At 44.8% G+C, this 144,179-nt stretch overlaps 1 protein-coding gene and 1 pseudogene across 1 annotated transcript; one reads left to right on the forward strand and one right to left on the reverse strand.

Moving 5' to 3' along the window:
* Positions 1-9,167: 9,167 nt before the first annotated feature.
* On the forward strand, positions 9,168-80,710 carry FNDC1 (fibronectin type III domain containing 1). Its single transcript, XM_029224185.1, has 22 exons — positions 9,168-9,529; positions 11,894-11,980; positions 12,406-12,474; positions 27,900-28,106; positions 33,072-33,170; positions 34,684-34,801; positions 36,766-36,953; positions 37,672-37,779; positions 40,461-40,649; positions 42,094-44,697; positions 46,492-46,592; positions 48,508-48,619; positions 49,737-50,123; positions 57,890-57,958; positions 59,399-59,542; positions 62,222-62,452; positions 67,250-67,358; positions 72,143-72,222; positions 74,284-74,313; positions 75,096-75,257; positions 76,617-76,739; positions 79,928-80,710. Exons 1-22 carry the CDS (start codon positions 9,382-9,384, stop codon positions 80,041-80,043), a joined length of 5,481 nt encoding a protein of 1,826 aa, XP_029080018.1. The 5' UTR covers positions 9,168-9,381; the 3' UTR covers positions 80,044-80,710.
* A 60,094-nt stretch (positions 80,711-140,804) lies between these two features.
* LOC114895925 lies at positions 140,805-142,049 on the reverse strand (annotated as a pseudogene).
* Between the last annotated feature and the right edge of the window lie 2,130 nt (positions 142,050-144,179).

Below are 144,179 nucleotides of genomic sequence, written 5' to 3' on the forward strand. Positions count from 1 at the left end.
TGGAGAAATTGACTGGGTTTTGAGGGATGTGAACCAGGGGTAAAGTCCGGAGAGCCCTGGCTACCCTTGACCTCCCGAGCGACCCGGAGCATGTGCTTGCCTTGGTGTTTCTCTCTGCGTGAGGCCGGTATTGTGTGGATCCCCATGGTGGGCTCAGAGGCTCTGTCTGCAAAGCTCTTTCAGCTCCCTGGAGTGTTTTTTACGTTTAAAGACCCCAAAGATCTAGAGTTTGGATTCATTTTTTATTCAGTTATACCTAAAGAACCGTGCCGACCGTGGGGAACACTTTGATGGAACCCCATGCCTAGCGTGAAATGTCAGAAGAGGAGCCAGGCCATTATTTTCATACTCTGACTCTGTCTACCCAACCCCAGATTTTCAGGTGGAAAACTCAATCAGCCACCTGTAAATTTTACTAGTATCAGTTTTACTTCGCACAGTTGCAAAACACCACGTACTTCCCCCCTCCCCTTTTTTTTGGAAGGGAAGGGTCATAACTATTTGGCAAATAGAATCCCAACATCCATTTGAAAAATTATTTAAAAAGCAGTCGTTTCAGTGTTTTGCGCACATGCTTCCAACCATCCGGTTGTTTCTGCATTTCTGGATAGCCCTGTGCTGTCTGGTATCTTATGGATAATTGTTGAATTTTTCCAGCTTTCCCGGGAATCATAGTCAGATTTGTAGATCACATTGCTTCCTCTCCCAAGCTACACTGCAATTTCAGTACGTCCTAACCTTTTTTGGCGTATCGATTGGATTTTTGGTCAAACATTTGTGGTTACACTGAGATCTGTGTTTTCTTCATTTCAGAGTCTGGGAAGTATTTGGCGGTTTTCAGTGGAAAGTCAAACTTGAATTTCAGACAAAAAAGCAGTAGAGAGACTTACACAAACCTGAAGGGTTTTTTTTGCATTAAAGAGCAATCCTTGGTATACTTAAGAAATAATTTTAGCATTTTGGGGTTTTAGGGGGCCAGTTTATTTCCAAGGCTTTTAACATTCCTTTGGGGGTTTTCTCCTTAACCAAGGTTGTCCTCTCCTGCTTCTCGGCCTCCACGGCCAGACTGGGTGGGCTACGAGGCGCCCTCAGCTAAGAATGGCAGCCATCCCTGGCTGGTATTTGCCTTAATTTCTTTGGGTGTGTCTGCACTGGCAGACTTTTGTGACCAAATGTACTGGCTGCTGGGGTAGCTTCAAAAAAGTTATTTTTGACTTCCATAGAAGACTTTGATTAATAGGCTCTAAATCCATTTAGGTTCTGACTGCAAGTGGCGAAAACCCAACTCGAACTAATTTAAATTCCAGAATTCATGGCTTGTGGAACCGTACATTGGGAAGGGCAGGGGTCGAGCTGGTCTTAGGGGTGCCCAGACTGTTTCTCTCCGTCTCTGGTCTCTTCGCTGTGTGACAGCAAGAACTGGTCACCCACAATGCCAACCGAGAGCAAAGGCAGTGTTCAGCGCCCAGCTCCAGTGAGAACAATTCCTGTGAAGTTTTTGGGGTTGGCTGGGTCACAGGACCAGAGGTCTGTTACCAGAGAACTGGGGGAGGCTTCACTGGGTAGAGAAAAATAATATGTGTCCTTCACACAGCACATTTTTGGTTCCCTGCCTTGCAGAGATTTTAGGGTCTTATTAGGACTCTTTAGGAATGTAGGGAGCTGAGAGACTTTGGATTCAATTAATTTTAGTCCAGGGAATCCTGAAGAATCGACACCAGTTCCAGTGAAAGATGGCAGAGGTTGCAGTTCTGAGAGAACCCTGAGCCCCTCCGGGCATTTGAATGAATCTCTTCTGGCTGAGGCGAAACAGGATAAGAAGTAAGGGAATAAAGCAATTTGGACTTCAAATCTTTCTATTTTATTTAAGCTGTGAGGCTGAGAAGCCTTCACTCTTGGACTTTTTTCCCCTGGGACTTTTGTAATAGGAGAGACAAATTGAAACGGGGACTTTTTTATGTTGCTAGTATTATATTTTCAGAGTATCTTTATTTTGTCATTTCATCTCGTTGCTGAAATCCCGTGGGCTGTTTTGGACACCATGAGGTGGGCAAAATTTGGGACTGAAATAGAAAAGGCCAGAAGTGGATTTTCAGGCTAGAGGTCAACTTGGCTTTGGACTTGGTTAAAGAATGAGCCTTCCTCATTTCAGAACTTTTTGGGGACCTGGGGGCGGGCAGTCCCCACCTACGACCCCAGAAAGATACATGGTGGGACAGTGATTAGTACTGGGGGAGGCTCTGAAGGGGGGGCAAGTGGTCCTGACCCTCGCTCTGAAGAGGCAGCCACACTTGACCTCAGGTTGAGGTCATGCCCAGTGGGCTGAGGGAACAAGCTTCTGGGGATGCTCCGGGACTTCCATTGTCCTCTCTTCATGTTTGCTTTGGCCTCTGTCCTCATCCTGCTCTCCCTCCCCTCCTTGAGGCGTGCTGATTGGAGGGGTGAGTGGTGAGAGCCCAGTCTCCATTGGTCTACTTTCTCTACTCGGTGGCATTCACGAATTAGAAGAGACAGGCACACAGGTGTCCTCTTGGAGCCTGCTTTGCTGTAGGAAGGCTGCGTTTGGCTCCAATCCTGCTTACCCATGGGGAGCGCTGGGTGGAGGCCCAGGCCTGTTGCTCTCGCCCAACCTGCGAGGCAGTGGTCCTGAGCTAGTCTGCTCTGCAGGCTCACCTGTGTCTACCCAGAACTGGAGGCGGGAGGAGGGACGGGAGGAGGGACGGGAGGAGGGACGGGAGGCACGATGGAGGTCACACATTAGATCCACCTTCTCCAGTGCAGCCTCCTCAGTAATAAACCTGATAGTTTGATTTCTGACTCCTTTATCTACTTTCTCAAATTGGTTGAGCTCAAGTGTTCATAAGGACCGCTTTTGTCCCCTACCCTTCAAATCCTGGAAAAGCTCCTTCACACATTTAGTCAGGTGAGATAAAATTGCATGTGATCTGTTATTTATCAGCTCAGGAGAAACATATAGGCCCTTTTTCATCATTGTGCATCATTGCTATTTAATGTCAACCTATAAATTGTGTAGTACAATATGACCGTGAGTTTTGAGATACAAATCTATTTTTCAGATTTAATTTTCAAGTCAAATGAAACTATCGTTTGAGTCATTTCCCTCAGTAAGTATGCAGTAGAAAACTCAAAGAAGAAATACTTATTTTTCTTGTAATGACTGTGTCAGTTATTGTCTCAGAAAATATTAGGTTCTACCAACTAACATTTTATCAGTGGATTTTCCTACCTCAGCTGGGGGGTAGCCTCCTTGTCTAGATGATTCTGTGAGAGGTTGCTCTGTCCAGTGCAGTCACAGGAATGAAAGGATTTGAGCTTGTTTTTCAGCTGCTGTTCTGTTTCTAGATGGTAGGTTGACCGTAAATCCAGCTCAAAGTATTCATTGATTCCTCTGATATTCGTTGAACTCTGTGTGCCAACGCTTTGGTGTAGCGGATTTGACTAAAGTCAGTCAATTTGGAAAGCTGTGATGGAGCAGGTACAGAGGAAGCATGCAGGTGGCTTAATGGTGGTCTCACAACTTCTCCCTCACGTCTGCCATCCATCTCCCTTCCCTTCTCTTTTTGCCTGTCTGGAGAATGTAATGAAGTAACTGGAAGGTGTTTTTTAAAAGTAGAACAAAGCAAAACAAACAAACAAACACAACACCTTGGATCCAGAAAGATCCGGTTACTATTCTGAATCACAGTCTTGAGCAGGATTTCCCCATGGATTGTGTCATTTTTTTGAATCACTTTTATCCTTGATTCATTGTATGAATGGATTCTGAACTTTCCTTCTCTTAATCTGAGAAGTAGCCCTTGACAGAGCTCCCTTTCTAGGAACATATTTATTTCCAGCTGTTGCAGGTAGGTGTGTATCCTTAAGGATGGGTGGTGAGTCTGAACCAAGAGTTTCATTTTCAACACGTTCAGTTTGGAACTCACGTGGGCCTGTCAAATAGGCAGTAGGGACTCTCCGTCTGGGATGGTTAGGGCAGAGCTGGGCATGTGGAAGTCATTGACTGTACGAGTAGTTGAAGCCTAGGTAGCACCTCACACTCCCCTCCCTAGACTTATCCTGAGATGGGTCCTCCTTACTTCCTTGGAGCCTAGGCAAGTTTTTTTCACAGCTTTTGGGTCTCTTGGGAGAGAGAGGGAATTCTGGAGGTGGGAAATGAGTCCTTGAACAGATCTATACCTCAAGCCTTCGGGGGCTGGGTTAGTGCTGGTTCTTCTCCAGACTTTAGCATATGTACCTTGACCTGGCGCCCTTACTGATGGACCCAAACTCCCACGGGAGTCTCAGCATTCACACAGGACATTGGGAAGTTGTCAGGATCAGCAACTAAATGGTTTCTTCTGGAGTTAAGGTAGAGGTCACCAGCCGGCTGCCAGTGGACTGAGTCTGGCCAGCTGAGGGGTGTGTGTGTGTGTGTGTGTGTGTGTGTGTTTCTTAAAACTTAAGTGAATTAGTATAAAATTGGGAGACTTCACACAAAAATCAGGATTTCTAGCTTCTTAGAAAAAACTCCCTAGAATATTGGACAATCTGGATCCTGAATTCCTTTTGGTCGACAGGTGCCAGAAAGTAAATTGTGCCTCTGGTCGGAGTGTTACATTCCTAATACGTCTTCACTTATTTGTTTCATCTTCCTGTCTTTGGAGGTGTTTGGGTTGGGGACCCTCGGTTGACCTCATTAGTCTAAACCGTCCTAACGTCTTTCTCTTCAACCCATTAGCCGTTTAAGTGAGTACTGAGTGTGTGGTCAGTATCCGATGCCCAGAGAGGTGCCAGAGTGGGGAGGTGGGGAAGGGGCAGGTGAGGGATTGAGCCCTGTCCACTATGTTGGGCAGACCAGGCCAGCCGTGGGACCTAGCTCTGGACCCAGCCTTCCCGGGGGCTTTCGTCAGCCCTGGAGAATCCCTTGAGGCCACTCTGCAGACTCTTTGAGGACCGACATTGCAGAGCCCTTGGAATCTTGAAATCCATCCTTGAACAGATGTGGATCCATACTTGGACCCTTCAACCAAATTGACCTGCTAGGGCCCTCTTGAATGAGACCTGGAGTTTGGAGCTTAGACCAAAGTAAGAACTCTGGGTGCTGACTGTCCCTACTTTTTATTCTCAAACGGACCAAGAGAGGTCTCATGGGAGCCATGGCATGGAGATGTCTAGCTTGGCAATTACCAGGCGTCTGATATATCATCAAAATACCATTTTGCCGCTCAGTACCTGGTAAAACATTCTTGAATCTGGGTGAGGTTTACTGATATGAACTGTAGGATGACTCTATCATGGTATGAAATTGATCGAGTCATAGCGGACTCTGCAGGCCGCTGCTTCTGTCTCGAGCACCTTACCGTCTATCTCCATCAAAGACAGCCTCGAATGGGGGGTGATGGGGAAGGACACGGACAGGAAATTCTTTTTGTTTCCTCTGAAATCCCTTAGGGTGCAGCTTGAGCTCACGTCCTCCTTTTGCCTTCTGTGGAGATGAAAAAACAGCTTGTCACAGCCCTAACCTGTCACACACTCTGTGAGGTGCCCTCCCAGCATCCCCTGTACTGGGTCATGTGATTCCTGTTCTGTTGACTTTGGGTTTGTCCTTCTTCTCTTTGGAGAAGCTGTTTGTGGCATACATGGCTTTAAAGAATATACCCCTGTATCATCTTCATCAGATGAGAATACTGAAAAGTATTACAAGAGGGTTCTGTGCTTCATTTATCTAGCAGACAGGAGGGTCTGTTCAAAGTTTCTAAGAACACTTAAAAATAAAGAAGGAGCCAGTGTATGTCATGTATCCACTTTACGCTACCGGAATGCTGATCTGGAACCCAGAGTGCAGTCTGCAGACCCTGAAACCAATTTCACGCTCCATATGTCTCTACTTCACATTTAAGGAATGAAGTCACGAGACCTACAGAACGATGACCACGAATAGAACGAACTGCCGTGTTTCTAGCCCCAAGAATAAGTCTTCTGTCAAGTAATCCAAGTTCACGCACATTGATCTGTACCTGCTTCTTCCTTAGATAGAGGCTGGTTTGATGAATACTCTCAGAGCGCGGGCACTTGGGGGGGGGAGGGAGGGGTAGGCCTGGAATGACCACAGATTTCCTGTCATTTAGCCCCCTCCTATTCTTTTCGTCCGAGCCTTTCTGAGGCATGGGTGATGTTGACTAGGCAGCATCGACAATGATACCAATTTTAAATATCAGAGTTGATGAGAATCCAGGGAATGAAAATGTCGCTTAATTAAGTCACTGTAGTATTTCGTTTACTTGGCCCAATTTGTGTGTGTGTTGGGGAGTTGGGTGGGGGGACGGGTTATGGTACATTGGTCTAAAGCCTTTGGAGAATCTTAAATTCAGGACTGAGTTTACAAGCAGATTGACCCTAAGGCTGCCTCTAAGGGATGATTCCAGGGTCCCCAAAGGTCTTCGTGTTCAAAAACGACCTTTATTAGGTAACTGTCCAAGGCCTACAATGTCACCATTAGAAAGTTGTTCCTTTGGCCTAAGATTTTGTTATAAGAATGCAAGTATTGTTCACTTACTCCGTTCCTTCCAGAGAGAAGAGAGGATGAGTACAGGTAGCAGGAGGCAAGGTGACTGTAGGTGAATGCAGGGTACCCCCCAGAGGGGAAAACGGCTGGGAAGGTGGGATAGATGGTGGAGCAAATGATGAACGCAGCTGGAGGCCTCACAGTTGGTTTTAGGATACTAGTGGCTTCCTAAATTAATTTTCCATGAGTGTGGTCATTGGTCATTTATGAGCAGGGACAGAGTCTGAGGGTCTGTGAGCTGTGGACACAGCAGGATTTGCATTCGGTTCCACCCCTGTTCCACACAGCTGTGTGACTCTGGGCAGTTCTCCTAACCTCTCTGTTCCAGGCCTTGCTTTCTTCATCTGCCACATGGAGGGAGTAAGTAACACCTCTCAGGTTGTGTGTGTTAAGAGCACCTATTGCAGTGTAAGTTTCAGGGCAGAGGGTGGCAGGTGGTAGGCACTCAACAAGCCCCCTTTTCCTGTCCATTTCCCTGTCCCATTTTTATACTTTAGAGTTGCTTTGCACCGTATGGCCTTTTTCTTAGTGCACAGTGGTGATACAGGCAGTTATCGAGTTGAGACACACTGATGGTTCTTGATCATTGGCAAGAGGAGAACAAACAAGCTCATGCATGGACACACTTGGAAACTGATGGGGTAAGCGGAACGCAGTGATGTGCATTAGGTTTTGGCGACCCAGGGGGACCTGCCTCTTGCTCTTCTTTACTTTCCTCATCTTACTGGAGCTCCTTGAGGTTTTGAATGTTCCCCTGTGCTGGGCTGATGCAACCATTTGACTGCGCTCCTCATGTGACTTAGAAATTATTCCATGCTGTGTCCAGGGCAGATGTAAGGCAGAGCAGGAATGAACAATGAGCATATTTATAGATCGTTCCTCTTTTCAGATGTCAGTAATGAACAGAAACCATCTTCAGACCCAGGCCGTCGTGTACTGATTGGATCACTCGCACCCAGAGGAAAACGTGATGGGGTTAGGGCTTCGCAAGTCTCACATTTCAGACCATCTGTCTGAAGGGAGGTTTGGAATTGAACTGTAAAGAAAAGCATTATTCACTTATTCATTCATTTGTTTTCTTCCTTAGGAGGATCACCTAACCATGAACATCCTTTCGTGGTGTTGGAGTCCTTGCTTTGTTTCCACCGATATTTTGGTCAGGGTGAAATATTGGATTCCTGGGAATGATTTCTGCTATTGTGGGAAATGGGGATTGCAACTAGAAAAGGTCAAACACGTGGCAGAGAAGGAGGGGAGGTTTTTGTAGTGAAGGCTTGGGAGAAATAAAGGAAACTGAGGAAAGGGAGCCCCGGTCCTCAGACAAAGTAAATCCTGAAAAGTTTCTCGTAGGCGAGGAAGGGTCAGTGAAAATTATGGCAGAGTCGCCATGATTGCTAACTTTAAATATCCAGAAACTCACTAGTGTGCTGTCTTTAATGTCTCCTCAACTCAAAATTTCCCCGATGGTGTTAAGCTTCTTGTCTGTGCTTTCTCCCATCTCGGGTTTACAGGACCCTCACCTCTGACATTGCGGAAGGAATGCTCTCTGGGGTCTGGTCCGTGCTCAGCTTCTGACACTGTGTTTTTGTCTCCAAAGTGGACATTCTTCCTCTAGTGCCTCGAAAATTATTATATTCATACTCTATTTTTTCATTCCTTGAACTTCTTTAGTGGGGGGTCCCAGGAGTTCTCTCCTTTTATCATTTTTACTCCTGAGGCAGCAGGGTAATTTTGGGAAGAATAAGTGATATATGTTAGAATCAGCCATACTTATTTTGTTCAGAATCTTCATTGGTGTTACAGTCATATACTAACCAATCTATATGTTATCACGAAACACTCCTTTTTCCCTTTCTTCTTCTATGAGAGTCTAAATTCATTTTTCTTAATGTTACTAAGTTTAAATGTTTCTGGATTTTTAAGATTACTTCCCCCCCCCGAGAATGCCTTGCATCATTGAATAATCAGTTTCAGATCCAGATTTGCCCCAGAATTGACTGTTGCGTGAATATTAGCATCTGTTTATGTTACGTTGCATTGCAATGTCGGTTACATTATGAGCTGAGATATTTTGTTTGACAAAATATTATGTTTCATTTTGGTTATTTTTGAAAATCAAGAACACTCTTTTGGAACTTCATAACTGGAGATAAAAATGTGCTTCTTCATAATTTGTCCTTCCTCTTCTGGGACAAGATATGGAAACATTTAAATTAGCCACATGCAGGTAAAACCAGTGGGTTACCTCTCTTTCAAGGTGTTGATCTTGGTTTGTTTTCTTTGTGGAAACGAATGATTCTGTTATCTCACTTTGGATACAATGGAAATTCTTCCTGATCATGAGAGTTCTATGTTATTCATCTCAGAGTTGTTTGAAAGATTGTCCAGCCGTACCATGTAAAATCCTAAGAATTTATTTAATACATGAATGCTTCTGGAGAATATGTCAAATTACTATTGCGTTAATCTTGCACTAGCAAGGCAACAGGATCAGGCTGGGGAACGCCTAGAGTTTATTTTGATTTGTTTTACTTTTGGTTTAAATTTACCACCCACAGTTCCCTGAAATACATAAAAGCTTGTAGGTTTGGTATGTCTGTTTTGCTGTCGCACTGTAATGATGTCCAAATGTGATGGTACTTAAAGGCTTCAGGATCAGACAGATTGAGAGTCATTTGCTCTTTTGCTAACCATGTCAGAGAACATTGGAAAAAATTCGTTTTCCCAATCTGCCCTTCCCGTGAGTTGATAGTTGCGCTGTTTGCATAGCTGACCACCCACTGAAGCCAAGGCATGTGAAACTGCTGTCCACTAAAATGGGCCTGAAAGTCACGTGGGACCCACCCAAAGATGCTACCAGTAGACCCGTGGAGCATTACAACATTGCCTATGGGAAGTCACTGAAAAGTCTTAAATACATCAAGGTGAATGCGGAGACACACTCCTTCCTTATTGAGGATGTGGGTAAGTGACACTCTGGTCTTGTTACTGGTCAGAACTAACTGTACACCTACATTCTCCTTCCATTCTCAGGGTGACTATTTGTGGGACAAAAATGGTACCCAGTGGTTCTTTGGGGATGGACAGCCAAGGTCAAGTGGCTATTAAGCAACAGCCTTCATCTTGCCCATGGGCTTCCCCAACCTGCATTCGAAGTCCAGTATTCCTGGATCTTTCTCCACACTGACGTAGGGAACAATTTTTAGTTTCTGGATGTGCTTTTGGAAAATACATCGACCCTTTTTTATCTCATAGGAACTTGACAACTGGACAAGTCTGTAGCCTGATCTTGAGATTTCTAACTTATAAACCATGTTATAATTAGGGATTACTCAAGTAATATGTCCCTGTAGGGGTGTGTGATGTGTCATGCTTTGCCGCATGTGGTTCAAAGATATAACATTTCTCGCCATTAGATTTGATTCTGGAAGTTTGGGGTATTTAGCATTTTGCCTAAACATATTCTTGTATCTAACATTTTGCCTAAACATATTCTTTTATAAGGGCAGGTGTAGGTGGTTTCGAACTTAGGCTTTGAGCTGCCTCCAGTGGATCCTCTATCTTCTGCTTTTTTGGTCCCACTGGCCTGAAACCCTGTTTATTCTACAGTCATCTCATGGTCCAACCTAAAGATGGATCATAGGAAGTAACAGAATTCAGCACCTGTGACAACCAGGTTCCCCGCCGGCCACGTTGGCATTCTGCTGCCTTCCTTCAGTGGATCAAAACCAGCTCGTGGCTTCTTAGTTTCCTGGTCACCATCTAGTACACTTACTCCTTCTCTAACTCCTGCCCTGCGATATTAAGCTTTCTCGGTAGCAGAGCAGAAAGTGCACGGAGGGCAGACAAAGAGGGACAGATTCCCGTCTTCACGGTTCCAGCGAAACATACGTTTCACTGGATCTGAATCTCCTCCACGTCACTAGGGCCCCACAGGGTCCTACTGTGAGGTTAAATGGAGTTTCTATCCCACCAAAGGCACGAGCAGCGTCACATGTGCTTGCTCAACCCTTGGGTTGTTAGGGTTGCTGCAGAGAAGAAAAACATGCAGAAAGAAAGCCCTAGAACTCACTGCAGACTGAGAGTGTCTCCCCAGCATCTTTCTGATGAGTTAACTGAACAGAATCAGAGACACGTTGATGAAATTTCTTTGAAATACGAATAAGCTCAGAGCGAAGAGGGAAAGTGCCTGGCGAAACCTGGTTTTGCTTTTTGTCTGAACCTAGGGCATTTCCCAGTTAGTCCGGCAGGTCGTGCCAAGCCCTCAATGCCACCAGGCCCTGCCATGGTCAGACAGAAGGCGGACCAGTCTTGAGCACAGCAGGGGTCCCAGATGTGTAGCTGCCCCTGGGCCTCTGGCTTGAGAACTGGAGTTTTGTGAAGGGAGCACTCCTCACTTTGAGTGATGCAATTAACGTTATTGCCTTTGACGGAGCTCTTACCTCTCCAACCCTTCATGCCCTCAAGTGCCCACAAACTTTCATCTCTTCAAGGAATTGGCACCTTCACTTACCTTTCATAAGATAATAATTCATTTGGAGGAAAACCAGCACTACTAGAGTTTTGCTTTTCGAAGCCGCAAGTTCAGGGTACCCTCAATTTGTAACACGGTGTCTAGGTTTCCTTTTGCATCCCAGCAACTTCAGGGTCTCAGCCAAAGAGATCTTCGCTATGTGTCCTTGACCTGTAGATGCACGTCAAAAAATGAAGCCCAATTATTTCAAGCTTAGCATATCCAAGATCCCAGGAAATGTTTTTCTAGATTTTTGTTGAAATAGTCAAAGACAGCATGTACACATAGTAAGGGAAATATTTTATTATGAAAAGAGGAAAATTCCATGTAGCTTTATTTATTGCATAAATCATGAAGATTTCCCATGCACTAAATTTTATGAGTTACACTGAAATTTTCTCACTATTTTTTGGAGGTTGCCATTTGGAGTTTCCATTGGGAAATATTCTTCGTAGTTACTAACACGGTGGGTTAAACCAGTTATCTAGTGGACAGTGCATGCCTGTTTCCTACATTGATTTCACATTAAAAAAATGCAAAAGCTTTTCTTGTTGACTGTTCATGAATCCAGGTTTATTACACATGTCATGTACTTTGTATTAAATAAATTTTGTGTTCTTTTGGTCAGATGTGCTTCAGTTGCCTGGGATGAAAGTCAGTGATTTTGATTAAAGAAAAGAGAGAAAGCTATAGTTAGACTGGTCACTTAATTCAGATTTTTATATTTGGTTATAACTGGTATAAGGAAGACGGTGACTTAAATTGTCGTTCTTGGAGATTTGAAACGGTGGCTTGATATAAACCATATGTTTCAGAGCCGGGGGTAGTGTACTTTGTGCTGGTTACTGCAGAAAACAACATTGGAGTGAGCCGTCCAGTTTACAGAGCTGAAAGCCTGCCTGGTAAGTCTTATCTAGAATTGGAGGCTGTATTTTTGTGACTTAGATTGGGAGATTCTTTGCTTCATCAGGTCAATACCAATCTAGAATCATTAAAGAGTTCCCAAACAAGAAATTTTTAGACTTGTATGGCAAGCTGGAAGATTGAAAGCTAGGAGAGATTTATCCCTTCTTTTAAAATAATTTTGATGTAGGTTATTAGCGTTTTGTCTTAAATTTCGGAGTACTCACTAGAGTAAACTATGTATAAAAGACCAAAAGTGTGTGTTGTCCATACAGGTTAGGGGCCTAGTCACTCGTATGGCCTGAGCAGATCCTTTGGAAGATTGTTGAAGAGACCATTGAAATATGCGTTTAGGGATGCACTGAAATGTGGACAATATAACAGTCCTCCTTTCTAACTATCAAGTTACATTTTCCTAATTTAGGAGGTGAATGGATCAAGATTGATGGTTTTCCCATTAAGGGTCCAGGACCATTTAATGAAACCGTCACAGGTACTATTTGCTCATTCGGTTCATGTCTTCACCGAAGCACCATCTCAAAAGAGGGCCGTGCTTCTGTCACACACACATGTGCTCACAAACCTTCATTCGGTTCCCATCGCTAAACTAACACACATGCCGCACAGTTTTGGTCGATCTGCTCTGCACCGGATGGACCAGACTGCAGCCAGTCTGCAGTCTGCACTCCTCACTGCTCTTTCATGTTCTGGTGTGGGGGCATGTCTTCGTCTACATCTGGGGATGCTGTTGCGCTGTTAACAGGCAAATATGGTGGTTGAGATGGCAGTCCTGGCCCGATGAGGATACTTATATCTCTTCTACCTGTGGATGCAGAAATGAATGGGGCCCACCAAACAGTGGCTTTGATTGGCTGACATGCTGCATCAAGGCTTTCTCTCTTTTCTTATCCATGGGATATTTTGTGATATGTTAGATAACCTGCCTTCCATCTCTGCTCCATATTTGTATATATGTGTGTTTTATCATTTGGATGTTGATGTTGTCTGGCCATATTGTTTTACTTGTTGAGAGACGTGTTGACATTTCCTGTGTGCTTCATGAATATATTTGATTCGTGGTTAAACAATAATGCAAAATGAAAGCAGTTATTTCAGAGTGTGGTTGGGTGATATCCCAAAGGCAGTGTGGCAAGGAGCAGTGTTTTTAGATACATCAATCTGGTATTGTTGTTGAGAGGAAGGTGAGTATGTGGAAACCAGGGACCCTAATCTGCTCCTCAGGTCAGATTTGATGGGTGTAGGCAGTTCTCAAAGTCCGCTTTAGACAAAAAGAGAGTGGAAGAACAAAACAACCAGAAAAGGAAACTGGATTTCTAGGAAAGGTGATATGTTCTTGTTTAAATACGTTGGATGTGAGGGGATGTAGTGGCAGTGTCTTATAGGTGATTGGAGATGAGGGCCTGAAAGTTGGAAGAGAGAAGCAAGAGGTAGGTATGGGTTTAGGAGTCATGCTGTAGAGGGAGAACTAAAGCAGGGAGAGTGATGAGTGGGTGAGAATTAGGAGAGACAAGAGTAGAAGCCAAGGATCAAACCTTGGAAGACATTGACAGTACAAGAGTCAAGAAGGTAGTACACCTAGAAAATGTGCAAAATAGGAAAGGACGTTTATTTCAGAGGTTGTCTTCCCCTAAAGATACACATGTAAACATTCACAGGCACACATAAACCTTTTACTGACAGATGTACTGTGCCTTGTATTTGAATTTTATACTTTGTATTTTAAATAACCATTTTATTTTTATCATCTTCCTGATAGAGTTTTCTGAATGGCAGTTTTAGAACAAGTAATTTCCTTACTTTTTCTTAAGTAGTTAATTTCTTATGCCTTCTTTAATAGAAACAGGTGTGTGTGTGAGAGTGGGTGTGTGTGTCCTTTCTGAGTAAGCACATGTGACAGAAACCCTGGGAATTGGGAACCACAGACAATCATGCCCCAGCTCACTCTTGGTTTTATGGACTGTGAGATCCTTTAACCTCTCTCTGCAGGAGCCTCTGTAGGCCCTAGTTGCCAAAGAACGCTCTGCTATAATACATAACACTGTATTTGCCATACATTATGTTAATAAAGATGCTGGAAGAAATTGCTAGCCAAAACCTTTTGCAGTATATGATATAAAGCAGAACTTAAAAAAAATGCATATACAGAACGCATAGACTTGGTTACAGTGCTCCAGAATAGAATTACATTTCATTGTTAATGGAAAAAAAAATAATTTATGGGAAATTATCAATAAGGGATCAACATGCATCTGTACCTTTTTTAATATGGCCTGGAAAATATGCTATGCTATTTTTCTGAGGAAATTGTTAATATTTGATAATCCTGTTAAACAAAAGAAGTACTATTCTGAATTCCAGGTATCTTCATGCAAAGGAAGGGATTTGTCCTAGAAACGCAGACATTACCATCTGCACCTGGTGTGAGGCCCCAGGGGTTGGCTCTAGTGCTTTGATCAGTAATACCTCACGTTCTTCCGGTGTTTATTTGAAACCAGAGGAAAATCCGTTCTTTTATTCTGCTGGAAACAATGGTTTCAGTTCAGATTTCAGAAGGCCTCCTTTGCTGGCTGGAATCTATCTTCACCTCATTGTCTTTACTTAAAAACAGGACTTTAATTATTTAATTCATTCATTCAGGGCCTGCGGCTTTCCAGGCAGAGTTCTGGGTGCAAAAGACGCCATAGTGAATAAGATAGACAAGGGCCTTAATGGCCTTAATGAAGACTGCATTCTAGTGGGAAAGAAAGACAATAAACCTGTAAGCACAAAGTAATGCATACAACCTGTATGAGTTTGGTAGGGATGCCATAAGAAAATATCACCGACTGGTTACCTTAAACAATAGATATTTATCTTCTCACAGTTCTAGAGTCTAGAAGTCCAAGATTAAGGTGTCAGCAGATTTGATTTCTCCTGATGTGTCAGCAGATTTGTCTCTCTTTGGCTTATCTTCCCTCTGTGGGCATGCATCCTTGGTTATCTTTGTGTGTCCAAATTTCTGCTCCTTCTAAGGACACCAGTCAGATGGGATTAGGGCCACCTTAGTAATAAGCTCATTTTAACTTGATCACTTCTTAATAGGCCCAGTCTCCAAACACAGTCACATTCTGAGGTAACTAGGGTTTAGGTCTTAAACAGAAAAATTTGGGGGGTGGGGAGACACAAAATTTAGCCTGTAACATAATCATAAATTCTTTGAAAAACCAACAGCACTGTGAAATAGAACAAGCAGGGTGGCGGAGCCTGGGAGGTGCCAGTAAGATGGCTGAGAGCCTATGGGGACTGTCTGAGAAGCCACAAGAGGGGAGGAAAAGCGTGCAGGGAGTCCTGGAGGTGGGCTGGACCTGAGTGATTCTCAGATGGTCACTCAAGCAAATGTGGACACTCTCAGGACTCAGAAAATGATAGGACCAAGCAAAAATGCAACTCTAGGGCAGAAGTTTAGACTTCCTCTTTGGGTAGCTCATCTCCTGTCTTTTTGTTAGAAAGTGTTCTTAGTATGTAAATGTAAAATCTCTCCTGTTGAGTTGTAAACCCATCTGCCTTTGTTTTGTCCCAGGGAAGAGATGCTGCAAGTCCCTTCACTTATTGGAATCCTATTATTTAGTTTTCCTGCAGACTTTTCTGAAGTTGTTTTAGCTTTTTTCCTGTGACGGGATCTGGGTAATCTGCTCTGTGCAGAACCAGGCACTGGGAGTCAAAATGAGGACCACGGTCCAGGATGAGGACCACGGTCCACCTCTGCTTCCAGCCAGCCCGGGGCCTCAGAGGACAATTCATCCGCTCTCAGTAGCTCTTCATCTGGGAAATTTTAGCTCTCAGTAGGATCACATGTATTTTTAATAATGTTATGGTTTTCTAACAACCTAGTCCTTTGTGCTTTCCTTAAGCTATGGTGCCCAAACTAGACATAAAATAAAAGTCGGATTTATGCCTCATATTTTCTTTACATTATACTTAGTAGAAAAAAATTTTTTTTACAGTTAAATTATAGCTCAGACTCAAGTTCGGCACAGAGTTCACAATTCTCAGGCCATTTTCAACCAACAGCGGCATGATACCTGTGGTCCAGCCATTACTTTCCTTATCACAGTCACCCCCTGATCCCCAGGTTGCTCCCTGAATCCAGATAGCTTGAGGGCACTTGGCTTATTGTACGCCTTGCCACACCTATGTCCTGGACTGCATCCACCTCCGTGACAGTGGTCCCTTTGATAGTCTCACTCATGTCACTTAAGAAGAAGTTGCTCTCCTCCACAATCTAGAATCATGAAATTCCCCATCATCTCACTTCTTCAGTGCCCTCATGTCAGAAGCTTGTTTCAGATCCAATCAGGCTTTGGGTCTGTAGACCCTTCCCCTTTCCAGAGTCCAGAAGCCGTCTCCTGGCTCATTTCTTGCTTAGTTTATCTGGGTCCCCAGCATTTCAGCCGCACTCGTGGCAGCATGGCCATATGCCAGACACCCCCCTCCCCCCAGCTCTCTGGTTTTCCCTCCTGCGTGCTAACTGCTGAGCCTTGTGGGAGAAATAAAGAGCTGAGCTGATACTCATTGTGACAGCTTCTTGTAGCTGGTTTTCTAACTTCATCTGGGCCCTCGGCTCTGCTTGGCAATGGTTTGTCCTTACTCAGTTTCCTTTCTTTCTCCCCCAGTGGCTACTCCAAAATTTGGCCACTTTCTTCAGGCTCCTTATCCCGCCTGCCTTCCTATCACTTCTAGCAAGTAACCTTGTTTCCTGCCTCCCTGGGAAGTAAAGGTCATCAGGGTGACATCTCTTGTCTTCCCCCTCTTGACTTCTAAGCCTTCACGGCTCCCTTCCCTCCTCCTGGCTCTGAGGAAAGTTTGCTGTTCTCTTTAAGGCTGACTTGAGACACGTGAAGCTTCTTTGCAAGTGTGGTTAGACCCGAGGGCTGTTCTGGGGTCAGATTCAACTTTGGAGCCTCCCCTCCCCCACAGGAACTGGCTCAAAAGCTGATTTGAACAGGTGTCAAATTATTTGACACTGAAACAGTGAAACTATGAAACCCCGAAAACCAAAGCTTGGCCTCTTCCCTTTCTTCCCTGGCACTCCTTTCATAGGAAATGTCTGTGGACATATCAGGAAGGCATGCCCCGAGCATGCGTTTTGGTCTCTTCTATCAGTAGTTCATCAAAATGAGCACCCGTCTCCAGGTACATTTTCTTGCTAGTTTGTTTATATAGATGTGACTGATGTGGAATTGGAAAATTCTAACCCATTGTCTTGAGATGGGCTCCTTCCCTAATCTCTTAACTTAGAGCATAATTAATCCATCAAACCGTCATCATCTCCACTGCACACTGTTGCAGCCCAGACTCAGGCTCAGCCAACAGTGAGAGCTGACCTTCTGAGCCCCTCAGACATACAACGATGGGGCTCCCCAGGAAGGCTCCAGGCTCTGTTCTAAGAAGCTTCTCAGGTTCTAAGCTTCCTTCTAAGGTTCTAGGGTTCCTTTCAGCTTTGAAATTTCATGAATTAATGACACTAAGGCACTTTGAATGAGTGATCCTAAGCTTTGCAAGCAGTTGGGAAGCATTCCTGAGAAATGGCTGTTTCCCTTAGTCTCCCCCCTACTTGGAGTGTCTTAGGTCAGCAAATCCAGGAAGCGTATTAGCCAAGGAAGAAACACTGAATTATAGTTTCTGGGTGTTGGGGTGGTGACTGAATACACAAAGGTGCCCAGGATAAAGAACTGTCTCCAGTGATACACTGGAAGTGGCGCCCTCCCCTTCTCTGGATGCAAATGGCAGGCATTCTGCCAAATGAGCCAAGGAGACGGTCGTGTTAACTCGCTTAAACTGATGTGTGTGTGTATGACTCTGGGAGAGAGTAGCCTGGGTGGCACAGCGATAGGCGAACCACAGACAGCACTGCCGCCCTGGGCGGTCGTCAGGTAATCCTGGAGCCAGATCCTGGGGCTGCTGAGTTTTGGACTTGAGCTTTAAGTGTAGCCCAGTTCAGACTTTTAAATTATGAATCAAAGACTGTCCTCTTTGCACGCACTGGTTTCAATTTAACAATTCTTTGGCCCACAGGGAATTAATACTGTCTGTGACATTATATTTTCAGTAGCTCTCTCATGCAATTATTAGTGTTTTTTTAAGTGTGCAGTTCACAGGGCAGACCTGGTTTGTGGTTCCTGGTCTGGGTGGTGAGCTCTTCTGGGGCAGGGCAAAATGATTTACTCATCTTTGTATCTCCAGAGCCTGGGCCAAGCGCACAGTATGTGCTCAAGACGTGTTTGTTGAGTGAAATGAATTTGGAGGCTGCTTCTTCTCCACACCTGTGCTCTGGAGGATGTGCAGTGTGTCAGGAGGTCGGGCACCCCCGTCCCGTTTAGCTGCTGGCTCTGGGGCTGGCCCCGGGCAGGCCACTTTGCGGTGCTGTCATTAGTCAGAGATCCTAGTTCTTGCCCCCCTGTTTCTTGGCGGGGCCTGGGGGAAGGATGGCGTTGAATGCATTTGGAGATTGGAGTTCCTCAGGGCTGGCTGCTCTGTGAAGACACAGTCAGATCCACCTGCTGCGGGGTTACCTCTCTCCACGTTCATCCTGGGGCTCAGGTCTCTACGTGAGGGCCTGTTTCAAAGCCGCCTCTCACATCAGAATGCGGTTAGACTTCACCAACCTTAGAGGCTGTTCTTTAATCATAAAAAGTAGGCAGTAGAGGCTTGTGTGCAGAGCTGTTTAACGTCATTTAGCCAGACGTTCTTGGGCGGGAACTCGGGAGTTTCAGCCCAAACAAGAATGCCACGGGAAGGACTCAGCGCCGGCCAGCTGCCCGGAAGAGGCAGCAGTGGTGAGCAGCCTTCCAGGACAGCAGGGCTGAAACCCACGTTTTGCGGTGTTTCATCTCCATGTCTACACTGGGGAGTGTAAATATCTGTGCACAGATTTTCCCTTCAGTGAATTGTTAGGAAACGAGCGGCTGTGAGAGAGGCCCTTTCCTCCCATGGACGGGCGCTGATTTCAGAGGCTGGTGAGTGGCTGCTTCGAGTGGGTGGGGCAGGGGCTGTGGACAGCTGGGGAGATGAACTGTCCCCACTGTCCCCACGTGTGTGGCCTTGAACGGAATGTCGGCCGTCAAGTCTTAGAGGAACCTGCAGTACTTAATAAACCTACCGGCCCGATAAGGCCAGCATCTTGGGAGCTGGATGCCACTTTCTGACTGCGTATCTGTCACTGGCTTTTCTTTTGACATCTGAGTGAAAAAGAGGGTGGGAGGGGCAGTGATGTCACTGAAGAGGGTTGCAGCTTCTTATACGGGCTCCCTGCAAAGGAAGCTGTCAGTCCTGAAGGAAAGCACTTTCTTTTCTCAGTTGTCAACCTATTCATATATTGTAACGGGATCTTTCATTTGCATGTTGGAGAGCGCTAAAAATTGAAATAATGAATAGGAAAAAGGCCTTTCACACCCAGAAAACAACTGCATTGCTGAGTATCCTACTCCCAAATGAAGCAAATGCAGAAGAGCTTTAGACTAAAACAAACCAAACCAGAAAAAAAGCTTTGAATAATTTTTCTTAGACTTTTTAACACCCCTTCCTCTTAGCTCACATCGACCAGCAGGCTCTGTGTCCTCTGTGGCCCTCTTGAGTCCTCAGGAAGTGTGGCTGAGAACTGAAGCATCACCACATGGGCCCAGCAGATGCTTCTAATGATGTGCTTTCACATCCCTCGTGGAGGAAGCTTTGCAGCGGGTCACCTGCAGGAGGGCCCCGTCCTCCCTTCCACCCTGAGTCAGGTGAGGCTGGCCCAGGGATGGGGAGTGAGTGAGCTGGGCCCAGGCAAGGGCTCACCCTAGGCCCCGATGCAGGTGGCTGAGCACGTCGGCAACTGTGTCACTGTTCCAGGCTTGCAGTTGAGCCACTGCGCTGAGTAGGACGCAGAGACCTTAGCTCTGCCTTCGTGGTGGTGGAGAAAAATTATTGGCTTAACGTAGGGAGAGACGCCCCTCAAAGGGCTTATGATCTGTAAGACTGAGGGATGTGTCCATGCAAACAGTTACAGGACTGCTGATTTCTTGTTCGGGTCGTAGAGCACGGCTTCGTCGCCAACTTGTGCAGAGTTTGCCTGTGTCGTTAATGTCCTGCTGGCTGCCATCGTGGGGCGACCTGGCCTTTGCAGCCTCAGTCCTGTGCGGTGACATTGATGGTGTAATTTTCACTGATGTTCATAGCACCGCTGGGGTCAGAGTCAGCCACTGATTGACATTTTTGGATGACATCCTGAAGCTGATGACATACCGGTCATTCTTGGGGCTTCTCAAACTGGGTTCTCAGAACTCGGGAGAACATGGCACTGCCAGGAGTCCAGGAAGGCATGAGGTAAACGACGCAGATCCGATGGGTAGTGGTTTCTTGATGGCCGGTTATTTAAAATGTTATTTTTGACTTTAAAACAGACACCAAAATATTATAGTCTATAAAATTCAAATGCAATTTTGGGATAAAACCGAGATTGGGGTTAAATTGCCACGCTCCAGGCTTCTGGGGATTGAGCTCATTTTCTCTACTGTTACATAAACCTTGGTGAAGCATCTGAGGAGCTCTGTTCAGTGGTAAAGTGAGCCAGCACTTTTGTGAAACAAACAGCCAAACAAAACAACATGGTTGGAATGGAGTGGTCCCGGGTTGGCTGAAGCATTTGCTTTGTTTCTGAGACAGTCCTGCTGGATTTTGAGGACCCCACTGGCCTGTGGGGTTGGCCTCTAACTGCACCGTCCCCTTCTATACCCCACGTTGAGTAGGATTCCCTGTGGCTTCCTCATCTGGTGACAGCCTGGCTGTCCCCGCGTGGTCCTAGGAAGCAGGAAAGAGGAGTCTCTGTGAAACCTGGACGGGGGGCGGCAGAAATCTTAAACCGAGGGCACTTGGGTTTGTCTGCATTGAAAGTTAGTTTTAAATGCTTTATAAAAGGCTTCCCCAATCCTTAACATGATTCGTAATTGACATTGATTAGCTCGGGGGAGATCAAGGTGTTTTGGTTTTTTTTTTTTTCTTTCAAGACCTTCTCTCTTCTCCCAACCCCTCAAAAAGCAGCAGCGATGGACTGACTCCAGGCGATGGTTTAGGGGTGCTGTTCTGTTGTCTCTGAAGGACGTTGAGATGCGTGCCTGTGACACGCATTCTCCCCTTGGTGTCCACAGTGCCTCCCGGGATGAGTCAGGCAGTCAGGCCACTGGGGTAGCTGACCAAGTACTTGGCTTTTCATCAGATGGTCACTCCTCGGAGACGGAAACACGGATGAATGTAAGGGGACTAGTGTGATGAGTGGATCCTGACGGAACAGATGGACCCAACTTCCCTGAAGAGCAGCCAGGCCCTTGGGAAGGAGCTCAGCTGGTATCTTCTGAAGCAGGGGTACTCACGGCATGAAAGTCTTAGATGGTGATGCCTGCCTCTGCAGACCAGTCCTTCACCAGAGGTGTCTGAGAAGCACCAAGGGGGCCCTCGTCCCAGACGGGCGCCACGCTTATGCCACAGGGAGCTGCTGGCGACGCCAGCACTGCAGCCACCGTGAGTTTCGGAATAACAGTGCAGGGAACCAGGGCTACAGCTCCGACAGACCTGGGTTCCGATGCCAGCTTAGTGCCTCTTGCTGCCCGGCTTCAAGATTCTCCCTTAATCTTCCTGAGCCTCGCTTTTATTGTCTGTCAGTGGGGTGTTTATTGGGTTATTGTGAGGGTGCTTGTCAAATGACTTACGTCGTAGGGATCCAATAGATTAGGAAGGTTGGTGATGCTCTGACAGATGCTATTCCAAAATGAAGCCACGAGATTTCCTTTCTCCTTGTTAAATAGCTGGGCCTGTCCAAATAGACAAGTCGGTACATCGTTAAATGTACTGAGGTCCTGCAGAGCTTTGGGACTCATCAGAGGTGTTGCAGGAGGATTGTCTGTCAGAATTCAGCCAGGAAGAAGGAGCCCTTGGCAGACAGAGGCTGTGAGGTGTTGCTGACCTGCCCCCGTGTCGGGGGGGCAGGGGACCCAGACTCACAGTGAGGGCAGCAAAGCACGTGTCTGTCTCCTCCGGCTGAGACAGCTCATGTCACCCCCTCTAACGCATCTTCCCTCCCCCTCTCCTGCCCCCTCTCCACTTCCTAATCATGCTTATTCATCAAAAGCACATGCAAGCCCTGGAATCTCACCCAGACAGATAGACGTGGGGGGCGGGTGTGTTTTCACAAGCCCTCAGGTGTTCAGATGCACAATGCAGCGTGAGGACGGCGCCTTGCAGCCGGAATCCCGCCCACCCTCCAACCAGTGTCCCTGGTGGCCTTGAGGTCTGCTGCTTGGGGAGGCCGGGGAGGCTGCCTGGGGCAGAGGCTGGGCGAGTGGAAGGCCAGTGAGCACCCTGGCATGAGGATAAGGGCCATCTTCTCAAAGCTTGGAGGTCAGCACAGTGGGAGTCAGGTTGGTCCGTAAGTGGGACAGACCACTTACTCTGCGAAGCTCTAGACTGAGTGATCCCTCACATTCTCCTGGAAAACGAGAATGTCCTGCTAGCTGAGACCAGGCCAGGGAAAGCCGTCCCGGACAGCGGTGGCCGTGTACCTTTATGCCAACGCAGAGGAGGCACCCGCCCAGGGTGATTGGTGACTGGGATGCTGAAGAGGGCAATGAACAGTGCTTTCTATTTATGGTGCAAAAAAAGTCACCTGGATGGAGACAGCCTCATATTTTAGAGGCTTTGGCAGTAAGTCCATCTCTTTTGCTTACGTCTGGTTCTTTGGAACCCATTTTTTTAGTGCCCACTGTGTGTCAGGGCATCACGAAAAGCTTTGTGATACACCCACAGCTCACTTTCTGGAAGGAGCCACCCACCCATCCACTGAATCTGATAAGTGGGCGATTTCATTTTTATCACGACCACAAACACAACAGGCACTGTGTGCTTGATAGATGCCAGTACGATGTGAAATGCTTTACGTGGATTCGATTACAAAACCCAGTGTGCTAGACACTGGTTTACAGAGGAGGAAATTGAGGTTCGGGGAGGATTCTCAAAATCACACAGGCAGTGAGAGGTACACTCAGATTCAGACCCCTACTTCTGAGCCTGTGGAAGCCCAATTCAGAAATGACACGTTTAACTAGCATTGAATTGTAAATGGGCAAAGTGTCATGTTGAATTTTGGAGTTTTTTCTTTGTGATAAAAACAGATTTTAATTCCCTCCAATTTCAGAATACTTGCCAATTTGCATAGCTGGCGATACAAATCGGGAGAGACATTCTTCTATTTATTTATTTTTATACATTTATTTATTTATGGCTGCGTTGGGTCTCCGTTGCTGCGCGCGGCCTTTCTCTGGTTGCGGTGAGCGGGGGCTACTCTTCGTTGCGGTGCGCGGGCTTCTCATTGCTGTGGCTTCTCTTGTTGCAGAGCACGGGCTCTAGGTGCACAGGCCTCAGTAGTTGTGGCTCGCAGGCTGCAGAGCGCAGGCTCAGTAGTTGTGGCGCACGGGCTTAGTTGTTCCGCGGCATGTGGGATCTTCCCGGACCAGGGCTAGAACCCGTGTCCCCTGCATTGGCAGGCGGATTCTTAACCACTGCACCACCATGGAAGTCCTGGGAGAGACGTCCTAATTGTACCTGGCTTTTGAATACTTACCATAATCTACACGGTAATTGTTTCACCCGGCTGACCTGCCTAGTGTGCGGTGCGTAATCACTGTAGGTCTTCTGTGATTGACCCGTTCTGTGCAACATCTACCTGGTTATGTGGTACCCAGAGTGATGGACGGAGTCTGTCCTGCCAAGTGGATGTGAACTTGACTCCTCTTGGCAATTGTGACTTCCTGTTTTCAAGATAAAAGATTTACAGGGATTTATTAGAAAAATTTCAGAAGGCTTCTGTGAGGCTATCACACATGGCTTAGAGAAAACAGATAATCCCCTTGCAAGTGAATTTGAACCTTATGAATAGTTTTTCTTCATATGCACATCAGCTTAAAAGAGGACTCCCAGATGATCTATAAAAGAGCTATAAAAGCTGTTGAAAGTATGTATCACCAGAATTTTAAAGGAAGGAAAATTTGAAAGTACTTGAAAAAAATTGTGGTTGGCTTTTCTAAACTCAGAGATTTGAAGGATGGAGGGCTGTGTGTTGGGGGATGACATTGTCACCTCACTCTGGTTTCCAGAGTCAGTGGCCTCTGCGCAGTCTGGGGGCAGTTGTCTGGGACAGTCTTGGGGGAGGGGCCTTGTCTGGTACCTTAGCTACCTGCTGAGTATACTGTCTGATCCATTAAAAAAAAACGCATACATGCACGTGTAATGCCTACTGTGCAAGGCATTATGCTCTCACTCGGAAGGGGGCCTGTCCAGCTCAGAACCCTTGTCCTACATTCATTAGCAGAAGAGGTTGGGTGTTTGGTGGGATGGCTCGTGGGTAAGGGGAGAGCATGAATGGAAGGGGCATAGGTGGACGAGAAGGGAACTTGGCCTCAGTGGCTGAATTCAGGTCGCTGCTTGGCACTTAGCCGTGTGGCCTTGGGTCTGTTACTTCACCTCTCGAACCTCAGTTTTCTCGTGGGGATTATGACATCGATCCTACTCACCTGGGAAATGTTGGAAGGACAATTAAAATGAGCCATGCAAGAGCTCGTGACAAACTGGGAGGTTGTGTAGAGGGTAGTCAGTGTGGTTGGTTGTACTATAGCCTCAGCCCTGTTCCCAGAGCTTGCTCGGCAGGCCTCGCCTCGTTCTCGAACCCTGGAGTGGAGGGTTAGACAGCAGGCTGGAGCCTGGGGGAAAGCCTGTACAGTCCAAGGGGGTGGCATGGCCGACGTTCAGTGGGCCTGGCGTGGGTCAGGACCTCAGGCAAAAGCCTGTGCCGTCTGGGACCGAGCTCCTTGTTCCTGGAAACATGCCTTTCTCCTCCTCAGGGACCCTGTCATTTGGGGGCATTCCAGCGGTCTTTTTCCTTATTACTGTTTGTTCAGAATTGTGCTATTGAGTGTCAGGGGCTGTCTGTCCTGGAGCCCAGCCCTACAACACTCCCCAAGGTCCCCCCGTAAAAGTGCGCTCTCCACGGACGCTGGTTCCACTGTAAAATGGGAGGCTGGAAGGGCCCCAGGACAGGGGCAGAGCCACAGAGCGGGGAATGCCATCTCTGGTCAGTAATTTATTTTTCAGCTGACTCCTGCGAGACCCATGCGTGTGTTTTCGGTAGCTTTGCCCATTTTGCTGGAGATCATCCCAGAAGTCCCACGCTGACGTGCTGCCTTCTGCAATGGACGGGAGCGTGGTTGTGTCCCATGGGGCTTTAGCACAAGAGCTGTGGAGGGCAGCCCTGAGGCCGGTCAAGTCGGTGACAGCACCATGGACGCCCACCATGTTTACTGCTGCCGCTGGGGAGGTAGGCTGTGGTAGCCAGGTGGGTTGGGGGGAAGCTGCCAGTCCCACTGGGAAAGCTAGCAGAGCAAATGGCCTGTGGCAGCCTGAACAGGAGTCATTTCTCACCCCCGCGTCACTGAGGTTCCCTCGAGGAGGTATGAGCTTTTCTTAAAAGTAAAGTAAACATCGTATGTTGTTGGCAGAGATCATTTTCACCTTATAGACTTCTTAAAAAACATAGCCCTGACCCCTTCCCAAAGCTGGACACTCTGGAACCAAACACCAGCCGCAGGGGGTTCACCTCGAAGAGGCCGTGGCATCACTCGTGAGAGGGGCTTCAGTTTTGTGGGTGGTGATAGTTTGTATCGGGGGCGCACGGAGTAAAACATGACTTAGAAGATGTAAAGAGAATGAAGCAAGGTTTTTTGCTTCCTTTAAAATTTCTTCTCTCGACCTCTATCCCCCTGCTTATGGCTCATGTCAAGTTTATTTCATAACTTTACATAAATCTGAAAATGACACAAACTCCATCCCTGAAAAGTTAAACTCGGTTGTGTATTTTGTTCTGAGGAATGTCCTCCAAAAATGTGCTAACTTCAAAAACCAAACCAAAGCTTCATTGAGACTAAACATGCTCCTCCTTTTCCAGATTTTGCTTTCCATAAATGGTTTTTACAAGATATTTTCCCTATTTGTGTTTAAAAAACTATTCTTACCCTAGACCCACACAAAGTCTGTTCAGCAGTGACACATGCTGATGGAGAAAATCCATGCCCACAGTCACCCACAACACTTAACAAGATTTGCCAGCCTGTACCTTTCTAGAAACACTGGATGTCACGTTGTTATGAGTATGTATCAAGAGATTCCCACTAGGAACTCGTAAGAGTAATCAACTCATAGGATTAATACAGGAACTCATTTGATCCATCAGTGCTGTGCCACCAATGACTTGGACTGTTGGTACTGAACACTTTGGGCAAATTATTTTCTTTTGAATTAGAGCGATAAGCATATTTGTCATTTCCATAATTGCTTGGAGGTCCCTAATCTTTATAAAGGCTAGACCTTGAAATGGAGAGCCTACCCCTGAACTTGGAATAAAATTGAAATTGTAGTATAACCCCAGCGAAAGTGGTTACGCTCACATCACCAGGGTGCAAGACAAAGTTTTGTATAGTTGGTTCATTGACTACATTATTGGATTAAAAACAAAAAAAATCTCAGTAATCTCTACTTTGTGAACTGGGGAAAATATCTGTTGAACCATTATATGGTATTCTCTCAGTAGCCTTTAGGAACGGCGGTGCCCAGTGACTGATTAGATAGCTCCAGCTAATATTCAAAAGGATATTCCTTTTGGTTCGATTCAAGACATTGGAGCCAGGTGTCTGGCTTTTCGGAATAACCATCTCCAATGGCTATTTACTGTGCTATTGAAACTCACTAACTCGTGACATTTGTTTTTGTACTTTGTCTTCGTGTTGAAATGTTAGCTTAGGTGGGAATTTGCCAGTTTAATAAAATTAGTCAGGACTGATGGCGGGGTTGATATACGGAAACTCATTAGGTAACTGGATCCCCAGAAAGGGCTAGAATGTGGCCCACTGTCAGAACCAGGCAGTGTAGTTGTCACATGGTCCACAGCCCTTGTTCCCAAGCTTATCAGCTCTAAATTGATGTAAAAACAAAACGTTGAACACTAAGTATTGGCCACTGGAATGCCTTGCCTTGAGAATGTTAACAATGAGAGAGATTCTTTTTTTTTTTTTTTTTTTTTTAATTTGGCTGTGCTGAGTCTCACCTGCGGCATGCCTGTGGAGTATAGTCCCCTGACCAGGGGTCAAACCCGGGCCCCCTGCATTGGAAGCACGGAGTCTTAACCACTGAGCCACCAGGGAAGTCCCTAGAGCGATTCTTGAGATTTTCAGTTTAGTAAGAAGAGTTCTCTAAATGGATTCATTTAGCAGGAAGGCAACAACAGACATGGGGAATAGCAGCTGGGTTTGTCTGAAGGGGCAAGACTTGGACATGTAAGAGAAATTAAGATCAAGACCAGAGAGCGGTATTTAGTTCTTAGTGATTCGGCATAAAGACAAGGAAAGCCCATTTTTTTTTCAACTGTATAGTGGAAAAGCTTCCAGGAGGACAGTTAAAAATAGCATGAAAGTGTTTTGCTATATTTCACGCTGACCTTTTGCTTTAATAGAAGATATATAGTTTTGGCTTTAAGGGGGCAAGAGGAAATAGATGAAAAGGAACGTTGTAAAACATCCAAGATTTCTGGCTGGCAGTCTCACACACAGTATGTTTTCACTTTAAGTCCTTGAGATCTTTCCGTGTGCAGTGTGGGGAGGAACGTGGACACGGAGTGTCGATGCCCTTGGGGGAAGGATGTTCTTACTAGAACTGGTAACCAAAAATGGATGTTTTAAGCCCAACTGCTAATTGTGGTGGTCAGTCTTTGGATACGCTTTCCATCCTTGATGGTGAGCTCCAGGGTTTGCTGTTTAATGGTCTCTGTGTCATGTCCTCTTTAAGAAAAGGACGTGCCCAACAAGCCCTTGCGGGTCCGAGTCCGCTCCTCCAACGACCAGCTGTCCGTGGCGTGGAAGGCGCCTCACCTGTCTGGAGCTAAGAGTCCACGCAGATCACGGGGCTTCCTTCTGGGCTACGGAGAAAGTGGCCGGAAGATGAATTATGTTCCACAGACGAGGGATGAGCGGACACACGAAATTAAAAAGCTAGGTGAGTTTCATGTTCATTGCTATTCGATGTTTTAATGATGTTGGCTGTCATTTCAAGATTTTGAAGCCTGTTCGTGACAGAATGTCGTATTTCAGTTGTAACGTTCATTTTCCAGGTATTACAGTTATTCAAAACCTCATTCTCTGTTCTATCCTCCGTCCATGCCTCCATTCTTTCCACCTTCTGTTAGTGGTGGGACAAGGCTGCCCAACAAGTGCCCTTCAGCGGCTTCCTGACCCAGTTGCACTGGGTCATTTTTCTGGACGTGGTGGGGCGGGGCTAATGCTTTTCCATCTCGGCTCTGCTTTCATCGCCTTGCTCTCTAAGCTGCATCTTAGATCCTGGGCTACTGGACCTTGCATCCCATTGAGATGAAATGTGGTGGCAGCTGACGGAGCCTGCGGACCAAGCCTGCCCTCCTTCCTCTTTGCAAACCCTCATCGGGTGAAGGAAGCATCAAAGCACAGGCCGTGGAGGCTGTGACCGGGAGAGGTTATGTGCTTGGTTGCTTGGTTCCAGGCCTGATCTCTGCTGGCCTTGCTCCTCGATAGGCCTGGACAGTGGACCCGGACCACGCTCCCAGGGGCGCAGCAACGATCTCTCATGCCTGGCGCTTCCTTGGGGGTGGAGACGCTGCAACACTCATGCAACACTTCTGCCTTTCTCCCTTCCCTCATGCCCCCTTACCTACGTGATGAGTTTGGCAGGAGGCGCTGGGCAAGCGTGGCTCGGCCCCTCCCTATCGCCTCCTCTGGGGGAAGCCAGGCTGTTCTGCCCCTCTGTGCCCGAGTCGTGGAGGGCCCAGGGCTCCTGGGGCAGCAAGGTCTGTCTGACTCTGGGCTTTGGTGTTAGAACGTGCACCTGCCCCGTGTTCTCCAGCTTAGTTTGTACGAGCCATAGATATTGTGGCCTCCACTGCTTATTCTTATTCACTTTCTAATTAGATCAGTGCTCAGGCAAGGAAGAGGGTGTGATTTATTGGGCCTTCCCAAGACTCCAGTGGGAACGAGGGTCTCTTCACGACGCGGTCATCAGGCGTGGCTTGGCTCCCAGCCTACGCAGTGAGGGGCTGGAGACTGACCTGGGTAGATTTGAGCTGGTGGAGACACCGAGCGGAAGCCAGGCTGGACTCGCTCCCTGGAAGATTCTCGGAAGTTACCTTCACTGCTCTGCTCACACACCCACTGTTGGAAAAGTCTGTTGGGTGCTCATGGCACAGGGTCAGCCTGGCGTTCTGTGGGCTTTACGGGGTCTCCACGTGGTGGCACAGGCAGCGGTGAGCCAGGCATGGCATTGAAGCCTCAAAATAGACTCCAGACTTTTTCCAGCCCGAAGAGACTAGCTACCTGTCTGCTCCAAAGCCGCACGAAAACAAGAGGGATCGTGGGAGCGAATGGAGAAACCCGAGCTGTCCATGCTTCGTGAAGCCTGGCTTCAGTATTAACAGTGAGACCCAGAGCTAGAGGCTCCACACCTGGAGCCACAGAATAATCTGGGGACTCTTCATTCATTCATTCATTCATTCCTGGGCCTACCCCTTGCCTTGAGTGGTTGTACTGTACAGGTTAAGTGGCTCTGTTGGTGATTCAGGCCAAATTCTACCCAGGGTATCAGCAGATAAGTGGCCACTAGTTTTGCATTTCTGATACTGTAGAGGGAGCATTTTGTAAGTGGAAAGTTTTCATTGTTCTGCATCTTTCATAGACACCACACATTAAAATGTCCTTTGGTGTCGACAAATTTTTCATCTGACTGGTTCTGTTAACTTTGTTTTCTCAGTAGTGAACCCCTGGCTCGCCTGAGTGTAGCAGAAGGATTTTTGTTTGTTTGTTTGTTTTGCTTCCTGAACTTGAGCAAATGTTGGACCTGAGGTCAGTGGTGGGCCCTGATCCTGGCCTGAACTGACAGCTCAGGACTCTGAGGCTTCCAATACAACCTGCTAGCTTAGGAATTTTCAACAAATAAAAAGCATTGGGAAAAAAAAAAAAAAAAAGCGTTGGACTTGCCATTGTGAACGATCTAAGTGGTCACCTTGAGGAGGAGGTCTCACTGGACACTTGCTCTGTCCTGGCCGGGAGGATGGAATGATGTGAATTCCTGTGGATGTCGGCGTGGCCTGCTATGTTAGGGGATGCCTGTCTCCTTATTTTATCCTGCATAGGATTTTAATTCCATTGATGACCGAGATGCCATTGAAAGTGTGGTACTGCAAGGAATGGCCAAATGTTAAGGAAACTTGGAGAAAAGTGGTGGGCCTGTGGTCCTTGGAGTCATTCATTAAACATGTCCTCCTGGGCATCTTCCATGTCAGGCACTATGCTGGGTACCAGCTCCCCGGCGGTCCCTCACGAGGGCCGACGGTACCCAGAGTGCTTAGTGCTCACTGTTGTGAAAGCAGCTGGAGAGGGAAAAGCAGGCACCGGAGGCAGGAAGCTCGGGGCCTTTTGCGGGGGGAGGGAGGGCGCCAGTGTTGAATCCTGTGGTCAAAGGAGTCCCTGGGGGCATGGGAATACAGAGGGAGAGGAGGTAGCCAGCCCAGGTGAGGTGGGAGCCGGACAGTAACGAAGGATGAGCAGGTGAACATTTGGAGTCCTTCAGAACGTTTCCACGGACCTTCAGAAGTAGTTTCTGCCACATTACGCCGAGGTTGGGAAGTGAGGGAAAACGGTGGCTCCGACGGGGAGGGTTGGGGCTTGGGGTCCTGTGGTCCCTGGGCTGGTGATGCTGCAGTCATTTTGGAGATTTTATTTCTACCCTTTATTCAATAATCAGGAGCACAGAAAGAAGTGTGCTTTTATACCACTGTGTTTTTATTATATTTCTATGAGAAAGAGATGGACTGGTGCATACCCAGCTGTCAGGTGCTTTCTCAGGCCCGGGGTCAGTGCCCGGTGAGCCCTGGGCCCTGCCCCTTCCTCACCTGCATTAGTAAGAGCCTGGGATTTGGAGCCACACAGAGCTGGGGGTGAGACCAGTCCTGCATTTAGGCCATGACCTTGGGGTCAGTTCACCCCACTGAGCTGGTTCCTCATCTGTGAAAAGGAGACAATGAGAGTAGCTTCCTCGTGGGGCTTTGTTGGCACTAAATGAAGAATTGATGTGCAGTGCTTAACACGGCACAGAGACTAGACCCAGTACGTGTGAAACCATTGTTACAGTTTACTGCAGTGTAGACTGTTCCTTTGGGATCATCTCGGGCCAAGCTGACTTGGAGAGCACAGCAAATCAAGAACATGGGCGTTCAGCAAATCCAAGAACTTTAAGAGATGCATCGCAGATATGTAAAAGAGTCAATTGTGGGAAATTATTCTTTTCTTGGTGGTTCCTGATAAATGGTAAGCCACTGCTTTTCACATTTAGTTATTGATACATGTTCCTGGATTGTGAGGTTGAATGGCAGAGTTTTTTCTTTGTTGACATTTGGTGTACTTGCCAGTAGCAGCAAGAAATGAACAGACCTGAAAGGACTCCAATGTTGAGAAGTTTAGTTTGATGTTCTATGAATTCAAGCGTTACAAACTCGATTCTTCCCTTTTGTAAAACACATATTTCAAAATTCTCTGACAGAATAAGATGTGAAAGCCTCAGTCTAAATAATTTATTCATGTCACAGTATGAGTTTCACCTGCCCTATGTGTGTGTGTATTGACACACACACACACACACACACACACACACACACGGGAGGGAGCAGGTTGTCAAGTGTTGCCCCTTCCCTTGAAATGTGATTAGACTTCAGAAGTTTACTTTACATAAACAGGGCTCTCAGTGTGTTTCTGAGCATGAGTCTCCTTTTAGGTTTAACTTGACATGCTGTTTGTAAATATGACAGGTTTATTTTCCCACTGCCATATGGAAGTTTGCAATTCCTGCAGGCAGGACACCAGTGTTAGAAGTTTCCTTTAGGGTCTTAGTGCCGCCTTGTTAATGTGCTGAGGTATTACCTGATGATATAACTATATCCGTGTTAGAAGTATGTCAGGTTGCCTCATTTTTATTCTTGAATTGATCAAGGCTGCTACAGGAAACTAGGTCGATAGAACCTGGAGTTGGGCATTAGCAACTTTAGATTTAGGGAAGATTATGAGTCCTTTTAGGGGTGTGACCTTGGGCAAATCAATCCATTTTTATGGCTTTATGTCCTTATTTGTAAACTAAGAAGGTCAAATTGGAAGCTAGCCAAGGTTTCACTGGGGTCTCAGACTCCGTGATTCCATAGCACTTGAGAGTTGTAAGTTTTAGTTCATTATTGTAATTTGTTTCCAAATAAAGTTTTCAAGTTTCAGGTAAGTTGGACATTAGTGGCCCAATGCACAATTTGGGGGGTGGGGTGGAGGTGAACTAACTGAAAGAACAATCCAGAAATATAGGATGAATTTACTCTTCCATTTGCCCTTAGCTAATCTTCAGAGACCCCGTTCTGAGGATTTTAGTTCGAAGGGCACAGCATCCCATCCGGGCTGCAAGCCTGGTGCACTGGCTCTTCTTGTCTCTCTCCCTTCTTTTTTTTAAATATCTTTATTGGGGTATAATTGCTTTACCATGGTGTGTTAGTTTCTGCCCCATAACAAAGTGAATCAGTTATAACTCCCTTCTTTTTGATGACAAATAAAAACAGAGTCATTCCCTCCTCTATATTTGGAGGTAAAAAAAATTTAGGGAATTGTGTGGGTAAATATTCCGTTCATTTCTTTTTTAAACATTGTTCATCTTTCTTTGATGCTAATGAGCTAGAAACCCATTTTTCAGGGATTATAGGTAAAAATCCCTTCCACATTTCCTGACGTAAATCGTGTTCTTTTTGAGTTTAGTTCCTACAGTTCTTGGTCTCCCCTGTAGTTTTCCTGAATAAGTAGGAATGCCCAAGAGAGATGAGAAGGTAAGGGGAGAGGAACACAGACGAGCAGGGGTGTGCTTTCCAGAAAACCAGCTGCAGAACCTCATCTCTTGCTTGTTGGTCCACAGCCTCCGAGTCAGTGTACGTGGTCTCACTGCAGTCCCTGAACTCCCGGGGGCAGAGTCAGCCCGTCTACAGGGCTGCCCTAACAAAGCGGAAGATTTCAGGTATGTCTCCAAGGACGCGTCTGGTCAAGCCATGGTCTAGGGCTTGTTTGTTTCTGAATGATGCTGGCTGAGCGACAATGCACATGGATTTTGTTGAGTATAAAAGGAAACAGCAGGGCAGACTTGGTCACATTTTGGAAGCATGTGTGTTTCTTTTCTACTCAGAGGCTAGAGTGTTCTTGTGATGAAATCTATCTCTGTGTACATTTGAATGGCTTCAGATCTGTCATGATAGGAGTGCCGAGCATTTACTCCATTTAACAGGCACAGTCTGATCCACGCATAAGCTGCCCTTGGTGAGAGACTGGGAACAAAGGGAGAGAAGGACGAGTAGGTGTGGAGGGGGCAGCGTGCAAGAGACGCACTCAAACTTTATTTCAGCTAAAATTGCCTAAAAGTAGCATTGAGAAGAGTGAGAAAAATTGTAATAGTGTCTTGCTGGTAGCCTGATCCTTGGTTACTTAACTAAGGGATACTTTTTTCCACATCCATTCAACAGATATTTTTTATATCAATCATATAGTAACAAATTAAATATACCTTTTCTGATTCATGTGCCTTAATTTAAAGAGGGAACCTACAGCGTAATGATTTTCATGAATTCACAATTTATTTGAATTATATCATATAGCATATATCTATATATTATACTTTTATACTGATAATTATTAGAATGGTACGTTGTATAAGAAAAATCCCACATGTATGTTGTTTCACTTTTTAAATTCTTTAATTGCTGCTCTAGAAGAAGTCCCTGTATCACTTTTCTAACAGGCTCCATATTTCCACCTTCCCCTACTTGTAGTGAAAGCCACATCCTTTTGAAACATGATCCCTGAAAGAGATGAAAAGAAAAACACAAAACAGACAAAAAACCCAAAAAATTCCAAGAGACTAAAAGCAAAACTGAAGACATCTTGTGAGTCTCGGTGTTACAGATTGAACAAAAACTATAAACTTTGTGACGTTACTGTATTCCATTGGAAACTGGCAAACTGAATTCTCTTTTCTGTCTGAATATTACTTCTAATCTGCCTTGGAATCACAGATTCTAAATTGTGAGGACCTTGGACTCAATGCGACTTGTGCAATCGTTGAGCTAGAATTTTTATTTCATGCCATGATTGCCCAGGAAATGCTCTGAATTGACCCTTTCTTCCCCTAAACTTTTGCCTCCTGTAAAAACTGCATTATTTCCCAGAAACTCACGGTGTATACTGAGAAAACGCTGAGTGATTTGGAGTATCTCTGACCAAGGGCAAAGCACCTCTTTTTGTGCTACTGTTCTTATGTCGATTGGGTTAGGCAGCTTAGAATGTGTTTAAGAAGAGGAAGAGTGGGGATTTTGGGTTTTCTGCATTGACCAGTCAAATAATTGCTTGACTTTCTATTCATTTCATTTTATCTACCTCAAGCATAAGCAATTAAAAAAATAAACTCTGGGGACCAGAGGGACTCAGGGCAGAGCCTACTGTTGGGGACAGCCTTTCCATGTGCACAACTGTCATTGCAGAAGAGGATGAACTGGATGTACCTGAAGACATCAATGTCCGGGTAATATCATCCCAATCTGTGCTGGTAGCCTGGGTGGATCCTGTTTTGGAAAAACAGAAGAAAGTTGTTACATCAAGGTACCTTTCCTTCTTTCTTTGTCGTTATTTTCTATATGAGAGACATGGTTTTTCCGGCCCTGAAGAGACGTGTATTTATTTGAACGATTGTATTTTTGGACGTATGTGAACCGCTGACCTCTTTTGTAGCTGACGGGTAGACTGCTGTATGACAGTCTAGCTAATCTCGAGTGTGGTACACATTGCCCACAAATCAGATTTGTGTAAGACACACAGTAGGACCTCACCTCTCACCTGTTCAAAGTCTTAACTTGTGTTTGGAATTTTCCTAGATTCTGTTTCTTTCTTTGCCCCCAGTTGTGTTTTGCTTCGTCTCATGAATGTTCTGTTCACGCACAGGGGACGTGGGTCCATCTTGGGAAGAGTCTTACCATCTTCCTGTTATCCGGGAAGAGTGGCAGCAGGAAGGGTCCTATGTAGAGTGGTGGACGTTTGCCTGATGCCTTGCACACAGTGGTTCTTCTTTAGACACTGCACTGCTTCCTGTCCAGCTCCTCTGTGTGTAACAAAGTGCACGTATTTTGTCCTAAGCCATGATCTTATGCTATTCTGGTTTTTACATTCATTTGCAATAGCGATGGAGGAAAAACCATAAGGTTAGAACAATTTTTGTGCTAAAAAGGCCACTGGTGAATGCCATTTCTAGTTAGTGGTAGATTAATAGAGTCACAAAAATTTTGTGTGTTAAATGACTAAGTAGTATACATAGCCAAGAGAAAGCCAAAGATTTGGTGGTCTAGTCACTATGTATTAATTTTTGAACCTATTTGCAACCAGGAAAAGTGATTATACTTTAGAAGATGAATGGAATATAATGCTGAGTGTGTGTGTGTGTGTGTGTGTGTGTATGTGTGTATGATACATATTATATATAGAGCTAGTATACATTAGATATATATTAGATATATTATTTGTACTAGATAGAGCTTCTGTTACTGTCTGCTAGTAAAAAAAGACATCTGCTTCTTGTCAAAGACCTCAGAAAATGCATAGTGATTCTCTCCCAAGCCATAGGGCCTCCCCCAACATGAAGTGTTCCTGATTACCACTGGACTTTGATTTCCAACATCTTGATGAAAACAAGAGGGCTTGAGTTTTCTTAGCAGAACTTTTATTGCGAATTGGTGTGCTGTGTCTGCAACTGAAGTCTTATCCTAACTAATTAAATATCGTAATGAATAGCACACTTTTAATGCATCAAATGCTTTCTACTGTAAAGTGGCCACAAAGAAAACTTCTTGGAGAAGCAGTCCAGTAAATGGCATTTGCAACTGTTAAATGTCAAGTGTTGAGGATGTCTTAGGTCGGGGCTTGCCCAGTATGACCATGTTGGGTCACACCGTACTTCTCTGCCTGATAATCACACAGCAGAGTTCCTTTCATAAGCGCCTCTCTCCTGCTCTGTTACACATTTTTGTTCCATCTCATGGTAATAAGTCTACTCAAAACCACATGGTGCCTTTCCTTATAGAAAACATGCCTGCTTTGGCATGAAATGAGTCTTCTTGTCTTTCTTTTCTGGAGAGCCAAGGTACTTCGGGCCGGTTCTGGTTCTTAATATCGCCTCTTCCACACAACATACGCGCGCGCGCACACACACACACACACACACACACACACACACACACACACACCCCTAATAAGGCCCTTGCCTCAGAAAAACAGTCTCCCTTCTTTCCCTTCCTTTTAATCGCTGCTTGACCTTTTGAGCAATAAGACATTTTGGTGTTGAAAAGACAATAAGGTCCATCTCCTCTGGGCTATTTTAGACACATCTCCCTGGAACTTAAGTAGATCCTTTGAGCCAATAACAAAGTCAAAAGTTTAGAATTTTCTCCTCTTTGATTTCTCTACTTACCTCCAAAAGTCATCACTTGTGGGGAAGGGAGAACGTCAAGGAATCCGGTGTTCAGGTGCGGAGAATTGGTCAGAGGGGTGTGCTGTTGCCTTGCATTTTCTTACAGACAATACACTGTGCGCTACCGAGAAAAGGGGGAGTCCGCCAGGTGGGATTACAAGCAGGTCTCCAACAGACGAGTGCTGATAGAGAACCTGATTCCAGACACCATGTATGAATTTGCAGTCCGCATCTCACAGGGTGAACGAGATGGCAAATGGAGTACATCTGTCTTCCAGAGAACACCAGAATCTGGTCTGTATTCAAAATGGCCTTTGGACTTTCAACTTGGGAATTACCACTAAAAGAAGATTTAAAGACAGTTTAAGAAGCCAGTAGTGATAAAGGCCAGCAGTGGCATTTTTCAAAGTAACATTAACCCTAAATTTTGGAAGCGTTTCTATGTATGAACACAAAGAAGTTTCCTTGGGTCCATGTTGTATCCTTCACTGGCTATTTTCATCAGCGTGTTATTCTGACATGTGGAGCACATTAAAACCACGTGGAGCCTCCATAAATCCCCACTGTATGTGTGAATGCCCCTGGACAACACATGGCTCTAGAATAGAGGAGAGACTCTTCTTTTTTAAGGCTGAGGTCGTGTTTGCTTTTGGGGGAGAAATTTGTTTTATATTTAAGACTAAATTATTTTCTTTTAAACTGTGTCTTTAGAAACCTTATTCAAAAGAAGTTGAAACTGGATTTTCATCTTCTTTGTATATTTCGATATTCAGCAATGAGGGAAATTCTGAATTCCTAAAAGCATTTCCCTGTGTATGTCTAACCTTACTATATGAGTTGGTAAAACTGATATAAATCACGCAAAGAGAAAGTGGAGAATTTTCTCTTGTGTGTAATAAAAGTTAACACAGTAGCTCTGCAATAAAAAATGTGTATGTAGGGACCACATGTCATTTACTTTTAGAATACCCATAAGGGCACTTTTAAACCTTGGATCCTTGTCCTTTTGTAGCTCCTACCACAGCTCCTGAAAATTTAACCGTCTGGCCAGTCAATGGCAAACCTACGGCTGTCACGGTAGCTTGGGATGCACTGCCTGAGACCGAGGGGAAAGTGAAAGGTAGGAACCTCATTACTTAAAGTATAAGAAGCACGTGGGTGTGAAATACCCCAAAGAGAGCTGTGTACATTGACTCTGATAAAAACTGGTTCTAATCGCAGGCTTGGTGACTGCACAAGCAACAGGGAAGCAACGTACCTATAAGGGGTGCTGACGCAATGGACAGGGATATTTCATGAGGGGTTTTCATTGTCAGTAAGACCCAGGTCATCATGAAGATGACTTTTCATCTTCCCTCTATGCAGGGATTTTGATGCTATTATCAAGAGGGCTGTTTTTAATTGTATGGATGTGACATCACAACTTTTAACCAAACAAAAGGACACCCTGTTTTTCACGCTGTGGGCCTTTTCTTGGTGCCAGTAAGATCATGGCAGGTAGGAGTAAGCAGAAATCCCATGGGACCATAAATGTCTCGAACGGGACTATAAATATTTAATGGGCTTGAAAATCAAGTAATAAAATAAAATGTTAAATAGACTTTTTCCCTGTTTGTCAGCATTTTGAACAATTGATTTTGGGTGGGGGGCTGGTTGAGGAAAATATGACCTTAAAATAGAAAAAAATACTGTAGATTTAAAAAAATGAAAATAGCATAGAATATCCACAACTAGTTAAATTTTTAAAATGGTCTGTTGAGAACATTCAATAAAAGCGCAGATAATTTCTTTTTAATGTAAAAACATTCAAGAACCTTTTGGAAGTCTATCTGGAAACACTTAAAAGGGTGGTGTTGAGGGTTCCCCTGACATCACCTATACAAATGTACTCTAAGGCTACTTTTTATTGTTGCTTGATTTTGGAAGAAAACTATAATATGGAAAGTTTGTGTAAGCTTAAGAAAATTCAGAAAATTATCACTGATCTTCTTTGAGAATTTCTTAATTGAAGAAATTGGGTGGTTCTGTTTTATAGTCAACTGTAAGTTATCTTTTCTGACCTATAAGGATATCTTTTCACTGAACGGTAGAAATTACGGAAGGTAGAGGTAGGACAGTATTTTCTAAACTTAATGCTTTCTCACTTGCCACGTTTTGAAAGAATATATTGTACTATTCTTGTTCATTTTTTCAGTGGAATAAATCAGAAACAAATGAAGAGAAAAAATAGTTAGGATACCCCCTTTTAATCGTTCTTTTTACGACAGTTTGAACATTGGCCTCTGTATCATTATTGTGATGCTGAAAAGACTTCTGAAACTTGAATAAAGACATGTTTTAGCTGACTACCTTTTTTATAAAAAAAGTTATGAAGTTATTAAAAATAAATCAGTTATTGCTCCTTTGGTGACCTTATTACCTACCATGCCACTTATTTTTTTCCCCTCTCCCACATCTTAGTTTATATTTATAGCTCTTTGGCAAAAGAAGCTCCCTGGTAGTCAATTAAATATTGCCAGAAGTAATAAATAGCTACTGAGTTTTTATGTCCGAAAGAACTCATGTACCTCACTAACCTAAAGGTGTAGTGGTGGGATTGTAAATTCATAATTATCCTGGGGCATTTTTTTATGCCTGAGAAATAGAAAACATAATAAAAGAATATACTTTGACATGGTTAAATTTTTTCCAGATGAATTGAATCCACAAAAAAAAAAAAATCAGAATTACAAAATTTTGTAGACAGTGGGTTCTTTTAATTCTTACTTTTGACCACCACAAATAACTAGTTTGTTCATTTGCAATGAGAAAAGAATGCTGGGTTTTTTTGTTTTTCAGACAAATGTACTTTTTAAAGATTAGAGCTTAGGGAAAAGGAAAGATCATCCATGCTCCCCTAGGAAGTATGATAATTGCTTGGTCATTCTGTAATTTAAATTGTTTTTCTTGGTTACCTCCTACTCATATTAATTTGATAAGTTTTGTAAATCTTGAGTTCATTAGCAGGAAAATAGGCATGACAGTTTTTAGTTGAGGGTGAAAATTATGCTTTAAAATGTGGCTTCCTTATGTTGCAGTTCCATATAAGCATAGAGATATATTAGTCCCTTGGACTGGATTTGCTATGATTTTCAAAGGCCCAGGGCATTATATATTTATAGATATAGCCAATTAAGGATGGAGACATTAAACATCACATAAATCCGTGACTCAGCAACTTTTCCTCACAGTTTGAAATACTGTGAAAAATCTTTATCCGAATATATTAAGAACTTTCATAATTCCTACAAAAGTGAAATTATATTCCAAATATGGAATTTATCTGGCTTAATGCACAAATGCAGATAGCCCAGATTAATAAAATGGAACTCTTAAAGGTGTCAGCAGCTCTTCAGAATCAGTTCCTAGGAATTGTCATTTTTTTTCCTGTGGTTTCTTGTCTTCTGCATACAGTCTGTCATAGTAAATTAGTAAATAAACACAATGAAGAAAAAACCCAAACACAAGGGTAAATAATTTTGGTAAATGTATGAAGACTGGCCTCCTGGGGTCCATGAATTTAGTTTGCTGTAAATGGAAAGTTGCCGGCTGACTGACTCCGTGGGCCCGTCTGGTAGCCTGATTGAACTGTCAGTTCACCTTCTAATGTGTCTTTATGCTCCAGCTACTGACTTGGCGTGCATCGCTAGAGAATTAATTTTAGTAATGCACGTTCTAATTCATCCTGCCCATACAGTCTGTCTACTGGACACAGGACTGTTTTCAGTTTCCTCCTTCCAACCGTCTGCCAAATCATTTCAGAATACATTCTTTCATACGCCCCGGCTCTCAAACCATTTGGAGCAAAGTCACTCACCTATCCTGGAGAGACTACTTCTGCCCTAGTGGATGGTCTGCAGCCTGGGGAACGCTATCTTTTCAAAATCCGGGCCGCAAACAGGAGAGGATTGGGGCCTCATTCCAAAGCCTTCATTGTCGCTCTGCCAGCAAGTAAGTAAGCATTGTGTATTTGTGGCTCTCTTTTTCTCTCTCTTCATTACTGCTAATTGTGGTGTGTTACTTTGAATCATGCTCTTGGGTTTAGAACTGCTCTGTTGATGAATTTTGGGGTTAAGGTACCAGATTGATGTCTATAATATTTTTGTGGTCCCTTTAGAAATTGGTCTCCCCAAACGCTAAAATGTTATTGATGGCTAATAACATTAATTACTATTATAATAGTAATTATGAATTATGTGACTAATATATTCATTATGTGATTCATCTTATATCATTGTGTAATTTGGGGTTCATGATGACACGGAAAGAACATTTTTACAGGCAGAATGTGACATTTTTAGTTCATTTTAATGAATAAATGGCACATAAAATTTTTATAGTTTGTATACCGTTATTTTGGGGTGCAACCTTACTCAGAAGAATTTCAGTTACCTTGTTTATCTGCTCAGTATCAAACCCCAGCAGGTTAATAAAAACCAAAATTGCAGTGGGGTGTTTCTGAACTGTGTTTTCTTTCCTGCTTGTCTACATTTACACCAGATACTGGGAGCTTTCTCCTTCATTATATGCTGTGAGGATCCACAGTATACTGCAATATTACACAGTTCTATCATTAAAAAAAACCTGAAATAGATGAAGTTTGCTCTCTCTGGATCCCCCATTGCTACATAAGTCCTTCTCCCCTTACAGCATCCCTTCCCGCATTCCATCCTGCTCTCAATAAAGGGTAAATTATAGGGTACACATAATATAATGTTTTGCCTACCCCAGGGGTCTTTTTATTTTAGGCTTTATTGTGGGATTACAAATGTATCCATTATAAAAGGGATTTTAAGCAAGAAAAAAGCAAGTAAGGACATGTTATGCGGAATAGGGGACTCTTTGTAATGCCTCAAAAATTACAAATTTGTAGCTCGCCCCAGTCATCTGCAAATTATACACGACACGTCTCCGTATAGCTTTCAGTACAGATCATTCAACATTTTGTGCCAGGCTTGTGTGTATTTCTTGCCTACATTGTCAAGAATGGCTATAATGCACTTGTAATATCTTGACAGTTATATTAAGAAAGTCCTATATAAGATTTTGTGCTTACAAAATCAATGAATTACTTCCAAGTACTCATTTCAATTACTTCCAAGTACTCATCACAAGCCTGAAAAGCCCGGCTTCAAATAAGACGTGGCATACATAGCCTGATTCAATTTATAGAAACTCAATACACATATTTTCTAGGACTATATTACTTAAAGCAAAATAGAACTTTAAAAGAGATTTGCTATAACTGGGAAAGTAAGTGTCAGGTCTAAAGGAGGAGAAGTTATCGATTATTATTACTAATTTTAAACACCTCCATACTGCCATCTTACTCATTTTCCGTTGCATATCTTTCATATTTCTTCTTTGACATCAAATTCTTTAAAATCTATTACAGCCCCTACCAGTGAGTCTGATGTTCAGCAGAAAGCAGACACGGAAGATCCTCACAAGTCTGAAAAGCCCGAGCCGTCCTCATCTTCGCCCAAAGCTCCAGCTTCCTCAAAACACACTCGTTTGCCTGTTTCTCCCCAAGGGAGAAACGTCAAGAACCTGCTTCTTGACTTGAAGAACAAAATATTGGCTAATGGTGGGCTGCCCAGAAAACCCCAGCTTCTCCCTCGGAAGAGTGAAGGGGTGGATCTTCAGTCGACAGAAATCACCGAGGAAGAAGTGCTGGATTCCCGAGGGCACCCGCCAACCTCGCCCTCGGAGACCCAAGGCCAGAAGCCCCATCAGAGGCCACCAAGTAGACCTGTCCACCCGGTCCTCCCTGCGGGGCGGGCTCCCGGGAGAGCCCGAACGCCGGGGCTGCCCCGGAAGGACGGAGCGGACAAGCGTGGCTCGTCGCCCGCCTCTCACCCTCGCCTAGGGGCGCCCCTCTCCGCCTCTTCTGTCCCAGCCACACCCCCTGAGGGCCCCGCTCACCGCCCTTCCAGCTCTGATGACAATGACTCCGTGGGCCAAGAGGAGGACGGACCAGCCGCAGGCTCCCCGCAGCCGCTTCCCCGGAGTGCAGCGCACGCCCGGCCCGCCCTGACGCCCGGCCGGCACCCAGCCTGGGGCGCCCTGCGCGACGGAGGCTCCGTGAACCACAGTGCCAAACCAGCCTTGCCCGCCCAGAGGGCGCCCCACTCTGAGGATGGGGAGGAAAATTCCAGGGCTTCAGCCCCACCCGCGAGACTGTCTCCATCCCACAGGGGGCCATCTCGGCTGCTGCCCACCCAACCACAGCCCGGACCCCCGCTCTCCAGGGGCTGGAAGGATGGTCACGATGCCCCAGCCGCCAAGTCCACCGCGCTGTTACGGGCTACCCAGCCCTCCTCGGTCTCCTCTCGTCTCTCCTCAAGGACACAGGCCTCTGAAGGCGCAGATGACTCGGACGGTGGCGGTGACAATGATGCTGAAGAGAAAGGGAAGCAGGCTGAAGCCACGGCCCCGACATTTTGGTCCCGGGCGCCTGTCTCTGGACATTTCAGTGCGCTCAGGAACAGGCCCTTTGCCTTCCCCGGCAGATATCCACACAGGCTTGGCGGCGGCCGAGGACCCCGGTTACGGCCCTCCAGCTCCCCGCCATCCACCGTGGCCCCCCGGGTTCACTCGAGGGTGAATTCTCACCCAGCTTCTGACCACAGGCGAGGCTTGGGCGGCCATGAAGACAGCGAAGAAGAGGCAGGGGACGAACAGCCACTCCCGGCCACCGTGGCGAATGACCACGCGTCTTCCTCCTCCGGGCAGCCTGTCTCCCGGGGCGCGGACCACCTGAGAAGAGGCCCCCAGAGAGCGGCGAGCCCGCAGCGGAAGGAGCCCCTCGAAGAGAACCCCAGGTCCGCGGGGACCTGGGCAGGGGCGCATCCTCAGGCCAAATCTCCGCCCTCTAAGGCGCAGGATGTTCAACAGAGCACCGACGCGGGCGTGGAGGGCGGCTCTTCCCAAACGCAGCTGTCTCCTGCGCCTCGCTCGCAGCACCACCGCGGGACCCGCGTGCCCCGAAGGATGGGTGCCGGGTCTGCCGCTCCGGAAAAGCAGCCTTCATCGGCCGTCTCCACGTCCCAGCAGCAGTCCCCCGGCCCGCAGAGCAAGGAAGAGGGGCGTCCGCCTTCCAATCCCCAAGCCGGGCGTCCCCACCCCACGTCGCAGGAAAGCGCCTCCTTCTCAGACCCTTACTCGTCCAGAGGCAGGCAGTCCTCCCTCACGGCGAGCTCCCAGGGGGGGCTCCCCACGTCTCCCCAGAATCAGAGCGAGGATTCCGACGACAGCGCAGAAGCGGAGACCAGGGCCATCCGGGCGCCCGCATACTTGGCGGCTGCCAAGGTCGCCACCCCGTCCCTTCCCAAGCACCGCCAGGTGGAGGCTCAGGCAAGACGCGCCGGCGACAGTCACCTCCGCAGACCCTTAGGCAGGCCCGGCAGCCTCCACCCCCAAGCCCGCCCCAGGGTCCCCGGCAGAGCAGGGCCCCAGGCGGTGGGGAAGAAGGACGGTGCGTCCCAGGCCACGCCATCCAAAAGGGAGCCCCTGCCGTCAAAATCGCAGCAGTCGGTCTCGGCCGAGGAGGAAGATGAAGACATGATGTTTTTTAACGGAGGAAAGGACAAGGACCCACTGTCTTCCTCTGTTCCAAAGTGGCCCTCCTCCTTCATCCCCAGGGGCGGCAAGCACGTGGATGGGAACATCGCGAAGGGGGAGACAGAGCCTGCTATCGTGCTTGCGCCTCCCAGAGTGAGCTCCCCGCAGGACAAGAACGCCACCCCAGCGAAGCGTCCTCTTCCTCCACCTCCGGGCAGCTCCCCGAGAGCCACGCACCTCCCGCCCAGACACCCCCCTCGCAGCCCTGCCACCCCAAGTACCACAGAGGCCGCCCCCTCCCCGCCGCGGTTCACCACGCGCGCCCCTGCCATCTACTCGTCCACCACCCCTATGCTCTCCTTGCGCCAGCGCATGATGAACTCAAGATTCCGGAACCCTTTCTCACGCCCGCCTGTCAGACCCCCTTCCAGACAAGGTAATTTGTTTTTAACTTAACGTTTTCTTTACGGTTCTCAGCAGTGTTCGTAGAAATTCCTGAGAGCCTTTTATTTTATCGAGCATCTGCTCTGTCCAAGCGTTGTGTTAGGAGCTTTGCAGATGTAACATGAGCGCATCCTCATAACCATCGCCTGAGTTTGCATTGCTTCTCCTGGGCTTCAGATGAGGAAACCAGTGCTTAGGGGTCTGAGTGGTTTGCTGGAGGCCAGACAGCTGTGAAGTGGCTGAGCTGCAATTCCATTCCCAAACACTAACTCCACAGCTCTCGGCCATTCCGCTATCCCATACTGCTTCTTTGAGTTCCTTAACATATGCTCTAAATCTGAGAATATGTCGTAGCCATGATGCCAAACTCAGGTTCCTGTGTTTTACGTTATTTTTACTTGTCCCTGTGTCAGGGCATATTAAGGAGTCCACAGGAAGGAGTACCTCCCTGTGTGGGCTGGATCGTGTGCTTGTTGTTCTGCATATAAAACCCTCAGCTGAAAATACCCCGGGACAAACTCAAATGTCTTGGGTGGGGATTGCTCAGACATTGCAATCAGTGAATGTTGCTTCAAACCTCCGGAAAAGGCATGTTGAAGATGAAGGTCACACAGCGGAGTAGCAGGCCGATGTGTGACTTAGGTTGAGGACAGAATGTAGGCAGCTGTGAACTGGAGTCTACATGGACCCCAGGGCAGCATCTAAGGTATTTACCCAAAATCTGCATTCAGTTAACTGGTGACTTACCCTCTCCTTGCATGGAATCAGGGCTTACTAGAACACTTTTGAATGAATGTATTAATATTTGTTAATCTGTGCAAGATGTTGTTAATTTAGCCCAGCCTAAAGACATAGAACAGTACCCCACGTGGAGTTCAGTTTTCCATTAAAACGGACTCTTTTACACAAACCTAAGACCCTGACAGTAGAGGTAAAACCCACATTCCCTTGTACATAGAAAAAACTCGATAAATTTTAAATTTTCATTAACTATTTGAGCAAGAGAAATGTCTCTTGCAAATAGCTGTCAGGAAGCCCAAGCACTTCATCTGGTGGGGCAGGCTGAAGCAGAATGCTCCCAGTGGAGGCCTCAACCAAACTGCAGCTGATCAGAAAGGGCATGAGGTGAAGAGAGAGGGCAGGCGCAAGGAGCAGACAGACAGCAACTAAGGCCAGCCAGCTGGGCCTGCCACTTCCTCTCTGAACAAATACTTCTCAAGCAGCCCCACTGAAGTCAAGCTTTGAGTCAGCTCTGGGTTTATGCTCTGCAATTGATGATCGGGACCCAAGTCAGCTAGAAATAGTGAGCATGTTACGTATAATCTGTGGAGGAGAGCAGGACGGCATCTCGTACACTTTAGAGAGAATTTTCCCCATCGTTCCAACTCTCCTTCCCTCTACTTCCCAACTGGCTAAAATAAAGCTACAGCTACTAGCTTTAAGGTCTTAAGCCTTATCTGGAAAATTTACTTATGCCGAACACACTTATTCCCCCAGTAATGTCAGAAAACTGTGACTTTACCATACTTTTCATAGGCATTCATATGTGTCATGTAGAAGTCACAATTTAAGACTATCATTATCTAATATATTTGAGCTATTGGTTTAAAATTCTGTTTAGTGTTCCTGTTTGAAAAGATGTGTTACTACATGTAGTTTTGTATGAAGCCAACTTTCCAGGAATGTTGAATTTACCAGGTTCTGTTGTTGGATTTTTTTTGTTTCTGTTTTGGTTTGTTTTTTGTTGTTTTTTTGGTTTTTTTTTTTGTTTTTTTGTACTGTGTAGGTTATAATGGAAGACCAAATGCAGAAGGGAGAGTACTTCCTGGTAGTAATGGAAAACCAAGTGGACAAAGAATTATCAATGGCCCTCAAGGAACAAAGTGGGTAGGGTAAACTTCTTTACACATACCGGTTATTTTCATGCTGTTGGGAAGAGAAAAATGGTGGGCATTGTATAATAAAAAACGAAGCGGTCTTTTTTTTTCTTCTCTAGTTTTAACCACTTGTGTGTCGATATACTTATACTATATTGTTTCTTCCAGTGCTCAGAAAAATCCCTGATTCTCCTGAGTAACGAGTTTGCTTTCTTCTCATAACTAATTAGGTCAGACATGGGCCTTTGTTCCCATTTGCCTTGATTGGTTAGGAAGGTCACACAAATGTTTGGGCCAAACAGTTACGGAAAACCTGAGGCACAGCCTCTCAAATGAACTTCTGTTTTCCCACTCCTGCCTGATAGCTTTATTTTATTTCTTGTTATTGTTCGATTAAAGAGTATACATATTTTCTGTAAATTGTCTCAAACCCTTTGTAAAAGGAAGAGGGTAAAAACAATTGAACAAACCAAAAATCCCGGAATCAAATAGGCAGTTTTTAATCAGATCACCTTTTGAATCTTCCAACAATTTGACCAAAATAAAAAATAAGTATTAGTGCTTTATGTATGTTTAAGCTAAATGACTTTAACTTCCTGGGGTTAAGATAAATGTTTAGGAGTTTTTGGTGGGTTGGGGGTGACAGGCAGAACACCTTACAATGTTCAGAGTTTTAAAATATTTTTTCAGAGAGTCAAAAAATTATTTATAGTAGAATTCCCAGTCAGAACTTCCCATTTAAAACAATAAGGTTTAGGAAAACGTACTGAAGAACTTCAAAGAATTTTCAGTCACAGGTGACCTAAAGATCCATTTTATCATTTCTCAAAGGAACAGAAATTTATGGAAGGAAGAATGCATATTAAAGCAAAGTGTCATTGTAAACAATTTTGAATTGAAACGGTATGGAGTAGATTTCAAAAGTAGGGTTTATATAAATAAGTTTTATTTTAATTACTGAGACAGCACCCAACAAAGTGGCCTGCTTGCAGGGGCTCCTCCAATGGCCAGATTGTGCAGTCATGGTTTTCAAACATTGGTGAGCATCGGAATCCCTGGGGGGCTTGTCAGTGCGGCCTGGGTAGGGCCAGGTAATTCTCATATCCAACAAGTTCCCAGGTGAGGCTGGGGCAGCTGGTCCAGGACCACACTTGGAGAACCAACAGTGTAGAGCATGAGTTGTTTCTTAACAGAGGTAATAATACCTTTTGTTCAAGTTTTATAATTCCTTAGAATATGAAAATTTTGCATGCATACTGTATTAGGCAATTTAATTACAAATTTACTTGGTTTTGTTATAGCAACTTTGATTTTTAACACTAACAGCCAAATAGAAGCATGTCATGTTCATGGCAAGAAGCTAAAACGATTCAGAAATATATGAAAAAAATAATAAGCATCCCAAACCACTTCTTAGAACCCCTGTTAACAGTTTGGGATATAATCTGTCCAGAATTTTCTCTCTTTTAAGTTTATATACACAAATGAATATATTTTAGTTTTACAACATAATCAGTCCTATGATCTAAGTCTGCATCAGGATATGTCAATAAATATAGAATTTCCAAATCCTTTTCATTGGCTGCATAGTATTTCACTGGGTGGATGGGCCATAATTTATTTAATCTCTTTCCTCTGTTGATGAACACTTAGGTTGTTTCCTACTTTTTACATACTACAACATATTAAATGGTAAAAGTATTTTGAACATCTTTTGAATATTTGAGAAACTTAAAACAATTTACATATTGTATAGATAAGCAATTATAATATGAAATGTGACTGTTTCATACTTTATTCTTATTAAACCTTATGAATGATGCTGACAAAAATAATGTTTCCTATTCACATATGTTCATGCAGTTGGATTAAGGTGAACATTTTGAAATGTTCAATATATCTTTTAATCTGTGTCATGGATTTAGGTCGTGGATCTTGATCGTGGGTTAGTATTGAACGGAGAAGGAAGGCACCTCCAAGATTCACAAGGAAATCCCCTTCGAGTTAAACTAGGAGGAGATGGTCGAACCATTGTGGGTAAGCGAGAGTGTTTTTTAGGGAACAAAAGTGTCCTGACTTAGCTGTAGAGTGACAACTTCTCTCTTTCTCCTCCTACTCATTTTTAAAAATTTTTTTTTATTTTTTGTGGTACGTGGGCCTCTCACTGTTGTGGCCTCTCCCGTTGCGGAGCACAGGCTCCGGACGTGCAGGCTCAGCGACCACGGCTCACGGGCCCAGCCACTCCGCGGCATGTGAGATCTTCCCGGACCGGGGCACGAACCCGTGTCCCCTGCATCGGCAGGCGGACTCCCAACCACTGCGCCACCAGGGAAGCCCCCTATTCATTTTTAATGGGGGCCCTTGAGCCATGTGGAAAGGAGGTGCCTCAGAAGGGGGCAGAACTTAGCTTCTTCCCTGATCCAACTGTCTTCTTACAGACTCTCCACCCTCTAGAAAAGGTGGCTCTTGACTTCATTCTTGGGATTGGGCAGTCGAGAGCAGGAGTCAGCAAAGCAGCTTCTAAAGCCAAACCCTGTCTGCTGCCTGTTGTTATATAGCCTGGGAGCTCAGAATAGTTTTTACATTTTTAAATGACTGCCAAAAAATCCTAGAATGATAACATTTGTGACATGTGAATATTATATTAAATTCACATTTCACTATCCATACACACAGTTTCAGTGGAGCATAGAAACATGCATTTGTTGGTGTACTGTCCGTGGCTTTTTTGCCCTATAGTGGCAAAGTTGAGTAGTGGCGTCATAAAGCTTAAAATACTTACTCTCTGGCCCTTTACAGAATAAGTTTGCCACCTTACTGTCCACAGTAACACTGATGTCTTTAGGGGTAGGAATGAAGAGGGGGAAAGAATTACTTTCCTTACTGGAGACTTCGAGTTATTGCAGGTAATGGGGCATAACAATGAAACATTTATGTATTTATATAAGGTAGTAGAGAGTAATGGATAATATAAATAGCCTAGAAATTTCTGGATAGCAGCAGATACTGCTCCCTCACCTGATGTCCCTTTAATTATTTCTTTGCCTTTTACTGATGAAAATAGAAGCCTCTGAGAAGACATTTTCCACTTGCTTTTTGCTTTCCCTGTGTCCTTTCACCTTGTTGCACAGGTTTTGTTTGATTTTTGTTTCAGATCTGGGAGGGACCCCCGTGGTGAGCCCCGATGGCCTCCCCCTCTTCGGGCAGGGGCGATATGGCAAACCCTTGGCCAGTCCCCAGGATAAGCCCATTTTGAGCCTCGGAGGGAAGCCCCTGGTGGGCTTGGGGGTCGTCAAGACAACCACCAGTGCCTCCACCGCCAGCACGCGACCCCCGACCGCCACGCCCCCTCAGCCCACCACGACCAGCACCACGCGCCCAGCGACCACCCGAACCACTACGCGGTCAACCACCACTACCACCGCCCCCGAGCCCGCCGCTCGCATCCCCACCTGTCGCCCCGGGACCCTGGAGCGACATGACGAGGATGGCAACCTCGTCGTGGGCTCAGATGGGATCCCGGAGTGCCACCCCGAGGAAGGTAACCGTCTTCGTTGTGCCGGTAACTCATGTGATGGCGCGCTGCGTTGCCGACTAGGGCCGCAGAGACAGCGGGGCGGTGAGTGGGGTTGCACAGTGGAGAGGCAGCTGCAGGCACTTATAGCTCACGGGGTTTACTGACCGCGCTGTGTCACAACTAGGATGGTCAGACTCAGCAAACAAAAATATTGCGTGGGACGTGCTTATATGAAAGCTTCTCTACAATTCAAATCTAGGTGGGCATCCTCTGTTTTATCTGGCAACCTTTGTCACCACCCAAGTCAAAAATCTGGCTGAAACATGGGACATTGTTAGTTTGGACCAGTGTGCTTCCCAAAGTGTGTCCCACTGGATATTAGTAGATTAGTACTTGTTATAATAATAATTAAAATATAATAATAATTATTATTATATAGTAATTTTTTAAAAAAGGTCCTGTGATTACCTGTGTGATGTAAACAAGGTTAAAGGAATTTCTTACTGTTGGACTCTAAGCGTTGAATAGTCTCACTGTGAATTTTCAAATAAAGTAGCATTTCCCAAGCATGTGTTTTTTTTTTTTTTTCCCAAGCATGTTTGATCAGCAGTCCCTTTGGAAAATGCTTATCCTTGCGTGGCAGCAGGGGCCGTCCACTGGCTAAGACTGAGCCCTTTCCCTGCTCTGGGACACCCAGCCAGGGCTGTCCTGCACCCCTGCTGTGTCATCCTGTATTTGCCTCAGGCTCGAGAAGGCAAATTCATCCCCTTTCCCTCGGGTTGAAATGAATTGCAATACAGGCTGTAAAGCTTCTGTCTTTTTAAGCTAACGCAGAGTGAAGCCCCTTCATTTCAGGAAATCACACTCATGCCCCGAATTCTTACATAGCATCATTGACCTGATAAACCCAATCAGTTTGAACATGAATGCTGTCTCCAAACTGGGAATTCTGTTTGAAGTTAGTCTTTCCATGGACAAGTTCTGAAGAAACAGGAACATTTGACATATCTGAAAAATTCATACCAAAGAACAAGGAACACACTGAAGAAGAGGACGATTGGGAGGAAAATTCTCACACTACCAGCTAACCCAGTGAGTACAAATTGGAATTTACCTTAGGGTTTCCGGTATGAAAATATTATGTATCTTCCTTACTTCTGCGTACGTTGATGTGTTTCGTTTTTTTAATTGAAGTATAATTAGAACAGATATTTGTTTAATAATTGGTTGTAAACAGAAGAGTGACTATTTTCGATTTGGTTCTAATTACTACTACTATTATTATTAATATTTTACATTTTCTTTTGTCTCTTTTGATGTAGACCTTATTGCATGTTCTTTGCATTTCCTCTGTATTTCGGGGCTTTTTAGTTGGCGTGAAAGTCAATATTTTTCTTGGTATTTTTGTTTCTTCTTTTCTTTGCAGATCATGCTAGAGATGTGTATTTTTTACTTCACTCCTGTCCATTCGTCTGATAGCCTAGCCCAAGCCAAATTAGTGTCCAAGTATTAATAATAATTTATCTCTAAAAGCAACTAGACTCCAATAAAAATAAAAATAAATAAATGCAATGGTAGTAAAACAAAAAAAAAGTAACAATTTACCTCTAGACAGCATTTTGAAAATAAGTACAAAGTCTTGGAAAAACAATTAAATTTGGGGAGAGCAACCTATCATCCTCAAACAATATCATAATGTACTATAATTTATGATTTTAAAAATACTTCTGTATATGGCTTACCTTCCTTGTTTATTTCTGCTGCTCCGCTAACAACTTTATTAAACATTTTCTTCCTAGTATCATTTCCAATCACAGTTGTTTTTATTAAAAACATCTTTAATAATAGCTTTCTTGAGACAGAAATCACAGGCCATCAGGTTCTCCCTTTTAAAGTGTACAGTTCTTAGCAAATTCATGGAGTTGTGCAACAAGCACCACTATCAAATTCCAGAGCATTTTCATCACCCTCCAAAACAAACGCTAGACTCATTAGTAGTCACTCCCCATTCTCTGCTCCTCCCAACTCCGGGAAACCACTCATCTACTTTCTGCCTCTATAGTTGCCTGTTCTGGACATTTCACGTCAATGGAATCATGTGAAATGTGTCCTTTTGTGTCTGGCTTCTTTCAAGTAGCATGGTTTGTCTTCAGGTTTCCTCCACGTTGTAGAATATGTACTTCATTCCTTTTATTGCTGCTTAATATTCCATTGTGCGGAGAGGCCACATCTTGTCCATTGATCAGTTGATGGACATTTGGGTGGTTTCCGCCTTTTGTCTATTACGACTAGCGCTGCTATGAACATTCACGTACGGGTTTGTTCTTTTTTTTTTTTTGAATTCCTGTTTTTAATTCTCTTGTGTAGAGTTGCTGTGTCGAATGGTAACTCTCTGTTTAACTTTTTGAGGAACCACCGAACTGTTTTCCATAGCAGCTGCACCATTTTTATTCCCACCAGTAATGTATGAGGTGTCCAGTTTCTCTCCATCTTCACCAACACCTGTTATTATCTGTCTTTTTCATTCACAGCGGGTGTGAAGTGGTACCTCATTGTGGTTTAGATTCGTAGTTCCCTAATAACTAATGATGTTGACATAGCTAGTTTTTATACTTTCTGTGTATAGGTTCTGAAATTGAAAGTGAGCATGATTAAGTCTTGTGTCTAGATAAACCCTGATTTAGGGAATTCATTTGATAAATGTTTCTTTATCATTGTACAGTGGTTTCATTATGAGAAAGCCCGTGTGGTAATTTGAAGAGGATGGAGGAGCTCTTGTTTTTGTTTTCCTGGCTTCATTCATAATTTTGGAAAATAATGTCAGCAAACGATCGTTAATCATCTGCTCCACATGGGTTGGCTTCTGTGGGAAACATAGAAAAGTCAGTGACGTAGCTGTGCCTCTGAAAGCTCACAGTCTAATGCACGATCTACCTGAAATTACGGTAGATAGTAACAGCTCCCTCTCATTAGGAAACCAAGTTGTTTATCTTTACGGCAGAGCAAGGTGGGATAAAGATCCGTTTCTGCAGGCCTGAGGCTTTGGTGTCTCGTGTCTCCTTTGGTTCTCTCGTCTCTGTTGTCAGGTCTCATCCGTTCCCACCGGTTCTTCCTCCGTCACATTTCTTAGACTTCATACCTCCATTGTTAGGCTGACCCTATTGGCCCAACACTCAAATTACTACTGCTTACTGGGCTTCCTTACACCAGCGTCCATGCGCCTCCTATCCAGATGTGCAGCTCGACACACATTCCTTGAATGTGACTCAGCCAAGCACTGCGCTTGCCTCAGAAATAGAAAGCACAGTCCCCGCTTCATCTACCACTGGAATGCAACTGTCAGGGCTAATCCTGGAGAGAGGTAGAGGTGGAAGGGAGCATCTTAAGGGGGAATTGGCTTCTAAAGACGGCTTGTAATTAGAAAATCACAGTCAAAATTATTCACGAAAACCCTCTGCATTATCTATAAAGTACAGTAGAGTTTGCCATTTCTTGGTTGAAAACGTTCCAGTGGCCTCGACCTGCAAAAACACATCCTGTAAATGGGACAATGAGACTCAGGACAGATGCTGATGTCAGCGGAGCGACAGTCCCAACTCTCCCCCTCACACTTCACTCCCAGTACTACCTGTACCGTGTCTCCCTGCCTCTTGCTCTGCTCTCGTGTTCGTGTTTTCTCTCCAGTACTTTTTTTGTTGTATTCGGTGTACAGTGGGCCCTCTGTACCGCGGGTTTCACATCCACGGATTCAACCAAACTTGGATTCCTTGTACTACTCTATTTTATAAAAAGGACTTGAGCATCCACAGATTTTGGTATTCACAGGGGCTCCTGGACCAAGTCCCAGTGTATATCTAGGGACAACTGTAGTTCAGTTTATAATGTATACCCACAAGTGCTGGGGCTCCATGTGTATACAACCAATATTTATTTACCAAGCAAATATTGGCCATGGCACTTTGCAACCTAGTAACCTGAAATTGCTGTTGTAGGGATGATGATTTAGAACCTGTGTTGTGATCGCTGAGAGAATACCTGCCCTTCCAAGAGTCCCCTCTTCAACCCCCATATAGCCGATCATTTGTCATTATCTTCCATTGGCAAAGTCCTAACATTTTGTTTCTAGCCCTCCATTTTTAAAATCATCTTTTCACGTCTCTTAGTCTCAGCTCCCCTGGTTAAATCATGCCCCTCTTTCCCTTGAAAACACTGCTTTAAAATAGTGGTTTGGGAATAACCTTGTGTCATTAAATCATTCCAGTAATTTAAGTATTTGTTATAGAGGCCATATTGTTTGCATATTCCTGTAAGCATAGCTGCATATTATATGCTTGTTTCCAGCGTGTTGGTGTTCTTTCTCTCTCTTACACACACACACACGCACACGCACACGCACACACACACACACGCACACTTTTTTGTTTGCTATGACTTCTCTATTAAATAATAAACTCCTTGCAGTAGAGATAGCGTCCTCTGCTTCATCTCAGATTCCTCTTGGTACCTAATTATGCACCTTTGGATATCTACACCATACCCCAAGCCATAGGCATTCTCTGTTTTCTACTGAGAAGTCTTTTACCAGCGATCCTTGTTTTTCAGGTTCCATTTCGACAGCAGATCTGATGGTACCGTGTGTGTCTGGAAATGTTACGAGCCAGCTGAACGTCTTCAACAATTTGTAACATGACCTTGGGGCATGTTTTAGAAGACCATCAGTCATTGTGGAAAACAGTTCCCTCCTGCCACAGCTCACTCTTGAGACAGAAAATACAAACAGAATAATTGAAAATTCACTTGAGCTGGACCAACCAAATAATTTGCAAATATCCTTGGGTTTCAAACGGCTGGAATTTACCTTCTCTCTAAGCTTCTAATGAGAATCTTTTTTATAGTTTAAAAAAAATATCTCTGGAGCTAAGACCCGAACATTTTGCGCTCATTTTTTTTCATGACTGGATAAACTACTCAAGAAAATAAACTTGAGTACCACATGGTTGGTGGCTGGCAGCTACTTTTATATGAAGAGGTGGAAGCTTTTGACATTGATTCTGGGTTGGCTTATAAGACATCCCGTTTTATGTAGCTCCAAGTGCTTCAAAATGGCATTCAGGTGGGGCAAATTCTGAGGGTCAGCTTTTCCCCCAAAATTGTAAATCTATTTCATTACATCTGCAAGTTTCTTTGACTTGGAATCAAGATGGTGCTCTTTTAGAAAAATTATGCCTGACGTTATTTGGTCTTAAAACAAAAAAAGGAGCACTAAATCACTCAGTAGGATGTTTACTTTTGCCAGAAGACTTAACTGTCACTCATCTCAAGAAGTGATCCAAGTTCGCAGGTGAAAGGCATCGTTTCTGTGGCCTGGTGCTGGACCAGAGCGTTTCAGCTCCTCAAGGAATTGTATTTAGTATCAGGAATCCATGAAAGAAACCCTATAGTTTCCCCTTTTCTCGTTCACTCCGGGATGCAAAAATTGTACAGTTTATTCATTTTGACCTGAGCAAGAATAATAATGAAAGGAAATGAACCTGAGCTGATAATGAGGTGAAACAAGACTACATTCTTGAAAGTTAAATGGACACAGGGAGAAAGATGGTTTCTGGGACACAACAGCCAGGTAACTCCAAACGTTAGGTGGTGTCAACCTGAAAACTGTCTAATTGAAACCAGCCCAGAAGTAATTCCTCTTGGATCCAGACATATTGACATTGGAATGACCTAAAAAAAAGTCGCGTCTAATCGTTTTTCTCGAAATGCCCATCCTGAAAGGCGGATCATTTACAACTTCTCTTTGTTGACTTTCGTTGGCCCTGTCAGAACATCCCCAGGTCACCACCTCCATGGTGAGGCAGGTGGGGGGCGTGTCACGGGCCTCGGGTGTATGCGGGGCTTTTCATCACAGAGGGGCCAGACAGGTGAGGCAAGGTTGCCACTGTCCTCGGCTGGTGGAGTTTGTCTCGGCAGCATCGCACTCCTGAAGTTATTCAAACTAGGCTCAGACAAGGCCAGTAGAATGGTTACGTTGGTGTATCTCTCAGGAATGATCAGTGATTTCCTAGCAAGAAAACCATTCAAAATTGGTGCCTGTAATTTTTTTTTTTTTTTTTTTTTTGCGGTACGCGGGCCTCTCACTGTTGTGGCCCCTCCCGTTGCGGAGCACAGGCTCCGGACGCGCAGGCTCAGCGGCCATGGCTCACGGGCCCAGCCGCTCCGCGGCATGTGGGATCTTCCCGGACGGGGGCACGAACCCGCGTCCCCTGCATTGGCAGGCGGACTCTCAACCCCTGCGCCACCAGGGAAGCCCCGTGCCTGTAATATTTTGAGTGAAGGGCGTCGGTATACTTTCTAGTTCAATTCCCCTTTAATTATGCTGCGGAATGACGGTTCTAATAAAGTGCCTTAAGGTTTACAAGCAAAAGATTGGTTAGTCCAACTTTTAAACAGTGGCGGCAGTGATGAAGTATAAAGAACATAGTCTTTGGAGCCGAGGCCTTCAAGTGCAATTCTGTTTCAGCGCTTTATCCTTTACCAGCTGTGTGACTCCAGGCATGTTATAAATCCTTGGTGTCCTTGGCTGAGAAGTGGGTATAATGAACCCCATTTATCTTATGTGAGGATTAACTTGAACAATATATATGTGACACTGCCTGATGCCCAGAAGGCAAGTGATAAATCCTAGTTCCTGCTTGCTGTCCCCTCACACCCCCTCTGCCTTTTAAGTGTGCCTTGAATTGAGAGTTCTGTATAATTGCTGTGGCTTCAGGTCAAAAGAAAGAAAGGAATTCCTCTGAATTTTTAAGGTGCCTCAAGATTTTACCAGCTACAAAGAAACGGTCTCCTTTTTGCAGCGGCGTTTTCCTCCCACAGGTCGAGAAGTAATATATTGATCTCCTCCCACCTTCTCAAAAAAGCTTCTGCTGAAAGGACCCAGATGGTGGACACAAAAAATGTGTTTTTTGCTTTCACTCACCTTTCTTAACCAAGTTGTCATCCATGCTCGTGATATCAGTTCAGTCATTAATAATAGTCATTTTCACAATGGTTCTTATAATTAGGGCTTTCTGGAAGACATCAAAAAATCACATATAAAAGTCTATTAATTGCATTTAGAGGATAATTTTGTAGTCATAATAGATCTCATGGTTTTGTAAATAAAGCCCTACCCATTTGTAAAGAAGTTTGTAATCATTGGAATATTATTTCTAGACTTCATATGCAAGTCTAATCAGTACAGATTTATCTCCTGAGTCGGTGAGAGAGGGTGGGAGCTTAGAGGGGCAGTGAAGCCAGATTGGAAAAGAGGAGAGGCAGGAGGTCACCCTGTTTCTGGAACATGTGAGTGGCAGGATCCAGGGGTTGGAGAGAATGAGGGTGCCATGAGCAAAGGAGCTCCCGGAAGAAGGAGTTTTGTCCCCATCCTGAGTACCAGCTGCCACTCTCTGCTCTCCCAGAATGCCTGTTCTCAGGCCTGCAACATCCCGGGCCAGGGGGAGCCTGGGCACCGCAGAGGTGGGAGGAAGGTCAGAAACAGCCCCTTGTGCTGGTCGGGAATGCTGGGGAGGTATCTTTGTTTTGATCCTTGAGGGTACCCCAGTGCCCTTTTCTGAGTACAAAGGAGAGAAAATCTGGGTTCCAACTCCCTTCCTTCTGAGGAAGCTGAGAAGCCCCTGGCAGGGGGCGCTTATTCCCCTGGAACCATCATGGGACTGGATCACTGTGCCCTCGACGTGATGCTGAGAAGAAACCCTGGGGCGTTTGCTGACCCTTCCCCTCTCCTCCTTCACTAGATGAGTTCTCAGGATTGGAGACCGACACGGCAGTGCCCACGGAAGAGGCGTACGTGATCTATGATGAAGGTACTAATGTTTTTAAACACATTATTTGCATACTTTTCTGATGGGAGAATCTTATTTTAATGACTAAGTGGATGACTTGAATTTCCGTTTTCCTTCGGAACTCAGGGGTGGGTGGCAATGCTTAGGGAAGGGTGGTTATACCGTCCCCCTCCAAGTTACCCCCCAATACAGGTTAACCTAAAGGAAAACAGTGTGCTTGATACACAGATGCAGCTTCCAGACAAGTTCCCTGAGCCCCCCTTTCCCTCCATCTCAGCCCCTCCTTCCTCTAGAGATTCTGGAGCTGCTTCATTCTGAGCCTTCCTGTCCCCCATCCACACCGTTAGTAAAATGACTTGGCTTAACCAGGTCTCAGCCTCCAGTCTTGACTCTTCCCATTCTCATTCTTTCCTTCCTCTCCTTTTCTAATTACATAAAAAAATGCAGTGCTCTAGATGTGCTGACTCTTTTTTCTTTTTTTTTTAATCATAGCATGTTTTCATGTCAAGGTAAGTTTCTAAGATAAAGAATACACACGCCTTGCATGGCACCTGGAACACTCATTCCATCAATGGCAACTAATCCTGTCATTGTACTTACGACCCTGTGATGGTTCTGTGTGTTTTGTAAGTTGCCTCCGAAATTGAAGGAATTCACGTGGAAATCTTGTCCCCACCCCAGTGCTGGCCTTTGACACTCGGGATGTCTGTCCCCACTTTTGTGCTCTGCCTGCCTGCTGCTGTCTGTAGTTCCAAGGCTCTTAAATCACGAATGTGGGAATAATGTCACCTTTGATGCCATCACGATCGTTCCATGTAGTGGTTTAATCCCCCAGTTTTCAAAACAAAAAAAAAATGGACTTAAAAGAAAAACAGCAGATGTGAGAAAGCAAAGGAAGCTTTCTTAGCATCTTTGAAAATAGCACCTTTCTTATGGTTTGGAGCTGTTGAAAGGGAGCAGAGTTTTCTTTTTTGTTAACGGATTAGTTCTCTGAAGAGGATTAATCCTACACCCCTCCCCAGAGAAAAGCCCATACACAGAAGGTAAATTTTTTAAAAAATCAAGTTTCTTTTCTCATGTGAATTTTTTATGGCTTTAAAAGGGAAAATTATTTAGGCAGAGAATGGTTTTGGACCAGTAACAGGAGCCTGCAAAACTGGGTGAATTCTAAGGTTCTGTCCAGCTTTGATTCTAAAAATCTCATTTTTCTGGTCATTGTGTTTCTTTTTTTCCTTCCTTTCTTTTACCAGGAGCTGCTTTTCCGAGAGGACTGAAATGGGAGGAGATACTGTTTTGTTAGCAACAAATTCTGTTCAGGCATAGCATTTATTCTTCGGAGTGGTGGGGTGTGTGCACGTACATGCTTCCGTGTAGAGATCAATCTTAAGAAGGTATCTTTTGATGGCACACGGTGCCCCTTTTCTGGAAGTGCCCAATTACAAAACCATTGCATCGTTTCAGATTATGAAGTTGAGACCTCAAGGCTGCCGGCCACCACCAAGCCCTCCACCCCTGCTGCCACTCCTGCTGTCATCCCCCCGGAAGGCTCCATCAGTTCCTACCCTGAAGAAGAGTTCGATCTGGCTGGAAAGAAACGATTTGTTGGTAAATAGAACTTCCTGAATCAGAGAGCCATGGGTTTTAACTTTCGTTCTTTGAAGAAGAGCACAACTAATCCCTTGGATTGGCCAAGGCAGCGCACTTGCAGCGGTGGCTTATCTTCCCAGATGAATTTTCCATTTGGGCTGATTCAGCGAGTCATTCCTGTTTAGATGCACGTGAGCTTGCTTTCTGCAGAAGTCGGGAGGGGGGATGAATGCAGGAGAACGTTTGGTATCCGACAGAATAGAGTTTACAGAGGCTGCCTTGTGTGGACAAAGAGGAAGGAACACTTTCGATAATCACCAGTCCAGGGAATATGAGTATTTTTATTGTAGCCAACTTTTCTGAGATGAGACTTCCACTAGGCCTTGCCTGCACTTCATTAACTTCTTCCTAAAAGATGAGCAGTTTACTGAATTGAGCTACTTAGAGTTTCAAAGAGCTGAAGCTGTTTTCCTTCAGTTTTTTAAAAAATTAATTTATTTATTGTTGGCTGCGTTGGGTCTTCGTGGCAGCGCGCGGGCTTTCTCTAGTTGTGGTGCGCGGGCTTCTCATTGCGGTGGCTTCTCTTGTTGCGGAACATGGGCTCTAGGCGCGGGCTTCAGTAGTTGTGGCTCACGGGCTCAGTAGTTGTGGCTCACGGGCTGTAGAGCGCAGGCTCAGTAGTTGTGGTGCATGGGCTTAGTTGCTCCGCGGCATGTGGGATCTTCCCGGACCAGGGCTCGAACCCGTGTCCCCTGCATATGCAGGCGGATTCTTAACCAGTGGCCACCAGGGAAACCCATTCCTTCAGTTTTTTCTTCCACTCTTTTTTACATTCTTTTCCCATATAGGTCACTACAGAGTATTGAATAGAGCTCCCTGTGCTATTCAACAGGTTCTTATTATCTTTCCTCTGTATAGTACTGTGTATGTCAATCCCAATCTTCCAATTTATCCCTCCCTCTTCTTTCCCCCCAGTAACCACAATTTTGTTTTCTGCACCTGAGACTCAACTTCTGTTTTGTAAATAGGTTCGTTTGCCCTTCATCTTATTTCCTATAGTTTTTGTTAGCCTCAGGGACTTGCAACCTAGAAATTGATTCTATTCTTCTTTCTCAATTATTAAAACAATTTCAGGAGGATATTCTGTTTCACTAAACTGTGTTTCATTCCCTTTGGGAGTCTTCTTTTCCCATGCCCTTAATGAACTTCGCTAACAAGACAGATTAACATATTACTAAGTGGAAAAAAAATAAGTTATTACTGAGTGGAGACAGGCAACAGCTTAAACTAATATCACACTTTTCTGTTTCCAAAACAAATGTTCTGCCATCAGCAGAGAACAACTCTTGCCAGCCAAGATGTAGTATTGAGTGTCTGAACCACACGTACTTGAAGAACAAGAATCTTTGTGTGTGTGTGTGTGTGTGTGTGTGTTATCTGTTTGAAGTGCTTTCTTTTTTTCTTTTTTTGAATTTTAAGAATCTTAATTAGAAGGAGGAGTCCTGAGACAAATGGTAATGCTGGTCCATGGCACGCAGAAGCCTGGCCGAATCCCCCGAATGTGCTGACTTTTCTCTCTGTAGTTCCGTGACAGAAATAGAAATGCTTTCAGTGCTACTATTAACTGCTCCAAAGAACTCTTAAAAGACTGAAAGGCTTACTATTGTCTGGCTATTTTCATATGCCTATAACTCTATAAAGCGTAGTAGATGACTCCTCCAAACTTCCTGATGAGATCATGAACAAGCTCGAAAGGCCTAATTTTATACAGAGTATTGGAATATAGGGGATCTAAAAATTGCTTTCAGTCCTCACAGCCACTGAGAATGAGAACCTGTATGAAAAGATGCAATGGAACGTTTAGAAAGTTCTAGAAATTGTTACTTGGGAGCACTTGGGGGTCTTGAATGTATAAAGCTCAAATCCAATTCCTTGGATTTTCTAACTTCTAGAGCGTATGTAATAAGAAGAGCTGTGGACTAGAGGGAAAAGCTTCTGTTTGCCCGCTGCTCTGGGGGCCTCTGTCAGCACCCGTTGGCTCAGCTGGAGTGTGGGTTATCAGTTCTTGTCCTGCCTTAATGCTGGGGCCCGTGTGTCTACTGAGATCACGTGTATAGAGAAAGCTTGAGCCTATCCATAAATGTGAGGTAGCTATTATCGTCCTGAGTGGTAATGTTGTAGAAGGGTATTCAGGCCTGGCCTGTGCAGACATTGCAGGTAGTTATGTGAGTCCCTGAAGTCCCAGGGAAGGCCACCCAGAACTGAGGCTAAGGCTGTGTATCTTGATCAATGTATGGTTTCTTCTGGTCCCAAGACAGCCTAGGGAATGAACTGAGGTTGAGAGAACTCTAAGTCGGGCTGATTCACACCCTTCTAAGTTTTGGGGCATAGGAATGGCAGAATGCTGCAGGCTTATGTTATACTAAATCGTAGCTCAGAGATGTTTCAAAACCACCGAGGTCATAATCATTGATGTTGATGGGGCGATAAGCTCTTTTGACACCATGATGTTAAAAGATATATAGATCCATACAAGAGAGCTAGGGATGCGCGTCTGAGTTTGGCATCAGGGCTGATGACCCTGGATGCTTAGTAGGACGAGACTGAATCGGGGTCTACTCCATGGAGCAGACATCATGTTTCTGCCTCCAGAGAAAGCCTTCAGCAATCCGACTGGGTATCTTTGTTCTTTTCCAGCTCCTTATGTGACGTACCTAAATAAAGACCCGTCTGCCCCATGCTCTCTGACTGATGCTCTGGATCACTTCCAAGTGGACAGCCTGGATGAAATCATTCCAAACGACCTGAAGAAGAGTGACCTGCCTCCTCAGCATGCCCCCCGCAACATCACTGTGGTCGCCGTGGAAGGCTGCCACTCATTTGTCATTGTGGACTGGGACAAATCCGCCCCGGGAGATATGATAACAGGTGTGTCCCCTGTCAACCAGTAGGTGGGAAATACAGACAATAAGGGATGGATGGATGATGGATGAGTGGATAGATGGAAAATGGATGGATGGATGGATGGGTACATGAATGGATGGATTGGATAAATGAATGATGGATGGATGTAAGGATGGATGGATAGGTTAAATGGATGGACAGATGCATGAACTGGATGATGAATTGGATGGATGAACGCAGATGTCTTCTTTTAAAAGGATGAAATAGAGGCAGTATGGGAAGCCTTGTGGGGTAGTATGAAGAGCACTAGATGAAAGTCAGAAGTCCTGAATCCTAGTCCCAAATTGGTTTTTATGACTTTAAGCTACCTACCTCATCTCTCTGGACCTTGCTTTCCTCCTATGCAAAATGTCGTTACATCTCTTATACTCTGTAATCCTGCAAATAGCCAGGGAGTCCACAGAGCCACATGTAAGATGAGATCCCACAGCATGGGTGATGAAAGAGCTCCTACTGTGTGCTACCCAGAGTCACAGTCAACCCTGGGGTCGTGACAGCCTCTTCCCTTCTTTCCATGTCTGCTGGGTGCTTCCAAACCAGTCTCCGTGTCCCTGAATTCCTTAGATGGGCCCCAGATGTGATGGCAAAGTGCCCAGGGATCTTCATCCTCCTAGGTCTTGGCCTGTGAGATGTTCATGAGTTCATTTGATTCTGCCAAGGATATATTTGCGGATAAATTTGTTGAGATAAGTTCCTACAGTAAAGAATTAATGTTTTTTTGAATAGACCCTTCTTTTGCAAATGATTCTTTTTGGGTCAGTTAGTTATATAAGAGGAAGGAACATATGTGTGTGTGTGTGACTCGGGACTGGGGATGGTGCTGTAAGTCAGAGTTTGACATATTATCTGTCACTATTATGCTAGTGTGGTTCATCAAATTCAAAATTTTTAGTGCTTTTGCTTTATGTCCCCAATATTATCTCTTAAAATGATAAGAAAATATCCAAGCACATCCAAAGAGCAACTTTTCTAATGGAGTTTGCACAGCAGCCCAAAAACCAGGATAAGGAACACAGGAAAGAGTGCCTGGGTATTGTGCCGGGTAAGGCGGAAGGGCCAGGGGAGAGCGAGGGTACAGATCAAGGGGGCGGAGTCTTGGTCTAACTGTAAGTGACGGTCGCCCCCAGCCTGTGAGCTGCATGGGCTGCAGAGGCCAGCTTCTGTGAAGTCCAGCATGTTCCTAATAGAAAACGAATAAATCAACGGAAGGAGGAAAGCTTGTAGTCAAAGCAGCCAGAAAATCCTTTTATTAACTGAATGTGATTTTATGAATGGCAATTTTGAAAAGCAAGCAAGTAAGCATACAGAAAAAAAAATAATGGAAAATCTTAGCTTAAGCTATTTAGCTTTTGATCTCTTGCATAACAGATGTTACTTAGAATAAATATACCACTGTGCCCTGAGCCACGGGGCTTCTGAAAAACAGAAGGATGGATACAGGATGAGAGCGCCGGTCACCTTAGACATGCCTCAAGGGCTGCCGCGTGAGGAGCCTTCAGAGAACTCCCGGTAAATGTCACTGGACTTAACTCCGAAGCAGTTCCTGTATCATCCCATAGAGGGCGTGCTTCTGAAACACATGCTCTTGTTAACTTCACATCCCAAGCCTTCCTGGAGACTTTGAGGTCATCTCATCAACACATACCCTACACCTAACCCTAAACCAAACCTCAGTGCCCTAATCACGAGTACTCATGCCACGAGCATAGATAACGTGGCTGAAGTATTTATAGGGATCCGGGCACTCCCAGTAGAAGGTTGTGCTGATACTGCGAAGCTGTTTACTGTGGAATAGTTCAGCGCACGACAGCCCTGCAATATGCAGGGCTGTTTAGACCCCAGAGGCTAAAAGAGAATATCGTGGGAGCTCTTCATCAACAAATGAATCAAGTACCAGCTCCTTTCGCTGTAGAACAGCGAGGCAAAGTGGATACACAGATACCTCCCAGACCCAAACAGAACATCACACTTCTGGGCCCACTGCAGGGCATTTGGGTCCTGGTAGCTCCGTGAGATATTGAGCGCTCTGCTGGTTTCCACCAGCTGTACTCTCTTGCACAGGCGGCTGAGTCAACATGTAACCAGGTGGTATCCAAACGATAGGAAACTCCTGCGGAGTGAGTAGGCCTGCAACCCGTTGCTTTCCCTGATCAGTCCCAATGAGTGAGGCAGTTACTCCATCGGGAGTGACTCCATAGGAAATCACCCACATGATGGCCTCTGAGTTTTTCAGGACAGGTTTTGATAAGAACAGAGAAAGCAGGAGTTACACGTGCTCTGATAGCACATTATAAAAATTCAGACCCAAGGATAAGCAGAGAAACCCGCGTAGCATGTGGGACGAAGCACAGGGTTCTGATGGAGTTGATCTCAAGGCGGATTAGCCGGGCAGACCCGTCAAAACGGGGCTCCTCGGGCACATGTGTGAGGATGTGCCTTTGTTATATGCAGCATGTGTGGCTTGATGCGGCTGTCCTCAGAGGAGGAGGGAACCCTGTGGAGAGAGCAGCAACCCTTCCCAGGTCCTTATGAAATATTTGTTGATAAAAGAGAAGAACGAATTCCTCCAGAAAGCAGCGTGGAAAGGCTTCAGAGCCCAGTGCCTCTGCTTCTGCTCCCTGTGCGCTCGGCAATTAGCTGTGTGACTCTAATCCACCCTTTCCATCACCGGGATAGGTCTTAATGGAGGCAGTCAGAGAGAACAGGTTGCTAAATGAAGTTGTTTGCCTCTTAGATGCTTTTGGTGCTATTGATCTTTTCCTCCTTGACCTGCGATCCAATTCTCTCAACCCGAGTCTCCCTCACAGGCTCACCCTCTTTGACCAAACACTAAAGATCGGACTTGCTGAAGGCTTGGTCCTCAGTTCTCTTTTCCTCTTACTCTGTGTTCTCTCGCTCCAGGATTTTACCCACGCACACGGTTTTAATTCATCTGGGAGGGGAGTCATTGGTTTATAGCTCAAGGCCCAGCCTGCCTCTCCTCTGAGCCTCAAACAGTAAAAGCATGTCTACTCAACATCGTCACCGGGATGTCTCCAAAGCGTCTCAGACTCAGCGTGTCCAGAATCAAACTCATGATCCTTCAGAGCCCCAAACCTGCTCATCTGGGCTTTCTGTCTCAGAGGAGCCCTCACTTTTCCACCCATTTTTTGCAAGCTTGAAGGTTTGGAGTCATCTTAAAATCTCCTTTTATTTCCCCTCCATATTCAGTTCATCACTAAATCCTGTCAGCTTCACTTTTCAGATTTCTCTTGCATGCATCCATTTCCCTCCATTAACACGATGGAGCCTGAGTTGTCACCGCCTCTTACCTGGATATTGTGACAGCTGTCTAGCTAGACCATCCCATCCATGCCCCACACCGTGTCGGTCCTCCGTTTTGCACCAGAGAGATGCGCTGAAGACAGTCTTGTTGTGTCACCCCTTCAATACGTTCCCTTTCTTCTAGAATGAAAAGCAAAAGCCTTCGTGACCAAAGGGCCCTGCATATTTTTTCCACTTTGTGCTTCCTCAGCTTCATTTCTTGTCGCCCCTCCTCCCACCCTGCCACTCGGAGGCTCCGCCTTCTCCTGGCTCCTCCCTCTTCGTCATCTTTGCCCACGAATTCCCGCTACCTGGAATCCACTCCACCTCCTACCATGCATCTTAGCTGCTTCCCATCCTTCAGTCATCAGCCCCATTTCGGGGCCCTGGGGGAGCTCTGCCCGCCCCCTGTCCCCCAGCATGTGGGCTGCTCCTTAGTTCTCATCACGGCTGTGTAATCCTGTTTGTCTGCCGGCCTACTGCTCCTGGAGTTTTAGATAAAACGAGTCGCCATTTGACCTTCAGCACTTAGTGCAGGGTCTGACACATAGAAGGCACACAGTAAATATTTGTTGAATGAATTAACGAATGTGAACTTGGACTGGATTTTTACCCCCTCTCTAAGACTCAGTCTCTTCATGTGTCAGAATGAGGGCAGGGAAACCTATGTACTAGGACCAGGAGAATTCATCGAAGTAAAACTTAATCCAAAGGATTCGGCATGATGTTTGGCACGTAGAAAGTACTTGACAACGATTTCCTTCCAACGTAAGTAAAGAATGTGTGAAGCTGTGACGTGAGCTTCCCTTGGCCTAACGAGGCAGCCTTGAAGGCTGGGCAGGTGTCAGGGCTGAGGGCCCACCCGCTGAGGCCCATTAACAGCAGATAAGGCAGAGAAAAGAGCTGCCTGACTGTTGTCACTAGACGTCGAGGTCAAGGGCAGGCAGAGATATTCAACAACTAGAAACTAAAGGGGAGCCAATAGCAGTAGGTGAGGAGATCACCCACCGTGAGTCTGGGGTCTTTCAGCCACACACACGGCATTCACCATCACGGTTTCTTCGTTTCACCTGAAGGACGATTGTATATATCTCTACCGGGAGCTTCTTAAATACTCGTGTGGAGGTCACTGCTCCTTTCTTCTGCTGCGCGCTCACAGATGTTATCAGTCCTAAGGAGATGAGGAAGGCCAGGGAATGTGGGAGATGAGGACACGGAAGAGAAGTAGGGAACCAGCTCGTCACCAGGAAGTGTCTTTAATTTTGTCATCTGCATCTGGTTTCACCAGTGGGTACCAGCGTTCTATCCCATCTGACCCAACACACTCCCCTTCTTGACTTCTCGCACAGAGCTGCCTCCACGCCACTGTTTCCTTCCCGTCGTCCTCCCCTGGGTTATGCCTCTGGTGTGATGTGGTTCCTTGGCGCTCATCGGGTTCTGCCTCCTTTCCACTCGTAGGTTACCTGGTTTACAGTGCTTCCTATGAAGACTTCATCAGGAACAAGTGGTCCACCCAAGCTTCATCAGTAACTCACCTGCCCATCGAGAACCTGAAGCCAAACACAAGGTATGACGTGTCAGTCATTTACAAACAGAAAACGAGACCTATGTGCCTGGTCATGGATAGCCTTAGGTTGAAAAGGAAAGGATTAATCAAAAATGTTTTTATGGTTTCTTTTGAATTCTCTAGTTAGCTCTCATAGACTATCAATGAATGCTCACCATATGTCATGTATTTTTCTTAGGAGAAAGCACTAGGGCACCGTAATTGTTAGATTATTGTATTTCTGTTCCCTATTTTCCGGAGACTAAAACTACCCGCCATTGGGGAAGGGAAGGTTGCTCTGTGTGTTGAAAGGGGATCGATCTGTTTGCACTCACCCCATGGTGGCTTAGGTAGCACGAGCTTTGTACGTGACATTGATGGAGCAGCAATTACTCAGACTCTATACTGTACAAGTTCAGATCATTCAAGAAAGATGTATTTTACACATTAATAACGGTTACAAGAAGCGTGTAAGCTAGTCGGGGCAGTGGCTCGCTAGCCAGAGGGCCATCTCAGAGTGAGCCCCCAGTGTGAAATACGCAGGACTTGTTTCGAGGGTACAAACAGCATGAGTGTGCATTTCCTCTCTTATACTGTCTGGTTTTGCTGGTAACAGCCATCAGGAAAGAACACAGTGGTTGAGCTGTGGTATGCTTGTAAACTGGCTCTCTGGGGAAAAAAAAAAACCAATAACAACTGATTTATGGTATTTGCCAATTTCTCCCACCGTGGCCAATTCTGAGCTACCCTGGCTCTGCAGAATTCCTGATATTTAGCGATCGGCTCTCTAAAGCCTGTAGAATGGCTCTAGCACACCGTGTCATGTCAAGCCACTGTGTTTCCATAGCAAAGTGTTCTAAGTGAAGTGACTTGGACCCAAGGTCTCCCACTTTTTATAGAGTCAGAGGAACACAGAGGAGATTGGAACAAAATACTCTCCTTAAACAGAAATGTGTTGAAAGGGATAGAAACTGGACAATATCCTTGGGCACCGAGAGACTTCTACACTAGCGGAGAACTTTCCTCAGGGCCTGTTAATGTCCTGGGCTCCCTTGGACTGCACTTTCATAAACTGTTATAAATTTTGAGATTCAGCAAATAAAAAACAGGAAACTGAGAGAGCACTTTTCTTAGCTCTTCTCTGATAGTAACGAAAAGTTGATTCATTACAAAAAGAATAAAACTAAAGAAAATGAAGTCAACATCCCATTTTTTTTATTGTGGGCAGAGTGAATGTTCTTACAGCACAGCCTCAGTATCAGCTGAAAGAGGCCTTAGGGATGTTTGGCCGCATGCCTCCTTGCAAATCCCAGTCCCCTGCGCCCTCCGCAGTCCAGCGTTCCTGTGGCAACTTTTGGTACCAAACTGATGCTGAGTTGTGAATAATATCAGGGCCCGGTTACGTAGGATGGTTGATTCATTCTTTCAGTAGGTATGACTGAGTGTCCACGATCCACCGGTAAGTGCTCACTGAGTGTCTGCTCAGGCCAGGCACCGGGCCCCACACAGGAGAGAGCAGCGGGCGTGGGGCGGGCGTGGGGCGGGGGTGCACAGTACGCCGTGGCCCCTCCTGGCTCGCACAGCCTGGTGGAGACAGATGGTTTATAGATGCATAAGTATGAACCTTCCCCGGCCAGTGTTGTGAGGGAGAAGTACACTGCGCTCTGAGGGTACGATAGGGGGCTTTTTACCTGAACTTGGGGGTTAGCATGCAGTCAGGTGAGCTTCCATGGGGAGTAAGATAAGCAGCACTTCACCTGGAGAAGGTGGGTGAGCAGGTCAAGTTGCTCCAGGCAGGAAGGGTGTTGGGAAGCCGGTGGGTTTAAGGAAGAGAAGGAGGCTGATGTCGGGGGCGGGGGCGGGAATGGGGAGGAGAGGAGGCTGGAGGCTGGACCAGCTGGTCTCAGAGGGCCCTGGTGTCCCCTGAGGCTCGAGTCCTGCGTCCACCCACACTGAGCGCCCTGATAGGCTGGGAGCAGCAGCTACCTCTGCCCCGTGGTCCGCGCGTCCTGCGGAGGGAGTGGGCCGGCTGGAAGGCGGGGCGTGTGCCTCCTCCTACGGAGGCCTCCTCCGACCCCCCAACAGCTGCTGAACTTCTACAGCCCGGGAAGCGTGCCACGATGTAAGGACGCTCATTTTTCCCCGCGTTTCCCCTAACGCAGGGCGTCTCCGATGGGCTCACTGGGGTGTCCACGTGCTTATTCCACGGAGGCTGCGTCTCCCCACCCTCTGCACAGTCCTCAGGGCTTCTCAGGACCCCCTTCAGAGTCCTCGTAAGAGACGCAGAAGTCGGTCCAGCCCAAGAGGAGACAGGATGTACAAACTGGCTTTGGTTCTTTGTAACTGAATCTTCTTTTTTGACAAGATTAAGTGGGCATTGCCCACCTTATTCACCCAACTCAGCCCTGAATCACTTTCTGGAATCTTCATATTGTAAGTCCATACCTAAGGTACAAAGATTTGTCACCATGGAGGCTGTTCAAAAGAAGGTGCCAGAAGCTTGTAGAAGAAGGCAAGGCATGGATTGCTTTTGTTTCTTGGGTGAGACAGAGACTCTTCAGTGTATGAAATGTACATTTTAGTCTGTAGAAAAAGTCTTATGTGGTTTTCGAAAATAGGAATTTTACTCCTTTCATAATCCCATGTTGTTTTTCAGCTCAGCATATTTAAACTTACTTTGACACATTAGGCAAGTTCAAGTGGAAATACATCTTTAGAACTGGGCCATGTGGGCTTTGCGGAGCACTGGAATTATTGTGTGGACAGGAGGGTAGATTTGGAGAATATGTAGGTTTCAGTGGTAAAACAAAATGGATACAACCAAGAAATCGGAATAGTCTCTCTGCCATCTCCTCAACTGCACAGGGTGTTTCCCTCTGTGGAGCTGGGGAAGAGGTAGCAGCGTGGCTCCAGGGATGGCTTGAGAAATATTCAACAGAAAGGTCCCCTGTAGCCTCTGAATATCAGTGTCACTCTCCAGGTTTCGATTTCCTATTTTTTCTTTCTTGTTTTGCGGTACGCGGGCCTCTCACTGTGGTGGCCTCTCCCGCTGCGGAGCACAGGCTCCGGACGCGCAGGCTCAGCGGCCATGGCTCACGGGCCCAGCCGCTCCGCGGCATGTGGGATCCTCCCGGACCGGGGCACGAACCCGTGTCCCCTGCTTCAGCAGGCGGACTCTCAACCACTGCGCCACCAGGGAAGCCCTCCTATTTTTTTAAGGAAAAAAAAGTATCTGTAAAGTTGGACTGTTATCATTGATGTATGCCCAACCCACTGCTTGAACGGCCAGCAGAGTCTGCCTTAAATAACTCCACGACCGCGGAGTTAAAAGTACGCACAACTGAGGAAACACGAAATGCTGAGTGAATTGAGATTTGGGAATTCCTATGTTCTTAATTGTGCATATCTTTTTTATAAAAAAATGACATTTAAAAAAGCATTCTATCCTAAATGAGATGTGAATATACTTTCTTGGAAAGCTTAAAAGAAGACTTGATTTTACCGAATGGGCTTTTCTTTGCTCTCTGTTTAATCAAACCCCAAGTCAAATACCTCTGTGTAACTGTGAGACCAGAGGCTCCCTTGTGGTTCTCAGAAGCTCAGAAACTCAGGAGGCTTGGTGCCAGGGCAGAGGTGCCACGGACACATGCCTTTGCTCTCTAAATGTAAATAATTCTCCTTTTAAAAATGTAGGGTACCTTAATTAGTGCATGTGATCTGTGTGTCTGACAATCAAATACAGGATTTTGTAACATTGAAGTGTAGCTTCTGCTAGCTGGAAACCAAGACTCCTTGTGAACTCTCTGAAGTGGTGGAGAGCTTCCCCGCACGGGGATTTTTTTACCCACCTTCTTTACCTGGAAGTGTTGATAGTTAGGGGCTAAGAGAGCACAGATAACACCTGGAATCCCAGAGGGGAGGACAACACAGAGATGAGCAGTAGGTAGAGTGGGTCTTAACTGTGTTGGTTTCCAGTATTTTCTCGTCACCACTTTTGGTCCTAGAGCTCATCAGAGTCCAAAGTAAGACGCTCTGGGACTCCCAACCTACCTGGCTTGTCATTCTCCCTCTAGATGAACGGGCTGATTCAGACAATGTGCTTTCTAGCACATTCTCTGTTCCAAGAAAAAGATTAATCCACAGCAAAGCCTCTCCAGGCCTTTTTCTATTCCCCTTCCCGGACTTGCTTCTCTTTCCACGAGGCACAGAAGCTGGAAACTCAGTGACTTTAAGGCTCCAGAGGCAAGCATAGCACTTGTCCTGCACCCAGAACATTGTTGTCGTGTTAGTTCCCCCGAGGAGACCGGCCTCAGGACTGCTCAGCCTTCTCCCTGCCAACAATGGGTTTGCATCATCACACTGTCAAACATCCTGCTTTTTCACACACAGTCCAGTGATTAGAATTAGGTTACAATTGGAATTCTGCTTGGTAAGCGTTTCACTGCTCCATCTTCCCCCTCCGGTCAGTAGAACTCAAGACGGGACAAGAGGAGACCATTGCATCCAAGGACGGGCCTGCGCAGGGCAGTTCAACCCTTGACGCTCTAAATAACACACACAATCTAAGTGACCTGTTTGCCCAGTATGCCCCTCTGTTCCCATTAGTCACATGTATTGTTTTGAAAAGTTATTGGCAAATGAGAAAGTTTAGAAATAACCCGAAGAAATAGCAGTGGTGTATCCATTTGTGAAAAATAGGACTCAAACCCTGCCACGGAGCAGGTGCTGAATAGTTTGGGTGTTTGTCTCATTACCCAAAAATTAAACAAGGTTCTCTTTCAAAATATGTTTTCTTCCAATTTCAGGTATTATTTTAAAGTTCAAGCCAAAAATCCTCACGGCTACGGACCTATCAGCCCTTCGGTCTCATTTGTCACAGAATCAGGTATGGGTGACTTCATGTCCTCGTTTTTTTCCTTTTCTTAAAAACAAATAGTCTGAAATCATGTCTACAATAGAATAAAAACTGAAGAAGTGAAATCCTCTTCTCTTTAATCAGTTCATATTGGATGTCATTTTATAACATAAACATGATTTTCTTTCTGCTAAGCTAAAAGTTGGATAATAAAATTTAAAGTAATCTTCATTGGAACTGCCTGGGAAGTGAGAAGGTCAAATTCCAATGAAAAGGGGGGAAAAAAATCTAGTTTTCAACCATGTGGGAAAGATAAGTTTGAATCTATCTGTAGAGATTTAGTTACAGAGATAAATTCCTTTTGTTTTTTTAATTGCAAACAGCTGAAGAGCATAAATGTCATGTGACCTGAGGGGCAGGTGCTTCTTTCAATTAGTCACATTTCTAAGTTGCTTCCTTTACTAGGAGACGAAAATGTCTCTACTTAACGTGGAGGGTCTAATTAAAATACTGTCCATCTTGCAAGCAATATCACTCAGAGGATGTCCCTACTTTGGGATGCAGGTGTGCAGAGCTCTCAAGCCCTTCCGTGAAATGTCCCCGTGGTCATGGTCTGAGGCAGTACACACAGAGCTGGCCCATGGTGGCAGGTGCCGGGTTGGCAGCCTTTCTGTATAGGAAGCCAGGCTGGAGAGTTGGTACCCATGGTCCCAAGACAGGCACTTACAGAAGCCCAGCTGGGTCGGCTCCACTCTAACGTGGCTGTCGCTTCCATTTGGTTAGATTATTTCCTAAGAGCAGGAGAGTAAAACAAGCATTTACACTTACAGCTAATGGTATGTCACTTTATTTTATAGATAGCAGGTGATGTCAGAATGAATGGTCTGTACAAAGGGGCAGCGCACAGCAGATCTGGGGGGACGAAAATGTTCTGTGTGTGATCGTGGTGGAGTTCCATGAGTCTATACGTGTGGTAAAAATTCATAGGATGTGTACCCTAAAAAAGTAATTTTACTCTGTGATAATTAAAAAAAAAAAAAAAAGGATGGCCCATGTTTACCTGGCCTGTATTTTATAAAAATGAACTTCTTCTAAAGCAGAATTCCTTATAATGTAGTTTCATATTAAGTGGCACTATTTGGGCTAAGATATAGACATGTTTTAAAACAGCTTTATTGAGGTAGAAATGGCATACAGTGAACTGTTCATCCTCAAGGTGTACAGCTGAGGAAGCTTTGGGGTATGTTTATACCCTTGGAGCCATCCCGGCAGTCATGCTGGTGCACAGCGCCATCACCCCAACAGTTTCTTCCTGCTGCTGTACAATCCAGCCCTCCCTTCCCTCCCCGTGTGCCCATCCTCTCCCCTCTTCTCAGACAACCACTCATGGGCCTTCTGTCACTATGGATTCATGTGCACTTTCTAGAATTTTGTATCAACGGAATCATACAGTGTGAGTTCTTTTGTCTGGCTTCTTTCACGTAGCATCCTTTTGAGATCCATCCATGTTGTCATATTTATAAGTAGTTCATTCTTTTTTATTACTTAGCAGTGTTCCATTGTATGTGCCACAGTTTGTATCTATTCACCTGTTAATAGACATTGGATTGTTCCTACTTTTGGACTATTGCAAATAAATCTGCCATGAGCATTCATGTACAAGTATTTTTAAGGACATATGCTTTCATTTCTCGGGTAAATACACAGGAGTAGAATGGATGGATTGCATAGTAGGTGTGTGTTTTTACTTTTTTAAGAAACCACTGAACTGTTTTCCCAAGATGGACACATTTTAAAACATAATGAGTATTGAATTATTTTGTGGTACCCAATGTCAAAATATTATCGTCAAGGACCCACACCTTCTATATAAAGAACAAGACAATGTAAATAGAAAAGAGTATTTCGTGAAAGGAAATGCCTAGAAAGTAAAAACTAAGAGAATGTCTTGGCATCTGTCAAATGAATCTTATACTTTCTTTATCTATTCTAGCTTGGGTAGTTCTTTTAATTACAAAAAAACCACATTTCAACAGTTGCGTGGCTGTGTGATGTAACAGTGAGGTCAATTATTTATTTTTCAATCTACAGATAATCCTTTGCTCGTTGTGAGGCCACCAGGTAAGTTTCGTTTCTTGACAAACTTGACATTCTAGTAATCAAGTTGAATATTGAATATGAGATTGTTATGGTTACAAGTAGACACGCTGAACCGCTTTTGTATTTTCATAATTTTCTGACAACTTCTTTGGTTTCTTTGCACCCATCATCCTAATCTAGGGAAAAGCATGTTCTGGAAATTTTTAAATAGGGCCATAGCAGCCAATATCTATAAAAACCATTATGGGTGGCCAGTATCTATGAAAATAGATAACTTTATTTTCATAACCCCTTTGAATACTTTAAATTGCTGAAAAGATAGCAAAATGCATTAAGTGTACGACAAAATTTTACTTTGTTTTTCAAATAAACCAAGAAAGACCTATTGCTTAGGTTCAAGACTGGTCTTATGAGTGATAAGAACAGGAGGTGCCTGTGCTGAGGGATTTTGGGGGTGGGGAGGTAGGGTGACATGCCCTGCAAGGTCAAATTTGCCATTATAGCTTATGTTCCTTGGCTTAAATTAGGCTTTTTCTTACTCTGAGAATCCTTTATAGAAATGCAAATACGTTAACTGCATTCAGGTACAAGGAACTCCCCAGTTGTACTTCAGTACAAAGAAAGAAGAGAAAAGACAGACACAGAGAGAGAGAGAGAGAGACCACTGGGAGGTGGGAAAACTGCTCAGAAAAGCCCTGAGAGAAGGGGAAGTCCCAGTGAATAAATCAAATTCTCCGGTATTTTGTGCAAGAATAAACACTGTGAAACGCCATGACTTAGAAGGTGTGCTGTGTGTCGTCCAGGTGGTGAGCCCATCTGGATCCCATTTGCTTTCAAACATGACCCTGGCTACACGGACTGCCACGGCCGACAGTATGTGAAGCGGACGTGGTACAGAAAGTTTGTGGGAGTCGTTCTTTGTAATTCACTGCGGTATAAGATCTACCTCAGTGATAACCTGAAAGGTAGGTCTTTAGGGATGCTGTGCTATGGGAAGGTGTGGAAAGCTTTTAGTTTATCAGATGCTAACTTGACATAGCAGGTGCATCAGAATACATTTGAGGTATGGACCCATCACATCTCAGTCTGGCTCAAGTGCAAGCCAGTTTTGCAGGCTCTATTCTGGAGTGACTAGTATTTACATTGGTACCCAGGAATATATGTATATATTTTAAATCTACTACTTTTTAGGAATGAAATCCAAAATTCTCTTAGAAACTTAAAGGCCGTTTTTCTTTGTTGTTAATCCCATAACATTAACAACGAAGAAAAATGGCCTTTAAGTTTCTTTAAGGTATGAGTGTAAGCTGGAAGTATTGAGGAGAAGTACCCCCTACGATTTTTGCCATTGGAACAACTTTACAGAGAAACAATTGTGGATGGTGAAACATATATGAGGTGCACTATTTGTTCTGTGTCCAAAAATTACATTGTTTTCATCATGGTAGGGGATTAAAACAAAGAATAACATAAGTATTTACTTTGAACTACTAACATTTCAAAGTGCCATTTCTCCCCTGCTGGTTTTAACTCACCCATCTACCCAAAATTGTTTTGTATTTCAAAATTTGCACAACTTTTAATTTTTCTAATACATACATTTAAAAAGAAAGAAAACTTTCCCTCAGCTGGTTTATATTTTGTCAGAGGTCAGTTTTTTTGTTGTTTTGTTTCTTGCTGCTGCTCATGATTTCTAGATAATGTCAAAATCTCCCCAACCATCCCCCACCCTTGCAATTTCTCCGTGTATATGCCTCTCCCTACAGCCAGTCTGTTCGTTTCTTGCTGCTCTTTCTTCCCTCTTGCACACTGTCCTTTTGCTCCGGGAGAGGCTACACAGCCATGTCTGGTATCCCAAGGTTGAGAGAAACACCTTTGCCCTACTGTGCAGCTCTGGTTCAGGACCAAGGACAGCGCCTCATGCTACAGACACACCCCCTACTTCTAGTTATGTGTGAAAATAGTTTCTTCTATTTTTCTAGGTATTCATGCTTTTCATAATTATTTCATGATACATTCTCTGCCTATCAGAGTTTCCTCCTTGTTTTTAAACCAAAGAGTAGAAAGGTCTCCCATCTACAGGCTGAAAATGCCTATAATATTAGTAGTTTCCATTTAATGAACACTTGCTAAGTATTTAGCATACATGAGCCTGCTGAATCCTTATAACACTTTGAAACCGGTGCCATTATCACCATCTTTCAAACATGGAAAGTGTGACACACAGAGTTGAAGTCATGTGCCCACTTCAAAGCTTGTGCAAATTCCTCAGCCAGCGCGGCAGTTCCGGAGCAGTCAGTGACTCATCGCATTCCCTTACGCAGATACATTCTACAGCATTGGGGACAGTTGGGGAAGAGGTGAAGACCATTGTCAATTTGTGGATTCACACCTGGATGGAAGAACAGGGCCTCAGTCCTACATAGAAGCCCTCCCTACCACTCAAGGTAATGTGAACCAAGGCCCAGTGTAATATACTGGGGGGTGGAGAGGAGGGCTGACATAAGGAGAAAATTCACTGTAGCTCTGCATTTGGTTTACCATTTGAAGATGGATATTAGCAGAATTTTGGAGCATAAAAATAAGGAAGAAACAAAATACTCCTACCACATGCTGGGTTTAGGGTGAGCCTTGGAGAGGTAGGGACACAAAGGAATATAAGACCTTACCCCTACCCTCAGGAAACATGGTCAGTAATTGGGAAGGGAGGATAAATATGTGAAAGGTAACCAAGAGCAAGCAACTTAAAGTACAAATAATGACAAGAGTTATGTCACATGATGGTCCCATTGTCAGGTAATTGTGCAGATTACAGTTACTCTCTGAGTTCAAAGGGCGGGGGCTGGGCTTCCCTGGTGGCGCAGTGGTTGAGAGTCCGCCTGCCGATGCAGGGGACACGGGTTCGTGCCCCGGTCCGGGAAGATCCCACATGCCGCGGAGCGGCTGCGCCCGTGAGCCATGGCCGCTGAGCCTGCGCGTCTGGAGCCTGTGCTCCGCAACGGGAGAGGCCACAACAGTGAGAGGCCCGCATACTTCAAACAAAAAAAAAGGGCGGGGCTGCCGCTTGAGACTTCCAGGGAAGGTTTTCAGAAGAGGCAGAGTCTGAGCTGAGTCATAAAAACACATGCAAAGATTAGAGGGCCTTCCAGGTGGAGAATGCCATGAACAAGAGTCCAGAGAAAGAAAAAATAAACAAATACAAACCAACCATGATATGCTTCAGGAGATCATGTATCAACTATTTCATGATGGCATTGCAAGGTGAAAATAAGTATATTAATCTCAAAGTTAACAACTTGTAATACATTACTAACTGCCCCAAGTCCCCAAATAAACAGACAGAACAACTGAATGAAGTCCAGCACTTTTAGTGATGTGGCATTTTTTAAGATATAAGGTGCTCTGATCTTTAACATTTTTTAGTGTGGAAAAAAATACCATAGGTGGTACAAAGATTACCCATTTTCAAAAAATTAAGATACATTAAAATATACAAAACAGTAAAACAAGTATATTAGGCAGGGTTCTCCAGAGAAACAGAAGCAATGGGAGATGGAGAGAGGGAAAGAGACAGAGACAGAGGTGGAGAGAGGGAAAGAGAGAGAGAGAGAGAACAAGATTTGTTTTAAGGAACTGGCTCTATGATTGTGGAGGCTGTGGCAAGTCCAAAATCTACAGGGCGGGCCAGCAAGCCTGCTAGAGAGCCCGGGAAGAGCCAATGCTGCAGTTAGTCTGAAGGCAGGCTTCTGGCAGAAGACCCTTCTCTTCAGGGAAAGTCACTCCTTTCCTACTAGGGCCTTCAACTAATTGGGTGAGGCCCACCCACATTGTGGAGAGTAATCTGCTTTACTTAAAGTCTGCTGATTGAAATGTTAATCTCATCTAGAAAATAATTTCACAGAAACACCTAGAATAATATTTGACCAAATAGCTGGACGCCATGTCCTAGCCAAGTTGACACAGAAAGTTAACAATCAAAATAAACATACATAATACCCCACATCTCTTAATTGTTTCAGGATCTTGCAGTGCCCCAGGGTTAGTATTAAATGCATCGTTTGTATTTCACTGTGTTTCTGTGACTGTTCTGTCATGGTTTTGGCTCTGAACAGAGGTGCTGGTTCATCGGAAACTCACTGGCGGAATGGCAGGTAACCTTTCATGTTACAAGAGGACACAGGGCCAAAGGGGTGAGAGCAGTTGTTGAGTTGCCAACATTTTTTGAGGAGGTTGGAGCATCACTTCTTGAAAGGAGAAGTGGTCAGAACTGCTACAGGATTCTTTCCTCTGAGAGATTTACTTGAAAGATCTGAAAGTCTACCGCAGATTCCAAGAGGTAAATCTTGGAGGCCTGCGGTTCTAGGCAAGTCAGGGGCCCCAGATTCTGTGGGAATCTTGGTTAAGGTTGCTTGCCCAGCTCAGGGCCTGCCCTACTGGGAGTGCTCCATTGTGATTGACTAAAATGATCTTCCTCTGTGGGGAGATAGAGAGAGAGAGAGAGAGAGAGAGAGAGAGAGAGAGAGAGAACTAATGAGCACTCTTTCCTACCTGTGTCACACATGTGGAGACTGGATTATCCCCACAAATCATCCTTGGGATAAACCTCAGAGGGTGGGTGTTGTGACTCCGCACAGGTCGTATTTATTTGGAAGTAACTTTTGTCACAAGAACAACTTATCAGAAACCTTCTGTCCGAAAGGAGGTTGTTAGGATGAGGGTTCTTCCAGTTGGTTCAGGTGCTTTTGATGCTATGATACAGACACCAATTCCAAGTGTGGGTTCTTTTCCCGCACCACCAAGCAATTCTCCAACACCAGCGGGTGCTCTACAGTTCAAATCTATTCTGAAACCATTTACCCAGAGATAGCATCAGATGCCATAGTTCCAGCCCTCAGTCTTGCAAGACCGCCCCTCTTCATGCACTTTAGATGCCAATCACAAGTCCACCTTGTCACCTGTCCTTTTGATAAGGACAGGCTGTAAATAAGAGGTTCCCATGACCCCCTCTTTGGATTTGATTAACTTGCCAGAGGGGCTCACAAAACTCAGACATTTCACTTACTAAATTGCAGTTTATTATAAAAGGAGGTGACTTGGGAAGAGCCAGGTGGAGGAGATGCATAGGGCAAGGTATGGGGAAGGGCAGGGAGCACCCATGCCCCTTCGAAGCACCACTCTGCCTGAATCTCCATGTGCTCGCCAACCTGCAAGCTCTCCAAACCTGTCCTTTGCGGGTTTTCTGGAGGCTTCATTACATAGGCACAATTGATGAAATCATTGGCCAGTAGTGATTTCATCAATCTCCAGCCCCTCTCTCCTCCCTGGAAGTTGTGGGTAGGGCTGAAGGTTACCCCCCCCCCCTACAATCACACGGTTGGTTCCTCTGGCGACCAGCCCTTATCCTTAGATGCTTTCCGAAAGTCACGTCCTTAGCATAAACTCCGGTGTGGTTGAACAGGGTTTACTATGAATGTAATAATATTCCACACACCTTTATAGCTCTTGTCACTCAGGAAATTCCAAGGGCTTCAGGAGCTCTGTGCCAACAATGGAGATGAAGACCAAATATACGTTTTCTTTTATAAATCACAATATTACTGGTTATTCTTTCCCTCTCTTTCCTTTTACCTTCCAGGCTACTATCGCCAGTACCGCCAGGAGCCAGTCAGCTTTGGCAACATAGGTTTTGGAACCCCCTACTACTACGTGGGCTGGTACGAGTGTGGGGTTTCCATCCCAGGGAAGTGGTAACCACAGGACGGTCGTGCCGGAAGCTCGTCCTGCCCGGCCCCCTCGACTAACCTGCACTAGGGCCTGTGAGCAGGAGAAGGGATGGTGTCCCAAGCCTCACTGTCCCCAGTGTCAGCAAGGCCACACGGTGGACACCGGACACTTCAGGCATCTTTGATCTGGAGCTCAGTCCTACTTCTTGGCCTGGACCACACACAGGATTCAATGTTGCTGTTAACTTTGCTTCTCCACATGTTTTGCTTATAATAGCTCATCCCAGAGACGGCAGACATGCGCAGCTACCAGGACGCCTGGTGTGACTTTCATACGTTTTAGGCACAAAGTTCAGACACTTTGGTATCTCCAGGGATCAGCATAAACACGCTGTGCTTGCTTTGTGGAACACCACCCATGTTCTTTTTTCTCACTGGACCCCTCCAAAAGTAGCTAAATTTAAGCTTTGGATCCCTTTCTATGCAGTAGAACTGAATTACTAAAAATGCCACCAAAGGAAATGTAGCCTACTTAAGATTTATCCTATGGAATTAACCCACCGCTAGACCAATTGTGTCAAATCTTACTTGTAAATTCTCAATTTTGATATATATATATATATATATATGTATATATGCATATACATATCCACACTTGTCTGCAAAGACTGATTAAAATTGCTAAGTTTGTACTTGTTCACTAGATAAATGTGTGTGGGACTTTTTGGAGCAGAGGTGCTGTTTATTAACATCTTTTTAGAAGGGTCCAAAGGATAGGTACTCTGTATAACACGGCAAGAATGGCAAGGTATGTGTTCTTTCTGTGAGCGCTGCTGAGCTGTGGAAATGACTGGGATGCAGCGATGCTAGCTGTGAGCCGGTGGCAAACTGAGTGATTTCCACCTTCCATCCTCGTGTGAGAAATGGACTGGTGGTCTCTCTGCGGACATATCCAGTCAGTTTCCAGATTAAGATTTTAGGTCCCAGATGATTTTGAAATCCAGTTTAAAAAAAACTTCTTTCACCTTTCCTGCCTAGCTCGGTATCTACTCCTTGAAACAGAAGCATCTTACCCCTCTCAGCTGCAGCATGAGAGGGTTTATTTAATGACACTTTAACTCTTCTTAAAACGTGGTGTCCTTTCCACGTGAGTGGCACCTCCGCGTCCTCAGGCAGCTCTGGGGAACGGAGGGTTTGTCTTCTAAGTTTCAGGGTAGAAGAACCAGTAGTGGGAACGAGCCAGAGGCAGACACACTTCTGGGGCCCGGGGGCTGTACCACTACGTAAATGATGTAATGGCAGAAAGTGTTATGCCAACTGGAATCAGTTATTTTCGGTGCCAGCAGCGCGTTGAGGTGAAGCCTGACGTGTCCGGTAGGTTTGGAGATAAAACAGGAAACAAGTCACTGCGGGATTTTTGTGATGGGGCAGCGGGAGCTGACATCTTCCCCAGTGGCCACAGTTCCCTCTTCTACGGTAAACGATGGTGAAGAAAATGCAGGTGTTCTGACAGTCTGGGAAATACTAGGATAGGAATCTTCTGGGTTTCTGGGGCTCTTGTACATAAAAGGGGAATTGTTTAAAAGGGTGTCTAAAAAAACACCTGTTTTCCACACTGACATTCAAACATGCTTCACAATAACAGGCAAGGATAAGATCTTTAAATATAAGTGAATTTTCCTAATAAACCCATCTTTGTTCTGGGGCCTCCCGCGGAAGAGATGGGGGATCAGGTCCAACACAGAGATGCAGGCACCTCTCCTCCGTGATTCACACTTTCATACATTAAACGTCGTGTTCCCTGTCGGCCTCACCCTGAAAGGTTTTACACTCATTTCATGCACAGAAGGACACGTTTCCCTCAGAAGGATTTTATCCTTACTTCCCAGAAATACAAAGATTGCCCTGGTGTTCATTCAGGCAATGTTTTTTGAGCCCCACCTGGAACCTTAGACTGTACTTGATTCTGGAAAGCTGAACTTTGATTACAAAGAGATGTTTGCAGTTCTTTATAGAAATTACTGCAAATCCCAGATGATAGCACAACCGAAACAAAAACACTGAATTTATACAAAAAGGTGATAGTATTCTCAATACTCTCGCCAAATTAGGTTATGCAAGTTCAAATGAGTCCACCATAGTGGTCACATCAAGTTTCTAGTGCTGTGTGGTCCTGGAGGACACGTTTTAGGGACTCCATTGGCAGCGGTATGCCAAGAAGGGGGCATTCACGATAGTAGAGGGTCTGGAAACCATTCCATGTCAAGTTAGAAGAGTTTAATTACCAAATGAGCCTTGTTGGAAAATACTGAGATGTTCATCTCTGAAAAACCTTAAATATAGCTGGAAATGTCTAAACTTGCAATTTGAGGCCCTCAGCCTGTTTTTAATTGGCCTGTGAGCTCAGAATGGTTTTTCTATGCACTTAAAGGGTTGTAAACAAAACAAACAGTCCAAGCAAAAACACCAATAATGTGCAATGGAGACCATATGTGGTTCCAAGGCCTAAAATATTTACCCTATAAGACAAAGTCTGTATAGCTGTAGATAAGAGTTTTCTTGAGGTTTAAAGAAGGCTTTAGCAAAGTCCAGATTTTAAAACTAGCACATGCTACTTAATAGATGTTTGTTGGCCCTTCTCTGACTTGAGTTATATTTATCATCTAACTAGCAAATCTGAACTTTGCATTGAGCGGTTGATCTGGGTCCCCCAGTTTCCTATCGGTCAAGCCCTCTGTGCTGTGGTCTCGGGAAGTATTATGGTCTCTAGGGGACTTCATGCATATTTAATATAACCATTTGGTTAGAACATAATTTCCAGCTTTTACCAGATGAGTTTTGACTTATTTTTTTCCCCCTTTTGACCTATTCAAGCCATATATCTCGGCCAGTTCAGGAGGGTGGGGAATTTGAGAATGTGGTGATGAATGGGGTTAAAACACGTTTGCCTCTCTGCACAGAACACAGATCTTAGTCACCATGTATAATTATAACCCCACTGGTGGTCCAGTGGTTAGGACTCTGCACTTCCATTGCTGGGGACACGGGTTCGATCCCTAGTCGGGGAACTACTAGCTCCCACATGCTATGCAGCACAGCCAAAACAAAACAAACAAAAAAATAAAGATGAGGAAACTGAAGAAAAGGACTGTTCAAGGATACACAGCCTCAAACTGGGTGGATCAGGCCAGAAGGAGCCTTGTGATTCAGAGTGGTTCCTTTCAGTATATATAGTTATCTTAAAGTCAGGTAGAAAAGTAAAACTCAAACAACGCAAAAATCCTTCCTTAATGAAAAGCACAAATGTATTTCTTACAAAATTCTAAAACAGCAACAACAGTAAAACAATTCCACCAGGAGAATCAGCCCACACTTCTGCAACAGAATACAGGTTGTAGGTGCCTTATAATCATCTCCTTAAAATGTAATTATTTTGCAGTTGGAGACAAGAAGTGAGTCTAAAAATATCTTCCCCATCGCCCCATGTCCCCATTCTCAGATTAGGCTGAGTCAGGAAAATTGTATGAAAACACAAAGTGTACTTGTCATGAATGGCGATCGACTTTAAATGCTAATTGTAAGATGATCAATGTGCACATTTAAAAAATCATGATGAGAGCTAAGCACATAAGGACTTATGATAAAAGGGAAATAAAATCAACACAGAAATGGAGGCTGATAAATTTAACACACACAAAAAAATCCTTGGTCCAAATTGGGAAAGCAGTTCTCTCTCAAGCAGAGATTGTTTGTTGGCCAAGAACAGAAATGCCCTCAAGCGTTAAGGAAAGGGTTTAAGTGAGGTTGGACCACGTGGTCTCAGGACAGGGAATAACTTGCAAGAGGTGCTGCCAGGTCGTAGAGGTGAGCGAGCAGTTGTTCTTGCCTCCCGGTCAATGAACAAATACGCGCCCCTCCAGCCTGCCAAGCCGTCTGAGTCCCTCTCAGCTCCCTGTGGTTTTCTGCAACTGTTTGTCAGACCACGCCCATGGTCTTCACGCTCCACCCCGCATCGCCACTCACCTCTATCCGCTTCCCCTCCCACTTCGGGAGACCCCACCTCACTTCACCAGGCGGATGGCAGATCTCCACGCACCTGCAGCCGCGTCCATCCTGCCGTCCTCACAAAGAGCTGCCCCCTCCGGCCCAGGACCAGACTCTGATCTGGAACTGCAGTGTCTCCCTTTTGAAACATCCTTCCCCAACATTCAGACGTGCTTAGTGCTTCTCATTTAAACATTTTTTTAATTCGAATTAAAAAATTTTTTCAACACCCGTGGTCCCCTTCAGCTACTCCCTTCCCACTGTGCTGACTTTGAGCTCAGTTCCTGAATTAATCACCCCCATTCCATCCCCTCACCCCCCACTCCCCTGTATTTCTTACACAGCCACACCCTGGCCTCTCACAGCTCAGCTCTCCCAGGTCTCTCCTGGTGGCTACATCCTGTGGACACTGGTCAGGCTATTTCTGTTGTGATCTTTCGGCGGCACTTGACAGCGTGTCCTTCGTGAGCCATCTCCTACCTGGATCTTCCCTCCCAGCTCCAAAGGCATCCGAGCCTTCCTGGTCCTTGTTTAAGGGGCTTTGGTGTTTCAGGGTGACTGTGGCCACTTTCTCCCCTGGCTTTTCTTTCAAAAGCCTAAACACATAAAGAGATTATTTGAGGTGGGGGAGGAGGAAGGTGGGTATTATGGGGTCTTTGTGGAGTGGGGGGGAGACGGGTAAGAGCAGTGCAGGAGACACACCCCCAAGACGGGGAGGACGCTGGTTGGGGTTCTAGGAGGAGCAGGGCCCCACAGACCTCTCTCTCTCCATCTCTCTGGGAATACAGCGGGGTGAGGAGGACCGTGGGGAGCTGATGAGGCTGGACCTGGGTGAAGGGAGGCTTCCAGCTCACCCCATCCGAGCCCATCCCACCCCATGGGGCTGGAAGCAGGAGGGTGTCTGCCTTCCAGGGCCATGGAGGCTGGGTGGTGGACACTGTATTAGTGACAACCATGCCGCTCTTTCACAAAGCAGATGTCAACTGAATCCAAAATACATGCCGGACATCCTTCTAGACCCTTTTCCAGGCTGCAGGGTGCCCAAAATACACACGATCCCTGCCCTCGTGGAGACTGTATCCTCGCGGAGCAGGCAGAAGACACACAAGCGAGTAACCAGGTGTCAGCTGGTGGATGTGAATGGGACAAATAGAGCAGATGACTGTGCTGTGGGCAAGTGGGGACCTAAAGCAGCAAAGAGGCTCCTCAATGGCTGGAGAGAAGGGAGGTGGGCATGGAGGGAGCACCAGCAACACCTGAGACCGAAGTGTTTCTGCCTTGGCATGTGGGATCTCAGACTTGACTTTTAAAGGCAATAATAAAATAATGCTCATTTTCTGGTCTTTGAATTCAGTAGAACTAACCTAGTTGACCCGTTATGTTGCTAAAACTTTGACACCGTAAAGGAAAATGTCTTGTTCCTGTCCCACCCAAGGGAGGGCTGACCCCAATCCAAGTCCACCCATCCAACTAATCGCCCATCTTCAAGATCCACACATCTAGGGGAGAGGAGAGGGACAGCAGGGGTCTTGCACCCAGAATCACCCAGCCAGACCTCGTCCCTCCTCTCAACAGTGATTGCCTACTGACTTTATATTTGGGTGGAAAAAGGGTCCTTTTGTAATTTTCCCAGAACAAAAGGCATTTACTTCATGATAAGCTGAAATCTCCCATCCAACAGAAAAATTAATTGGTGTCTACCTTTCCTGGAACTTTGCCATACCAATTTCCACTACTCACTGAATTATCAGTTTTATGAAGGCAGAGGCTGTAACAGAGCAGGATCCTATGGGGCCTTCCCAGAACAGATGCCCCCCCCACCATGTCATCTGCCTGCCTTTTGTCTGTAGAAAAATTTTAGTCAAAGAATAAGTTTAATCAGAGAAGTGAGAAATTGCAGAAAGAAAGGAAAACAGGCAAGACACAATAATAATAGCTTAGCCATTAAACAAAGTCAAGGACTTTTAGTTCCTCCTCAAGAGCTATAGGTAATATCCTGAGTCATAACCTTTGAGCTGTTTTTCAGATCCCAAAACCCCCACCAGGTGGAAGAAGTTACCTGCGTGCTGCCCACAAGCACGGAGACCCCAGACTGGCTGGAACCAGAAGGTCGATGATGCTGACTCCCAATTACATCACAACGAACCAGTCAGAAGCATGTCCACGAGCTGATCACACACCCCACAATCCCCTTCCCTCACCCTGTTTTTAAAAACCTTTCCCTGAAAGTCTTCGGGGAGTTTGTGTCTTTTGAGCACTAGCTTCCTGGACTCGTTGTTTGGTACCTGCAATAAATGCTGCCCTTTCTTTCAGCACAGCCCAGTGTCAGTAGATTGGCTTTACTGTGCGTGACCAAGCGGACCCAAGTCTGGTTCGGTAACAGGGCCACATCTGTTATTTCATTTACTATATCACATCCTGCCATCTAACACAGAGCCTGGTGCTCTGTGCTCTTCTCTAAGTGCATTTCTTCCATGTGTCCTACTTTGTTCACTCTGCTGGCCCTGTTCACTTTGTTTCAGAGAATTTGAGGCCAAGATCATTTTCTCAAGGAAGTCCCATTGCCATGGAGAAATCTGTCCAGTGTCTGACAGTGGTCCTCTGTTAGCTTATTTCCAGTTCTGTGACAATGTTTTTGGTTTCTGTGACTTTTTTTCCATTTAGAAATTGGAGATGAGATACACTGTAGGTCATTTGTAACATAGAACCTGGAATATAAAATGTTGGTAAATCAAGCCTATTTCGTTTTTTTCTTTCTATCTGATAGCAGGGGAACTTGTAGTTGGGCAAAAAAAAAAAAATTGAGCAGGGAAGGAAAAACCCATGCAAATAGGGGTCCCAAGAAGTTTACTCCTTCCCCTGTCTTCCAGAAGGCTGGTTGATGCCAGGTAGTAGAAGGGCCTGGGTGGGAGCTGTGTCTCAGGCTAGGGAAGAGGTGGCGAGAAAGATTCTAAAGATGGACTTCTATGTTGACTTCTTGCCTTCCTGCTCCTCTCTGGCCTGTTTTTCATGTCTTTGCAGTCTACTTGTACTGGACAGGACCCCTCAGAGCACCTGCAATTTACAATTCAATCCACTGTCCCTTTCTGAGAAAAGCAGCTTTGTGAAGGAGCAAAAGTTGGCTACACTGTCCAATTCTCGTTGGACAAGAACAGTTCTGGAACTACAGCATGACAGTAGGGAAGGCTGAGATGCATCCATCAGATTACGTATCCCTTATGGAGTTGATAGGTAGGTAGATAGTAGAAAGATAGATGAATGGATGGATGGATGGATGGATGGATGGATAGAGAGATAGATAGATAGATAGATAGATTAGGGAGAATAACAGCATCAAGATTTTCAACAGTGATACCAAGAGAGAGGCTCAGGGAGCAAGAGAGACACTGGAAGAGCCACGCTGGTCTACAGGTACCACATCTGTCTGTTTGGTCCAGATGTTTGCTCTCAATCAGAAACCTTGGTTTCTGCTCCACAAATTCTTCTCTATCCTTGCTGTCTGCAACCGTTGTCCCATTTCTTCAAAGATGATGCAGCCATCTGAGCAGATATAGACCTTATATATATTTCATTAATTAAGCAAACCTTTATTCTTTACTAACTTGTAGAAGGCCCTGTGATGATGGATTAGTATCCCACCAGTAAACAGATGTCACCTTCAAATTAGGATAATTAAAGGAGGTTTAAGAAAGGGATTGTTTATGTAGGTGCAGGTGGGGAAGCACAAGGACTAGTGCACCAGTGGGCTGTTACTACCTGCAGCCTGGAGGGCCAGAGGGATGAGTGGTTGGCAGAATCCAGAAGGAGAGTCTGACAGACAAGCCCAGCTTTAGAGAAGTGATGACCTCACTCAATGGATCAAGCAACCCTGCAGGGAGGGAGCCCAGGTTTCCTCCTGCTCACTCTCCTCCCTTCCTTTCCTCTTTCCCCTTCCTCTCACCTTCCCTCTTATTTCCTGCCGGGGTCCTCGTTACCCAAAGCCACCTGGAAGCCAGGTGGCAAGGAGGCTGGTTGATGAGGTTGAAACAGGTTGGCTCCCGCCGCAGAGAGCAGGGTGAAGAAAGGAAGAGAGCAGGTCTGCAGAGACACGATTAGAGGCATCCACCGCTTCTGGGAAGTGATAATGCATTTTTTGCAATCATTCGTTACTTTTAGCCCATTATGATACCATTAGCAAAAATTAGTTAAAGACAATTTTTAGAGAGCTCATTTAAATAGAAAGGGCCTTCATACTCCCTTTTCTTCTTGGAGCTGGTAGAGACTTTCAAGGACATTTAGTTTAAATCATTACATAGTTAAGGAAACTGAGACCCGGCAAACTGAAATCACCTGTCAAAGGCACACAGCTAGTTACAGGCCCTGCTCTCCCAGCAGCAGGAATGGCAGGTATGAGCACCTGGCTACCATTCCTGTTTCCCTGATTGTGATGGACATCGCTAGTTGATCAAGGCAGAAGAAGCTGCATCACTGTGAACACTGACCTCTCAGCAGTGCTCTCAGTTAACAGCACCCGTAGTCAAATTCAAACATGCTTGCGGTCCCCACCCTACACTGTCTCATCCCTGTAAATGTCTCTTGGGCTTTTTTTTGGCCATGCCGCCCAGCCTGTGGGATCTTAGCTCCCCAACGAGGGATCGAACCCGTGCCCCTTGCAGTGGAAGCGTGGACTCCTAACCACTGGACCGCCTGGGAATTCCCAATGTCTCTTAGTGTTGATTCCTGACAAAAACTAAACTTTCATTCTCAGGGCCCCATATAATGTGGTTGGAATAGAAGAGAAATGATAGTTTGAATGAACTCAGTGTTTTCCACCCCAGGTTTTGCCTTGGTTGACAAACTTGGCTTTGTTCAGCAACAGGTTCTCATTTAGTTCGATTTACCAAGGATTTGCTCAGCGTTTGTTGGGTACTCAGCACTTTGCTGTTTGCTGCTGAGCCCAAAGGGAGAGAAGCTGGGTTTGTTGCCCTCAAAGGTCTAGTCAGCTTCAGGGGAAAAGCACCCACGCCTCGCCCTCGCGCGGGGCTGAACCTAGGGTTACTCCTCCCAGCCGCCTCCTCTGAGCCCAGACTCAGGAGCGCTCTGTCTCCTCCCGTGTCCGTCCCTGCGCATGTGCCGCGCACGCACTCTTCATGGCCCTCCCACCTGGCCCTGCGCAGGCACCGCTTCCGGACCACCCGCCACCCTAACAAGACCCCAGTAAGCCCAACCCCACTACCAAACCTTGGAAGGTTTGGAAATGTATGGATTTGCCTCAGGATGAAAAAGTGCAGCAATTCACAGATGGATCTCGAAAGCTCCCTATGGGAGCTGGTCCTGCCCTACTAAACTGAGATTCCTTCAGGAATGGCTGTGTATGGCCAGCTGCTCCCGGGCACTACATGCCCACGCTGGCCCAGGACTTCACGGGACCCAACTGCAGACCCAGGGCCATGTCGGGAGAGTGGATGCAACCTAGCTTGTGCCCTCAGTACCTGGTGACGTTTAGCAACAATGTCAGGCTTTCTCCACTGTTCAGTGTTTATCCATCCTTTCTTTAATTCAACAAACTTTCCATGACAACAAGTGCCAGGGAGTGTGAATGAATAACAGACACATAGAGTTCATGCCCATCTCAGAGTTCACACTCTACCCTAAAACAATACTTGAAAAACCGGACTTTTTTTGAAGCTTGGTGAAATAACATCTAAGTGATGCGTATTTTATGTTTGTTTCTCTGTGTGCTGTCATCTCTATTGTTCTATGTCCGTGTAAAGCACAGCTGCTTTGAGACTCTCTAAATTCCATTTCCAACGTTTCTGGGCTGCCTTGTTGTATAGGAAATATTTATTCGGTGACGACTGCTCTGTCCAGCTTTTGATGCTGAACTGGAAAATGTGGTCTCTCCTTTGGGAATGTTCTGGTTAATGAAAAACAAACGGTGGTCTGAGAGGTACAAAGCTTGTTGACCAGTCCAGAAGATTTTCTTGGTATAAATTCATGGCTTTTGCTGTAGTCAGGGTATTTCATGTACTGATTGAGTTGGAATATACCTTGTAATCTGCTTCACAGTTCAAATACAAGGTGAATACCATTAATACATCCATCCATACATCTATAATAGCCAACTGTCCTTACTAAGTTCCAGAGACCTTTCCAAGTACAGATTCATTCTTTGTTTTCATTTTTTATTTTTAAGCCATTTTATTGAGCTATGAGTAACGTACAAAAAGCTGTGTATAATCAATATATAAAACTTGATGAGTTTGGAGATAAGTCTACACTTGTGAAACCAACACCACAATCTATGCCACAAACATATGTATCACCTTCGAAAGTTTCCTCACACCCTCTTTATTTATTATTATTTTCACATGTGATAAGAACACAGTGAAGATCTACACTCTTGGGGCTTCCCTGGTGGCGCAGTGGTTGCGAGCCCGCCTGCCGATGCAGGGGACGTGGGTTTGTGCCCCGGTCCGGGAGGATCCCACATGCCGCGGAGCGGCTGGGCCCGTGAGCCATGGCCGCTGAGCCTGTGCGTCCGGAGCCTGTGCTCCGCAACGGGAGAGGCCACAACAGTGAGAGGCCCGCGTACCGAAAAAAAAAAAAAAAAAAAAAAAAATCTACACTCTTTGCAAATTTTTAAGTATATAATCCAGTGTTACTATAGCCCCTATGCTGTACAGTGGATCTCTATGACTTCCTCATCTTGCATAATTGAAACTTTGCAGACTACTAACTCTTCATTTTCCCCTCTCCCAGTCCTTGGCAACCATCATTCTACTCCCTGCTTCTGTGAGTCTGACTATTTTAGATTCCTCCTATAGGTGGAATCATTAGTACATGACCTTTGTGGCTGACTTATTTCACACAGCTTAATGTCCTCTGGGTTCAAACATGTCCTCCTTTTCTAAGGCTGAATAACATTCCTGTGTGAGTGTGTGTGTATGTATAATGTGTTTTTATTCACCTAAAAATTTTTTCTGTTCAGTAGAATTCACGCTTTGTAGCGTATATCTCTGTGAATCTTGACAAATTCATACAGTCATGTAACCACCAATATAATTAAATTCCATCACCCCCCAAATTTCTATTCCCCATCGCCAGCCCTGTCACCAACTGACCTGTTTTCTGTCTTTATAATTTCACCTTTTCCAGAATGTCATGTAAAAGGGACCATACAGACTTCTGAGGCTGCCTTCACTCTGAATGAGCTTAATGCCTTTGAGATTCGTACCTGGTGTTACCACATGGAGTCATCCTTTTACCTCCTGAGTACTGTTCCATTGTAGAAATATGCCACAGTGTGATTATGCACTTACCAGAAGGAAGGACATTTGAGTAGTTTCTGGTTTGGGGTGCTTGTGTATAAAGCCGCTATAAATGTTCATGTACAGGACTTTCTGCGAACATAAGCTTTTATTTCTCCAGGAGTGGACTTTCTTAGTCATATGTTAAGTGTGTGTGTGTTTGCCTTTGTCTGAAACTGTCAAAATGCTTTCTAAAGTGGAGTACCATTTGCATTCTTACTGGTAGTGTGTGAGAGTTTCAGTCGTTCTACATCTTTGCCAGCACCTGGATTTTTCTATTTTAAAACTTTAGCCACTCTCACAGGTGTGGAGTGATGTCTCACTTGTGGCTTTAATTTGCACTTCCCTAATGACTAATGATGTTGAGCATCTCTTCATGTGCCATCCAGATATCGTCGAAGTGAAGTGTCTTTTAAAATATTTTGTCCATTTCTTTTAATTGGGTTGTTTGTTTACTTATTTTTACTTAAGTTTACTATATGAAACTTATAAATGTTTTATATAGTCTGGAAATGAGTGTTTTGTCAGATACATGATTAACATATATTTTCTGCCAGTGTGAGGCTTGACTGTTTACTTTTCTTAACAGTGTCTTCTATATAGGACAAGTTTTAAATTTTATTCGTTTAGTTTATCAAGTTTTTCCTTTTATGAATTGTGATTTTAGTGAAATAATTAAGAAATTACAAAGATTTCCTCTTATGTTTTCTTCTAGCAGTTTTATAATTTTAGCTCTTAGTTGTAGGTCTATAATCCATTGTGAGCTAATTTTTGTGGAAGATGTGAGGTATAGGTTGATGTTCTTTTTTTCTGCATATGCAGAAAAAATGTTCTAACGTTATTTGTTTAAAAGACAAGCCTTTCTCCATTCAATTGCCTCTATTGAAATTCAGTTGATATGTATGTGTGGGTCTATTTATGGATTCTATGTTCTGTTCCATTGGTTTATCTTTACATCAATACCACAGTCTTTTTTTTTTTTTTTGTAGCTTTGTAATGTCTTGAACTCACATGAGTTATCCAACTTTGCCCTTCTTTTGCAAAATCATTTTGCCTATTCAAGTTCCTTTGCCTTTCCATAGAAATTTTAGAATCTGCTTGTCAGTTCCTACCAAAAAAATGTATTGTGGGGCTGATTGGCATTACATTGAATCAATGATAAATTTGGGAAGAATTCATATCTTAACGATACTGAGTCTCCCAGTCCATGAATTTGATATCAAAATCTTTTGATTTATATAGATCTTATTTGATTTCTATCATCAATGTTTTTAGTTTCCAGGATACAAATCCTGTGTATATTTTGTTGGACTTATGTCTAAATAGTTCACATTTTTTTGGCAATACTATAAATGGTACTTAAAAAATTTATTTCCAATTGCTTATTGCTAGTATATAGAATTACAATTTATTTTGTATGTTGGCCTTATGTCCCCAATCATGCTAAACACACTTATTAGTTTTAGGAGACATTTTTTGACATCTTGGGACTTTCTACATAGGCAATCATATCATCTATGAATAGAGACAGGCTTATTCCTTCCTTCCCAATATATATGCACTTTACTTCTTTTTCTTGCCTATCACTCTGCGAGGACCTCCAGTATGATGATGAATTGGAAAGGTGAAAGAAGACATCTTTGCCTTGTTCCTGATTTTAGGAGGAAAGCATTTAGTCTTTCACCACTAAGCATGATGTTAGCTGTAAGCTTTTCTTGTAGATTCCTTTTATCTTGTACTTACTCCCTTTTATTCCTAGTTTCTTTTGAATTATTGTCATTAATGAATATTGAATTTTGTCAGACTATCTATTGAGATAGTTTTTATTATTTTATCTGTTGATATAGTGAATTATATTATTAGATTTCAAATATACAACCCATCTTGCATTCCTGGAATAAACCTCATTTGGCCATGATGTAGTATTATTGTTATTTTAATATATTGTTAATTTCAATTTTCTAGTATTTTTGTTGAGCATTCTTGCAACTATGCTCATGAGAGATAATAAAAAGTACAACTATTCTTATTCTTATCTGCCGAACAGTCTGCCCTTAGTTCTTTGCTCTCTGAGAGCCAACCACCATTCCTAAATGCAGGCTGTTTCCTGTGTCTGTTGCCACGTTAGGGTGGATGAAATCCTGGCATTGTTATGGGCTCATTAATCACCCAGAACCATTGCTCGTATGCTTAGGTTTTGAATAAACCCCAAAGACATTTGCACAGCCTCTGTCTGCAGTTTTGAATGTCAACCACCGAGTAATAGAAACTTTGTTCCTACATCAATGATCCATCTATATCTCATGGCTAAAATTTTATTCAGCTGGAGCCAAGAAGACTGTCTTTTCCTCGTGAAAAAAAGCTAAAGTCACTTTTATTGCAACTGGCAAATAACAAAAATCTTAATTTAGTCTGAAATCCTAACCTCACTAAGTTTTAGTGGCTTCTGATCTGGGCCAATACAGCAGCCCTCAGCTTGTAAAGGATTCATACTCAGAGTTCATCTTCCTTGGTTTCTGCCATGATAACCAGTGTAAAGCAAATATCTCTAGATTTACTCCCCCCGCAAAAGCCACCAAGATCCTCTAAGACTTCTCTAAATGTTTTATCACATATTGCTGACAGACCCTCCTTAAAGAAAATCACCTGAATTTTGCTGCCATCATAGAATGACTTCTTAAATTTATTAAAGGTGGAAATAAAATATATATGTATCAGATTGGAATTATGAAGTTATACATGTCCATTTCGACAGAAAAATCAAGTTAGTTGTAGTGTCTTTCGGAGGAAAGGTCTTCTTGAGTGAATGCTGCTTGTATAACTTTTTCAGCATTGTACACCCAGCACACAGCCAGGCCTGAGCACTGTGAGAATTTGCTAGGAACTTATACTTAATGACATCCCCTTAGGGTGTCTGTAAAAACTGTTGCAGAACACATGCACTGAGCTGCTATAATCACACATGTAACGGTGTATAGGTTGCACACTGAGCAAGAATGTGGAAAGACCTAAAAAGATTTTTGAGGACTCAGTCTCTGCTTTCTATTAGTTTCCCCATATTTCAAATAATCAAAACCTGTTGCCAAATGTGAAATAAAATTGAACTGTTAACTTTCACTTACAAGAGAAGATACAAAGTACTTTGCTTATTAAACGTACCAAGTTACTCAAATGCCCCAGAACCACCGTCTGCTATGTCTTCTCTGCTGACCACACACCAGGGGTCCCGCCAGCCACAGAGCTAGGTGAGACACAGGACCTTCCAAATGGAAGCGATGCAAGGAAAATCTTAAATCTCATCAACTCCAAAGTTTCTTTTCTCTTTCAGAGTGAGGAGAAAATTCAGGTACAATAAAGCAGTGAGAATCTTCATAAGAGGCTGCCGATAAAAAAAAAAAAAAAAAAAGCAGGCGAGGAACGATGATGAGTAGGTGGATTCTGGTCACGGAGGTGTTTTCATTCCCTCTGAGTTGGGCCTGTGGCTATAGAAGTTGACCTGGATGGGTCAGTAGGATGTAAGGTTTGTGTGACTCTTGCAGAAAGGCGTCCATAGCATCCAGAGCTTTTCTTGTTACGAACATTATTATCCTTATTTAAGTGGACAATGGCCATTACTGTGGCTCTTCCCAAATATTCTATTCTCCTCTTTCCAAGCACTGAGTAGGACGGCAAATTCCTTGTGCTTCCAGCAGCAGTGATGTGCACCACCTCCAAGCAGAAGCAGTGAATTTCCTGTGTGAGGCACTCCCTTTTCCTGCTTTGTAGGTCATGAAGGCAAGTGTTGCCATGGATCCTTGACCATCCCGGATTCTGGGTGACCACAGTGAGCGGAGTGTCTCCAACTCATCCTGTATGTGCAGCAAGAGCAAAGGATCCACACCTGTTGTGTCTCTCCTGTGATATGGAGGTTATTCATTAGCACAGCAGAGATTTATCTTTGAGTTCCTTACAAATTCAGGTCAAAATACATGTGAGGGGGTAATATTTTGGAAATATTAAGTTTTTTTCTTCCCCTTTTTCCCCCTCTATGTCATGGCTACTTCTTCTGTGTTCGTTGTCTCGGGAGGGGGATGTGGTGGTGTGAAGAGCAGATATCCATTCATTTATTAAGGTATTAACTCATTTTGTAATTACTTATTGAGCTGCCTGACTGACACAGATCTCAGTGCTGAAGATCAGCCATGAATAATGGAGCCTATGATCTCTCCTGGCTTTGCGTTTCCAGCATCTCTGTTGGGAAATGGAGAGTGCAAGCATCAACAAGATAGTGGATGGCAGGAGCTTTGAGAAGAATGTGGCTGGTCTTCTCTTTTCCCTGGACAGTGCTCCTGCACTCCACCTTCTGGCAAGGCAGCAAACCTGGGGAAGTTGGGAAGAATCTGAGGGGGGCTCGATGTGGTGGCTCCACAAGAGCCCTGCCCAAGTGGCTAGAACTTGGGGAGGAACCAGCAAACCCAGGCAGACAAGGCGAGTCTCATCAAGGTTCCCAAGCCAGGAGCAGAATTATCCCTGTGCCCCAGGGGGAGGGATAGAAATAACAGCAAAGCCTCTGAGTCTGCAAGAGGCCAGTCGACAGGACTTACAAGGATTGATAACCACAGACCCTACGATCAGAGGGAGATCTCAGCAGACACCTGTTGAGGAGACACCACTGAGCAACGTGGACCTCTCTCCTCCCACACGCACAATGGCTTAGTTCAATGTACGCACTATAGAACTTAGCACAACTGCAGAAAAGGGGAGGGGCCTCCAATGAACGGAGATTCAGTTTTTGCCACCCGGTGGGATCAGGGTAGCGAGGCTCAGAATCAAAGGTGCATTTTTGGTCACAGAGTGGCTGAGATTTATAACAACTAGGCACAAATAAGATTTCTTCCTGGAGACAGTCTGTACTTGAAACCCATGCTGAAGACCAGCAAAGCAAACCTAACGTGGCTGCAAGTAAAAATAAGCCATCAAGGCTCAGTCTGTCACTGACCTGGAAGAAGACAGCACAGAGAGGTGCCTCAGTGGGTCAGCTCCACTGCAGGGGGAAGACACGGCTTCTCCTTTGGCCCCATGACCCCCCGCACTCCCCACCCCCGGGCTTCTCTCCTCCTCTGTGGTCTCACCTCTTCTGCCCTTTGCTGATGTCCCCTCTTCAAATGAGTCTGGAAAGCCCAGACTGCCCCCAAGGTCAGCCTTAGACCCATCTCTCTTCTCACACCCTGCAAAGGATGGACTGTTTGTGCTCCCCCGACCCCAGGATTTGTATGCTGAAGCTCTAATCGCAGTATGGTGGTGACAGGAGGTGGGGCCTTTGGGAGGTGATTAGTTCATGAAGGTGAAGCCCTTATTAGAAGAGACACCAGGGAGCTTGCTCTCTCCCTGCCATGTGAGGACACATCCGGAAGAACGTCATCTGCGAGGCAGGAAGGGAGCGCTCGCCAAAACCCAAACATGCTGGCCCCCTGCTCTGGTACTTCCAACCTCCAGAAATGTGAGAAATAAATGTCTGCTGTTTATCCCACCCAGTCTATCTTATCTGTCACTGTGACTCAGACACTTTCTACTCTGTTTTCAGCTTTGTGCTGAGAATGGTACGCTGTTGAGGAGAGCTGAGAGCAAAGCTCCCTGGGAAGGACAGTTAACGCAGAAATAACATCGTGGAAAGACAGCATCCAGTCTCGGGATGTTTGCAAATTTCTGTGGAGTTGGCTCCTTTCTGTGATCTAATTCATTCCTGTTTCCAATCATTCTTTTAAAAATGTTCACAAATCAATTTTCCATGATCTCCATTATCTACATCCCCATTTTTCATGACCACTGATAACTCAGCAGCCAAGGACAGCACAGTTACAAAATACATTTAATTTTGTTTAGATTTAATTTTGTTCCAAGATTATGCTTTGATACCCTGCAGATAAAAAAAAATTTAGAAAACATGGGTCAATTTAAATTAACTTGTTGAGAGATATTCTCAGAAGAAATCTAGAATATTTTTATTTTTAAGTGTTGCTGAAAATATTTTTGGCCTCTGAGTATATATGCATTCTCCACTGAGCATTTACTTTGATGATCCTATCTAGATGAACTGTTTCATTCAATTTGATTCAGTTTGATTTTATTCAGTTCAACTCAGCTCAATTCCATCATATTAATTGATATCAATTAGTATGATGGAATTGATGTAGGTGATTATTAGCACCTACATTTACATATAGCAATTTGCTAGGCATTCAGTCATGGTCCCTGAATTTGAAAATTCGTCATCTAACTGGGAAAGGGAACAACTCCAAGACTATTTGTAAGCCGAAGCTTAGTAATCAGAAGAGGCTGGGGATGACAAAGATGAAGCAGTCATGCCACACTTTCCTCCCATGTCCATGGCAGACATCACTAATCATTGCTGCATTATCTCTGTGGCCAGTGGTCAGTCACGATCAATTAATCCATATTGGTATGTTAACTGAGCCTCTTATCTATCCCTGGAATAAATTATATAAGTGCTCAGATGAATTCCAAATTGGAGAATTTCATTTGGGTTTGTGCCTGAAAGATCTTTGCTTAAGAAAATAAAGTAGCTTGGGAATTCTAAGGATTTGTTGTTCAAGAATGAATTAGAACAACATGAGTTTTTACTGAGTTTTTCCCAGTCAATGCACAGCATGAACTTATACAGTATTGCAAAGAAACATTTGAGAGACTAATCAGAGGGTTTTGAAATCTGAAATTGAGATTAAAATTTCAAAATCTGCAAACTGTATTGAGGCCCAGAAGCACAAGTTTCCACCGTACTTTACCACTATTCAATTACGTGATCTTCGGGAATTCTCAACCCTTGGGTCATTTGAGCCTCATGACTGGGTTGGGAAGCATAATGTTTTTACAGCAATTTTTTCAAAATAATCTGAATTCAGCATCCTAATATAAGTAACAGATACAAATGCAACATTCCTGGTTGAAGCTGGGGCTTGGAGCCTGGGCCCGGACCCCTGTCATCTGCCCTTCAGCCTCCACCTCAAACTTATGGAAGACCCTGAAATACCTGCAAAGAACGTTAGCAATTTGAGGAACATATTTTGAAGACTCCTAGACAAGAGATTCTTTAGATATTCTTCCAGCTCTACACATGTTAATGAGTGTAAATCAGCTAGATCTGATTCAGTACAGTTGTGATGGCATTGATAAAAATAACAAACTCTGGAAATCATTTATATAAAGGGAAGATTTGAGCAGATAGAGCAGGTAGTCAATGCTTTGTGCTGTTGCGGGCCACTCATCACTCACAAGGTCCCGGTCTGGGAACTTCTGTGAAGCCCATCTGACTGTTTTCCTATTACTTTGCTCCCTCTACCATGTGGCAGTGTGAGATCACTTCTGTGTACATAAAATGAGAGAAATGAATAAACTTTTAGTGGACTCGGAGGCCAGGTTTTAAACTTCAGTCTATTTTTAGTATTTTGACATTTTCTCCTTGACACCAGTTCAATAACACATTAAAAGCCTTTCCAAAGGCTGTATTTATCATAAATACAGACTCATTGGATCCTGCACGTCATTGAGACATCAAGGTCATGAAACTTACGGTTTGGCTACCACTTCTTTGGTATAAGTAAGGGTAAAAAAAGTTATAAATGGGAAGCAGAATCTTTGATCTCTACTGGTAGCAGAATAGGTATTTGGAGATTTGGCTCTTGCATTCTGGGATCTAGAGTTTCTTAGGCCCTGACAGCTCGGGGGTTATGGGGAGCCTTTACAGCTTAGTAACATCAGACCATTCATGGATTCAGTCCTGCTGGTTTTAGGTTGGAATCACACAAGGAAAAAAAGGCAAATTAAGTCATTTAACACAATCCTGCTTTTTGATTGCTCACATGTAAATAACTAAAGAGAACTTGGAACATCTCTTCTCGGATAAACTTTCACAACAAATTTTCCGAGCTCTAAGGTTCTGAAGAACTGGATCTCTCACGGGGGACCCAGGACCTCACACAGACACTAGTGAGTAGCAAAAAGAACATAAAGAGAAATAAGCTTGGGCAACATTGAACAGGACTGGAAGCTGGTATCAGTCCTTGAGCTGGAGGTGATGAGCGTAGGTTTTTGTTTGTTTAATGGGAATTGTCTTTAAAAGGGGAAGATTGGAAGAGAATCAGATGTGCTAGGAAGTGGGGTTTGGAGCTGGAGACTGTATCGGACTGATCCTCACCTGCATTTTCTTCTTCTGGTTTCCTGACCCATCTGTTTACAGCTCTCCGGCGCGCTGGACCTAGCTTTCAGTGGGCGTGGCCTCCGTGCCTGTCAGGGCTGCGCAGTCTCAGTTGTGCTCTTAGGAAATGCACCTTCCCGGGAGCCCACCTCAAACCTCTGAATTAGAATTTCTGAAGGTGGTTCCTAGAAATAAGTAGGTTTTTAAAGGAAAATCTTCAGCACTGCTTCCTCGGGGAAGCCTTCCCCGACTTTGCTGTAGCATGGGCTGCAGTGCTGACTATACACTTATTTGCATGATTATGTGTTATTTTCTGTCTTCCCCGCTCAACCAAAACTCCACAAGAGCAGAGACTGTGTCATTCTCACTCACCGTTGAAAGTCAGGTCTTAGCACTGCACCAGGCACATCATAGCTACTGAATCTGTTGAATGAACAAATAAATGAATAGGTAAACAGGTGAATGAATGAATGGAGGGCTAGGGGAATGAATAGATGAGCCGCCGGGTTTGGGAAATGCTATGGCGGTGAAAGTCCCTTCACGGGTTAGCTTTTCTGATCTCTGCTAACATCATACTCCTTACTACGGGATGTACGTTGTTATGATTATTAGGGGAAGGAGGAAAGAAAATTAGGAGTGGAATTTGCAAGATGGATAAAAATATAAACTATGTAAACTTTTGTCAAAGTTTACTCCTCTGAGTAGCGATTACTTGGTCACATTTCCAGCTCAAAGTGGGGCAACTGATGTCATGAGGGGACTGATGCTGCCCCAGCTTCGAGCCAATCTCATTGTCTTTCTTACATTATCCTGGGTCTAAAGGAGACCCCCTTTTGATTGTTTATTACTTACTGAATTCTGTCATGAACAGTGTTCACACACTGAAGCAGTCAGAAACTAAAGGTACCACGTGATTTTACATGGTAGAGAGCCCCAAACTCAGCTGTTGAACAGAACTGGTTACTTTTCTATTGAGCCTCAGAACCAGGGTGAATGTATAAGATCTTGCCGGGTTTACACAGTTTTCAAATAACCTCATCAGAGGGCCCAGAAAATGGCAAAACAAGTTACTCCAGGACATGGGCTAACTCAGCAGATGTGACTGAGACAGGAAGGAACAGGACTTGGTTCAGGTTTACGGCAAGTAAGGGGCCCATCCTTTTCAGAAGTCAGGAGACGTGAGCGGCCTGGAGGCTGGTGAGCCAGGCCAGGCCTGCAGTCAGAAGTCAGAGCAAGCGCTCATAACTAACGTCGATACCCAAGACAGGGTCCAGAATCCAGGATTACCAGGGCTCTGGCACAAGCCTGTGGGCAGGAGTCCAGAGTTTCAGCCAGAGCTTCAATGATTATGATCCTGCTCAGAGGTCATCCCAAGTTCAGAGTCAACAAACGCTGCACAGCGCAGGTGCTGGGCGCCGACCCCTCGCAGTTAATCCTCACCCTAAAGTTAGAAACTGGGTCTTACCACCACTACCTATAGCTGAGATTGGGCAATAGTTCCAGATAATAGATAAATAAGAATAGATAAGTTAATAGATAAATAAATAATAACATTTTTGAATATTAATAACTTATTAACATGTATTAATTCACTTGAGTCTCAAAATTCAATAAATACTTACTAAATGCCCTCTCTACAACAGGGAATACGCTAGGTGTTAGGGATTTAAAGATAAGTAAAACATTATCATCACCCTCTGATCTCAGAGTCCAGAACAGTGGTTCTCAACTGGGGTAATTTTGCCTCCCAAGGGACATGTGTCTGACAACGGTTTTGGGGGGGGGGCAGATGCTAGCAGCGTCATCCAGTAGGTAGAGGCCAGGGATGATGCTAAATATTCCACAAGACACAGGGCAGCCTCACAGCAAAACATCATCTGGCCCACAATGGCAATAACACAGAGACTGGGAACCCCCGAGTGAGAAAGTGACATCCACACATAAAGCTGTAAGTGCAATAAAGTGTGGGACTTCCCTGGTGGTCCAGTGGTTAAGACTCCATGCTCCCAGTGCAGGGGGCGAGGTTTCGATCCCCGGTTGAGGAGCTAAGATCCCGCATGGCACAGCCAAAAATCTAAAATAAATTTTTAATAAAGTGTTAAGCACATGATGGTGTCAGGATTGTACAGGATGCAGTGGGGATTCGACGGACAATATGATCAATTCTACTGTGGGTGGGGGCAGGGAAGTCTGCGAAGACTTTTTGGAAAAAGTGGGTTTTGAAAGATGAACAGGAGGTGCCCTGGCAGATAGATGGGTGGGCGGGTGCAGGTACAAGCCAAGACCAAGGGCGAGGAATGCTGTGACCTCCTAGGTCTGGGAGACTGTCCAGCCCTTGGGGTTAGGTCCCATCCAGTTACAAAAACTACTTTCTGAGGTGTCCAGAAAAAAAAGATAATTGCACATCAGTTTTGCCCTCAAAGAGCTCATATTATATAAGACCAGTCATACCTGTAAATCAAAATAATTCCTCTTGTCAAGTTTTCGTTTTGACACAGAAGTGAGGAAACATAAATTAAGGACACTTACAATATCAACTCTGAAGTGTGTTCTAGCCATTCGCCATTGTTTGATTCACTTTGAAGTGTAAGGGCAAACCCATGAAATTGATCTTCCCACTTGAGAGCTCAAAGTTTTCGTATGAGAAGTACACAAAAATTACATAACTGCATAGTAAGCTTCCTTTACCAAGGAGGGCACAATGAGATCAAGATCCTATAAAATATTTTTGGAATTTGCTAGAACTTACCGAGGGCTGTCACTTTGTTCATAATATTTTCTCCCTTCAGTCCTATCCCATAGAATTAAACCCCGCCTGAGCAAGCCAGCCCTCTTTGCTGGATATTCACCTACAGATAGAGGCTAGAGAGGTGCTTTATGGAAATGCTGCCTTGTATAGTCAGAGCTCGAATGTTCCCCCATATACAAAAAAAAAAAAAAAAAAACACACAATAATGAGACATCAGGATAAAAGAGAAAGGTCAGTGTCTGAGAACGCCGGAGAAAATACACTAAGTAAATCCTTGAGCAGGAGGTGGGTTACATAAAACTCTGGCTGACGTGGCACGGACTTTCCTGAAACCCTGTTATTCCAACTGTCTTCTTATGGTATAGGATAGGGTTACAGGAGCATCATTTGCCGGATAATTGATTGAACCATTAAAAATAACAGCATAAAAGTTTAGGGCTTTGGTGGGCTTGATTCTTTTCAGAAGCTGGACTTGCAAAAGTGCTGATGTGCATCTTTGCACGGTTCTATAAAACTGTGGTGAGAAAGGGAAATTTATATTGGAACTCCTCCACCCGTCAGCTGAATTTCCATTGCGCTGTTCACTAGACTGCCTTGCTGGCTGCTGGCTGACTGGGACATGGGAAAGGAGCTCAAGTCCAAATGCACGAGGCTGCACCTCAGCCAACCACTGGGAAATTTACCAGAGGAGGACATTTTCGCCAGGAAAGGTGAAGACACGTGTGCGACATGGGGACGGGAAGGAAAGAAGGTCCGAAATCACTGATGAACTTTCCAGCAGCAGAGACGACAGACGGTTTTATGAGCAGAGACAATCTCCTGCCTAGTCAGATAGTAGAGAAGAAAATAAATTTACCTAATGGCTTTCCTGTGTGTAAGAATGGCAACCCCAGGACTGCAGGAAACCTCAAAATAATTATAAAGCGGTGTTCCTAGGGTGCTCTCTGAAAAGAGAAAACACACTGCCCTGTGTTTTCTTGTCCACAGATGTGGTGACTGAGCAGTGCTGATTCCTGGAGCCTTGCCATGACCACCAGGTCAGGGGGCACTTATGTAAAAGAGGTGGAAACGGCATCCGTCCCATGATTTGGAAAAATTGGGCTGTTATCTTTTAAATCATTGCTTATGTATCCCTCTTGCTGTACTGGCTTCTTCCTTCACTGAGTAATTTGACTTTTCTTCTCAAACCCCATGTTCCAGGGGAAGGGGAGGGAGAGAGAGACTGTGTCACTGGAGGGGTCCGTCTTCTCTTGGGCAGATTCCTCCTTGCACGAGGGTGCCCTGGCAAGGGACACCTGTGGGCTGAAGTCTCCCAAGTCCCCCACCAGGTCTGCCGAGCCCTGATCCCTGGCAAACTCACTGGGCAGCCTTTTTCCCATTCATCCTTGTATGTGTGTGATCATCCACCTGGATGGGGCACCATCTACTCATTCCCTCAAGGATGCCGTATGTGCTGGGGGGGCCTGTCTGCAGCCCCTATTCTCATTGAGTTCTTGTTCACACCAGGCTACATACATGTCCTCCCTCCTCCCCCTCTTGCCCTGCTCCTAATGCTGCAGGATCCTGGAGGCACCCCAGCTGCTAGACCTAGAATACAGAGATGGGCAGGGGCAGCCCACCTGTGATGTTCCAGATGAATTTTTCCCCTTGGAATGGCCAAATAGGTCCTGGCTCATGACTGGATGCTGTGCTGTTAGCTGCATGCTCTCCTGTGTGTGTGTGTGTGTGTGTGTGTGTGTGTGTGTGTGTGTGTGTGCACATGTGTCCATGTGGGCTCCGTGTGAGGGTGTAAGCCCTTGCCTCGTGAACATGGACAGTCGAGACTTTTGTTACTCAGAACCATCCCAGAACTGGGAGGAATGGAAGAGGAACAGCCAGAGATAGACCAGGTTGCCCCGTGCTTGAAAGTAGGCAGAGAGGTGGAATTCTGGGAATGCAACACCGGTTCAGCACAGGCCAGAGTGCTGTGTGTATATGGTCGGCCCCTGTGCCACGCAGAGGCCGTGAGGGGACTGGGAAGCCGTCCCCTCGAGACCCTGACCTAGTTTGGAAAAACAGTGGCTTAGAGAGCAGGATAGACTGGAAAGAATCCTGCTGGAAAGAGTCCTGCAAGTAGACAAGAGGCACACTTTCTAACCCCACCTTTGCCACACAGCTGTGTGACCCCTGGAGTTGCTAGAAAGCCACTTCTGCCGAGAGCCTTTCGTGGTGCTATTACTGTGGCCTTGATATGTTTCAACCTGTGGGTTGAACCACTTTTGCAAACACAGACATTCTGGAGCAAAAGCAGGATGGGGAGGAAAGGTGTGAGCTGAGCCCTGACAAAGTGAATCTGGAGCGTTTCAGAAGCTCCCAGTATAGAGCAGCCCAAGGCAACCAGTTGCAAATGCAGAGGGAACAGGAAACCACACTGCTAGGGTCAGTAGATCTTCCAGGCGTTATGGAGATAAAGAGATTTTTCTAGGAGGCTAACGCAATCAAAAATCTACTCCAAACAACCTTTTGTATTCCTTGTGATTATTTTAATGTTCCAGCCACTTATGCTTTTTTTTTTTTTAAGATTTAAAAGTAAAGCATTCTTCCAGAACCCTGCTCCATATCTATCTAGAACTGGCCTCTACAAATGTCCAGTCCTAGTTGCATCTTGTGGGGCAGGGAAGGAAGGTTGTCTTGGATATTATAAAACAACGGGATAGATAACAGGAAGTGTTTTCCTGCTGGAATAACGTCCCTGCCCTCAGATGAAGACTTCCCTGTGGTGCCAACCACTGTTTGATCTTTTCTTTTCTGTCTGGGTTTGAAATGAACGATCCAGATCAGTGGTATGAAAATCACGGTCTGCAAAGACTGAGTTGGAAGGTGGCCGGGTTCTTGTGCCTAATTAAAGCCAACAAATGTTATGCGCAGTTGAAACACCCTTAGAGACACTGTGTTTACATGTCTAACTTCTAACAGCAAAGGAACTGGAATGAGTTAGATTGGAGGTCTGGACATCATTGCCAGCAACACAATCAGTATTCTCAGAGAGTTGAGAGTCATTGCTTTTCTGTGTTTCCTGTCACTTCTCTCAACACAGATCCTCCTCATTTCCAGTTTCCTGGCCTCTTCCTTCCTTTATCTCCCTGATGGCAGACGGTTTATTCCCACTGGAAGGACCCTGGTCTCTCCAGTGAGGTTTGCTGAGTGGCTGTAACCTGACCCCTCTCTGGTTTGTCTCAGAGAGGAAAGCTGCTACCTTCTTCAGTAGCAAGGCTGGTCTCTGGGTCCTTACAAAAGCAAGAAACATTTTCATTCTTCTTCAGCATGAACAGGAGAGAACCTGAAGCAACTAGTTTTTACTATTCCTGCAGGGGTAAGGTTTCACTTCCTATTTTTTCTATTTGCAAACAATCCTTACATATAAAGGAAATTACTGACAGAGTTATGTCCCCTAACTTCAGAATTATATAAAATTATATGATCCAATTTGTTCTGTTATGAGGTGCAACAGCAGTTCTACACAGAATGGGTTTGATTCACAATTATAAGGTGAAAATATACATCCAGATTTGGTCCAAATGCTTTGGATCTATCTTTGAGGTTTTGTTTATTAGTTAGTTTGCTTTTTGGGGGTTAAAAAATAATTTATTTTCCCGATTTTTGATCTTCTTTAAGTTCCACAGAAAAGGGAAATCACAATAAAATTGATAAACCTCTAGCCAACCTGATAAGAAAATATATGTATACATATACATAGTAATATTTGTCATATATATATATATATATACACACACACACACACACACACACACACAGAGGTGGTACAAATTACTTATATCAGGAATTAGAGAGGGTGGAATCATTATAGAACCTGGAAATATTAAGGGATGTTATAAATAACTTTATGCCAGTACATTTGACAACTTAGATGAAGTCAAAAAAGAAGCCTTTGAAGGTACAAATTACCAAAGCTCACTCACAAAGAAATAAATAACCTGAAAAAACTTATGCTTTTTAAATAAATCAAATTTTTATTTCAAAACCACCAGACCCCGATTGTTTCACTGGTAAATTATATCAAACATTTAAGGAGGAAATAATACTAGCTCTTCACAAATTCTAGAAAATTATAGGGAAAAGAATACTTTTAAACTCGTTCTATGAGGCTAACATTATGCTGGTAATAAAACCAGACAAGGGTATTACATGAAAAGAAATTTATAGACCAATATCTGTCATGAACATAAATGCAAAATTGTTTAACAAAACTTTAGCAAACCGAATCTGGTAATATATAAACAATACATAAAAAGAATCGTGGCCATTATGACCAAGTGTGTTTTATCCCAGGAGTGCAAAATTGGTTTGACATTCAAAAATCTTTCTATTCATTTCACCATATTAACACACTTATAAAGAAAACCATATGATAATCTGAATAAACGCAGAAAAATACATTTGAAAAAACTCTCACATCTATTCATGATAAAAACTCTCAATAAACTAGGGGGGAAAAAGAACTTTCTCAACTTGACAAAGGGCTTCTAGGAAAGATGTACAGGTAATATCACACTTAATTGTGAAAAACTGAATGCTTTCTCTCTAAGATCAGGAACAAGACAATTACATCCACTGAAATCACTTCCATTCAACATTGTTCTAGCCAGTGTCATAAGGCAAGAAAAACAAATAAAAAGCATCTGGATTGGAAAGAAAAATGATCATGTATGTAGAAAATCAGATGAAATCTAGAAAAAAGCTACTAGACATAATAAGTGATTAGCAAGTCTGCAAAGATACAAATGAATGTATATAAGAGTCAAATTGGGGCTTCCCTGGTGGTGCAGTGGTTGAGAGTCCGCCTGCTGATGCAGGGGACGCGGATTCGTGCCCTGGTCCAGGAAGATCCCACATACCGCGGAGTGGCCGGGCCCGTGAGCCATGGCCGCTGAGCCTGCGCGTCCGGAGCCTGTGCCCTGCAATGGGGGAGGCCACAACAGTGAGAGGCCCACGTACCGCAAAAAAAAAAAAAAAAAAAGAGTCAACTGTATTTCTATATAATAGAAATGAACAATTAGAAATTGAAATTAATTTTAAAAATTATTTACAATTACACTCAAATATTACACATTTAAGGATAAGTCTGACAAAAGATGTCCAAGACTTGTACACTAAAGACTACAAAGCACTCTTGAGAGAAATTCTTAAAGACCTGAATGAAGGAGAGATATACTGTGTTCATGGGTCAGAAGACTCAACATAATTAAAGATATCAATTCTCCCCAGTTTGATCAATGTAATTTCAATGAAATCCCATCTGGGCTTTTTTCATAAAAGTTCACAAGCTGACTCTAAAATTCATATGGAAATTCAAAGGACATGAAATAACTAAAATTCTTTGAAAAAGAAGAGCAAAGTTGAGTACTTACACTATCTAACTTCAAGACATTATAAAGAAATGATAATTAAGACTGTGGTATTGGTGGACATATAGAACAGTGGAATAGAGAATAACATAATCCAGAAATAGACTCACACATATATGGACAACTGACTTTGAAAAAGCTGCAATGGCAGTTCAGTGGAGAAAAGACAGTCTTTTCTACAAATAGTGCTGGATCAATTGTATATCCTTATTGGGAAAAAGAAAAACTTCAATTTATGCTTCATGACATATATAAGAATTAACTCAAATTGGATTATAGACTTAATTGTAAAACCTAAAATGTATAAAACATCTAGAAAGAACACAGAGGACAAATATTTGTGACCCTGGGTCAGGCAATGATTTCTCATTTCCAACAAAGGAAACGCAATACATAAAAGAACAAGTTGATAGCTTACACTTCATCAAAACTTAAAACTTCAACAGACACTGCTAAGAAAAAAAAGATAATCTGCCACATACTGAGAGAAAGTCTTTGCAAGCAAGTATACATTTGATATTGGACTAGTTTCCAAAACACATAAAGAATCCTTAAAACTCAAAAATAAGAAGACGAACAGCCCAATAAAAATGGACAAAAGTCTTGAAAGACACTTCACCAAAGAAGATATACGAATGGCAAATACACACACGAAAGAGTTCAACATCATTAATCATTAAGGAAATGAAAAATAAAACCATAAGATACAACTCACACACATATTAGATTGACAAAAATTTAAAAGACTAACCCTACCAAGTATAGGCAAATATATGGAGTATCTGGAATGTTCATCCACTGCTGGTAGGAAGGTAAAATGTTATGACCTGTTCAGAAGTTGTTGTTAAACATATACCTACAACTTGACCAGTAATTGCACTCCTAGACAATAAAAGCATATCTCCGCACAAAGAGTTGCACATAAAATGTTCACAGCAGCTTTATTTATAACAGCTCCAAACTGCAAACAACTCAAATGACAGAAATCAGATCAGTAGTTGCCTGGGAAAGGAGAGTGGGTGGTGAGGAGATTACAATGGGCCACGGGGACACTTTCAGGGTGATGGCTATTTTCATTATCTCAATCGCACCAATGTTTCATGGATTAATACATATGTCAAAACTTAATACATTATATTTAATATAATTAAATATATATAATATATTAAATTAATATAATTAATGTAATATATTACTATAATTATAACTATATTTAATATAATTAATACAATTAAGTTGATAACATGTCAATTACACCCCAATTCAACTGTTTAAAAAATTGTATACTGTGCTGAAGCTTAAAGACTGGTACTAAGATCGTGCTCCAAATCTCCTAATTCTTTGCAAACATTTCAGAAAGAAAATAGCCCAAAGCATAACTGGGATAATATTCACTGGATTATTCTGTGATTTTATAAGTATTTGTCCAAATATTAGTCCAAGTCATTTCTAGTATTTCTATCACACAGGAGTTGCAGAGCGGAGCAGCGAATGTGCATTTTGCCCTATTCATGGAGTGAATGATTGGGCTGAGAGGTGAGTTAGGGAAGGTTGGTATCAGGGGTCAGAAGCCAAAGGTGAAGGTGCTCTTTTCAAAGCACATCTACTCAGTGCCTCACTTCAGCTACAGAGCGGGGTGTGCTAAGAGGGTGCTGTGGACTAGAGTATTCCCAGCAGGAGCCCCCGCTCACTCCCATTTCAACATGGAACTTTCAGTGAAGTCAACACCAACCCAGTTGGATCTGGCCCAACTCCAGGGTAGCTGGGGGTTCCCTCCAATGCGTCTTTCCTCTGTGTCAACCAGGTGATTCACAAACAGAGCAGTACTTGTCACAAGTGGGCTAAGATTAGATAGAGATTAATAGCTTAAATCCTTTTCCCTTGGCAAAGAGATGGGTATGAGCACAGTCTAGAGTCCACCCAGTTTGCCCAGAACTTTCCTGGGTTCATCACTGAAGATGTCTTGTTCCCAGAACTCCCTGGTGCCAGATGAGCTCGCATGTGGCTGGACCCAGAGCGCTCTGTTTTACAAGAACATCTCTGCTTTGGAAAAGCCCATGAAGCATCCACACCCGTGAGGTGGGGAATGGGCACCAGATGAGAAAGATGTGGTTAGAGCTTAAGCCGAGGCCCCCAGTGTAGACTCTTATTACTGTGAATGAAAAATATTGCCTGCCATATCCATAAACAAAGGATGTTGCAGCCATCAAGCCATCACATCACAGCCACCCCCAGCGGTGAGCTCTGGGGGAACTCAGGATGGAGACAGGATGCCCACCATCAAGCAGTCGGCCGCTGCAGCCACCCCTGACGGTGCACCTTGAGGAGACCCAGGGTGAAAAAGCACAGGATACTGGTCCCAGGTAGCTGAGGTGCATATCAAAGGAACGATTTCAATGAGCCCAGACTTTGCATCTTCCCATACATAGAAAGCGCTAATTTTATTAAGTTGAGATGTCTGGTTTTCTTTAATTAACAGCAATCTTTTGATGTTTGGCTACCTGGTCTTTGTTGCAAAAACTCCTGTGTATCCCGGCTCCTCCCCTCCCCTCCTCGGAGCAGTCCCTCAGAGCGATCTGAGATACTGTCCTGGGCTGAAGTCCTCAGTTTTGCCCGTCAAATAAAACATAACTCTCAGCTTTTAGGTTGTGCTTTTTTATTTCAGTCGACATTCCCCAAGGACGAACGATGTTAAATAACAAAGAAATAGACTTCCCTGGTGGCACGGTAGTTAAGAATCCGCCTGCCAATGCAGGGGACACGGGTTCAAGCCCTGGTCCGGGAAGATCCCACATGCGGCGGAGCAACTAAGCCCATGCGCCACAACTACTGAGCCCGTGTGACACAACTACTGAAGCCTGCGTGCTTAGAGGCCGTGCTCCGCAACAAGAGAAGCCACCGCAATGAGAAGCTGGCGCACCGCAATGAAGAGTAGTCCCCGATCTCCGCAACTAGAGAAAGCCCGCGCGCAGCAACTAAGACCCAACACAGCCAGTAAGTAAATAAATAAATTTATTTTAAAAAATAAATAAATAACAAAGAAATAACAGCCAATGTGACAGTGAAAACAACTGTGGAAACCCTTTCAGCTGAGGATTCAAAAGGTAACAAAACCAAACATTCCCCGGCCCTCCGTGGCCAATTCTTCTTCCTTCTTTTACTCCAAAAAGAGATAAAGACCTGGGGTTTCTCTCCCCAAGAGATTTACTCTCCCTCACGCTGGTCTCGCAGGTCACCTGACACTTCATTTTAGGTGGTAGCTCCTGAGATGGTGACAGGGAAGCCATAGTTAATGATCCATAATTTAAAACCTTAACAGGGGTTATCATTATCTCTGCTCAGCATTGACTGTCCTCCTCTCAGGAGCCTTTCCCGTAAGTTGGTGTTTTGGGGGAGCGAGCGGGCCCTTTTGGGGCAGGCCTCCCGGTGTGTGGGAGGGGCTCGTCTCTGGGCCTCACTGCTGGCTGGACCCCTTGGGAGCTCTGAGCCCTTGGGCAAGGTTCCCAGCCTCTGTGTCTGCGTTTCCTCTTCTAGAATGGAAATAAGAGTACCTGCCTCATGGGTTGTTTCGAGAACCAAGTTAGCATCTGTAACGTGCTCAGATGAATGCCTGGCTCACTGTGAGCCCACAGAAATGTTCGTTGCACATAACACGTAATCGTTATTTTTTTAATTGAAGTATAGTTGATTTACAATGTCGTGTTAATTACTGTTGTACAGCAAAGTGAGTCAGCTATAAATATATATACATTCTTTTTTTATGTATTTTTTCCATTACGGTTTATCATAGGATATTGAATATAGTTCTCTGTGCTATACAGGAGGACCTTGTTGTTTATTCACTCTATATGTAATAGTTTGCATCCCAAACTCCCAATCCTTTCCTCCCCAACCCCCTGTCCCCCTTGGCAACCACCAGTCTATTCTCTATGTCTGCACAACACGTAATTTTTTAGCAGCTGCCTAGAAGCAAACACAGAGCAGAAGCTTCCTCTTCACCCTAACGGCTCCGGCGCCTCTCAGCTGTTGGTAACCCTCCAAAGCCTCACTCAGCTGATGGGTCTTATGGAAACTCACGATGTCTTCTGAAAACTGCCACCATGGCAATGAAGCCCAAAGCCTGCCAGCTTCAAGCAGGAATGGCATTTGGCTGTGTGGGCATGTGTTTCACTTCCAGAGAGAAGAACCTCTAAACCCATCAAACACCCAACTTAATACAAAGTTCAAAACTTTTAATTAAGGGTGTGGTGCATTCTGTGGCAATGTTTATAAAGTTCTTAAACTTGAAGATGTGCTGAGGAAGTGGCCAAATGATGGAACTGAAGGGAAACACCATTCTTTTTTATGAATGTTGACGTCACATTGTTTCTCCATTTCCTGCCATGCTGGGGACATTTCTTCCTATGACAGCAGCTCCCTCAGAGCAGTGATCAGGTGTGGAGAGGCAGCCACGTGAACAGGGGAGGGATATTCTGAATTTTCCATATCTAGACATCACCTTGAAAAATGGTGAAGCATTTCAGAGCATAAACTTGGGAAAGAAAAGACTTTTGGTCAAGTAAATTTGGAAGATTAAGTACTCTGGGCCCTGCAATCTTCCCTGAAGGTGAGGACAGACCTCTACCTTTGGAGGGAGCCCCGTGGCTTTAGGGCTCCACTGCTGGGCCACCAACTCCCTGCCAGCCTCTCCTGAAACTTGCTCTGGGTCCCGGGGAGAAGGTCAGACCTCTTCTGCCACTGGTCCCTTAAGACAGCTGCAGTGGAGCAGATAAACCCCCTTCCTGCTAACTCCAGGACACATGACATCTCTGCTCACACTAGGAAAACATGTTTCGGTAGGAGGTGAACCTCAAAGGAACAGGCTTTCGCTGCTCCGACAGGGGATTGGTTAATGTAACCACCCTTCTGCGGGTGCTGCTCTAAGCCAAGAAACACGTGTTCCAGTCTCAGCTTCCAACACAAACTTCCTTAGCTCTGTCTTCTCCCAGATGAGCATTCTTGCCTCTGCAGATGCAGGCCTCCTGGTCCTGCGCCTTCCCCTCCAGCAAAATCACTCAGGATACAAAGGCCAGAGGCTTTCTGACTTGCTGGTTAAATCAGGGTTTGGAGTCCCTACCATGGGGCTTGTGTCCACCTTTTTTCCCATAAAACACAGTCCACTTCTACAGCAGCCAGTCTCTCGGCCGCCTTTGCTGGGTTGGGGGCTTTCTCCTGGATCCATTCAGGTGCTTTGGACACCTTCTCACCAACTGGCGACCCTGACGTGCTGGGGGGCTCCTGAGACCTGGCAAAGGGCAATTTACTGAAAAAGAGGAGAGTCAGTGGAGACTGGATTTTCATTTTAAGATTACGATGTCAAATACATTGCTTCTCTTCTGTGCAGCAAAACAATTTAGAACTTGGCTTTTATTAGTAGTGCCCTAGAAGAAACATAGGCTGGAATATGATTAATATTTTTAAACCTACCCTGCTTCATCTCTTACCAAAAATATAACGCTAACAGAAAACAAAAAAGGCCACACCTTCACGTGAGAAATGAATTCTCTCTGTAACACGCGATTATCATTTAAGATGATGACAACGACATGGTACATGATATACCCAATGTTTACTTTTGGCTTTTCTCATTTAATCCTGATAATTTTTCTATAAAGTTGACAGAGCAGATAGGATTCTCTTTACTTTGTAAAGGGGAGTTGCCTGAAGCCACAAGACGGTGTAATTTCATCACAAAAGAGGAATTTGTTTCACCTCAGTCTGGTCCAGGATTGGATCCATCTGGGGGGAGGCAGGCTTCTCTCAGCCCATCCCAGCTGGTGTGACGGGATTCTTGACTTTCTTCCTCCTCCCCCCCTCCCCCCAGGGAAGGCAGCCTTTTAGCAAATGGTAGATCAGAGTTAAGCCTAGAGATGTGGGCGGTGCCAGTACCAATGAGGAGGTTTGCTTTTTCTGGTTCTTTGTACAGATGGCTGTGAACATCCAAGGCAGACACTCTTAATGTAATGGGGATGAGGACAGACATCACACTGCAGTGGAACTCAGTGGAGGATAGAGTAGAAAAGCAAGGAGGCAGCGACCCCAGAGAGAAGGGCAGGTTTCCAGGTGTTTGTCCGAGGAGGCCTGAAACTGACCCCAGGGCAGCAGTAAGGACAGTTTCCACTGCCCCCAGACGCTGCAGGAGACAAGCCTGAGCCTCTATGCCTTGGTCACCGTGGGGCAAGACTGCAGTTTCCCCGCGGGACCCTCCTCTTAGGGGGAGGAATTGCTTCCAATTGCCGATGGGAGGAAACTAAAACTTTATAAGCCTACTGCACTTAAGCTAAGCTGGGGCCTCTGGTGGGTATCAAATATAGATAACACACATGTGGGCGGTAGACCTCACTCCATGGAATCAGTGTGATTCTCAGACGTGAATTTTCTCAAATGTTATAGACCAGGGGTTCCTGAACCCCAGGCCATGGACAGGTACCAGTCCATGGCCTGTTAGGAACCGGGCCGCACAGCAGAAGGTGAGCGACAAGCTAACGAGCAAGCGAAGCTTCCTCTGTATTCACAGCCGCTGCCCGTCACTAGCGTAACGGCCTGAGCTCCGCCTCCTGTCAGATCAGCACCGCATTAGATTCTCACAGGAGCGCGAACCCTACTGTGAACCGTGCGTAGGAGGGATCTAGGTCGTGTGCTCCTTATGAGAATCTAATGGCTGATGATCTGAGGTGGTGATGCTAGTGCTGGGGAGCGGCTGCAAATACAGATTATCATTAGCAGAGAGGTCTGACTGCACAGAGACCATAATAGATCAACCGCTTGCAGACTCATATCAAAACCCTATCAGTGAGTGGCAAGTGACAATTAAGCTGAGTAGACTGGACATAAGCAACACACTTTGGTTGTCACTGTCTCCCGTCACCCCTGGATGGGACCATCTAATTGCAGGAAAACAAGCTCAGGGCTCCCACTGACTCTGCATTATGGTGAGTTGTGTAATTATTTCATTATATATTACAATGTAATAATAATAGAAATAAAGTGCACAATAAATGTATTGCCATTGAATCATCCTGAAACCATCCCCTGCCCCTGTCCGTGGAAACACTGTCTTCCATGAAACTGGTCCCTAGTGCCAAGAAGGTTGGGGACTGCTGTTATAGACCACAATCAATATGGTCCCCAAATAAGAAAAATTAAACTTTTAAGCATGTAATACAATTTTAAAGTGACACGTTATATAAAAGTGTCTTTTTCTAGAAAGATCTCAATAATACTTCAAAATACTGAATTAGAGACTACATTCTAGACAAGGTTGTTTTCTGGTTTGGTGCGTTAATGAAAAAAAATCACGTTGCTGGAAGGGACCCTCATCTCCTCTTAACTTCTGACCTGCACAAGGATCACAGACAAACCCAGGGTTCTGATTGTGTCACTGGCCCCTGCAGCTTTTGAAAAGAGCCAGATTGACGCTGGATGGGAGAGCCGGACACGGAAGAGAGGCCACGTGCCCTGCGGCATCCGGCATCTGGAAGTCAGCTAGGTGAGGAGGGCGGGGTTGCGGTGCTGGGTCTGAAAGCACAGCCAATCAAACTGCAGAATCTTAGACCCTTGGTGATCATCTGGGCCAGTGGTTCTCAAACATGTCTGCATCAACAGAATCCTCCCCTCAACGGAACCCTGATAGTTAAGTGACAAAGCCTGGGCTCCTTCCCAAACTCTGGCTTTAGGCAGAATGAGACATGGTGGCTAAAAGCCTAGACTGGTGCTGGAGGGCCTGGTGCTGACTCCTTGATACATCACTTACTGGCTGTGTGACTTTGGACAAGGTCCTTTAGCTCTCTGGACCTCAGTTTTCCCACTGGTAAAATGGGGGTGATAATAGCAGCACACTTACCTCAGAAGTTTGCTGTGAGGCCTGAATGAGTTAATGAGCGTAAAGCACTAAAAACAGCACCAGGCATGGAATAAGCATCACCTAGGTGTTCACTATCGCTGTGTATGAATCCGTTTCCTGACTTGGAAGCTTGGTAATGATAACTTTTGATAAGGTGTCTCTCTGTCACCTTGCACACTGTGGCCTCTTTGACTCATTCCCAGATGATGTAGGTAGAATTATTCATACTTTTATTCCACATTGTACAGGTTATCATCAGTGTTGCTCTATAACAGACCACCCAAAACTTGGGAGCTCAAAACCACAGCCATCTCACTGCCTCTGATCTTATGCTTCAGGAATTGGGCAGGACTTAGAAGAGATGGTTCATCTTTGCTCACATGGTGTCAGCTGGGTGGCTCAGTTCTCATCCACGTGGCCTCTCTCCTGCCCTGGGACCCTCACCATTCAGGGGTCCAGCCTGAGTTTCCAACATGGCGGCTGGCTTCAAAGAGGAGGAAAGCTGGGCAGCCTCTTGATGTCCGGGCTCAGAGGCAATGTCACCCCTTCTGTCTCATCCTGTTGGTCTATCAAGTCTTTGAACAGCCTGAATTCAGGAAAGGGAAATTGATTCCACCTCTTGATGGGAGGGGCTGCACACAGACATGGGATGGTGTCCTGTTTACACCCATCAGCGGTGGTACCCATCCTGCAGACAATTTACCACGGTGCTCTTTTGCAATTTTGCAACACTTATCACAATTATTTATTATGCATGCCTTTCTTCTCTACGTGCATATGTGTTCCCTTCTCGATGATAGCACCATGGCGTGTTTATCCGTGTAGCCTCAGAGCACAGCATACAGACTGACATGCTTAATAAACACTGATTGAACTAGTGCATGAGGAAACGGATGAATCTCGATTTTTACCTTAACTTGACAACAATAACAAGAAGAGAGTATTCTTTAAAAAAAAAACAAAAAAAACTCAAAGCCATATTTGAGATTTTGAAAATGTCAGATTCTCTTTCCTTTGTAAAATTTTAATATTCAGTACATGTACTTCTCTCTCGGCCATTATGTGTTCAGCCTTTGGGCGCTACAAATAGGAAAATAGAAGTTTTAAAAGGATTCTGTGGAAAAAAAAAATGTATCTCACCCAAAACGCAGACAGAAGAGGTTTAACTGGAGACTGTATGGGAATCAGGACTTTGGGGAAGTGATATTCAAGCATTGAAAAAAGGTGAAGTGAGATAGGTATATGTGTGTTGGGGGTGGGGGGAAACTGAAATTTCAAACAAGTGGACAATTTTTAAAGCAAAGGAAAGTTGAGCAATAAAAGCAAATCCCTATAACATCTCTAGGGAATCTGTACTTTAGCCTCAAGGCACGTTCTTGCCTCAACTCTTAGTAAATAGATTTTTCTCTTCATAGAGAGCTATAAAGCAGACCCTGGGTTGGCATTAAGAAGCTTTGTTTTCATCTTTGCATTCAAGCTAAACAACCTGCAGTCTTGTGTAAACTGAACTCCCCAGGAAAGAAAGTCCAGCGATTTGGACAAACAAAGAAGTCCGCAGAGCCGCGGACTCAGCGAAGTGCGTGCACACGTCCCCACTCTGCTCTGACACAGGCCCCGGCCTCTCCCCACAGCTGAAAGCAAACAGGATGTCCTGCTTTGTTTGGTGGTGGCTGTGGATTCCTGCAGCTGTGTCCTCAGCCAGGGATTCAAAAAGCAAGGGAAGCAGTGGGGATGGGAGTGGGGTGGGAGGGGAAGAGCAAACTTTTCACTTTAGAGGGTGCTTAGAGGGACTTCCCTGGCGGTCCAGTGGTTAAAGACTTCGCCTTCCAGGGCAGGGCGTGCGGGTTCAATCCCTGGCTGGGGAGCTAAGATCCCACATGTCTTGTGGCCAAAAAACCAAAACATAAAAACAGAAGCAATATTGTAACAAATTCAATAAAGACTTTAAAAATGGTCCACATTAGAGCGTGCTTAGAACAAGACAAATCCCTAAACTGTGGCCGCAGTTTAACCAACACCAGCCACATGGAAACTTGGGAGCAGCCTGAGGCCAGGATCATTTGTCAAGCATACTGGGTTTCAAACAGGAATCTCAATAGTCACTAATAAAACCTTGCTCGCTTTGGGAGAGACGTGCTTCATTTTAATGCTTTTGCTCCCTGGTTTGGGGGGGGTTATTCGTTCTTGTGAGCTGTGCCTTTGGGACTGGCAAACTCCAAACTAGCCATGTTGATCCCTGGTCATGTGGCACAAAGACACTGCAGGCTGGGAGGCTTGGAGGGGTGCTTCTTGGATACTTGTGGGGAGCGGTGGCTGAAACCTGGAAGGAGAGCAGGGAGGACACTAGCTTCGGGGTCTAGCACTGACTCGAATCAAACTCAGCGGCTGCCACTTACCAGCCTTCCAACCCTCCAGGCTTTATCTTCTCTGAGCTTCTTATCTGTAGAAAAGAAGTAATCATACTTCCTCACAGGGTTGTGGGGGGGACTATACTCTTCAACGTCACTCCAGGGCTTCATAAATAAGAGGTCTTATGAGTTACTTTAGAATGTGTGAACCAAAGCCATATATGTTCCTATTACTTGTGGAACTTTCCCATGATTAGAAGTTCATTCACATGAATCTCCATTTTATGATGATACTGAAAGAAGGAACCATGTTAGACAAGAAGAACATTCAGTTCGTGGCCTTAGACCTCACGGGAATGAGACTGGCAGCTATCAAATGCCAAATCATTTTTTTCTCACCCACTAAATGGAAACTTCTTAGAAGAAAGTTCTCTACTCCCTGGGTGATTGTATTCATGCAGAAGAACAATCTCAAGATAAATTTCATTTTAAAAGACATTGGGACTTCCCTGGTGGTTCAGTGGTTAAGAATCCGCCTTCTAATGCAGGGAATGTGGGTTCAATCCCTGGTCCAGGAAGATCCCACATGCCGTGGAACAACTAAGCCTGTGTGCCACAACTACTGAGCCTGCGCTCCAGAGCCCGCGAGCCACAACTACTGAGCCCGTGTGCCATAACTACTGAAGCTCGCATGCCTACAGCCCGTGCTCCGTAAGAGGAGCCGCCGCAATGAGAAGCCCCTGCACTGCAATGAAGAGTAGCCCCCACTGGCTGCAACTAGAGAAAGCCCGCGTACAGCAGCGAAGACCAAATGCAGCCAAAAATAAATAAGAAATTTATTAAAAATAAGTAAATAAAAGACATTAACACCCCCTGCACAAGTGTTTTCTTGGGAATGAGCTCTCAGAGTTTCAGCAGAGTGAGTCCAAAAGTTCCCAGAGAAGTAATTGAAGAGGAACTCACTGAAAGCCTTCCAATTTGACATAACTTTATCCATAATTTCCAAGAGTGTAAACTATCTATAATTCCTCCTGTATAGGACAATCAACAATAATTGCATTTAATAAGAAAAAAATGTATTTTTTAGTTAATTGATAGAAAAATCAGTGTTGACAATCTTAAGCGTGATCTTACAGGAAAAGGAGATGAATTTTTAGCTCCTCATTTTGGTTGATTCAATGACACTTTGCCAGTTGAGGGGGGACTCAGACCTATTTGGAAGCCATTAGGTTGAAAGTACCTGGAAGAGCTGAGCAGACCAGCCAGGACCTCCCTGGATGAGCTAGTCCACCGAAGGCATTGTGTCCAGGAGAGGCTGATAGATCAGGGGTAGAGATGCCAGCCTGGCTGACCAGAGGGGCAGAAACCAAAGGACAGTAAGTCTTCCAAAAATAAGAAGGCCAGGGAGAAGAGCTGCCTTAAGAGAGATCCCTAAGTGGGATCAGATTTATTCTGAAGGCTTTTATCCAAGGTTTAGATCAGGCTCAATCATCCTTGTAGGGACGACTCTTTTACAGGGCTGAAGTCAGACAAGGCAATCCTGGGTCTCTCAAGATGAGTGAGTGCTCATTATCAGAACTTCAATTTCTGTGCATGAAGAGAGAACTACTAAAACCCACAGAGGACCTGCCCAGATACCTGGGATTCCTTCTCCCCAGAGAGTTTGGATTCCAGGCTTGAAGAAGTTCAGGTGTGTTACAAGTTGTCTATCACCTTTGCATACAGGAATCCTCATCCTTGACTCAGTCCACCCTAAGACAAGAGTAGGAATCCAAGGCCTTCCAGACCCACTCCATCAGGGGGGCAAGGCCTGGTTTGGCTTGATGTTTCTAGCAGGAGAATCAGGCAATTAAACCAAACCTTGGCCCTTTCTACCTACTGGTACAACCAGATCCTATACTCCAGAATGAAGCTGACCTCAAGTTCTTCATTTTGGTTTACCTAATTTGGGAATGAATGCACTGATGGAGAGTAAAAACCAGGGACAACTTATTTAAGGTGTTAGAGGAAAAAGTGAAATACTAGATGGATCCACAAAAAGTGAATTAATAGAAAAAGACTAATTTTCTGAGGAACCACAAGAATCCCAAGGAACTCTTCTGCTGTTATTGGAGAATAGGGTCAAAATAACTCGAAATTTCTGCTAATGTTTCTTGGTAGTCTGATGGGAATTACATTACAAATGGCAAGGTGGGCTCAGAGATCTGAAAAATGAAACCTGACAAGCAGGAAGTCACGTGCTTCCAGGGAACCTTGACTCCCAGGAAGTGCTTAAGGCGAGCTGTTGCTTGATGAAAAATATGGAATGAGGCCTCTTATTTCAGCCAAAAGCAGCCACATACTCAAAGAGTCAAAGTCAACCATAGGAGCTCATGTTTCATAAAGAAAACCAGTCCTCTGTCAACCTCAAGAGAACCTACATCCTTCGTCTGAAGTAGAGGCTTCCCAGGATGAACTTTGGGAGGAAGAAAGGAAGAGGAGGAAGAAGACGAGCAAACCAGAAGTTCTTTTTTCTCTGATATAGAGTGGAATTCCTAATTTTAATAACCCACTCACCAGCCAGGTGACAGGAGATAGGAGCTGATGTCCCCCAGTTTCAACCAAAGGGACGATTTTGTTTATGTTTGCAAGACTGTGAGAAGTTCATTCAAGCCCATGCTTCTAAATATATCACCTTCTATTCTCGTTCAGTTTTTGGCAAAAGATACTCAAGAAGTTTCAACCTTATCCAAGAAGTCTTTGGGACTTGGGAAAATATGCTGAGAGATAGAAGATGTCATGCAAAACTACAGATTCAGCTCAATTCACAAAATAATTATTTCCATTCTCCTTTGTTACTTCCTATTGTAGGCACTAAGTATTTCACATGGAAAACAATGATCAATTTCTAATAACACAAGGATATATTTAGAAGTTAGATGTATCTTAAAAAATAGTCTTGTTGAGTTTTACATTTGTGTGCATTTCTAAATATATATTACACATCGATTAAAAATAAAGTTAACAAAAAAGTATTGCTTTCCAAAGATCATCAACCGATCATTATGTATACACTCACACATATGTGTGTGTATGTAACTTTACAGTATTAGTCTGTATTAGAAAATTAATTCCAGAATATACAGGCTTACTTTTGTAAAAAATAAATTTATTTATTTATTTATTGGCTGCATTTGGCCTTCGTTGCTGAGTGCGGGCTTTCTCTAGTTGAGGCGAGCAGGGGCTACTCTTTGTTGTGGTACGTGGGCTTCTCATTGCGGTGGCTTCTTGTTGTGGAGCACGGGCTGTAGATGCGCAGCGTTCAGTAGTTGTGGCGTGTGGGCTTCAGTAGTTGTGGTACATGGGCTTCAGTAGTTGTGGTATGTGGGCTTCAGTAGTTGTGACTCTCAGGCTGTAGAGCGCAGGCTCAGTAGTTGTGGCGCATGGGCTTAGTTGCTCCGTGGCATGTGGGATCTTCCCGGACCAGAGATCGAACCCATGTTCCCTGCATTGGTAGGCAGATTCTTAACCACTGCACCATGAGGGAAGTCCCTACAAGCTTTCTTTTTTTTGTTTTTCAGTTTGGGCTGCTATAACAAAAACACCATAGAGTGGGTGGCTTAAATAAACATTTATTTCTCACAATTCTGGAGACAAGGAAGTCCAAGATCAAGATGGTGACAGATTTGGTGTCTAGTAAGCCCTGCTTCTTCAGAGGACATCATAGGCTGTCTTTTCACTGTGTCCTCACGTGGAAGAAGGGGTGAGAGTGTTCTCTGGATTAACACCTTCTATAATGGTGCTAATCCCGTTCGTGAGGGCTCCACACTCATGACCTAATCACCTTCCAAAGGCCTCATCTCCAAATTCCATCACATTGGGGGGTTAGGATTTCAACATAGAAATCTGGGGGGAACACAAACCTGAAACTCTGATATTAAGAAAATTAAGATATACTTTGTTTCTTGCAGATAAAAAGTGTTTGGGCTATATTTATAAATATAATGATTAGTTGAAAATAAGGTTTATTTCTTCTTGTTACCTTGTCATTCTCTTTGTCATAGGTTTAAAAATTCCTTCCACGTAATTATATCATTAATTGTAACTTTACACTATGCCTTCAAAATCACAGTTCTGACGAGAACATTTCAAGTTTTAAAAACCTCCTTGGAGTTCCACTTCCACCTCTAGGTAAAAAGCTGCAAGAGTATTGGCCCACTATAATAATTAGAAAAATGCAGAAAAAATATAATATCACAGCATTTCTTGACCTCTCAGAGAACTGACCTCACAGGGCAATTAAGTAACACAAAATCCAGGAGGAATGGGCTTCCCCAGGAAAGTCAGGATGCACAGACTAGCTCACCTATGAAAGAACATGGGAGGAAAGGAGGTTGCCACATACGTGAGTAAGAAGAAATGAGCTAGATTTTTAAAGAATTTCTAAAAGCCAACAGTAAGCTAACATGACTGTATAGGATGCACGGACGTCTCAGACATCAAGGGAGTTTGCCCTGACTCCCAGGATTTTGTCCATGAACTTCTACTGGGGGCTCACAAGGAAGCTCAGGGGCAGGGTAGGAGACAGAGAGCCCCACTTCGTGGTGCAGATGTTTGGAAGGAGAGCAGCTGCCACCATGAAAAAGGCTTGAAGCCTTGCCCCTTGCCTAGGGATCTTTTCTCACAGAACAAACGTCTTGAGCTTCTCAGAGAAGGAAATCAAACCTTGTCATCCCCAGGACACAGGTAAAGATTCATAGTTGCTGTGGGAAAGACAGAACCAAAACCGAAACAAAACAAACCCCGTTATCCATAGGGAAGGGGAGGAAAGAGTCCAGGGCCCAGGATCCTATACCAATATCATTAGAGACATCCTACTTCAGGCTGGGGGTCAGTAGACACTCCTCTGATCAATACCTGCCCCAGATACAAGGCAAAGTTTGGCTGCTAAGGCAGGTGGAAGAGGAATAGGAACACTGAGTAAGTCTCACCACAAGGTCCAGAAACAGTATCTTTCTAAGGCTGAGGCTGGTCAAGGCAACAGAGAGCACTGCCTGCCCCCACCCGGGTAACAAGCCCAGAATAACAAGCAAGAGCAGTCAACCTCTGGGGATGGTGTAAGAGATGGAGAGACCCTCTGTGATGCAAGTGTGCAGGGATGGCTTTTAAGGCAGCTGATGAAGCCCAAACCCTGAGAAAAACCATACAGACCTAAGCATTGGACCGTAAGCACAAGGCATCGTTAGAGAAATTTGAACCCTGTGGTGGTCTGAATGCATCAACAACAACAACAACAAAAATCCAAGCCCAACTCAACCCCTGACTAGACTGACTCACGTGGGAATGGCCTTACAGAAGAAAAAGTACACACATTTCCAGACAAATATTTACTTTAGTCTTTACCGTTCTGCAGAAAATGTCCAGCATTTAATTAAAAATTACAAGACACAAAAGAGGGAAAAGTAAACTAACCCATCATCAGGAGATAAAGCAATCAATCAACAGAACCAGACTCAGATGGCCCCAAACTGGAACAATTAGAAATAAAGTTTAAAATAAGTATGATTATTGAGTTAAAGGATCTAGTGGGAAAGGCGGGATGTTTCAGTAGAGAGATGGAAACTATAAGAGTCAAACAGAAATGCAAGAAATAATAAGAATAAAATGGTGTCAGAGAGAAAGAATTCCTCTGATGGACTCATTGGCTAGACCCAACTGAGGAAGGAATCAGCAAACCTGAGGAGAAGTCTTTGGGTATTGGGGGAGAGAGAGAGAGAGAGAGGAAACAGACTAACAAAGTTTTGCAAAACAATATAGCTCATTGGAGTTCCAGATAGAAAAGATATAGATAAAGGAGTAGAAGAAATATTTTTAAAGATATGGCTAAGAATTTTTTTAAAAGAATTACAAATATTAAGCCACAGATTCAAGAAGCTCAGAGAATCCCAAGATAAATAATAAGAAATAAAAAAGTAAAAAACAAAATAAAAATAAATACACCTAGACATTTATATTCAAGCTTCAAGAAACTAATGTTAAAGAAAAAACTTGAAATAGATACATGTATTGATATATGTATAACTGAATCACTTTGCTGTACACCTGAAACTACCACATTGTTAATCAACTATATTCCAAGATAAATAAAAAGTTCAAAAAAAAAAGAATAAACTTTGAGGGCAACCAGAGAAAAAAGATGTACTACATACAAAGGAATATACCAAAAATAAGAATTAGAGCTGACTTATCTTCAGAAACTATGCAAGCCTGAAGACAATAAACTAACGTCTTTAAGGTACTGAAAGAAAATATCAAAACAGGGTTCTCTACCCAGAGACTGTATCTTTCAAAAATGAAGGTGAGATAAAGGCTTTTCAGCAAAGAAAAGCTGAATTCATTTCCAACAGACCTGCCCTACAATAAATATTAAGGAAAGTTCTTCAGGCAAAAGGAATATGATAGTAGACAGAAACTTAGATCTACGCAAAGAAAGAACCCTGGACGTAGTAAAAAAAAATAAGTAAATATAAAATATATTTTTTATTGTTAATCGCTTTAAAAGACAGTTGATTTCCTAAAGCAAAAATAGTAACAATGTATTGCTGGGTTTATGTCATATATAAAGTAAATACTTAACAACTGTACTAGATATGAAACAGAAGGATTCGAAATATATTGTTGCAGGGGTCTTACAATATACGTGGAATGGTAAAATAGTATTTGAAGGTACATTATGATAAATTAAAGACATATATTGTAAATCCTAGGGCAACCACTAAAGAAAAATTCGGGAAAGAAAGCATTATTAATAAGCATTAACTATAAAGGAGCATGAGGAAAATTTTTGAGGTGATATATTTATTTGTTTACATGTCACAGCAATTATAAAATCTCATAGGATTGTACATCTAAAAGGGGTGAATTTTAATGTATGCAAAACATACTTCAATAACTCTGACCCCTCCCCCCAAAAAAGAACAAAAAAATAATTTCCCAAGGTTATTCCACTGCTCCTTCCTTTCCCCTCCCTTCTTTGCTAAAAAATTTAGCTGTAGATCCATTTCGGTGGACTTTGCAAGGTGGGCATGCATGCTTCGTGCAGAGGAGCCACTGTGCGGCCAAGGGGAGTGTCAGAGTCTGTGAAGAGTACAGGGGCCTCCACCCCCACCACCACGTTGTGACCTTTTGTGAGATGCCATGGCTCCAGCTGGATAAGGAGGACGTCACCATGTGGGAGGTGCCTGGGTAGGAAGTCAGAGCTCAGAGTGAAGAGGGCATCCACACAGGTGGGGCATCAGATCCCGTGGGGTAAGTAAAGCTTTCACTGGTGGTGGTGGTCAAGCGAGGGCTGTCACAGGCTGAGCAGGATGAAGAGTTGCCCATTTGAGAGGAGGACCCAGCGCAGGTGTTGGAAGCGCACATACAAGTTGGGGGTCACCCAGCATGGGGGTTAGGATGCAGAGCAGGGCAAGAAAGGTGTCCACGCGGGCTGTGAGATGGCCCACCATGTTGGTGGTCTGGAATGAAAGTCTGAAGAAGGTGAGGAGAACGTCCAAGCAGAGCATGGTCCAGCATGGGATGGTGGCATACGAGTGGGTTAAAGATGGTGTCCGTACAGGGGATGCAGCCTGTCACGGAGTGTCAGAGTCCAGAGGAATAAATGCTCCCATGGCATGGGATGTTAGAGCCCAAAGAGTAAGGAGGTTTCCTCCTCTGTCAAGTTAGAACAGATGGTTTCAACTGAAGCTTTACTCAGGAGAATGACTTGCTGAAAATTTGAGTACAGTTAGAATTGTTAAATTCAGCCAGGTGGGCTGGGTTGAAACAGAATGCCTGTTCCACCTCCATTCAGCAGCACTGGGGAGAATGCAGATTCTTGCAAAATATAGGGGAGCTTCTGGCAGACCCAGGAGAGCAGACCTGTCACCACTTGGATTCGCCTAGCAGATTCAGGGCTACCGGTACTAGTGGGGCTAAGTGCACCAGGCCAGACAGAGCTAAGGACGCGGGACCACCGGGGATTCCAACAATAAAGACAGCCAGCTTTATGAGATTGGGAAACAGGAAATTCCTGAGGAAATGATAGAAACTAACTTCTCTTTGAATCCATCTCCACCTGTCGAGATCCTTTCTATCTTTCCGACCTTTCCCATAATTATCACTTTTCCTTTGAAATCATTTTCCCAAGATTCCACACAGAGGCAAACTCTCCTCCTTCCATACATTCCCATAGCATTTTTTAAAGCTTTTCATCCTGGAAATTATGAAACATATTCAAAAGTAGAGAGAATTGCATAATGAACACCTTTTGCCACATACCCATCACCCAGCTTCAACAATTACTAATACGTGGCCCTCAAGACATTTCACTTGTGTTCCTTTTTTGACAATTATAGTCTGAACTTTGTTTGAATTATTTCCGTACGAGCCTCACGCAACCATATCCCTTCCCCTTCCCTCACAGACACGTGCAGACCTCATTTAATTGCACTTAACTTTATTGTGCTCCGCAGAGTTTGTGTTGTGGTTTTCTTTACAAATTGAAGCTTTGTGGTAACCCAGTGTTGTCAGATGATGGTCAGCATTTTTTAGCAATAAAGTATTGTTTAATTAAGGCATGTCCATTGCTTTTTTAGACATAATGCTATTGCACACTTAATAGATTACAACAGAGTGTAAACATACCTTTTATATGCATTGGGAAACCGAAAAATTCATGCAGCTCGCCATGGTTGCAGTGGTCTGGAACTGAACCCGCAAGATCTCCAAGGTATGCTTGTGCAAGATTCTGCAGGATAGGTAGGACCTGTATCATATCATCAGTGTAATTCCCGCTGTATTCAGCAAGTGCTTGGCGCATAGCTGCTTAATTGAATTGAATTAACGAGCACTCAGTACTTCTGCTTGAGTTTTCTTTCTCTAAATACCAGAGGCAGATTTCTCCCCAAGACCTGCGTAATTTTTTAACTTTGGAAATACGAAAGGTCTGCAGAGAGAACGAAGTCCAGAGAATCATGCCTCCACAGGTGATAGATTTCTTGCAGCAGGTTACTTAACTTCCATGAATCTCAGTTTTATCATCTATAAAATGGTAAAAAATAGTATCTACTGTACATTTTGCTGTCAATTTTTTGAGATTTTATGTATGTCTTTATCAAATACAATGGCTGTGAAATAATCTGTAGTTGTAGAACATCTAGACTTAAGAAAGAGAGCATAGTTCTTTTAAAGCTTTTAGTCAAAAGATGACCGTTCCTAGGAATACTCCCCAAAGTCTTGGCCCCAAAAAACCCACTTCTCCAGGGCAAACTGATCCAGATTTGGAGGGTCCGTTTGAGTGAGGGAAATGTTTACCAGACATTTTTCTCAACTTGGACTCGCAGAACATAGGATAATAGCATTGGCCAAAAGCATTTTTGAGATAGAAGACAACAGCCACTCTGTTCATCATTCAGTTGTAAAATGTTATTTCCCAGGATTATACTAATTAGAATAAAGTGGTAACTATATCCACCACTTCTTGCTAAATCACTCAAAATGCATTAAACTTAAGCGGTCCACATATATGGCAAGCCATATTTATGTATTCCCGTTTACTGGTATACTTTGTCTAGGGTATATAGGCTTTGGGTCTGACAGATGAAGCCTGAAATGCTTCTTATTAACCGCAAAATCTCTGTGTTGAGGTTTTAGCAAACAGTACAGCTGCAGGAGCAAACTAGCGAGGCCATCAGTAATGATGAGCTGCAAATTTTATTCGGTTTCCAATCCAACTTATGTGAACCAGATCTTCAAAGCTTACTTAACGATAGAAGATCTATACCTCATGTTACAGGTGCACATGTGTCTCATAATGATTCACGGTGATAAGAGGAGAAAGAGAAGCTTAGGCAAAGAGTCCAGAAGGTATGGATTAGAAGTATCTTTTCTTTTTAATTTCAAGGATCCTTCACCATTTATTAGGTTCATGTGAAGTCATTGCAGCATAAGAGGGCTCATAATCAATAATCCTTCACAATTTGGGAAAGGAGAAAGAGAGATGTTTTTTCTTCTTAAGACCTAGTTGGCAAAACACAGACCCCAGTTAGCTACACATGGTGATCCATGGAGTTCTACCTCCTGCCTGCAGGATTACAAGAACAAGAGAGCTAGAGAAGGGTGCTCGTGTATGTGTCTATTACGGCTCAAAGCATAGCTCCTGATGGAGCCTCTGGCCTGGTTCTTCCTGAGCATCACAACAGAACCACTCAGATAAGATGACTCCCCACCCCAGCTCACATTGTTACCCAACAGAACATGGGCCAACAGAAGAGAGAACGTGTGCATGAGGAGGGTCAGGGACATGGCAGAGGAGTGAGACACTGTGGTACCTGTTCCAGGAAAGGGGAAAGGTGGTCCTTCATAGGTTCCCTCTCTGGGTCTCCATTTCATTTCTTGCCTCTCTCCCCTCCACATCCACGGGTCTCCTTCATGCACAGAGGCTGAATCCATAGAATAGACTCAAGCATTACAGGCAACTCAGCCCGCCCCTTCACTCTGGTCTCCAACTGATACTTTTGCCATTGTCACCTTTCCTTGCTGCATCCTGATTAAAGCAACTGCACACCACTCCCCTCCCCCACTCCCCAGGTCATGCAGGTGACACTAGACTCCTGAAGGTGTGCTGCTGCGGGTGCGCTGCTCTCCGCCCCCGGCATCTCTGCACCACTCTCTCGGGGGAACAGGGCACGTTTGCATCCTCTCCATGGTGAGATGCCTGGGAGGGGGTTGCCTCACTACTCCACACAGCTATTTCTTTTCTACCAAAGCAACTCCCTGTTGAGCAGGGGTCTTCCCATAAGGCCTGCTGCCTCTGCAGCATTCAGAGACAAAGCCAGAGCCCCAGCTTCAGGTCCTCCCTGCAACCTTCCTGAGAGTTCCTTCATTCTCCCACCATCAGGGGTTTGACCCGAAGCAGAGTAGAACTCTCTCCTCAGGAACTCACCAGCATCTAAGCTCAAACCAAGTCACGTCTGGTGCTTTTATTCCAATCGCTGGCAGAGATTCTTCTCTCCTCTGGTGTGGGAAAACGGTCCTTACGTCATCACATCAGTGCTCTTCCCCAGTCCACTTACATAGATCGCGTGCCCTAAGTTCCATAGATCTTTTTCCTGCTTATGGTCAAAGTCAAGCTTATGAACCCCAAAAGAAAACTCTCCCCCAGATCACGAGATCTTTAATTCAAAGGCCTGGCTTTCAATACTCTTGTCTCTGCTATAGAAACTCAGCCAAGAATTTGACGCTACTCTTAGCTAATCATCCCTCCCCCTGAGGTTTCTGTATAAAATGCCATCGACACCATCAGTGGTGGGGAAAGTAATGGGAACAAAGAATCAGAGTGGAAAGAATCTCAGGTAACACCTCAACGATGCGCATTTCCAAATTACTTTTGCCCCTTTCAGCACTGATCCAAACTCCAGGCCCAGGCTGAATGCTCTACGTCAGTAAAGGAGTCGAAGTCGACCAAGGATGCGGTTGCGTGTCTGCCTTTCCACACTGACCCTGTATTAAAGGCTTAACAAAGGACCACAGACTGGGTGGCTTAAACAATAGAAATGTACTGTCTCACAGTGCTGGAGGCCAGAAATCCGAGATCAAGGTGTCAGCAGGGTTGGTTCCTTCTGAGGGCTGTGAGGAAAACTTTGTTCCATGCCTCCCTCTTAACGTCTGGTGTTCTCTTGGCAACCCTTGGGGTTCCTAGGTGGCATTCTGCCTGTGTCTTCACATCACCTCCACCCTGCCCCCTTGCCCCGTATGCACCTCATTCTCTTCAGATGGCATTCCTTTTCTAAAGACACCAGTCACTGGATGAGGAACCCACTCCAGCATGGCCTCAATTTAACTTAATTACAACTGCAATGATCCTATTTCCAAATAAGGTCACACGCTGAAGTACCAGGGGTTGGGACTTCACCATATAATTTTCGTGTGGGGTAGGGGCTGTGGAGACACAATCCAACCCATAAGAGGCCCTTTTCTCCTCCTCCAGCTGCTCTGAACAGTTTCTGAGAGTCAAAAGACTTCTGATCTCAGGCTGTCTTTCGCTGCCTCCCTCATTAGAGAAATGCATCCCCTGTCCCCGCCCCTTAATGAAGAGAAGCCGTGCTTTTCCCCAGCGGAACCTGGGAGCAGAAGCCCTTACTTTTGACTGATGGTTATAAAGGCTAGAAGAGGCCATGGAGCAGGTCGGTACTGGTGTTTCATTCAAATTGGATTTGATTTCATTCCAGGGCCCATGGAGACTCTTTACTCACATTAAGTTTTCTTTCATTAATAATTTTCAGCTTTTGTTAGTAGCCTCGATTTCAAGCACTCAGTTTAGCTCAGAATGAAATTACTAGTTCTATTCAGCTGTAATTCCAATGGCTCATTAATCCAAGCCTGCGGTGTAATGAACAGTCAGTGACCTCGCATGAGTGAGCAGGTACCTAAAGGAGTCGCCGGAGCCAGCCAATTAGGTAACACTTTTATTTCTCCTCTTGAAATGTTAGACAAGCCACCTGTGTTGAGAGGTCTGAGTCTGAGAGCTCAGACACGAATAAGTTCGTGCATCAGTATTTCTAAGACATCTGCGTTCTCACTGTTCACTTACCTTCCATACAGAGGATCCACTGGGGCAGAAGCTGACGTCAGGGCTGCCTCGGTCTCAGATGGTAACAGCTTCTCCCAGTGGCAGAAAAGAGGCGCAGATGTCTCTTTCCTCCCCTGAAGGGAACCTAAGTTCAACAAAAGCTCCATCTTCCCTCTAGAATCATACAGGGGGCTGGGAATTGAGTTTGACACAGAGCATGGAACTTTAGAAGCCAAAGAGCTGGAGTAGTTTTTTTGTTTTTAATTGAAGTAGAGTTGACTTTCAATGTTGTGTTAGTTTCAGGTGTACAGCAAAGTGATTCAGTTTTATATATATCTATTCTTTTTCAGATTCTTTTCCATTATAGGTTATTACAAGATATTGAGTATAGTTCCCTGTGCTATAAGTAGGTCCTTGTTGTTTATCTATTTTATATACAGTAGTTGTGTATGGAGTAGTTATTTTAAAATACTGCACAATTTTTAAGCCCCTTCCGTCTCATCCCCTGAAAGTGTGACTGGTCCCACAGCCAAGGGGCCAGCACATTCAGAGCTGTCTCAGCACGCCTGGTTACTGAGGAGTCAGGGACCCAGGTCCAAGAGCTCTGGTCCTTGTGCCTGTGGACCCCCCGCCCCCCGCCTTTCTGCCTTCCCTCCTCTTTCCCCTCCTCCCTCCTCCTGAAGAGGCACCCCATTGTTTAGGGAGCTCCTGTTTGCCAGAGGCTGAAACTACATCCTCTGCCCCGATTTGCTCTTTCTGCCAGCTGATGGTATGAAGATATTGCTAAAATTTTATTGCCAGGTTTGAGTTAACATTAACGTCAAAAATATAGACAGCATGAGGACAATCACGCATATCTCCAGATACATCATATTATCTTTGGCATCAGTTTTACTGAGTTGAAAATGAAACTCTTAATGGACACTGGGTATTCAGTTTGCTACTCATATGGCTATTCCTACAGAGCCCAAATGAAGTATTGACCGATAACAGGGTTTATACTTGCTTAGAACACTTTAGAAGACGGAGGTCAAGTGGAGCATGGAAGACCCCTCACTAGTTAGTGCACGCAACTAGTTATGGAGCGTCATAAACGCAAATCAGAGAAGCAGCAGTGGAAAGTCAAATGCAAAACTGACTATAAAAGCAGAGTCAAGGGGACAAGCCGGACTGGCTGACTGACAGGATAGTAAAGCCAGCAGCCAAGAAAATATTAGGATCCACTTTGGGAATCTGTGCTAAGCTGAAAACTGGAAGAATCAGACGACTTAACCAGAAATCCATGCAGCCCAGCTTAACACCAGCAGAGAGCACGTCTTTAGTAAAAGACTGTTTTTGAGGTTTTCAAACGTTGCCATTTATACGTTGCTACTAAAGAGCGTTGGGTCTGGAATTTTGGATATTCGGCAACTGTGGTTACATAACGTTTGCAGTTTTGCAGAGTCGATCCATTGTTCCATTATGTTTAAAGCTATGCAAAAAATTATCAACAGAGTGAGGTTAATCTTGTTATTCAAACTGGAATGCTGTACTTTTCCATATTTACAGTATATTCACCACGGAAATGGATGGACAGATAATCCTTGGGTAACCTGTTGACACCACCACTGGCTGGGAGATGTGGTTTCTAGCTTGGGAAAGAATATTTGGCTAACAAATGGTAAATGATGACCTAGCTCTCCTGGTTCAAACTTCCAAGTAGATTTTTAACAACTTCCCAACCCAAATCCCATAGAAGAACCCCAGGAGTCTTCTATGCTTTCTCCCGACTTTCGATTACTGCCACTTACTCCGTAAAGTATGCCAGACACTGCAAGGCCACAGAAACATGTAGACTGTGACTGCATTTACCTATTGGTTTCTTTTGTTTCAACGTGGTGGAGAGGCAAAGATGGCCGTGAAATCTTATGGGCTGTGAGAAGATAAGAAAGGAAACCCTCACCCCCTTTCATTGTCAAGGCTTCATGTTGTACTGCTCATGTGCTGGTGGATTGGGGGCAATGGGGCGTATAACAGCACATCTCCAACAGAGTAACTCTCTGAGACTAAAACTGGGTCTTTATTGTAAACCCAATTTAAGTGAGAGGGTTTATGGAGTTCAAATTGTTAGTTCATTCAATAAATACTTAATGAGAGTTGATATCATCCTTTTTAATATTCTAGGTGCTAGAGATTCAGCAGCTAACATAAGAAAGTCCATCCCTCAACTGGGAGTATGCGATTAACAGGTACACACTGCCATACGTAAAACAGGTAAACAACAAGGATTTACTCTATCGCACAGGGAGGTGTATCCAATATCTTGTAATAAACTGTAATGGAAAAGAATCTGAGAAAAAAGAACGTAGATATACACATATACATATGTATAACCGAATCGCTTTGCTGTACACCTGAAACTAACACAATATTATATTAAAGAAAGAAACAAAAAGAAAAAAAGGAAGTCCATCCCTCAAGGAGATTATATTTCAGTATGTCTGTGGGAGAGGGCATAATGGGAGATAGAAAATGAACAAATAAACAAATGTACGTGTCAGCAGGAGATACCTACCGTGAAGGAAAATAAAATAGTGTTCAGGGGAAACGAGTGACGGCTGACAGTGACTTTCTTTTGAACGGGGTAGTCAGGGTAAGTCTCTGATTAGTGGTTATGCAAGCAGAGACTTAAGAAAGTACGGAAGGCGGCTGTGCTCCGTCAACATAGCCCTTGCCCTATCCCCACCACAGGATCTCCTAACACCGCCTCATTCCCCTTCATCCCGCAGCCAGGGCACAGCTCAGTTTAAGATACCCCACTGCGCTGGGGCCAGAAAACAAAAATGGAACATTATTCACTATTAACTTCAAAAGCCAGGCAAAAAACAGAAAGGATTTGAAAGGCGGTGTCATCTGGCATCATCATTTCCCCTGTCTTCCCTCAGAGAGAGAGAGAACAAGTGAGCAAACGCGCTGGTCACTGACCTGAGCAAAGAGATGAAAATCAGGAGCGTGAGGGACCCCTCAGAGCCGTCGCAGGATCTGTGCTGACAGGTTGTCCAGTCAGCACGGGAAGGCCTCACACCTGGCGTAGCTCATCTTGATGACAAGGACCAGACGGGGTAAGCGTCACCTGCACTTGCAGCCAGAAGCAGAAGGCTGAGATGGGGACGTCCCCATACCCCACCTGCTGGGCTCACATGCACGTAACCCAGGAAGGAGAGGGACAGGGGACTCTGATGCTAAGATCAGCCGTTAAACCCACAACCGCGAAGAAATCTCTACATTCGACGGTGTTTCCCAGACACACCTAGAAGAAAATCATGTCTGGTTACGTTTAGTTTTTAACTGAATGGGACTCAGAGCCAGAAATGTATCTAATTATTCTAATTATGAAAAACTAAATTAAATTTTACCCACTCCAGTTTGCGACTGCGAAAATTAGTTCCTGCTACACAAGAATGAATCGGTCGATTCTGTGGGGATTTATAAGAGTGAGGCATGGACTTATATATAAAATAGATAGCTAGTGGGAAGCAGACACAGAGCACAGGGAGAGCAGCTCTCTGCTTTGTGACCACCTAGAGGGATGGGATAGGGAGGGTGGGAGGGAGACGGAAGAGGGAGGAGATATGGGGACATATGTATATGTATAGCTGATTCACTTTGTTACACAGCACAAACTAACACACCATTGTAAAGCGATTATACTCCAATAAAGATGTTAAAAAAAAAAAAAGAGTGAGTTACTCGTGTGTGAATAACAAGGACTCCACCAGCGGTCTGCAGAGCTGCCTCCCCCACCCCCGCCCCAGCTCTGCTTTGGGGTAAATCCTAACCTGGTTCCAATTCCCGATATCCACAACTGACCTGATACCCTGCAGGCTGCTGCTCTTTCATATTTAAAACTGCCATAATGATATTCGGTGTTTATGTTTGCTGTGAGAATTAAGGTATTTGGAAGAATGCAAAGCACTAGAATGGAAGCGTCCGTTGAATGCCTGCGGCTGCCGGGCCACGCTTCCCTTCTGGGGAAAAGCCCTCCAAGCAGCGCATTTGCGCTTCGTGGTCCTCGTCACAAGCCAAAGACAATGAAGGGAACGAGGTGGCCTTGAAGGAAGCTGGGTGGTGGCCAGACAGCTCGTTCAGACCATCTTCCTTGGTGGGGCCGAGGCCAGGTGCACACACAAGACGCTTGACCTGGTTCTCGACCGTCCTGAGCTGCGATTCTGGTTTCCTGTGAAGCTTCTTTCACTCCCCAGCTTGCACATCCCATGTGACGCCTTGTCCCCTTAGGGTCCTTGCAGTAAACCCTCATTTAGGCCTGTATCTTTTACATAACCTCAAAGAGCATATGGATAGGGCTTCCCTGGTGGCGCAGTGACTGAGAGTCCGCCTGCCAATGCAGGGGACGCGAGTTCGTGCCCTGGTCCGGGAAGATCGCACATTCCGCCGAGCGGCTGGGCCCGTGAGCCATGGCCGCTGAGCCTGTGCGTCCGGAGCCTGTGCTCCGCAACGGGAGAGGCCACAGCAGGGAGAGGCCCGCGTACCGAAAAAAAAAAAAAAAAAAAAAAAAAGAGCACATGAATATACATTTGCACCAGCCAAATAAATGTAATATATAAAGTAACCAATAAAATACAAGTAAACCAACAAATAAAATACAAATCTGCTCTTGGCAGTCTGCCAGCGAAGCAATACCATTTGGGATCGTTAAGGGGGTGTTTTGTAGCTGTGTGTGTCACATTGATTGCTAGACACTCTATTTTGTAGCATACCAGGGGACATCGTTAGCATCCTTTGTTCCCCCCACCATAGACCCCGCAGCAAGCCCCTTCCCAGGAAGCCCCCTCTCCACGGAAGTGGACATCTGAGCGCACATCTGGGGACAGAAGTAGCCGGCCTGGAGACCTGGGTGAGGCCTGGGAGGAGCCGGCCCCCACAGCCGTATCTTCTCCCGGAGCTGGAGCCCCGGTACTGCTCTCCGCGGAGCGCCTCCAGCTGCCGCAAAGAGACGGCAGAACCCGACACACCGGCACGACGTTTGAAGTGGGTTTGGTCACCTGCAAGGACTTGTAAACTGTCCTGAGTGTGGGGGTGAGTGGGTGTCTTGGGGGCCACTCTTCTAGACAGGATTGCTCTCCAGGAGCTGCCCAGAAGGGCAGTTTTGGGGGTGGAGAAGGCAAAGCCGGCCCAGGTTTGGAGACAGACCAGAGAGAGGACAGAGCCCGGCCAGGCACTGCCCAGGGAGGACGGTTTATTTAACTGGGGAGCAGCGTATCTTTCAGAAACTTGATTCTTGTTCCTGAGCTAAAGCAGTTTCCTATAAATTTTTTTTTGTAGACTGGGTCTCATGAATTCACTTTTAATCAGAGCCAACTTTCTTATCAGCAAAGTAGCTGAAAAGCTGCCCAGGGTAGAGGCAGACCAGACAGCTGTAAAGAGCTGCCCCTTTGACACTTGGTGTTTACAAAGAGCTTTAGAGACAAGACATGATCTTTTTTATGGTCTCTTTCCTTTTTTAATGCGAAGATGTTTTTCGCAATAAATGCACTCATCACTTAGTAATCCCACAAGCCTGGGATTGTATACTAAATTCATTTTCTTGTGTCAATCATATACAAACTCTTTCAAGTTTGATGGACCAAGAGTGAGAAGAAGGGATGGTACAAAGGCTGAAGATTACTTAAACGCACATCTTTTGTGAGGTTTTTTTCCTGTTAAAAAGGGGGGAACATTACAGAGTTCAGGAAGCTGTGAGCACTCTCAAAGGATGCAAGATTGATCAACTCCATAGGCAGGACATGGAGTAAAGCCCACAGGGGAGGTGTGACTGCTGCAGGCATAAGGAACAGCATAAGCAAAGACCCCGGGAGAGAATGGAGCTCGGAGAATTCCGGGAGCAGAAACACGGCTGCAGCATCTCATCCCGAGAGCAGGGAGCAGGAGAAGAGACGGATGAGCTGGAACCGGAGAGGCCAGAAGGGACGAGACCACATAGGGCACCAGACGCCACAGCAAGGGTTTGGGGGTTTATTCTGTGAGAAGCAAAAAGCACAAAATGGTTGCAGGAGAAAGGATTGGAGCCTGGGGAAGCAGGGGAGCAGGGAGGTTTGGAGAGAGTACCCTACAGTGTTGGTGCCAGAGCCTGGGTCCAGATTGGGGTGATTGGGAAGAAGGAGACATGGGCCAGCCAAGAGACCAAGGGGGGGAAACTGAAAGGACTCAGTCATGGGCTGGGGATGGGGAGTGCCAGAGAGGGAAGTGCCCTGGTGATTTCCTGTTACTAACAGAAAACGTTAGTTTGTTCAAACTTTTGTTTACATTTGTATCAGTTTCCTAGAGCTGACTCAACACAATTCCCGCAAACCAGGTGGCTTGAAAGAACAGAAATTTATTCTCTCGTGGTCCTGGAGAGCAGAAGTCTGAAATGAAGGTGTCAGCAGGGCCAGGCTTTCCAGAGGCTCTAGGGGAGGAAGCTTCCTTGCCTCTCTTGCCTCTGGTGTTGCCAGCAGTGCTTGGCGTTACTTGGAGCTGCCTTACTCCAGTCTCTGCTCTGTCTTCACGTGGACTTCTTCCTTCTGAGTGCGTTCTCTCTGTATCTAAATCTCTCTCTCCTTTTCTTATTAAGACACCAGTCATTGGATTTAGGATCTACCTTAACCCCCAACGACCTCATCTTTTTTTTTTTTTTTTTTTTTTTTTGCGGTACGCAGGCCTCTCACTGCTGTGGACTCTCCCGTTGCAGAGCACAGGCTCTGAACGCGCAGGCTCAGAGGCCATGGCTCACGGGCCCAGCCGCTCCGCGGTATGCGGGATCCTCCCGGACCGGGGCACGATCCCGCGTCCCCTGCGTCAGCAGGCGGACACTCAACCACTGCGCCACCAGGGAAGCCCGTCGACCTCATCTTAACATGATTATATTTGCAGATACTCTTTCCAGATAAAGTCACATTCACAGGTACTGGGGGTTAGGACTTCAGTATATCTTTCGGGAGAACACTATTCAATGCACTGTATCTTAAGATAATACTCTGTCATAGCTGTTGATGTTCTATATAAACACAAAAGATGTCCATAGTTTCCCCGAATGCCTCAGTTGTCTTCATTATAGTATTACAACTTGTTGATTTTATGTAGCATGGTCAATTTCAACAGCCCAACAAAGGAGTTCAGAATTGGTGAAATCCATACTATGAATTCATTTTATAGCTTACTAGTTTCTCCATTATTAAAGCCAATTCTCATTTTCCTAAAAAATATTTTGGTTGAAGTGTTCTATGGTGAACTTTATGGATGACTTTTACTTTTTTCCTTAAGGAAATACGGCTAAAAATCATAACTGTCTTAACTATGATCTCCAATGCTGATAGCCACAGAATTCTATTAAGAATATCATATGTGTGAAGGGTCTTATTGCCCTGGAAGAGAGCTTCATCGGTCCAAGTCCTTGGATTCTGGCAGAACTGACACTCCCAAGCCATTGCTGAATTTGTGGCGGTTCTTCTAGTGAAGAATATACACACACCCAAATGCATTTCAGTAAAGACAGCACCCCATGGTAAATATGATGCCTTTGAGGCAGAACCACTGTAAATTTTAGAGTTAAGTTACTGTGGCAAACGCCAGACTGTTGCAAATACTTGTATATTTATCTGTGTGTGTATATGTTACTTTACCAGAAACAATGGACCTGAAAAATGACCCAATTTATTTTGCTAAATCCCCAGGAAAAATGGATACATTATTGTAATTTTTCCATTCCTACAAACATATGTATTTTGTACGTTTATATGCCCAGAATATGCTTTTCAAGCTCAGGTAACATTACTTGCCTTTGTTGCTTGGCCCCATTTGTTATAGTCTACATGGCTGTCAGAGTTATATCAACACTTTCACCTTGCCCGGGGCCAAAATGCTTGCAGTTCAGCCTATAGAGAGACCTAGTCACGCTCCTACTGGCTGTGATAAGTCAACGCTCCACTCCCCAGTGAGATCCCTACCTGCTAGCATTTGGGTTCCATAGCCTTCTAAACATACCTCTGGGTCCCATGAAGTCTTTGACCTTGAATACAGTTGGCCCTTGAACAATGAGGGGGTTAGAGGCATCGATCCTCTACACAGTCGAAAATCAAGTATAACTTTACAGTTGGCCCTCCATATCTGAGGTTCCACATCCTCAGATTCAACCAACTGTGAATCAAATAACACTGTAGTATGCATTTATTGAAAAAAAGCCATTATAAGTGGACCTGCACAGTTCAAACCCGTGTCGTTCGAGGGTCAACTGTATTACCCCTATTTCAGCTATACAAATGAGCCTCTGAATCCCAACTTCCTTAAATGCCTCTAAACCTGATAAGCAGACCTATAGGTTAGCTCCACACCACTCTTTTTTTCCGCACCTTTGTTGAGATATGATTGACATATAATATTGTGTAAGTGTAAGATGTACAATGTGATAATTTGATACCTACAGGTATACGTGTGTATATATATATTATGAAATGATTACCACAATAAGGTTAGCTAACATATCCATCACCTCACGTGATTATCATTTTTTAATGATGGTGGTGGTAACATTTACGTTTTACTCTCTTAGCAATTTTCGAGTATACAGTATTGTTAACTAGAGTCACCGTGTTGGACAGTGCATCCCCAGAACTTATTCATATCATAACTGGAAGTGTGTACCCTTTGACGAACACCCCCATTTCCCCCCCACCCCCACCCAATTCCTCTTGGAATTGATTCCTGTGCTGGACATTTTCCCTTTAATCCTCTGAACTACTATCCAAATTGCTCTGTGCCCAGGGGGGCTGGGATCTATGAGCTGCTTCAGCATCATCCCTTGCCCTCTGCTTACAGCCGCATTTATAAGCAGGAGCTCAGAAGATGGGAGCTGAGCCACAGATGTCAGTGGCTTCCCCAGAGGCTGCAGCTTCCACCAGGTGACCCTCCTTCTCCCTCAGGAAACTGGTGAACCTTTTACCCTTCTCCCTTCAGGCTTAGGGGGATAAAGTCTCCTTGCTGTATCTGGCCCCATTGTGCTCCACTGTTCCATGATGATTTAAGCTTACCCATATTTTTTGCAAATAATCACAGTATTAAAATTTCCTTAACTATCCCCATTTAATGTGCCATCTTTTCCTGCTGGGATATTTGGCGTCTGCTTTACCCTTGAACTTGTTGCCGAAACACATAGGTTGTTGGGATCATTTCTAAGGAACGTGATAGGTCCATATTCAGGTACTAAAATTTGCAAATGATTTCCTCTTTTATGTAAATTAGAACTGATTCAGATGTATAACTACAAGAGCAGCACTCCCCTTTGCGTTCTTCTACACTTTCTTGTGCAAGAGCGAAGGGGTGGAATCAGTGCAATCTAGCTGGGACTTGCTTGTGGGTGTGACACGCGTGGGAGCACCATCTCGTGTCCTCCCCATATTTCTCTCTAGACTCAATTCTCCAGCTTTGGATTCACTTTCTGGTCGATGCCTTGTGCTCCCATCCCTTCCTGGATTGATGAGGCCCTTAATGCATTGAGTGGAATGAATGGCTGAATGTCTAAACACCTGTATTGGGGCACAGCGCTGTCCCCCTCGGAGTCCCTCAGCATGCCTTCCCCAGCCCAGCCCTTGTTCACTAGCCATTGTAAATTACAGTCCCATGTGCCTTCCTTTGGTGCCTTTTCAGAAGACAGTGCGGGATACAGAGGAGGTTTAGAGAAGCCCTTCAACTGAACACACCCTGGGGAATTCCTTTGCCGACACTTCTGGGTTTGGGTGGGTTTCTGTCACAGGTTTTGCCTGGACACATCAGATTCACCATCAGATTGAGGGAATTCCCCAAAACAAACAGCCTGGTGCCGTGGGGGAGTGTCTGGAACCATCAGGAAATGTTGCAGTTGATTGGCAGGTAAGATCCTGGTACCTAGAATTGTGCCTGTACACAGCAGGCATTCAATAAATATTTCTGCTGTAGTCTGGATGGCGTGAGTTAATCAGATCCCTGGGGCTTCTGCAGAGTCTGGAACAGGAAAGGGGGAGCTAGATAGACCCTGCCCCCTGCAACCTCCCCATTTTAACCTTGAGTGTTGAAAAGTGGGGCGGAGCTGGATTCAGTCCGCTGGGTGACAGGGTCAGTGGGATGCAGAGGGACCCAAAGCAGCCTTTGGGGAGGTGTGTGTGTGGAGAGGTGGATTCCTGACTTCCGGCCTCCTGGCCTGGGTTAGACCCAGGACTCTGAGACAGAACATACATATTTTGGGGAGTCACCCTCCAGTCACCAGCTCCCTGAGGAACCAGAAATTACTCTCCGTGGTTTGAAGGCACTTGGAGAGAAGCGAGCTGACCCTCCTCCCTCCAGTCTCTGCCAGGTCCCAGGCTACCTCTGCGTCTCTGTGCGCCCTTTGGAAGGCTCAGAGCCCCGTCTCGGTGGAGCCCCTGTTTGGGAGGCACGGAGTTGGAGTCCTGGGTCAGCAGAGGCGTGGGGCCAGTGGCCCGAGGGCTGCCGTGTGTGACACGGCGGTTGGCCACAGGAGGCCTCGGCCATCCCGAGCTCGGAGCTTCTGCAGCTGGGCCAGTGTCCCGCTTCTCTGCGGAGCGCAGGTGCTGTTTCTTCGCCCGCCTGCGCCTGGCGGGGTTCCGGGTCGCTTGGACGATCTCCGCCTTCCGCTCGATCTCCGGGCGGCGTTTCGGGTTCTCCTCCCCCAGGTGCCGGGCCAAGTCCTTGGCCAGCTCTGTCTCCTGCCGGTCTTGCATCTTCCGCTGCCAGGATGTGCGCAGGGGCTTGTCCTGGACCATCTGGGAGACGCTCTTCTTTGAGCGGTCCTTCCGCACCCGCCCGGACCTGGGCTTCCCCTTCGGGACTTTAGGGACGTCCTCCTCCTTCGGTGTCTTGGACGCTGGGACCTGGGCTGAAGACTCTTCTCGCTTCTCTGGCCCGAGGCCGTCTCTTTCCGGTTGCCTGGCCGGCGGTGGCTTGCTCGGCTCACGGGGATCCCGGGGGGAGCCGGGCTCTGGGGTGTCATCCCTGCGGCGGCTGAGCGGGCTCGGGACCCGGGTAGGGCTCTGGTGACCCGGGCCCGGCCGCAGCTGATGTCGGGGGGACCCCGCGGGGGTCTGCTCCTTGCTCTTGGGCAACTCCAAGTCCGCTTCTTCTTGGTCCTGGGAAAACTTCGGCGACTCCCCACTTGGCTTTGGCTGCAGTCGGAGGGATTCAGGACTCGATTCCGGCTGTCTTTGGGGCGACTCCAGGCCTGGGTCTCGCTGACGCTGGGGGGACCCTGGGCCTGGCTCTGGCCGCTTTCGGGGGGACCCCAAGCCTGCCCCGTCCCGTAGACTGGGTGATCTCGGGCTTGTCTCCGGCTGATGTCTGGGAGACCCCAGGCCGGGTGGCCGCACCTTCCGAGGAGACCCGGGCTCCCTCTTTTCTTCTGGGTTCGACTCGAGCTCCACAAGGGCCCGTTTGGCCCGCAGAACTGAGGTGGGGTTCTCAGGGGACTCAGGCTTTAGGCCTTCCAGCCGCCGGCTGCGCCTCCGCGACGTATCCATGGCCCGGCCAGAGTTTCTAAATCGAACAGTTACTTTTAAAATCTTATAATTATACAATGAGATACATAATTAATAATTAACATGAGATTTTTGAAGATGCATGGTAACTAAATAACCCCTTTAGGATTTTAAGGCATTACGTGCGATTATATTTTTTAAAGGCCTCTCTTGGCATAATTTGAGTATTTTTGGTACCCAATTTTATCGGACTAACCTAGATAAAGGGATTTAAAGTGAATGAAGAATCCATAAAAGACATATGAAGAGAATGGGAAACACACCCAGTACTTAAACAGCTAACATGAAAGAGACTATTTTATTATATGTATTCTGGAAGATAATATCAAAAAGGGTTTTACAAGCAGTAAAAAAAAAAAAGACAAAAAACAATAGAGCTCTTTCTCTAAATAAAATCTTGCACATAAGACCCGCAACATGCAAAACTGAGGAAGCTCCTCCTGTTGGTGCCCAGGTGGGGCCTGGGTCCAGCTGTCCCGTCCCCCATCCCTCTGAGGTCCTGACTTGGAATCCCCAGCACTCTACAGGAAAGAGTCTGGAAACCTCTAGACTCTCCTTCTCCGCTGTTCTCCATATGCATTCAGAAGTCCGTGAGTAAGTGGATTTAAAATGTGAGAGGAGAAACGTTAGACACAGTAAAGGATTTTCAAAGCATTGAACTGAAGACCCCAAACAGAATTCCAGTGGCTTCTAATTGTTGATAAAAGGAAGTACAAAAAGCAACCCCTTTAAGGCCACTCATGATCTGGGGTCAACCTCTCTCTCCAGCCCAGTCTTCCACCATCCAGCCCTGCACCTTGTACCATGCTGTAACCCTCCGCTGTCCTGTCTGCACCCACCTGTGGCACTGAAATGGGGAGAGTCTGAATGGGATGTGCTGTAAGAATAACATTGAATTTTGAATTCAATGAATTCAAAAGTGTGAATTCAAAAGTGTGAATAAGGAACGTATCTCAATAATCTTTATATCGGTGGCATCACATTTTTGACGTATTGGGTTAAACAAAATATATTACTAAAATTACTTTTACCTGTTTCTTTCTACTTTTTTAGAAAAATGTAGCTGTTAGAAAATGTACCTTACATATATTGCTTGCATCTGTGGCTGCTTCCAGCCAGTGGTCTGGCTGGTAACACAGGTGGCCCTTCAGGGGCGTCCACAGGCAGTGAGGTGGGGGGGACCGTGGAGAACCAAAGTACGTGCCCCTAGCGCGGCAGAAATGTGAGCCCAGTTGTCTCTAGGCCTCCCGAGTTTATAAAAAGGCATTGGACATCTGGTTGTAAGTGTGTGTGGGGAGTGAGTTGCTCGTGAGTGTGCATGAATTTTCCAGACTTTTAAAGGTTGGCAACTATTCCATAATTTTAAAAACAAATCTAGCACAACACTGTCCAAGCCAAACAAAATATGTCAGGAGCCAGACCTGGCCCACAGACCGCCAGTGTGTGCGATGCTCTTCACTCTTTCCATCTTCCCAAGGACCGTGCATCTAGCTGCTTTGCCCCACGTCAGCTGGGAGGGCTTCCCAGGCCGGTCCCCATATCCTCCCATCCCCAGCGTCTCATCTGTGGCACCAAGTATGCTAGGCAGATGACTGTTAAATGACTAAATGAACGAATGCGTTCTGGAATCTTCTTGCTTGGAGGTTCTTCAATGGGAAATATTTTTTCCGGGGTCTGAGTTGTGGTCCTGCCCTGAAGGGAAATGGGGAACCAGCTACTTTACCTCCCAAGACCCTTCTCATTTGAACAAACACTGCAGAACATCCATTTCTTGGAACAAAAGGAGTTCCTGAAGGTTTTTTTTTTGTTAGTGTTGAAAATATTTTAAAAAGTCAGAAAGTGTGATTCCTCCAGCTCCATTCTTCTTTCTCAAGAAAGAAATGTGTTTCCATACACATTTAAAATTTTTTTGTTCTAGTTCTGTGGAAAACGCCATTGGAAATTTTTTTTTTTTTTTTGCGGTACACGGGCCTCTCACTGTTGTGGCCTCTCCCGATGCGGAGCACAGGCTCCGGATGCGCAGGCTCAGCGGCCATGGCTCACGGGCTCAGCCGCTCCGCGGCATGTGGGATCCTCCCGGACCGGGGCACGAACCCGTGTCCCCTGCATCGG

The sequence above is a fragment of the Monodon monoceros genome, unplaced genomic scaffold (genome assembly GCF_005190385.1).
Source record: "Monodon monoceros isolate NGI ecotype Baffin Bay Population unplaced genomic scaffold, NGI_Narwhal_1 Super_Scaffold_15, whole genome shotgun sequence".
Lineage (NCBI taxonomy): Eukaryota > Metazoa > Chordata > Mammalia > Artiodactyla > Monodontidae > Monodon > Monodon monoceros.

What these genes read in the sequence shown, in the direction of transcription:
- FNDC1 (XM_029224185.1), top strand. Translation starts at nt 9,382, where the DNA reads ATGGGCCTGAAAGTCACGTGGGACCCACCCAAAGATGCTACCAGTAGA. An exon ending in ATTTAATGAAACCGTCACAG is followed by an intron (nt 12,475 to 27,899) that starts GTACTATTTGCT and finishes GTCCTCTTTAAG; the next exon opens with AAAAGGACGTGCCCAACAAG. An exon ending in AAGAAAGTTGTTACATCAAG is followed by an intron (nt 34,802 to 36,765) that starts GTACCTTTCCTT and finishes ATTTTCTTACAG; the next exon opens with ACAATACACTGTGCGCTACC.